Source organism: Ranitomeya variabilis, chromosome 1, assembly GCF_051348905.1.
Source record: "Ranitomeya variabilis isolate aRanVar5 chromosome 1, aRanVar5.hap1, whole genome shotgun sequence".
NCBI lineage: Eukaryota > Metazoa > Chordata > Amphibia > Anura > Dendrobatidae > Ranitomeya > Ranitomeya variabilis.
In genome coordinates, this window is record NC_135232.1 from 1,058,896,995 (window position 1) to 1,059,018,890 (window position 121,896).

General features: G+C 45.9%; 1 protein-coding gene across 4 annotated transcripts; it reads left to right on the forward strand.

Moving 5' to 3' along the window:
- The first annotated feature begins 48,470 nt into the window (after positions 1-48,470).
- Positions 48,471-121,586, forward strand: GUF1 (GTP binding elongation factor GUF1). Of its 4 annotated transcripts, none has more exons than XM_077279823.1 (18): positions 48,471-48,570; positions 51,236-51,540; positions 56,890-57,001; positions 59,014-59,162; positions 62,127-62,207; positions 69,084-69,161; positions 69,821-69,904; positions 70,819-70,883; positions 77,251-77,454; positions 80,328-80,467; positions 88,189-88,312; positions 95,703-95,835; positions 96,243-96,386; positions 97,141-97,274; positions 107,260-107,361; positions 116,151-116,270; positions 117,836-117,872; positions 120,927-121,586. In XM_077279823.1, the coding sequence occupies exons 2-18, from the start codon at positions 51,358-51,360 to the stop codon at positions 121,062-121,064; spliced, it is 2,028 nt and encodes a 675-aa protein (XP_077135938.1). In that variant the 5' UTR covers positions 48,471-48,570; positions 51,236-51,357; the 3' UTR covers positions 121,065-121,586. The 4 variants fall into 4 exon arrangements, with proteins under 4 accessions (XP_077135938.1, XP_077135939.1, XP_077135940.1 ...); XM_077279825.1 differs by having other exon boundaries at positions 48,514-48,570; positions 51,236-51,389; positions 120,927-121,497; XM_077279824.1 differs by lacking the exon at positions 117,836-117,872 and having other exon boundaries at positions 120,927-121,503.
- Positions 121,587-121,896: the final 310 nt, after the last annotated feature.

The window sequence follows — 121,896 nt, forward strand, 5'->3', positions numbered from 1 at the left end:
GAGGAGTGGCAAATTCCGGCGAGATCCAGGCCTTGTTCATTTTCAGGAAAGTAAGCCGGTCAACGTTATCGGAGGATAGTCGCATGCGACGGTCAGTTAGTACACCACCTGCAGCACTAAAGACACGTTCCGATAATACACTGGCCGCAGGGCAAGACAGCACCTCCAATGCATACTGGCTTAGCTCTGGCCATGTATCCAGCTTTGAGACCCAAAACTTGAAAGGGGAAGAGCCGTCTGGGAGTACAGCAAGAGGGCAAGACATGTAGTCTGTCACCATCTGACGGAACCGTTGCCTCCTGCTGACTGGAGCCGTCTGTGATGGTGTAGACTTTTGTGGCGGGCACAGAAAACTGTGCCACAGTTCGGCCATACTGGTCTTGCCTTGGGCAGAGGCACTGCTTCTGCTCCCTCTTTGTGCAGAGCCTCCACCACGGCCTGGACGCACTGAGCTGCTTTGGAATGCACTAGCAGCACTTCTCTCAGTTGGAATGGAGAAGATGATGGAATTGACCAGTGTGTCTTGGTACTCCCGCATTTTTCGCTCCCGGTTCAACGGTGTGATGAGGCTTTCTACGTTGTCCCGGTAGCGAGGATCGAGGAGGGTGAACACCCAATAATCAGACATGTTGAGAATGTGGGCGATGCGGCGGTCGTTTCTCAGGCACTGCAGCATGTAATCCACCATGTGCTGCAGACTGCCAACTGCCCAAGAAACGCTGTCCCCTGCTGGAGGCGTGATCTCTGCCCGCTCGTCATCACCCCACCCTCGCTGTACACACTGACTACTGGACAATTGTGTAACTCCCTCCTCTGGACGGATGTCTTCCTCCTCCATTGACTCCTCCTCATCCTCCTCACAAACGGTCCCCTGCCTACGCGTTTGTGAGGAACCACGTGGCGCTGACTGTCCAGAAGATGATGGAAATGGTGAATCCTCATCCTCCACCTCTTCCACAACATCATCCCTTAGCGCTTGCAGTGATTTTTCAAGCAGGCAGATAAGGGGGACAGTCATGCTGACTAGTGCATCATCTGCACTCGCCATCCGCGTGGAATAATCAAAGGGACGCAAAACCTGGCAGACGTCATTCATAGTGGCCCACTCTGTGGTTGTGAAGTCTGTACGGCGCTGACTGCGACTTTTTTGCGCCTGAAGCAGCTGGTACTCCATTACAGCTTGCTGCTGCTCACACAACCGCTCCAACATATGTAACGTGGAATTCCACCTGGTAGGTAGGTCACATATGATGCGATGTTCCGGCAGGCGGTGTCGGCGCTGCAGAGCCGCAATGCGCGCTTTTGCCGTGCTGGAACGCCGCAAGTGAGCACACTCTAGGCGGACCTTGTGCAGCAGTGCATCAAGATCCGGATAGTCCCTCAAAAAGCTCTGCACGACCAAATTGAGCACATGTGCCAGACATGGGATGTGAGTGAGGTTGCCGAGGCCCAGAGCTGCCACCAGATTTCGGCCATTATCACACACTACCATGCCTGGCTGGAGATTCGCTGGCACAAACCACACATCGCTCTCCTGCTTGATGGCATTCCAGAGCTCCTGCGCTGTGTGGCTACGATTCCCCAAGAAAATTAATTTCAAGACGGCCTGTTGACGTTTGGCCACGGCTGTGCTCATGTCGGTCGTAACAGGTACACGTTCATCACGGGTCCATGTGGAGGTGGACTGTGACGGCTCCTGCAGCGATGATTCTGAGGAACTGGTGTAAGAGGAGGAGTCAATGCGTACAGAATGGATTCCTGCAATCCTTGGAGTGGGCAGGACACGTCCTGCGCCACTCGCACGGTCTGTACCCGGCTCAACGACATTAACCCAATGGGCAGTGAGGGAAAGGTATCGCCCCTGTCCATGTTGACTGGTCCACGCATCGGTGGTGAGGTGGACCTTGCTACTGACGGCGTTCAGTAGCGCGTGTTTTATGTGTCCCTCCACATGCTTCTGCAGGGCAGGGACGGCTTGCCTGCTGAAGTAAAAGCGGCTGGGCACATTGTACTGTGGGACTGCCAATGACATCAAGTCACGGAAGCTGTCAGTCTCCACCAGCCTGAATGACAGCATTTCCAGTGACAGAAGTTTGGCAATGCCTGCAGTCAGAGCCTGTGCTCGTGGGTGGTTTGACGAGAAAGGCTGCCTTTTCTCCCATGCCTGTACTACCGATGGCTGTAGACTGGGCTGGGAGTGTGTGGATGACTGGGAAAGTGGCGCTGCGGGTGGAATTACAGCGGGTCTCTGGACAACAGGGGCAGAGGTTCTTCCACGGCGATCCTGGGAGGACGCCGAACCAGCTGCGTGTGAGGTAGAGGAAGAGGCAACACGAGCTGAAGAGGTGGTAGCTGCCGCTGTTGGTTGGCCTACCTCTTCAGTGTGTTTTTCTAACTCCGCCGGGTGCCTGTTGCGCACATGTTTCCACATGTTGGAGGTATTGAGGTTGCTGACATTTTTCCCTCTTTTGACTTTTTGATGACACACGTTGCATCTGACATAGCAAATGTCATCTGCAACTGTGTCAAAAAAGGACCAGGCACTGCAAGTCTTGGGAGCGCCCTTTTTGGCTTTTGGAAGAGACATGCTCCTAACGGGTGCCAAAGCGGAGGCTGCAGGATCCGCAGTCTTCCCCCTCCCTCTCCCTCTTTGGGCCGTACGGGGAATCTCTTCCTCAGAGCTGCTCCCACCACCTTCCTGTCCCTCACGCCAAGATGGGTCGAGGACCTCATCATCTACACTACCCTCTGCCCCCAACTGCTCCTCCTGGGTAGTCTCAGCAGCAGAGCACGCACCAGTAAGTGGCACCTGAGTGTCATCATCAGCTGATGCGGCCTGCGATGTGGTGACCGGAGCCACTGGCCCACCCGCCTCTTCAGAGGAAGACAGAAAAAGCTGTTGGGCATCACTGCACCCTGCCTCTTCTTCCATTTCTCCAATGCTGCTTGGCTGGCCCCCTGTTTCCAAGCCAAGAGATTCAGAGAACAGAAGTAGAGACGGCTCCTGTCCTGGGCTCTCTGTCTGCCTGGGCAATTTGGCAGGTGGTGAAGAGACAGATGGCTGCTCTCCAGTGCTCTGTGTCTGAGAGGATGTGGCACTAATGGAAGTTGATGCATTAGCTGCCATCCATCCGACAACAGCTTCAATTTGTTCTTCACGCAGCAGCGGTGTACGGCGCTCGGACACAAAGCTTCGCATGAACGACTGTTGCCTGGTGAAAGTGGGTGCTGATGAGTCACCGGTGCCCGCAGCAGGCACAGAATCCCCACGTCCCCTCCCTGCTCCGCGCCCACGCCCACGCCCACGTGCCTTACTCACTGCCTTCTTCATCTTGGTTGACTGATAAAGATAAGCAGAAAAGTACTAACGGATTTGTGTGCTTATTCCTGAGCAACTCCTCCTAACAGGTATAAGAAGCACTAATTATCTAAAGTGTGGACTAGACTTTAATATGAGCTAATGTGGCCTACAGAAATGTAAAGTGGTGTAACTGGTGTGTTTGGTGAACTTTATTATTTATTTATTTTTTGGGGGCTGAACTGACAACAGATAGAGCTGCAGTCACACGGAGACCGTGCAGACAGACGTAAACGGCGCTACAAGGCCCAAAAACCCTCCTCTACTTTATCCTATGTAGTGTTTTTCCACAAATTAGCTGGAGACGGGTGGAAAGACACTAATAGGATTTTTTTGAATAAATTAGCAGCAGACTACACTATTTGGAAAAAAAAGAAAATTGATTTGGCGGTATGACGCAGTGAAAAACCCTGAGCTGGAGACAACCAGGCTATAGCTGCTCACAGATTACAGGGCGAGCTGCAGTCACACGGAGACCGTGCAGACAGCCGTAAACGGCGCTGCAAGGCCCAAAAACCCTCCTCTACTTTATCCTATGTAGTGTTTTTCCACAAATTAGCTGGAGACGGGTGGAAAGACACTAATAGGATTTTTTTTAATTAATTAGCAGCAGACTACACTACTTTGAAAAAAAAGAAAATTGATTTGGCGGTATGACGCAGTGAAAAACCCTGAGCTGGAGACAACCAGGCTATAGCTGCTCACAGATTACAGGGCGAGCTGCAGTCACACGGAGACCGTGCAGACGGCCGTAAACGGCGCTGCAAGGCCCAAAAACCCTCCTCTACTTTATCCTATGTAGTGTTTTTCCACAAATTAGCTGGAGACGGGTGGAAAGACACTAATAGGATTTTTTTGAATAAATTAGCAGCAGACTACACTATTTGGAAAAAAAAGAAAATTGATTTGGCGGTATGACGCAGTGAAAAACCCTGAGCTGGAGACAACCAGGCTATAGCTGCTCACAGATTACAGGGCGAGCTGCAGTCACACGGAGACCGTGCAGACAGCCGTAAACGGCGCTGCAAGGCCCAAAAACCCTCCTCTACTTTATCCTATGTAGTGTTTTTCCACAAATTAGCTGGAGACGGGTGGAAAGACACTAATAGGATTTTTTTAAATTAATTAGCAGCAGACTACACTACTTTGAAAAAAAAGAAAATTGATTTGGCGGTATGACGCAGTGAAAAACCCTGAGCTGGAGACAACCAGGCTATAGCTGCTCACAGATTACAGGGCGAGCTGCAGTCACACGGAGACCGTGCAGACAGCCGTAAACGGCGCTGCAAGGCCCAAAAACCCTCCTCTACTTTATCCTATATAGTGTTTTTCCACAAATTAGCTGGAGACGGGTGGAAAGACACTAATAGGATTTTTTTAAATTAATTAGCAGCAGACTACACTACTTTGAAAAAAAAGAAAATTGATTTGGCGGTATGACGCAGTGAAAAACCCTGAGCTGGAGACAACCAGGCTACAGCTGCTCACAGATTACAGGGCGAGCTGCAGTCACACGGAGACCGTGCAGACAGCCGTAAACGGCGCTGCAAGGCCCAAAAACCCTCCTCTACTTTATCCTATGTAGTGTTTTTCCACAAATTAGCTGGAGACGGGTGGAAAGACACTAATAGGATTTTTTAAAATTAATTAGCAGCAGACTACACTACTTTGAAAAAAAAGAAAATTGATTTGGCGGTATGACGCAGTGAAAAACCCTGAGCTGGAGACAACCAGGCTACAGCTGCTCACAGATTACAGGGCGAGCTGCAGTCACACGGAGACCGTGCAGACGGCCGTAAACGGCGCTGCAAGGCCCAAAAACCCTCCTCTACTTTATCCTATGTAGTGTTTTTCCACAAATTAGCTGGAGACGGGTGGAAAGACACTAATAGGATTTTTTTGAATAAATTAGCAGCAGACTACACTACTTGGGAAAAAAAAAAAAAAAGGAACAGTATGAGGCAATGAACCACCCTCCCTGAACTGAATACAACCAACTATGGATGGCCTATGTGGCTGCACTCAGACTGGAGACTGGGCTGCACTCACACACACACACACACACACAGACCCTGCAGATCGCTGTGAAAACAGCGCTACAAGGCAAAAGCAAGGTGAATAGTAGGTGAACACAGCGGTTGCTAAATTAGCCTTTGGAAAGCACAAAGAAGCAAATCGCTATCTCTAAACTGTCCCTCAGTCAGCAAACAGCGTCCTGTCACTAACTGAATTCACAGCAGAGTGATCGCAAAATGGCGCCAGCGACTTTTAAACTGCATCATGACATCATTACACCAGCCAATCACAGCCTTGCCAGTAGTTTCATGCCCTCCATGCTAAACAGGATGTGCCCACACTTGGAATCAATCTCATTGGCTGAATTTCTGCTTTTTGAATCTTAGAACTTCCGATTCCGGTATCCGATACGCGGCAAGTATCGGAATCCCGGTATCGGAATTCCGATACCGCAAGTATCGGCCGATACCCGATACTTGCGGTATCGGAATGCTCAACACTAATCCTCACACAAAAAAAAAAAAAAAAAGCAACTTCTAAGTCCAAAATCAGTCAGTGTATGACCCCGGTACAAGCCATCACAACTATTCCTCTGATGAAGATGAAGAGGGAACATCATACATGCTGTCTAGTACTAGAAAAGAAACCCACAGGCACCAAGAATGCAAGGGCAGATAGAGGCACCACCATTACACTATGTGCACTGCACTTCAAGTCAGGTGACAATTTTCCAGACCCAGGGATGCATCCCATGCCATTTTACCGAAGAATGTAGCAGAAGCAGTAAACATATGCAGCCAGCTGGAATGATCTCTGGGCCATGAATGAAAATAGAAGCAGGTGATGCACTCTGGCCAATCATGAAGGAACAATTCAAACTTCCAGCAGAATCAGACATACACGCTTGGAAGTCAGGGCCACAGCTAATTGAACAGCTCAGAGAGTGGGCCAAAGGCAGATTGGCAGGACAAGCCATGACATGAGCCAAGATAAGACAGAGTCTGTAAAGAAGTTTCATTGCAGAGTAATGCAAGTATTCCAAGACTTGGGCTTCACCATTCATGACCAGATACACAGGCCTTTGGGCATGGACTGAGACAGCCAATCAGGAAACCACTGATAGTGGCTAGGCCTAGGAACAGGTCAATAGCAGTGGACTAACCCAGAAAAAATGTTTTATGCGCGCCTAGGAGACTGTCTATTGCCGATTGTCACCAAAACTGCTACCATTATAGCACCACAAAAGAGCACAAAGAAGGAAAAGGGTGACATGCTGCTGAGAACATCAGAAGGGAAGCCAGAGGTGAAGACGCTACAAAGTGCCGATCGACACACCGGAAGAACCGCTGCAGACTCCAGAGAGGAGACACCGACCTCAATAAGGTTAGCAAAGGGGAGAAGCTATGTCGGAGCAGGGGGAAGAAGTGACGGCAGATGCAGCCGCAGCCCCTGTAATGCCCCAAGACCTTGGGTTGGATGCAGCCGCCGGTCTCATGGCACCCCCGGGCCTCGCCACGAATGCACCTGCAGGCCCCGTCTTACCACCGCAGCTTCAATCAGCAGGCCGGACCCCGCTGCCGCTACAGTACCCATCATGCCGTTGTCCACAGTAGCCAAAGGGATTGAGTCCCAACCAGGGGTGCAGAAGACAGCCCCTCTCATGGTGACCACTGACCTGAAAGCGCAACCACCCTACAAAGACAGAAAAAGTGTCAAGTGTTACATCTGTGGCAAGTTTGGCCATTTCCAGAACCAGTGCAAAGCACTCACGCCCCCGAAGAGACTGGACCCATGCAATCCAAGAGTTGGTCCAGAGAAACAGGTCAAGGAGGAAGTGCAGAAAGCAGTGAAGTACCCCGTCCATAGGACAGAGGCAAGCAAGCCAGGTCTGCAAGACACTACGCTCCTGACATGTAAAACTTCATCTGCAAGACCAGTACCTCAAATTACCCTTAAAATGGATGGCGTTGTCAGATCCAAAGTGGTGCAGCCAGAAGTGTGATGACACCTGTGGAACTCGCTGATCCCACCTGCCTATCAGAATCCTCTGTGTCTCGCATGGGCATTGGTGGTCAAGTCAGACATTCTCAGCTTACAAAGCCACTGAGCGTGTGCACTCAGCCAGGACACTCTATCCTGTCCCAGTTTGTGGTGTAAAGGACCTGCCACTCAACCTGCTGGGAGCGAACCTACTGCAGAAGCTGAAGGCAACCACAGTGTTCCAGGAAGATGGGACAGTGACATTTTCTTCATCCCTGACCCGAGAAGAGTCATGCTGGCAGCGCTACAAGAACATTAAACAATCGATGAGGCCTACCCAAGGAGGTACTGGATGTAGTACCAGAAAGTCTATGGTCTAAGGGACCCCAGCACGTGAGAAAAACCTCAAGTTGCCCCAGTACGGGTGTCACTCAAGCCATGTACCCCGTACCCTCGTAAGGCCCAGGCCAGGACTAGAGTCAAGCTGCCTCTGACCAACTGAAGGTCCACCTGGAAATAGGAATCATTGTTCCTCGCAAATCGCCTTGCAATACCCCGCTTTTCCCCGTCAAGAAAAAGACTGTAAAAGGAGAGCCAGCCAAGTTCAGAATGGTATATAACCTGAGAGCTGTGAATGACACCACAGTGTTTGAAACTGCAATTATGCCGAATCCGCACACTCTGCTCTCGAATGTGCCTGCCACAGCAAAAGTGTTCACAGTGACCGACCTGGCTAAGGTTTTCTTCAGTGTTCCCCCTCATCCGGAAGACCAGTTCCTGTTTGCCTTAATGCACCAGGGGGGACACCACACATGGACAGTGATGCCACAGTGGGCCCAGAACAGCCCTTCACAGTTCACCAAAGCAATGTCCACAGTTCTCACCAACTGAGTCACAGAACAAGCAGAAGTAACCCTGCTACAATACATGGACAATCTACTCCTTTGTGCAGTTGACTTTGACACGTTTAAAGCCCATTCCTTGTATCTCCTACTCTACCTGGCGGAGCAGCACTGCAAGATCTCAAAGAACAAAGTCCAGTGGTGTCTGAAGCAAGTTACGTTCCAGAGACACTGTATTGCTCACCAGGTGAAATACCTGACAGATGACCGGAAGACCACAGTGGAGAAGATGGTCCCTCCGACAACTCCAAAGGTGCTACAGGCCTTCCTTGGTCTAGTTTCATATTGCAGAGCCTGGATCCCTGATGCTTCCGTCCTAATGCAGCCTCTGTGTGAATAAAACAGCGTGACCCCCGTTCCTCCAGAGAGATGTGGCCTTCAGTTCGTTCAAGAAGTTAAAAGGCTCTGTAGTCTCTGCCAGCACTAGGCCTATCTGACTACAAGAAGCCATTCCGTCTCTACTTGATGAGAAGAGAAGGCCTTGCTACTGGAGTCCTGACACAGCTTCAGGGGGGAAAGCAGAGACTTTCGGACTACTTTTCAGCTTGCCTGGATCCAGTTGCAAGGGGAGCCTCTTCCTCCCGCATGAGAGCAGCAGTTGCAGCACACGCCCTCCTGGACAGGACTACTGACATCAGTGGAAAAACCATTGGAAATCCTGGCTCCGCATGACATCTCAGCAATCCTCAACCAAACCCAGCTAAAACATCTCTCCACCGCCAGGCATCTTCGCCTCCAGTGCTCTCTACTCCTGCCCAACAATGTCACCATCTCCAGATGCACAGTCCTCAATCCGCCCACTCTACTCCCACTCCCAAGGGGGGATACAGATACGGATCCTCAGATAAAAAGTCTGATCAAAATCGGCATGATACCTTCTGCAGGGATCTGAATTTGCTCCGGACGGATGACCATGATTGCTTCAGCATCATGCAACAGGAAACAGCAGGACTACCCAAGGTGGCAGAAGAGCCACTGACCAACCCAGAGTTGATCCTCTATGTGGATGGCTCCAGATTTGCAGATGATGAAGGAAGATTCCACACGGGAGGTGCAGCGACCAGCAATCAAGAGATCCTGTGGTCCAGAAGTCTGCCGCCCAGTCTGTCAGCCCAGGAAGCAGAACTGATAGCGCTGATGAAGGCCTACCAGATGGCAGAAGACAAGACTGAGAAAATGTTTACCGATTCAAGGTACTTGCATGGCATAGCACATGACTTTGGACCCATCTGGGCTGCAAGGGACTTCCTCACAGCAAGCGGAACAACCGTGAAGCATCAATGGAGCCATTAAGGACCTGCTGAACACACTTCAACTTCCAAAAGTGGTGACAATGCTAAAAGTCAAAGCGCATGGAAAACTGAACACAGTAGGGGCACGAGGCAACAACATGGCGGATATGGCAGCCAAAGAAACAGTCAAGGGAAGACAATATGGACAAGTGGAAGAGGTCGTAGAGCCGGACGGCTACTACAGGACGGCTGAAGACAGGAAACCTGACAAGATGACATCCTGGGATCTGCTCAAAAAAGTTGCAAGAGCAAGCCCCAAAGGACAAGAAGGAATGCTGGGTGCAGAAGTGAGCAACACATGAAGAAGGAAGGGTATACTAAATGGACTACAAACCCTGTTTACCCCGAAGCATGTACCCTATGGTGGTCCAGTGGGCACATGGGCCCACACACAGATTAAAGACACAGATGAATGATCCGATTGGTGCTTACTGGTTCGCTCCAGAAATCTCCACCCTAACAGCCAAATTCATAAACAGCTGTCTAACCTGTGGCAAATGCAACCCTGGAAGAATGAAGAAAGTTCCCACACATCAACTTGCCAGACCACTGTACCCCCTTCCAGAGGATCCAGATAGACCACATCCAGACGCCGCCAAGTGGAGGATTCGAATATGCCCTTGTGGTCGCGGACGTGTTCTCAGGATGGCCAGAAGCTTTCCCAGTGAGGAACCAGTCAGCAAAGACTACTGCAAAGAAGCTACTCTCAGAGACGAGATATGCAGCTATGGGGTCCCAGAAGTGATAGAGAGTGACCAGGGACCCGCATTCACAGCAAACCTCACATGAGAGATCTAGTCAGCAGTAGGGTCAGACTTAGGCCTACACACTCCCAATCACACTACTCAGTGTTCAGGCACACTCCCAGAGGCCCAGAAAAGCTGTCACCATATGAAATTTTGTTTGTGTCTAGTCCCAGGTTAGGGGTATCCTTTCCCTTAGCAGCTGATTATGCAATATGATACTTTGTCTGCTTATGTAATTGAAATCACCAAGAAACTTGCTAACATCCATTCTCGAGTTTTTTTCTTCATTGCCAGATCCAGATTCAGTGTCCGGTATGCACTCCTAGAAGCCAGGAGACTGGGTGTTGGTGAAAAAGCTTGTAAGGAGAACACCACTCGATCCCAGATTTGATGGTCCTGCTCAAGTGCTGCTGATGACACCAAACTCTGTGAAACTGGAGGGAAGACTCGCTTGGATCCACTCATCGCATGGCAAGAAAGCTCCCCTACCAGAAGATGACACCCAAGCCAGAATGATGTCGTGGATGCCCTGCCTGACCGAACAGATGACCTACCTGATAAAGACTACACATCGCTCACTACACATGCTATTGACTAAGAGACTGATTGCAACGAACCCCCGTTAGGGACAGATCTCCTGACCGCCCATTTGCGAAAAGTCTGTATGGAGTGGGGCACAGGCGTTAGGCTTGTGTCAGTTCGCCAACAGCACAAAAGAGTTGCAGCGCTTTGGGACAGGAGGCTAGGATTAGGGCAAGTGATATCTAAGGGGGGCTTGTGATAGAAATATATATATCATGTAGATCTCACTTGCATGTATACTCCTCTATAATCAAATATATACTTATATGCTCACAGCTAATATATACATTATAATCAATGGTTTAAAATGGCTGACACAAACTAATATAACCTAGACAGATCATAAAATGGCTGACATGAACTAATATAAACCAGACAGATCATATGGGGTTTTCCATCCCTAAAAGCGGAATAATGTCAGATGTCTGATGACTGCTGATCAGATGTCTCAGCTTAATCAGCAGTCATATGAGCATTAATCACAATATTCCATATATGTTTAGATAACCAATGACAGAGGAGCTAGACAATATGGTAATTAACTAACCACCCCTGACAACCCCTAACCACTCCTTTCTATGTGAAAATATAAAACTATGTATGTACAATAAAGTATCAGTATTGATGGAATGTTGTTCTGTCACAGTTGTGTACAGTCCATTCTTGATGAGCGCTCAAAATACTCAGTTTAATTGGGAGCGGCCACAGCACACACAGGGATATATTTATCCAACCCTAATATTTCCATAACAGCTACACACATCCATACATGCTACATACATGCTACATACATCCATACATACATCCATACATGCTACATACATGCTACATACATGCTACATACATGCTACATACATACATGCTACATACATGCTACATACATACATCCATCCATACATGCTACATACATGCTACATACATACATCCATACATGCTACATACATGCTACATACATACATACAATACATACATATAGACATACAGTACATTAAACATAGATTACATACATACTACATACAATACATTCATACATTACATACATTACATACAATACAGACATACATACATGAAACATAGATTACATACTCACCATTACTTGTCATTTTGTTCCCCGTAGCCAGTGTCATCTGTAAAAAATATGAAAAAAACAAACAACCAATATACTCCCTGTCCGCAGAAATCCACGAGTGTCCCACGACGATCTCCCGTGGAGAGCAGCAGCATCAGATAATGCGACTGCTCTCCAGGGGCTCCAGGAACACAATGAGGGCAGGAAGGTATCCTTCCACCACTGTATTCCTCCGCTGCTGTAAAAAAAAAGTCCCTAGCCTCACTTTATGGCATTGCTGTATGAGACATTTTCCCACACAGCTTTTTGCCATAAAGTAAGACTTTAACCTTAGTAACCTCTCAGTGATGCACTGCAGGAGCCATTGTCTCCTGTCAGTGTGTCACTGAGGGTCCTATAGAGCAGTGACATCACCCGATGTCACTGTTCTATAGGGGAGATCGTCGTGGGACACTCGTTATTAATTGGACTACGGCAGACAGGTAGTATACGGTTTATTATTTTACATTTTTTGCAGGTGCTGAAGAATGGTAAGTATGGTGAAATGAAGAATATTAAAATACTTTTTACTAATGTGTGCGTGTTTTATTAACCCTTTCTTACTATTGGATTAATAATGGATAGGCATCTTATTGACGCCTCTCCGTTATTAACCAGGCTTAATGTCACCTTACAATAGCAAGGTGACATTAACCCCTTATTACCCCATATCCCACCGCTACACGGGAGTGGGAAGAGAGGGGCTAAGTGCCAGAATTGGCGCATCTTACAGATGCGCCATTTCTGGGGCGGCTGTGGACTGGTATTTGTAGCCGGGGGGGGCCAGTATCCATGGCCCCTCTCTAGGCTATGAATATCAGCCCGCAGCTGTCTGCGTAGCCTTTCTGGCTATAAAATATAGGGGGACCCCACGTAATTTTTTTTTGGGGGGTCCCCCTAGTTTAATAGCCAGTAAAGGCTATGCAGACAGCTGCGGGCTGATATTCATAGCAGGCTACAGATATTGGCCCCTGGCCGTCGGCTTTTCCCCTCTGGCGCAGAAAATTGCACGGGAGCCCACTCCGTTTTTTTTTTTTTTTTTTTTTAATTCAACGCTCATAAAGGCCTCTTTCACCCTTGCGTCGGTACGGGTCCGTCGCTATGCATCGGGCCGACGTACCTATGCACGTTGTGAAATTTGTGCCCGACGTGGGCAGCGGATGCAGTTTTTCAACACATCCGCTGCCCATTCTGAAGTCTGGAAGGAGGGGGCGGAGTTTTGGCCAAGTAACGGTGAGTATGTAATCTATTCTTAATGTACTGTATATCTATATGTATGTCATGTATGTAATGTATGAATGTACTGTATGTATGTATGTAGTATGTATGTATGGAGTATGAATGTAGTATATGTATGGAGTATGAATGTATGTAGCATGTATGGAGTATGTATGGAGTATTTTTTTTTTATATTCAACACATTAGCCGGATGATGGGACTACTACTGTCCCATCATTGGCTAATGTGTCAATCACTGTCAGTCTAGCAGGCATCGTCCGATGGGCCTTGTAGTCCCATCGGACGATGCCTGCACAGACACAAAGACCCCCGGCAGGCCGTACAGACCCCGGAGACGCCGTACAGACCCCCCGGAGAGGCCGTACAGATCCTCCGGCAGGCCGTACAAACCCCCCAGCAGGCACGCTCACACAGGGTAACGGACAGCGTTATGCCGTGTTTGACGCACTCCGTAACCGCTGCTATTAACCCTGTGTGTCCCTAACTTTTTACTATTGATGCTGCCTATGCGACATCAATAGTAAAAAAAAATTTAATGTTAAAAATAATAAAAAACAACCTGCTATGCTTACCCTCCGTCGTCGCGTCCTCTCCTTGGCAGTGCAAGCGGCAGGCTCCAGTGCCAAGGATGGTATGCGAGAAGGACCTTCCATGACGTCACGGTCATGTGACCGCGACGTCATGACAGGTCCTGCGCGCATCCAACCCTGGGACAGGAAGCTGCCTCGTGCACCGCACACAGGCAACAGGACTACAAGGGCTCCCTCGGAAGGTGAGTATATGTTTATTTTTTATTTTAATTCTTTTTTAACCTGTTACATACGTGTCTGGGCAATATACTACGTGGCTGGGCAATATACTACGTGGGCTGTGCAATATACTACGTGGCTGGGCAATATACTACGTGACTGGGCAATATACTACATGGGCTGTGCAATATACTACGTGACTGGGCAATATTCTACGTGGACATGCATATTCTAGAATACCCGATGCGTTAGAATCGGGCCACCATCTAGTACCATATATGTATATATGCCATGGATGAGGCCACAGTAAAGTGTATCTTTATTTGGGACAAAAGGTAACTCACAGGTCATTGCAGATGATGATGATGATGAACATACAATTTCTCATTCCTCCTACACAGTCACATACCAGGGAGGAAGCCACTCCAGCCAGTGTAATATTGCCCCTTTATTTGGGTCACATGGTAACTCCCATGCATTTATTTACAGTCCACAGACTCCACTCTCCCTCTCTGCTGTCTGCTCCTCCCACATGAGTCACAGTCACACGTCACTGGCTGAATCTGAGAAGCTGCCAGGTCCAGACAAGGAAGAAAAAAAAAAAAAAGACTGGGCTCACTCACGCTGCAGAGCCGACTCCTTTCATTCACAGCAGGGAGCCGGCTCTTTGTGTTGGCTCGTTCACGAACGACACATCACTAATACACACACCACTTGTGTGATAGCAGATCACAGGGCAGTCACACACAAAATGGCGCTGCCCTGTGATGCTGCTCTTCATTCTGCCCCAGGGATATTAGACCACCCAAAAGGGGAGGGAAATGGTGATGTCAGCAGTTACTGCCCCAATTTTCCAGCTAACAGTAAAGCTGGTAAGTCTTACTATAGCTGCTTGAGGTCTAAAACGGAAAATGCTCCCCCTAGTGGTCAATATATATATTTGTAAGAAAATATATAATATTTTTCATATAGAAATGTTTGCAAACAGTGCAAATATTGCATTAGTACATTTTATTTACTATTTTAAGCTTAATTTCATTAAAAAAAAAAAATTTAAAGAAAACTGGTGGCACCTTCCCTTTAACAGCTTATTTACATATAACAAAAACATAGATTTCTCTAGAATAAGACATTGAATCTCAGATATCAAAGTATCATTTTATTCAGCTTCCTTACATACCCATATAGATAGCTTAGGAGGGTTGATCCTATTGATAGACTCCCTTTGACAGAACATATAAAAAAGTGTAATCCTGGTGGTAAAATTTTAGTATTAAAAATAAATTCTCCTTAGGCTGCATTCAGACATCCGTTGTGTATGTTTACCTGCCTCCCTACTTTGTGAACAGACAAGAGATGGATCCATTGATTCATGGATCCATATGTAAGATGCCCAAGTGAGGTAGTCATAGGCGAGGTTCTGTTCTCTCTCGCATTGGCATCCTACAGACAACTCATGTCCCAGTCCTAGTGTGCTGCCTTGTGTGCGGTTCATCACACTTACTTTAGGGTTGCAGGCATCTTCTTCTCTTGAGTTCAGGAATCCCTTTACTGGAACCAGAGCAGCAATTAATACAGGAGACATGAGGTTCATAAAAAAACAACCAAACTTTTACTTGGTGAATGTCAGTATTTACAGTATACAGGCAGATATAGATGATAAGGCCCAGTGAGTTGTCATCATTCCCATGGGTACCGGATACAACTTCAGCCCTGGTTCTCGGTATAGGTAGAATGTCCCTCTCATGGCTTCTCCATCACTAGCAGTATATTTGGATTGTAATACCTTCCGCCCCATGTAGTCCGAGTCCATCTTTCCCAGTAGCTTAACAGGATGAGTTGACCCCAGGCCTCCGACGTCCATATTGAGTATTAGGTCTACGCTGTCCCTAGCAGCCTCTGACTTAGGCCTGCTGCTTTACATACTGCTCTCCACACACTAACTGGCTCTGTCACTTCTTGGACTTGCCACTAACTCTCAGCTCCCCCTCCCAAAGTGGGACGGCCATTACAATGAACCCTGTTTAAGGTAACTTCAGTCCCAGTGGGTATTAATCTTTTATAACAACGCCTCAACGCATTAACCTAATTATCCCTGTGTGGCCTATTAATAAAAAAACAACAACATAATCACGTTCCTCCATCATGTTCTCATACACTTTATGCAGTTAATAGCCTCTGTGTCTGTACTGTTACATACTTAGGCAGTTAACTGGTTCATGCAGCTTTACATGAACACCCGAGCCTTACACTATGGCTGGTCCAAATAACTAAAGCAATTGTTACCATCCACCTCTCGTGTCTCCCCTTTTCCTCATAGTTTGTAAGCTTGCGAGCAGCAGGGCCCTCTTTCCTCCTGGTATCTGTTTTGAACTGTGATTTCTGTTATGCTGTAATGTCTATTGTCTGTATAAGTCCCCTCTATAAGTTGTAAAGCGCTGCGGAATATGTTGGCGCTATATAAATAAAATTATTATTATTATTATTATTATTTAACATCAAATACATTTAACCCATTAGAGTGGCAGGGAGCAAACCATCAGCGCCACCACTGTTACACATACACACATGAGTTTTAAAAATAGATCCATGTGTCCAACCCATGAGATTGATCATATTGTATTCTGATCTGTTTGTGGCCTTCATAGACCATAGAGTTAGTGTTAAAAACAGATGATATAAAACTGAAAACATAGGCCTCAATTCATCAAGATCATCAGTTTTCTTGCCATTCTTGATGAGCGTGTCTCTTACTGAATTAGGTGCACGTGCCTATGTGCTCCATGTCACAAATCTTACTCCAGTGATGCTGCCACCATGCACCTGTCCCTCTTTGGCTCTGTCTATATTAACGGAGAAGGGAGAAACTTGCATGAAATCTCCAAAAGTGTCAACATTTTTTAACAACTCAATGTTACACAAAAGATCTGAGACTATTCAAAGCAATTTACATCAGAAGTCTGGCTGAATTGTTTTGATGAATAGGGGCCATACTTTTCAATTCTGCTTTCCATCTGTATTTCATCCATGTTTAATTGATCCAGAATCAATAGGCAAAAAAGTTCAGACAGTCACCCTGCTTCACTTTTTAAAAAAGGATGAGAATACCAGATGCAAAACATATGACACTTGAGAGAAAAACAATCCTTCTTTGATGGATGTAAAAATGGAAATGTCAGAGCAGATAAAAAGAAGTCAGGTGACTAATATAACGTTAAGGAAGTTGTTCTGCTTAGTAGAGACTCCTGGGTAATAAAAAGCTAGGAATAATGTTCCTGTCTGCTGAGATACACGTACACCTTTAGCTGTATTTTTTTTTTTTTTGTAGATTGTATTGGTATACACATGTCCATGAATGTTTGTTACACATACATCGCACACTTAGGACGCTTCACACACTCGCGCTTCACAGATTTATGGACCGGCCCCGAGTATCTTGACCCAAGTAATAACATATGCATAGTTCAGATCAGAAAAGCTGCCACCAGTCCAGAAATCTGTGAAGAATGGACTTGTGAAGCTGGCCTTAATGTACATCTCTCCAACAGCACTCAACACCCTTACACAAACAGAATTGTTGAATGCATCACACAATATTACAGGAAAAATTTATCTCTGCACCGTGTAAGGCATTAGATAGAGACAAATTGAGAGGGCCCAATACTTTTTAATGTATCTCTCTCTTCTGTAGAGTGTAAGCTTTAATGGTCAGCGGAGACCTCTCTCTTCTTTGACTGTAAAGAATAAACTTTAATGGTCAGCAGAGTCCTCCCTCTTCCTCAACTGTAAATTGCAAAATCTTATGGTCAACAGAGTCCTCGCTCTTCCTAGACTGTAAAGTGTAAGCTTTTATGGTCAGCAGAGTCCTCTCTCTCTTCCTCAACTGTAAAGTGTAAGCTCTCATGGTCAGCAGAGTCCTCCTTCCTCCTAGACTGTAAAGTGTAAGCTCTCATAGTCAGCAGAGTCCTTCCTCTTCCTTGACTGAAAAGTGTAAGATCTTATGGTCAGCAGAGTCCTCTCTCTTCCTTGACTGTAAAGTATTAGCTCTCCTGGTCAGCAGAGTCATCTCTCTTCCTTGACTGTAAATTGTAAGTTCTTATAGTCAGCAGAATTCTCTCTCTTCCTCAACTGTAAAGTGTAAGCTCTTATGGTCAGCAGAGTCCTTTCTCTTCCTCAACTGTAAAGTATATGCTCACACAGTCAGCAGGGTCCTCTCTCTTCCTTGATTGTAAAGTGGAAGCTCTCATGGTCAACAGAGTCCTCAGCCTTCTTTGACTGTAAAGTGTAATCTCTCAAGGTCAGCAGAGTTCTCTCTTTTACTTGACTGTACAGTGTAAGCGCTCATGGTCAGCAGAGTCCTCTCTCTTTCTCGACTGTAAAGTATAAGCTCTTATGGTCAGCAGAGTCCTCTCTCTTCCTCGACTGTAAAGTGTAAGCTCACACAGTCAGCAGAGTCCTCTCTCTTCCTTGATTCTAAAGTGTAAGCTCACACGGTCAGCAGAGTCCTCTCTCTTCCTTGATTGTAAAGTGTAAGCTCACACGGTCAGCAGAGTCCTCTCTCTTCCTCGACTGTAAAGTGTAAGCTCTCATTGTCAGCAGAGTCCTCATTCTTCCTCGACTGTAAAGTCTAAGCTCTTATGGTCAGCAGAGTCCTCTCTCTTCCTTGTCTATAAAGTGTAATCTCTCATGGTCAGCAGATTCCTCTCCCTTCCTTGACTTTAAAGTTTAAGCTTTCAAGGTTAGCAGAGTTCACTCTCTGCCTCGACTGTAAAATGTAAGCTCTCATGGTCAGCAGAGTCCTTCTTCCTCGACTGTAAAGTGTAAGCTCTTATCGTCAGCAGAGTACTCTCTCTTGCTTGACTGTAAAATGTAAGCTCTTAAGGTCAGCAGAGTCCTCTCTCTTCCTCGACTGTAAAGTATAAGCTCTTATGGTGAGCAGAGTCCTCTCTTTTCCTCGACTGTAAAGTGTAAGCTATAATGGTCAGCAGAGTCTTCCTTCTTCCACAACTTTAAAGTCTAAGCTCTTATGCTCAGCGGAGTCCTCTTTCTTTACTTTAAAGTGTAAGCTCTCATGGTCAGCAGAGTCCTCTCTCTTCCTTGACTGTAAAGTGTAAGCTCTCATGGTCAGCAGAGTCCTCCTTCTTCCTCGACTGAAAAGTGTAAGCTCACACAATCACTAGAGTCCTTTCTCTTCCATGACTGTAAAGTAAAGTGTAAACACTCATGGTAAGCAGAGCCCTCTCTCTTCCTTGACTGTAAAGTGTATGCTCTCATGGTCAGCAGAGTCCTCTCTCTTCCTTGACTGTAAATTGTATGCTCTCATGGTCAGCAGAGTCCTCTCTCTTCCTTGACTTTAAAGTTTAAGCTCTCATGGTCACCAGAGTCCTCTCTCTTCCTCGCCTGGAAAGTGAAAGCTCTCATGGTCAGCAGAATCCTCTCTCTTCATTGACTGTAAAGTGTAAGCTCTTATGGTCAGCAGAGTCCTCTCTCTTCCTGGACTGTAACGTGTAAGCTCTCATGGTCAGCAGAGTCTTCCTTCTTCCTCGACTGTAAAGTGTAAACTCACACAGTCACTACAGTCCTTTCTCTTCCATGACTGTAAGGCCGGCGTCACACTAGCGATTTTTATGGACGTATGAGCACAGAAAATATGTCCAGAAAATATGCATTGCACACAGCCCAATTATTCTCTATGGGGCAGCTCCTATCTGCCGTATATTACGCATCCTTAATATACGGTATGTTACGGGCGTAGAAAATCGCAGCATGCTGCGTTTTTCAGCGTATTGTGCAAAAAATATGCCAATGAAAGTCTATGGGGGCGAGAAAATTACGGATTACACATGGACCATGCGTGTGACTTGCGAGAAATATGCAACGGTGTTGTATAGAAAAGCTGGTAATTCAGTGCAGTGTACAGTAAAATCACACTGACAGAATAGAATAGAATAGGTAGAATAAATGTGTACACATAGAATAGGTATATATATATATATATATATATATATATATATATATATATATATATATATATATATGTCAGTGAGACACATATATATATATATATATTTATATTTAATTCAGCGCTAGATAGCAGAAAAGCCGGTATTTCAATTGCCGGCTTTTCCTATCTCCTTCACAAACCCAACAGGATATGAGACTTGGTTTATATACAGTAAACCATCTCATATCCCTTCTTTTATTACATATTCCTCTTTACTATTGTAAGTAGTGTCTTTGTGTAAAATTTGGGGGCTCTAGCTATTAAATTAAAGGGTTAAATCCTGGAAAAAACTGGCATGGGCTCTCGCGCAATTTTCTCCGCCAGAGTGGGAAAGCCAGTGACTGAGGACAGATATTAATAGCCTAGAGAGGGACCATGGTTATTGGCCCCCCCTGGCTAAAAACATCTGCCCCCAGCCACCCCAGAAAAGGCACATCTGTAAGATGCGCCTATTCTGGCACTTAGCCTCACTCTTCCGACTCCCGTGTAGCGGTGGGATATGGGGTAATGAAGGGTTAATGTCACGTTGCTATTGTAAGGTGACATTAAGCCAGGTTAATAATGGAGAGGTGTCAATTATGACACCTATCCATTATTAATCCAATAGTATGAAATGGTTAATAAAACACACACACATTATTAAAAAGTATTTTAATGAAATAAAGACACATGGTGTTTTAATATTTTATTATACTCTTAATCCACCTGAAGACCCTTGTCACCTGAAATAAAGTAAAAAAACAAACAACAATATTCCATACCTTCCGTCGTTACAGTCTTGTCCCACGCTGTAAATCCATCTGAAGGGGTTAAATCATTTTACACCCAGGGGCTCTGCTAATGCAGCTGTGCTCCTGCCTGTAAAACTTGGTGAATGAATGGAATGCAGGGGAATGTACTGTAGTTACCTCGAGTCGCGGTGATGCACCCTCTGCTGGATGAACTCATATGAACTCGAGCCTGGGAAAATATTCTGAAAAGTTCCCAGGTACAGAAACAAACAAGTGTGAACGGGCACCGAGAAACCACTATACACCTGAAAACAATCACGTCGATAACCCCCGTCAAAAAAGACGGTGTAAGGGAGATTGTCACCATATATGCAGGTAGATATTACAGACTGCATCGATCAATATTTTAAGCCAGATATAGCTAACTGAAGCAGCATAGTGGGGTACAGAGGATAATCAACACAAATTGCTCAGCACATTGTTTTGGTGTACATATTATATTTGTGTACTTGTTGCCGTGGAATCCTTGGTACATCCGGGGTTAAGCACAGTTACTTCTGGTGGTTACCGCTATTTAAGCCCGCTTTTAGACACTTACCATTACGCCCCCTGAAGAAGGAGAGTGTCCAAAACGATCGTTGGGGTGTGTGTGCGGTCCCCGGGAATCCTTACACCTTGCAGCCGTGGTATGTAATGTCTTTATTTAATTCACTCAGATTTGTGCTGATTATCCTCTGTACCCCACTATGCTGCTTCAGTTAGCTGTATCTGGCTTAAAATATTGATCGATGCAGTCTGTAATATCTACCTGCATATATGGTGACAATCTCCCTTACACCGTCTTTTTTGACGGGGGGTTATCGACGAGATTGTTTTCAGATGTATAGTGGTTCTAGGTGCCCGTTCACACTTGTTTCTGTACCTCTTTGCAATGGTTATTTTCCGTGCGCACCACTTTTTAAATTTCATAAATTTGTATGGTCAGCAGAGTCCTTTCTCTTCCTTGACTGTAAAGTGTAAGCTCTCATGGTCAGCAGAGTCCTTTCTCTTCCTCGACTGTAAAGTGTAAGCTCTCATGGTCAGCAGAATCCTCTCTCTTCCTTGACTGTAAAGTGTAAGCTCTCATTGTCAGCAGAGTCCTTTCTCTTCCTTGACTGTAAAGTGTAAGCTCTCATGGTCAGCAGAATCCTCTCTCTTCCTTGACTGTAAAGTGTAAGCTCTCATTGTCAGCAGAGTCCTCTCTCTTCCCCAACTGTAAAGTGTAAGCTCTCATGGTCAGCAGAGTCCTCTCTCTTCCCCAACTGTAAAGTTTAAGATCACACTGTCAGCAGAGTCCTCTCTTCCTTGACTGTAAAGTGTAAGCTGTTATGGTCAGCAGAGTCCTCTCTCTTCCTTGACTGTAAAGTGTAAGCTCTCATGGTCAGCAGAGTCTTCTCTCTTCCCCAACTGTAAAGTGTAAGATCACACTGTCAGCAGAGTCCTCTCTCTTCCTTGACTGTAAAGTGTAAGCTGTTATGGTCAGCAGAGTCCTCTCTCTTCCTTGACTGTAAAGTGTAAGCTGTTATGGTCAGCAGAGTCCTCTCTCTTCCTTGACTGTAAAGTGTAAGCTGTTATGGTCAGCAGAGTCCTCTCTCTTCCTCGACTGTAAAGTTTAAGCTTTTGTGGTTACGTTTCTCTCTCTTTCTCCTCTCACTCACATGTATTTTCAGAGAAATTACAAGCTTTGCAGTTCTGAGATTCACACAAATTTATTTGCCACTAATCAAATTTTTTTTTTTTTAATTTGGTGGTCGGCGAATTCCAATTTCTTTCTTCTTTTTATGTGGAAAGATATGAACTCTATCTTTCCTGAAACTCATGCCAACCAGGATTTCACATTTACAATAATGGGGGACAATTTGTGGGTACTGGTTATGCAGACATCACAGAATATTTACCAAAATTTGTGTGAAAAATACTCAACGCAGACTTAGTCTTAGAGCTTGCGTGCGGTTAAAATAAATGGAACTGAAAGCTGCTGCACTGCGAGAAAATGGTACAGTTCAAGATAATAAGTCCTAGCTTACAGCAGGAATACAACACACATTTACAACATGTGCCATAATGCAGTATACTTTAGAAAGAGTAAATACTGAATCTGAACATGACCTTTCCTTAAGGCTACGTGTTTGTGTGATATTCTCTGCCTTATTTCTTTCTATTAAGTTTTAGTGATCTAAGACATTACCTAACACCTCGATTTTACTATTTATTGGTAATTTGCTCAGATTTTAGGTTAGAGTAGAGCAACAGTGACATCTAGTGGTCCATATCTGCAATCACGTGTATTACTAACATTTCTCTCTGTCTGATACATATGACATAGCCCGCGAGGGCTCACAATCTACAAGGGATGGGTGAAGATACAGCAGACGAGGGTAGAGCTTGTTGCAGTGGGATGACTTTTAAACTTTTTTCTATCAGAAAAATGTCAGCTAAGTACCCTATGTTATTTACATGTTTTATTACTTTTTACTTACTGTTTTTAGTAAAATATTGAGGGGGGGGGCATGGCAAGTTGCTGCTTCCTCTGGTCTTCATGCAACTGCTCATTTCAGACAGAAACTTGGCCTTTTACGTGGCGATCTTTCTGGTCACTAGACCAAACTGACCAATTAAATGGACAAACCTTTTCCCACTCAAATGGAAGAGGATTCTGAGAACCATTAAAATCAATGGAGGATTAGGAAGGTAAATAGTTGGAGAATGCTTACAGGGAAACCAGAGGGGTACAAACCAAAATGCTGAACAATTAAAGTAAATGCTGAAAATAAATACATAAGACATTGTACTTTTTATTATTTTTGGGGCATATGTGACCAAGTGTCCCTCTGAGCTAAGATGCTCTGTGGGCCCCTGACAGGGATGTATTCCTCACTGTGTCACCCGATGCTTCTCATCAGCCTAAAACGGCTTCTCACAAATTTACTGGCTGCTCCTCGATTATCCCACCAACTGCTCTCCCTTCTCTCACCGCACCATTACGACTGAACACAAGCAAGAACAGACACATTGACAAGTATGGAAACAAACTGAGGGGACACAGACCCCCATCTACACAGATAGCAAGAACACAGAGGCATTGTGATTGGCATAGCGAATGCCGCCTTACACTTCCGTCCAGTTATTGAGTGCAGTGTCCTTCATTTACAGTTTGTGAATAAATTCCAGCCCAAGTGCCCATTAGTTTGGCCATTGGTGGTGGAATCGCCAGTTCATGCTCCTGTTGAGACAACTAATGCAAGGACAGTGAGAATGTTTCGATTCCATTTTTCCACTTCATGGTCCTTTTGATGCCAAATATTTGTATATCTGCTAGTCATAAGGCAAAACCCTGTTTTCTGGCTGAAATACAATACTAAGCTGTAGCTCTCTTCATTGCATGACTAACAGCTAAGGAAGGAAACATCGGTGGCTGCTGAATGATGTCTGGCCCTGCTACAGTACACTCTCAAGCCAAATGTCCTGGCCAGAAGTGTAGTTGGGGTTCATCTGAGTGGGCCTCTAACCTAAGTAACCAGGTTTAAAACTTGTGGCACATCCTAATAATACTAGGCATATGGAAAACCTCAGCAGATGACCATACTGTTTCTGTGGAGAAAAAACTATACAAAGACCAATATCCATATTACTGCCATACGGTGACCATATAGTGGTAGATACCAGTACAGTACAGTTATAGATAGTGACTTACAGGTGACAATCACTTTTTCCATCTGACCCACGCCATCATGACAACTTCTTCCAGACATGACTTGTTTACAACACAGGCATATTTGACTTCTCACATTTCTAGCACCATCCCCATCTATTTCTAACCTGCACAGACTCCTTATCCTGCTGATACCCCAATACTGAGCCGCTGCTGCCGTATGTTCCCCTATTACTGAACCTGCTGTGTGGCATGGTAACAATGCTCCTCTTAGTTCCACACATAATAGCCAACCACAGTGTCCATTAAAAAGTCAAATGCACCTTTAGTGCCCTCTAGATAATACAATTACCCCCTAGAAAATATGAAAGCCTTCTCTGAGTGCCCCAGAAAGTAATAATGCCTCCTGTGTGCCCCTTAAAAGGTTACAATGCACCTATAAAGTCATATGACTCTTAAGTGCCCACTTATCATTAATGTCGCTTGAGCTGTCACTGGGTTACCTCAACAGAGTGGAGCCAGAGGACGACAGCGTCTGATTGCATACACTAATATGAGCCCAAATCCTCCCACATACAGTAATAATGGCCCCTGAGTCCCCCCATAGTCATAAAGGCTCCTGAGTTCCTCCACAAAAAGAGAATACTGTGACAAAATTAAAGAAAATACATATGGAAATAGCTCTCCATGCAATATGATGGCTCCTTAAACCTCCCACACAGTATGTTCCCCCACAGACCCAGTATGAATCCCTAGAGTACGGTCAGCACACACACTATTGGATCGCCCCCGTAGGGCAGTGGGGTACTCGGTACCGGGTCCTTCGGTTCTCAAGGGGGATCTCATGGTGGCTGACCCGGTCCGTGGCCCTCAGGAGGCCCGTTGTAAAAGGGGAAATGTCTTTAAAGGGATAATGTTCGTGACGCCACCTGTGGTATTCGGTCAGGGTGACCGACGCTGCTGTAAGGGGTCCGCTGGGGTGATGTTATGGCTGCTAGATGGTATACCTTCCCACAGGTGAAGTGTATACCCAGGGTTTCCCAGTGTGTAAGATGGTAGATGGTGAGAGGCGCAGTGAAGAACGAGGACACAAGGTTGCAGTCTCTTTACCTTTACTGAAGGCTTCAGCGTCCACAGTCCAGAGCACCAGACCACAGGGCAGGCAGAGTCCGCCCGGTTTGGAGGCAAATCTAGAGTCCCCTTATCCAGGTGGAAATCAGTAGCCTTCCTCTAGCGCCTGGGTGTTGTAGTACCTTACTGCTGAGCTTCTCATAAGGTCCTCACAACTGTTGTAGATGTTCTAGATGTTGTGTCTCTCTCTGTCCCCCGGATGGATAGGACAAACCCGTATGACTGGTGGCCTGAGGCTTTTTACAGGGACTCTAGCACGCCCCAGCCTCCACAAGTTGCCACCGTGCCTCCTGGGTATAGGGCGGGCAGGTAACGTGGAATTAGCTGTCCTGCCGGTCTCTGGAGCAAGGCATAAAGGACTGTTGCTCCCTCGGTGTTCCGGCTACCGGGATCCTGCGCCTCAGAAGGAGGCAGCCTGTGTAGGGCAGAACTCCTTCTGGTTTCCTCTCCTTTTGCTATGACTTCGTTGTTCACCATCTACAATACAGTTCTCTGTTCGTGTCTTTCTTAGGATGCTGCCGCACGTGGGGCAGGCGCAGCTCCGTGGCCTTCTGTATAGGCCTCTGACAGGATCCCACACCTGTCAGGGACCCACTACCTGAGAGGAGCTCAGATAGCAGCTCACTGGGTGAAGCCCAGCCAGCTTCTGCCTAACTTCCTATCCAGACCACCAGTTTTACCTAATTGTGAAGAGTGCCCTAATAAATAGGAGCATAGCTCCCCCTGGTGGGTGGAGTATGAAATGTGTTGCATGGTTTGTGATACCTGGTAAAGAGATCTCCTTTATTGCCTTCAAACGTAACAGCTTTCTGCCTATGCACCGTGTACACAAAAAGCTGCCAATCAATGTTTTGGGTGGGATTATGCACAGCTGAACATTCTGAAAACTGGCAGATCTGCAGCGAATCAAACATTGATTGGATCAAAATGGCAGCACAAAGCCCAGTAAGTGACACATTGATGGAATCCGGGTCTATGCCTCTATATTATGCTGCTCTCAGATAACAGCTAAAATCTTCAAACAGATTATTTTTAAGACAGAAGACACACATCAACAGACACATAATGACAGACAGGGAAACTGATGAGGCACCAACCATTGACCATTATCACCCCAGACAGCAGGTTTACAAAGGGAAATTGGGGACTACCCCCTTACAGGCCCCCATTTTATTTGTAATGGGTACCTCAGCAGATGCCAATACTGTTACTGAATAAAAATCACTATACAAAGACCAAGACCAATATTACTGCCTTATGATGACCCTATAGGGGAAGATACCAGATGTATACATGTCCCATAAAAATACAACAGCAGCTTTCATGCCCCCCAAAAAACCATTTAATTATGAAATACATTCTGGAATGCTGAAATACAAAATTCTTTGGGGTCTTGAAGCCCCAAAATAGTTTGTTTTTATACAAGTATCCTACATGCACATTAATAGGTGCAGGGGTTGGGTCCTGTTAACTAAAGGGGGCCCCAAATGTCCCTTTGCCCCATATGAAAAGACTATTACTATTAAAGAACTGTGTTAGTTGACGGCCCTATTGAAGATTTGTCATCACTGCCCACAAGCTACAAGTTATGCCGCTGCCTGCATACTAACCTTATGCTGCGTCTATTCCCTTTCTGTGCATTTTGCTGGAAGATCAGAAAGCATTCAGTGTGACAAACGATAGGGGACAAGAGACGATCAGCACGGAGCGCAGGTGAAGCAGACACATCGCATCATTCACCCTAAAGCAGGTTTCGTCAATAGCTAGATCTGGGAACTGGCGTATGTAGGTTGAGGTATGGTACGCTTAACCCTTTGCTGTACACCCGTGCATTTCCGTGACAAGTGTTAGCAGCACGTACATCCTCAACGAGACTTTCCAGGTCTTTTGTATGGGTACTGCGCACTGCTTTCTTGGGAAGGATAACAATGTACTGTATAGATAAATATATTTTGGGGGGGACTCTTATATATTTAGGCAAAAAATAATAGTGTCATTATATAATATCAGAAGCATGTGGAAGGAATAAAAAAATGCCAGATGCACATCTTAGCAAACAATGCAGGTGGGATACACTAGTGAGGGGTCGCTGGTGAACAAATTGCGTATAAAGAGCAGGCTCCATTATATGGAGATGAGAGCCGACAATCCAGTGAGAGACACTGATATGTTCAATCTACTCGGGATCCATAAGCGCCAAACGATCGAGTTCAACAAGAAGTCAAACTGCCCATCACTATAATACATCCACATGTATGCGGCATAAATTATATAATAAAAGCCTACACTGTAATTTCACACTGGTATGTGACCTGATTCCGTGCTTTCTCTCCTATCATAGAGCCATGTCTCGGCATGTGAGCAATGGTTATTTTTCTTCCTTGGAATCCTGTTTGCTTTTGTTCATGTAATTAGTGTGATTTACTCCACATAATAATATCTGCACCGCCATACGATGGTCTGCTGAGCTTTACAGTGAATCGGTCAAACTGCTGGAAAACAAGTTCTTGCGGCTCTCTGGGGATTTTGCAGAACAGTAACTGAGAAAAATAACCCTGAAGCCCAACTGGGAAATCATTGACATTTTACTCTATTTTTTTAAATAACAGCAATATTTAGAAAAAAAGGTGTTAGAGCATGTAGTGCGTCCTGCTGGGCTTATTCTAGCAAAGTATTGATTTGCACCATCAGACCGTCTGTCTTTAATTTAAGCCGTTGTCATTTTACAGGTACAAGTTTCCTCTGGATAAAGGATAATTATACCTGAAAGTGAAGCAGAGTTTTAGATAAATCATCGTTAAAGGGGTTGTCTGGGACTTCACCAGTGATAACCTATCCTTACAAAAGGTCATCAATATCTGATTGGTGCGACACCCTACACCTGCACTGATCATCTGTTCCAGGTATCGGCTAGGGAGGAGATGTGCAGTACACGACAGCGGCCACTGTACTGATGATAATGATGTCAAAAGAATACAGCGGGGAAATAAAGTATTTAGTCAGCCACCAATTGTGCAAGTTCTCCCACTTATGAGAGAGGCCTGTAATTGACATCATAGGTAGACCACAACTATGAGAGTCAAAATGAGAAAACAAATCCAGAAAATCACCTTGTCTGATTTGGCAAGATTTATTTTTCAAATTATGGTGGAAAATAAGTATTTGGTTATTCATCTCAATATTTTGTTATATATCCTTTGTTGGCAATGACAGAGGTTAAACGTATTCTGTAAGTCTTCACAAAGTTGGCACACACTGTTGGTGGTATGTTGGCCCATTCCTCCATGCAGATCTCATCTAGAGCAGTGATGTTTTGGGCCTTTCAACTCCCTCCAAAGGTTTTCTATGGGGTTGACATCTGGAGACTAGCTAGGCCACTCCAGGACCTTCATATGCTTCTTATTATAAAGCCAATTCTTTTGTTTCCCTGGCGCTGTGCTTGGGATCATTATCATGCTGAAAGACCCATCCATGTTTCATCTTCAATGCCCTTGGTGATGGAAGGAGGTTGGCACTCAAAATCTGGCTCCATTCATTCTTTTATGTACGTGGATCACTCGTCCTGGTCCCTTTAGAGAGAAACAGCCCCAAAGCATGATGTTGCCACCCCCATGCTTCACAGTAGGTATGGTGTTCTATGGATGCAACTCAGTATTCTGACTCCTCCAAACACGACGAGTTTTGTTTCTACCAAACAGTTCTACTTTGGTTTCATCAGACCATATGACATTCTCCCAATACTCTTCTGGATAATCCAAATGCTCTCTAGCAAACTTCAGATGGGCCCAGACATATACTGGCTTAAGCAGAGGGACACGTCTGGCACTGCAGGATCTGAGTTCCTGGCGGCGTAGTGTGTTACTGATGGTAGTCTTTGTTATCGTGGTCCTAGCTCTATGCAGGTCATTCACTAGGTCCCCCCATGTGGTTCTGGGATTTTTGCTCACTGTTGTTGTGATCATTTTGAGATCTTGCGTGGAGCCCAAGATTGAGGGAGATTATCAGTGGTCTTGTATGTCTTCCATTTTCTTACTATTGCTCCCACAGTTGATTTCATCACACCAAGCTGCTTGCCTATTGCAGATTTAGTCTTCCCAGCCTGGTGCAGGGCTACAATTTGGTTTCTAGTGTCCTTTGACAGCTTTTTGGTCTTCACCATAGTGGAATTTGGAGTGTGACTGTTTGAGGTTGTGGACAGGTGTTTTTTGTACTGATATCAAGTTCGAACAGGTGCCAATACTACAGGTAATGAGTAGAGGACAGAGGAGCCTCTTAAAGAAGAAGTTACAGGTCTGTGAAAGCCAGATATCTTGCAAGTTTTTAGGTGACCAAATACTTATTTTCCACCATAATATGCAAAATAAATATTGCCAAATCAGACAAGGTGAGTTTCTGGATTTGTTTTTCTCAATTTTGACAGTGCATTTTCCCACCGTCAAGAGTTCATCGCAGTTCAGGCTGTGAGGGTGCGCAGCTTCAGTGACGTCACTGCCAATCACTGAAGCTCCGCTCTCAGTAGCTCATTCACCAGTGGTTTTCAGCCGGGGCGATCGCATCTTGGCACCATCCTGGTTTAAAACTGTATACCCCCAGATATGAAGTACTGCGTGGGACACAATGACGGACAGGTATGGGTATATTGTTGGTTTATTATTTTACATTTATTACAGGAGATCGGGGAATTAGGTCTGGCAGTAAGTATCGTTTACAACATTAAAGGAGTGTGTGTCTTTATTTCAATTAAAGGATTTTTTACTGTGTGTCTGTGTTTTCTTAACAATTAGAATACGGGGTTAATAATGGGGGTGTCATATTGATGCCTCTCCATTACTATCTTCGGAGCTTGATGTCACAAAGGTGACATCAACCCCCACAACAATTACCCCACTTGCCACAGATACAGGGCAAGTGGGAAGAGCGAGGCTAAGTGCCAGAATTGGCACATCTTAACGATGTTCCTTTTCGGGGGTGGCTGAGTGCTGATGTTTTTAGCTGGGGGGCAATATCCATGGCCCCTTCCTAGGCTATTAATATCAGCCTGCAGCTGTCTGCATAGCCTTTGCTGGTTATTAATTCTAGGGGCATACCACGTCATTTTTGGGGGCTTCCCTATTTTAATAGCCAGTAAAGGCTAAGTATACAGCTGTGAGCTGATTTTAATAGCCTGGGAAGCTCCATGGGTATTACTCCCCTTTCTCAGGCTATAAACATCTGCCCCCAGTCGCTGGCTTTCCCTCTGCTGGTTGCAAAAAGTGCACTGGAGCACACACCATTTTTTTCCAAAAAATAATCTTTTATTAATTAAATACATGTCCAGTAATTTGCACACACTGTACTAATTGTATTTGTCACTGATATCTACATATCCACCTATTCTATATGTATTTACTGTGTGTAATCCATCTCTTCTGTCATCTCAGTACATACAGTATACATATATACAGTACAGACCAAAAGTTTGGACACACCTTCTCATTTAAAGATTTTTCTGTATTTTCATGACTATGAAAATTGTACATTCACACTGAAGGCATCAAAACTATGAATTAACACATATGGAATTATATACTTAACAAAAAAGTGTGAAACAACTGAAATTATGTCTTATAGTCTAGGTTCTTCAAAGTAGCCACCTTTTTATTTGATAACTGCTTTGCACACTCTTGGCATTCTCTTGATGAGCTTCAAGAGGTAGTCACCGGGAATGGTCTTCCAACAATCTTGAAGGTGTTTCCAAAGATGCTTAGCACTTGTTGGCCCTTTTGCCTTCAGTCAGCGGTCCAGTTCACCCCAAACATCTCGATTGGGTTCAGGTCTGGTGACTGTGGAGACCAAGTCATCTGGCGTAGCACCCCATCACTCTCCTTCTTGGTCAAATAGCCCTTACACAGCCTGGAGGTGTGTTTGGGATCATTGTCCTGTTGAAAAATAAATGATAGTCCAACTAAACGCAAACCGGATGGAATAGCATGCCCTTGCAAGATGCTGTGGTAGCCATGCTGGTTAAGTATGCCTTCAATTTTGAATAAATCCCCAACAGTGTCACCAGCAAAGCACCCCCACACCATCACACCTCCTCCTCCATGCTTCACGGTGGGAACCAGGCATGTAGAGACCATTCGTTCACCTTTCTGCATCGCACAAAGACACGGTGGTTGGAACCAAAGATCTCAAATTTGGACTCATCAGACCAAAGCATAGATTTCCACTGGTCTAATGTCCATTCCTTGTGTTCTTTAACCCAAACAAGTCTCTTCTGGTTGTTGCCTGTCCTTAGCAGTGGTTTTCTAGCAGATATTTTACCATGAAGGCCTGCTGCACAAAGTCTCCTCTTAACAGTTGTTGTAGAGATGTGTCTGCTGCTAGAACTCTGTGTGGCATTGACCTAGTCTCTAATCTGAGCAGCTGTTAACCTGCGATTTCTGAGGCTGGTGACTCGGATAAACTTATCCTCAGAAGCAGAGGTGACTCTTGGTCTTCCTTTCCTGGGGCAGTCCTCATGTGAGCCAGTTTCTTTGTAGCGCTTGATGGTTTTTGCCACTGCACTTGGGGACACTTTCAAAGTTTGCCCAATTTTTCAGACTGACTGACCTTCATTTCTTAAAGTAATGATGGCCACTCGTTTTTCTTTACTTAGCTGCTTTTTTCTTGCTATAATACAAATTCTAACAGTCTATTCAGTAGGACTATCAGCTGTGTATCCACCAGACTTCTGCACAACACAACTGATGTCTTAACCCCATTTATAAGGCAAGAAATCCCACTTCTGACAGGGCACACCTGTGAATTGAAAATCATTCCAGGTGACTACCTCTTGAAGCTCATCAAGAGAATGCCAAGAGTGTGCAAAGCAGTCATCAAAGCAAAAGGTGGCTACTTTGAAGAACCTAGAATATAAGACATAATTTCAGTTGTTTCACACTTTTTTGTTAAGTATATAATTCCACATGTGTGAATTCATAGTTTTGATGTGTGTTACTGACATGCATATACTGTATATATGTATTCTATGTGTATATTTCTATTCTATCTATTCTATTCTAACCTGTCACTCTGTGATTATACTGTACGCGGCAGATCATTTGCCTATCTGTCTAATATAGTGCGTGCGTGTGCGTGCGTGCGTGTGTGTTCTGAAGAATATTTCGTCTTAAATCGATGTGTAAATGACAGAGGACTGCTGTATGTAAAAGCTCATGTTAAAATCACATTGTATACGGATTACACACGGATATATACATGCGAGGAAATCACATCATCGCATTGCAAACAGATTACACACGGATGACCATGCGGAGAACACTCATGCAACTCTGTCATGATCTCAATGGCAAGAGAACATAGCATAAGCATATATAGGAACTAGCTCTTGGAAGATGGGAACTGAGCTGACCATGAACTAAACCTAACGCACAACTAGCAGTGGCCGGGTAGCATGCCTACGTTGATTCTAGATGCCCAGCCCAGCCGGAGGACTAAATAAAGCTAGCAGAGGAAAATATTAGTCCTAGCTCACCTCTAGAGAAATACCCCGAAAGGAGACAGAGGCCCCCCACATGTATTGGCGGTGAGTTGAGATGAAATAACAAACGTAGTATGAAAATAGGTTTAGCAAATTTGAGGTCCACTTACTACATAGCAGAAGACAGAAAGGACACTTTCATGGTCAGCTGAAAACCCTATCAAAAAACACCATCCAGAAATTACTTTAAAACTCTGGCATTAACTCATAACACCAGAGTGGCAATTCCCGTACACAAGAGCTTTCCAGACACAGTAACGAAACTACAGCTGTGAACTGGAACAAAATGCAAAAACAAACATGGACAAGAGTCCAACTTATCTAGTAGTTGTCTAGGAGCAGGAACAAGCACAGAGAGGCTTCTGATAACATTGTTGACCGGCAAGCAACTAACAGAGCAGCAAGGTTATATAGCGACTCCCACATCTTGATGGGAACAGGTGAACAGAGAAGATGAAGACACCAGTTCAATTCCACCAGTAGCCACCGGGGGAGCCCAGAATCCAAATTCACAACAGTACCCCCCCCTCAAGGAGGGGGCACCGAACCCTCACCAGAACCACCAGGGCGATCAGGATGGGCCCTATGAAAGGCACGAACCAGATCGGAGGCATGAACATCAGATGCATTCACCCAAGAATTATCCTCCTGGCCGTATCCCTTCCACTTGACCAGATACTGGAGTCTCCGTCTGGAAACACGAGAGTCCAAGATTTTCTCCACAACGTACTCCAACTCACCCTCAACCAACACCGGAGCAGGAGGCTCAACGGAAGGCACAACCGGTACCTCATACCTGCGCAATAATGACCGATGAAAAACGTTATGAATAGAAAAGGATGCAGGGAGGTCCAAACGGAAGGAAACAGGGTTAAGAATCTCCAATATCTTATACGGGCCGATAAACCGAGGCTTAAACTTAGGAGAAGAGACCCTCATAGGGACAAAACGAGAAGACAACCACACCAAATCCCCAACAGAAAGCCGAGGACCAACACGACGGTGGCGGTTGGCAAAAAGCTGAGTCCTCTCCTGGGACAACCTCAAATTGTCCACCACCTGCCCCCAGATCTGATGCAATCTCTCCACCACAGCATCCACTCCAGGACAATCCGAAGATTCCACCTGACCAGAGGAAAATCGAGGATGAAACCCCGAATTACAGAAAAACGGGGACACCAAAGTGGCAGAGCTGGCCCGATTATTGAGAGCGAACTCCGCCAATGGCAAAAAAGCAACCCAATCATCCTGGTCAGCAGACACAAAACACCTCAGATATGTCTCCAGGGTCTGATTAATCCGCTCGGTCTGGCCATTCGTCTGAGGATGGAAAGCGGACGAAAAAGATAAATCTATGCCCATCCTAGCACAGAATGCCCACCAAAATCTAGACACGAATTGGGTCCCTCTGTCAGAAACGATATTCTCAGGAATACCATGCAAACGAACAACATTTTGAAAAAACAGAGGAACCAACTCGGAAGAAGAAGGTAACTTGGGCAGAGGAACCAAATGGACCATCTTAGAAAAACGGTCACACACCACCCAGATGACAGACATCTTCTGAGAAACAGGCAGATCTGAAATAAAATCCATCGAGATGTGCGTCCAAGGCCTCTTAGGAATAGGCAAGGGCAACAATAATCCACTAGCCCGAGAACAACAAGGCTTGGCCCGAGCACAAACGTCACAAGACTGCACAAAGCCTCGCACATCTCGTGACAGGGAAGGCCACCAGAAGGACCTTGCCACCAAATCCCTGGTACCAAAAATGCCAGGATGACCTGCCAACGCAGAAGAATGAACCTCAGAGATGACTCTACTGGTCCAATCATCAGGAACAAACAGTTTATCAGGTGGGCAACGATCAGGTCTCTCCGCCTGAAACTCCTGCAAGGCCCGCCGCAGGTCTGGAGAAACGGCTGACAATACCACTCCATCCTTAAGGATACCTGTGGGCTCAGAGTTACCAGGCGAGTCAGGCTCAAAACTCCTAGAAAGGGCATCCGCCTTAACATTCTTAGAACCCGGTAGGTATGACACCACAAAATTAAACCGAGAGAAAAATAATGACCAGCGCGCCTGTCTAGGATTCAGGCGCCTGGCGGTCTCAAGATAAATCAAATTTTTGTGGTCAGTCAATACCACCACCTGATGTCTGGCCCCCTCAAGCCAATGGCGCCACTCCTCAAAAGCCCACTTCATGGCCAAAAGCTCCCGATTCCCAACATCATAATTCCGCTCAGCGGGCGAAAATTTACGGGAAAAGAAGGCACAAGGCCTCATCATGGAGCAGTCAGAACTTTTCTGCGACAACACTGCCCCAGCTCCGATCTCAGAAGCGTCGACCTCAACCTGAAAAGGTAGAGCAACATCAGGCTGACGCAACACAGGGGCAGAGGAAAAACGGCGCTTAAGCTCCCGAAAGGCCTCCACAGCATCAGGGGACCAATCAGCAACATCAGCACCCTTCTTAGTCAAATCGGTCAATGGCTTAGCAATATCCGAAAAACCAGCAATAAATCGACGATAAAAGTTAGCAAAGCCCAAAAATTTCTGAAGACTCTTAAGAGAAGAGGGCTGCGTCCAATCACAAATAGCTTGAACCTTGACAGGATCCATTTCAATGGAAGAGGGGGAAAAAATATATCCCAAAAAGGAAATCCTCTGTACCCCAAAAACACACTTAGAACCCTTCACACACAAAGAATTAGACCGCAAAACCTGAAAAACCCTCCTGACTTGCTGGACATGAGAGTCCCAGTCATCCGAAAAAATCAGAATATCATCCAGATACACAATCATAAATTTATCCAAATAATCGCGAAAAATATCATGCATAAAGGACTGGAAAACTGACGGAGCATTAGAAAGACCAAAAGGCATCACTAAATACTCAAAGTGGCCCTCGGGCGTATTAAATGCGGTTTTCCACTCATCCCCCTGCCTGATTCGCACCAAATTATACGCCCCACGAAGGTCAATCTTAGAGAACCACTTGGCCCCCTTTATGCGAGCAAACAAATCAGTCAGCAACGGCAATGGGTATTGATATTTAACAGTGATTTTATTCAAAAGCCGATAATCAATACATGGTCTCAAAGAGCCGTCTTTTTTTTGACACAAAGAAAAAAACGGCTCCTAAGGGAGATGACGATGGACGAATATGTCCCTTTTCCAAGGACTCCTTTATATATTCTCGCATAGCAGCATGTTCAGGCACAGACAGATTAAACAAACGACCCTTTGGGTATTTACTACCCGGGATTAAATCTATGGCACAATCGCACTCTCGGTGCGGAGGTAACGAACCAAGCTTGGATTCTTCAAAGACGTCACGATAGTCAGACAGGAACTCAGGAATTTCAGAGGGAATGGATGATGAAATGGAAACCACAGGTACATCCCCATGAGCCCCCTTACATCCCCAGCTCAACACAGACATAGCTCTCCAGTCGAGGACTGGGTTGTGAGATTGCAGCCAAGGCAATCCTAGCACCAAATCATCATGTAGATTATACAGCACCAGAAAGCGAATAATCTCCTGGTGATCCGGATTAATACGCATAGTTACTTGTGTCCAGTATTGTGGTTTATTATTAGCCAATGGGGTGGAGTCAATCCCCTTCAGAGGAATAGGAGTCTCCAAAGGCTCTAAATCATACCCACAGCGTTTGGCAAAGGACCAATCCATAAGACTCAAAGCGGCGCCAGAGTCGACATAGGCGTCCGTGGTAATAGATGACAAAGAGCAAATCAGGGTCACAGATAGAATAAATTTAGACGGTAAGGTGCAAATGGAAACAGATTTACCAAGCTTTTTAGTGCGCTTAGAGCATGCTGATATAACATGAGTAGAATCACCACAATAGAAACACAACCCATTTTTCCGTCTAAAATTCTGCCGCTCGCTTCGGGACAGAATTCTATCACACTGCATACTCTCTGTCGACTTCTCAGTGGACACCGCCAGATGGTGCACTGGTTTGCGCTCCCGCAAACGCCTATCGATCTGAATAGCCATTGTCATGGACTCATTCAGACCCGCAGGCACAGGGAACCCCACCATAACATCCTTAATGGCATCAGAGAGACCCTCTCTGAAAGTCGCCGCCAGGGCGCACTCATTCCACTGAGTAAGCACAGACCATTTACGGAATCTTTGGCAGTAAATTTCCGCTTCATCTTGCCCCTGAGATAGGGACATCAAAGTTTTTTCTGCCTGAAGCTCCAAATGAGGTTCGTCATAAAGCAACCCCAAGGCCAGAAAAAACGCATCCACATTGAGCAACGCAGGATCTCCTGGTGTCAATGAAAAAGCCCAGTCTTGAGGGTCGCCCCGGAGCAAGGAAATCACAATCCTGACCTGCTGTGCAGGGTCTCCGGCAGAGCGAGATTTCAGAGACAAAAATAATTTGCAATTATTTCGAAAATTCTGAAACCCGGATCTATTCCCCGAGAAAAATTCCGGCAAAGGAATTCTCGGCTCAGATACAGGTGCATGACAAACAAAATCTTGCAAATTTTGTACCTTCGTGGCGAGATTATTCAAACCTGCAGTTACACTCTGAAGATCCATTACAAACAGGTGGACACAGAGCCATTCAAGGGTTAAGAGGAGGTAAGAAGCAGCTAGACAGCAATTAAGGGCTAGGCAGCAAAACTCTGAGGGGGAAAAAAAAAAAAAAAAAAAAAAATTTCCCTTCAACACTTCTTTTTCTCCTGCTTCAGCCCAAACAATTAACACTTTGTTGGCCGGTCAAACTGTCATGATCTCAATGGCAAGAGAACATAGCATAAGCATATATAGGAACTAGCTCTTGGAAGATGGGAACTGAGCTGACCATGAACTAAACCTAACGCACAACTAGCAGTGGCCGGGTAGCATGCCTACGTTGATTCTAGATGCCCAGCCCAGCCGGAGGACTAAATAAAGCTAGCAGAGGAAAATATTAGTCCTAGCTCACCTCTAGAGAAATACCCCGAAAGGAGACAGAGGCCCCCCACATGTATTGGCGGTGAGTTGAGATGAAATAACAAACGTAGTATGAAAATAGGTTTAGCAAATTTGAGGTCCACTTACTACATAGCAGAAGACAGAAAGGACACTTTCATGGTCAGCTGAAAACCCTATCAAAAAACACCATCCAGAAATTACTTTAAAACTCTGGCATTAACTCATAACACCAGAGTGGCAATTCCCGTACACAAGAGCTTTCCAGACACAGTAACAAAACTACAGCTGTGAACTGGAACAAAATGCAAAAACAAACATGGACAAGAGTCCAACTTATCTAGTAGTTGTCTAGGAGCAGGAACAAGCACAGAGAGGCTTCTGATAACATTGTTGACCGGCAAGCAACTAACAGAGCAGCAAGGTTATATAGCGACTCCCACATCTTGATGGGAACAGGTGAACAGAGAAGATGAAGACACCAGTTCAATTCCACCAGTAGCCACCGGGGGAGCCCAGAATCCAAATTCACAACACAACTCTCGGCCGAGAGAATCGAACCGATTTTTAATATGTTAAGTGTGACGCCAGCCAAAGGAAAATAATCGAACTAGTACTCAGCCTCATAGAATAACATTGGTCTGGGTGCAAGGTGGGTGCAACAACACTTATATGTCAGATACCAGTCAACAGTGACAAAAAAGATATACGGTACTCCATCAAGTAATAGAGATAACTTGGCACATCCATATAACTAAAAAAAATTGTTCTTTATTCCTAGATCACGTTAAAAGGGAAATGTATAAAATGATGCGTTTTCAGCGCTTTTGGCAGTCTTAGTCATAGTAAGTGACTAAGAATGCTGACAGTGTTGGAAAGGTGTCAGTTTAAGGATGTATTTTTTTATGTGCTTTAGTTTTGGAATAATGTAATCAATACTATTTACTACTGTATAATAATGCACGAGTTTCTGTCTCCAGCAGTAGTGTTGTATTGCCAAAAATGTATTGTTACAAAAAACCTGGAAGTTCCTGCACACTGTATTTGTAGCTGGAGCACATTTTTACCTTCACTTTGCAAGCTGGCAGTCAAGATGTTAAGATCCTAAGCTATAAGAAATACCAGTTGTAAGCTGTGCTATTGAAGTGTCCGAGGGCAAGGCCGCCCATGCATATCCATGATCTGGCCCAGCAAAACCTCCACACTCAGATTCCATCTTAACAAACGTATCTTTACTGCTATACATTTTTCTTAACACAGCAGAACACAATAATAGACAGTACAAAGTATGCTTATTCACAGAAATAACGTGTAATAACAAACTATCCCTCACTGTCCCTATCCACACGTTACCAGTTCCTTTGCTCCAAGAGGTTATCTTCCCACGTCGCAGGCCTGTCGGTCACAGCAGGGAGACGCTCCAGCTGAAGAGAAAAAAGGAATTAAACAAAACTTTGTCTCTCAGGTCCAGACTGTAGTCCTTGGGGTTCAGCAGGTAGGGGTGGAATGTTCGGCCTCTCAATAGAGGACCCGCTTACAGTTCATGAGCTCCAGGATCTGTGAAGATGTCACCGCTGAGTGCTCCGCAGTGTGGGAGCTGGGAACAATCTGGATGTCAGCTTCCAAGAGAGAGAGGTCATTCAGGCAATCTTCTATATCGCATCTACAGGAGGACGCCAGCACACGCAGACCTCTCTCTGCACCGACTGGTTTCCCGGGCTCTTTCTCTTCTCCCTCCCCTTCCTGTTCACATGACATAACAGGGGGGAGTTTAGCCAATACAGTTTGTTTCCCTGTAATCACATTCGGCATAGGTATAACTTCTGGCCACACGGGGGCAGTGTCTGTCACAGATTCTATATCAATGATAACGGAACAGCCACAGCCGGCCAGCTCACTACACGCCCCCCCGCTTAAAAGTTGGCAGTCCCTGTCAACGACTGTCTCCAGGGCGGCGATGGCTGTGGAGGTTGTAGGACCCGGCTGTGAAAAGGGCCACACATATTGGTCTCTGTAGGACTGTCCCGGGGGCACTCCTGCGGTGGTCCTCGCTGTCCGCCTAACGGGTGCTAGTCTCTCTCCCCGATCAGTCACCCCACTCTCCGCCCCAGTCGGTAAGTCAGTCGAGGAGGTAAGGGGTTCAGACGCGTCAGTCAGGCGAGCAGGGGTAGGGATGTCTTCCACCTCTACATCCCCGGTATCGGTGTCTCCCACAGTATTAGTGATATCCATCTCTCTAGGCATTATAGGAGGGGAGTCAGGCTGAGAACGACAGGGGCGCAACATGTTACGGTGCAGGGTGCGGAGGCTGCCGCTGTCTTCGCCTTGTACTTGGTAGACGGGGCCACCAGGGTACGGGTGTTTAGCCAATACAGTTTGTTTCTCTGTAATCACATTCGGCATAGGTATAACTTCTGGCCACAGGGGGGCAGTGTCTGTCACAGATTCTATGTCAATGATAACGGAACAGCCACAGCCAGCCAGCTCACTACACTATCTTTGTTCCTGAATAAATATATAGTTGTAGCACCCCCACTGCCGCAGGGCCGAAGGGTACCCGGTAACGGGCCTCTGAGTCTCTGCTCTGGGGTTGTCACGGTGGCTAGGCCCGGTCCGTGACCCTGCTGAGGGGCGTACAGTGATAGATATGATGGATGATGGTGGTGGTGAGGCTGTAGTGGTGCGGTGCAATAAATAACGAGGACACCAGGTTGCAGTCTCTTTACCTCTTTACTGAAGATCTCTGAGTCCTCAGTCCGGAATCCGGATAACCAGGCTGCGCAAGTCCGGCCGGTCCAATGGCACCTCCAGAGTTCTCTTAACAGGTGGAAATCTGTGCCTTCCTGCTAGCGCTATGTGTTGCGGTCCTTCCCTGCTGTGCTTACGGAAAAGTCCCCACAACTGTTGTGTCCGTTTCTTAAGTTCCCTCACAACTCGATTAGATGATGTCCTGCTAATCCTCCGTCCCTCCCTGATGTTACGGTTGGAACGGCACCCGTATGACGGGTAGGCTCGGAGCTCTTCCGGGACCCTAGAGTCGCCCCTCTCCACAAGTTGCCCCCCAAGACTGCATAGGTGATTTAGATGAGACAGCCCGCCTTAGACTGACTGTCCTGCCGTTGGTTTAGAGTATTGCTTGAAGCTGAATATTGTAATACTCCCTCGGCGTTCCGGCCGCCGGTTGTGCGCCTCAGTAGGATGTTGCCTCGGTCTTACAGCACGACCCCTACTGGTATTCTCCTTCTTGCTTTGATCTCGTTTCTCACTCAGCACAATCTATCTCGCTTTCAATCCCTCCTTGGGCACCGCCGCTATACTGAGCAGGCACGGTCCCGTTACGTTCGCTCAAGTTGCCAAGCCTCTGTCAGGATCCCACCCCTGACAGGGACCCTACCGAATCTTCCCCTACAACACCCTCTGCCACAAGGTGTTGCCTGGCTCCAACCCAGTCAGCTTTCTGTCTAACTTCCTGCCTGACCCCCAGTTTTACCAGTGTGTGGAGAGTGGCCTAATGAATAGAACCCTTAGCTCCCCCTGGTGGCCCGGCGGTGAAATGTATTGGTGTATGTGATACCTGATCAGATGAACTCCTTCAGTGCCATCAGACGTACCATAGCTCCCCTTAGTGGCGGAGCCACAGTACTGCAACGACCAGGACTCTGGGGCGCTGCATATTCACTGTTGAACGACCGGACATTACAGAAATGATACCGCTGCCAATACTTAGACATAAAGAAGCTTTTTTATCCACATGGATATGCCAAACTATTGCTATTACTTGGTGAAATACATCCTTAGCCCCTCCCCGGCCTTGGAAGTACTCAGTACATCTTGTTTGGCTGGTGCTTACTGATCCTAGACATACTGAGTGAGTACGTCCAGGTGATTTTGCACACGCGACCACTGCCAGGTGTCAGCTGATTCTGACAGCGGATACCTGGCACTCAGTGCAGGAGCAGTGCCGGCACCACTCCCAGCACTTTAACCCACTACTTATGCACTCCATTATCGCGGGGGCCCCATCGTTGCCATGGTGATAAGATCTCGCCCCCAAAAGAAATCCAGCAAATTCTGTGCTTCCAAGTCCAAATGCCCCTCTTCATTCTGAGCCCAGTGTGCCAACATTTAGGGTTCAGGATTTATTGCGTTTTTTTCACGTTTTTTCGCTATAAAAACGCGATAAAAATGCATAAAAAACCCATACATATGCATCCTATCATTTAGAATGCATTCCGCAATTTTTGTGCACATGATGGTTTTATTTCCCGCGAAAAAAATGCATCGCAGTTAAAAAAGCAGCATGTTCATTAATTTTGCGGATTTTTCGCGTTTTTCCCGCTATTTAATGCATTGGGAAAGCTCCGGAAAAAAAAGCACAAAAAAACAAGCAAAAAACGTGTAAAAACACATAAAAAACGCAAAAAAAATGCATGCGGATTTCTGGCAGAAATGTCTGTTTTTTGTCAGGAATTTTCTGCAAGAAATCCTGAACGTGTGCACATACCCTTAGAGTCAACATGTTTGGCATTTCTGTAGTGATCACTGCCCGCCTAATTTACGGGTGGACATCTCCAGAAGCATGATCTGGGCACCACAGCATACTGGTCACTACAACAGCAGTTTGCAATTTACTCAGTAACATCCACTGCTGCTTGTTTCTGGAAAACACCCATGGAGTAAAAATCGTCTATCACGCAGTGACTGTATGTGCTTAGGGAAAGGGGCCCAGAACCGTACGTAGTACTGAGGCGCTAACTATCCCTGCTGCCAAAGGTTCCTCTAAAGGTGAGGAGGTTTGGGCCACCAGCCTTACTGTTGTCCTGTTATTCTCTAAGCTGTCCCCGCCTTCCCCCCCTCCAGGATGCATAGGACAGAAATGCTAGTGTATTAATACATAAGACAGACTCTGATAACAGAAAGCAACAAACATACAAAAACACTAACGAAGGGTAGCAAGGTATACACTCACTGGCCACTTTATTAGGTACACCTGTCCAACTTCTTGTTAACACTTAATTTCTAATCAGCCAATCACATGGCGGCAACTCAGTGCATTTAGGCATGTAGACATGGTCAAGACAATCTCCTGCAGTTCAAACCGAGCATCAGTATGTGGAAGAAAGGTGATTTGAGTGCCTTTGAACGTGGCATGGTTGTTGGTGCCAGAAGGGCTGGTCTGAGTATTTCAGAAACTGCTGATCTACTGGGATTTTCACGCACAACCATCTCTAGGGTTTACAGAGAATGGTCCGAAAAAGAAAAAAAATCCAGTGAGCGGCAGTTCTGTGGGCGGAAATGCCTTGTTGATGCCAGAGGTCAGAGGAAAATGGGCAGACTGGTTCGAGCTGATAGAAAGGCAACAGTGACTCAAATCGCCACCCGTTACAACCAAGGTAGGCCTAAGAGCATCTCTGAACGCACAGTGCGTCGAACTTTGAGGCAGATGGGCTACAGCAGCAGAAGACCACACCGGGTACCACTCCTTTCAGCTAAGAACAGGAAACTGAGGCTACAATTTGTACAAGCTCATCGAAATTGGACAGTAGAAGATTGGAAAAACGTTGCTTGGTCTGATGAGTCTCGATTTCTGCTGCGACATTCGGATGGTAGGGTCAGAATTTGGCGTAAACAACATGAAAGCATGGATCCATCCTGCCTTGTATGGAGCATCTTTGGGATGTGCAGCCGACAAATCTGCGGCAACTGTGTGATGCCATCATGTCAATATGGACCAAAATCTCTGAGGAATGCTTCCAGCACCTTGTTGAATCTATGCCACGAAGAATTGAGGCAGTTCTGAAGGCAAAAGGGGGTCCAACCCGTTACTAGCATGGTGTACCTAATAAAGTGGCCGGTGAGTGTATAGGGAGGGATAGGAATGTACCAACCAAATGGGAATAGGACAATGAGGAAAGCATACACCCAAAAAAAGTACATAACAATCTCCAGTAGCAACAACGATCTCCAATTCAGCACAGCATCTCCAAAGTTATTGGAAGAAAAGCTTTACTGGCAAAGAAGAGAATATGTGACCAGATTTTATAAGGAGAGGAAATGACCAGGTCAGGAACAGCTGTAAGTTAGAGCTGCAAGTTTCTAACCAGCATAGAAAGGATTGCTAACCTCATCAGCACCAAAGGAAACTAAATCCATTTAATATGAAACACAAACACATCAGCTAAATGGAAGATCTGTGATTCACAATACGTAGTGATTTTCTAACCCCAAATCTCCCAGGAAGACGTGACCCACATCATCACTACACCTGTAGATAAATTCCCAAAGGTTTATTATTTCCAAAATGTGGTGGTCACTTGAAGAGGATTCTGCTCTTCTAGGACTTAGGGGCTCTGTATATGGAGTCTGCAAACTATTCTAGGAAAATCTGAGCCCCGAGTCTCTCCGTATGGCTCAGGAATACTGTTCCACAGTTTGGTGCTATTTTCACCCATTTCTGATTGTGGAAATGTAAAATCTGGGGCTAAAACTTTTTTTGTGGTAAGAATGTAATTAATTATTCTTCACTACCTAATGGTATAAAAATGGTATAAAATCCTGTGACATACCTCTGGTGTCAATATGAACACTGCAACCCTAGATTAAGTCATCAAGAGGTGTATTTTGTAAAATGAGGAGTTCACTTATGAGGAGTTCAGTGGCTCTGCCAGTGGGTCATGGCACACGCAAACCATAACAGTAAAATCTGCACTATAATATGGCACGCTTTCACTGTGCACTGTGCCTGCAAAGTATTTCCTGTTAACATGTAGGGTATTGGCGCCCTCAAGAGCAATTTTTACAACAAAATAAGGTTCATTTTTTCCTATTAGCCCTTTGGGGGCTAAACTTGGCGGCTAAAACAACATTTTAGTGGTAAAAATGTACAGTTGTGCTCAAAAGTTTACATACCCCAGGAGAATTGTTGCTTTCTTGGCCATTTTTCAGAGAATATGAATGATAACACCAAAACGTTTTCTCCACTCATGGTTAGTGGTTGGGTGAAGCCATTTATTGTCAAACTACTGTGTTTTCGCTTTTTAAATCATAATGACAACCCAAACCATCCAAATGACCTTGATCAAAAGTTATACCCTGGTGATTTTGGCTTGATAATATGCAGAGAAGTTGACACAAATGGGTTTGAATGGCTACTAAAGGTAACATCCTCACCTGTGACCTGTTTTCTTGTAATCAGTGTGTGCATAAAAGCTGAGCGAGTTTGTGGGATCCAGACAGACTCTTGCATCTTTCATCCAGCCACCGATGTTTTGGATTGTGCGTCAGAATTGTCAACAGATCTATGGGAAAAGGTAGTTGAACTGTATAAAACAGGAAAGGGATTCAGAAAGATAGCTAAGGAATTGATAATGCCAGTCAGCAGCGTGTGATTAACAAATGGAAAATCAGGGGCTCCGTAAAAACAAAACCACAGTCAGGTAGACCACCAAAAATGTCGTCCACTACTGCCAGGAAAATTGTTCAGGATACTAAGAAAAACCCACAAATAACATCAGCTGAAATACTGGACTCTCTGAAAACTAGCGGTGTGGCTGTTTCAAGATACACAATAAGGAGGCACTTGAAGAAAAATGGGCTGCATGGTCAAGTCGCCAGAAGAAAGTAATTACTGCGCAAATGCCACAAAATACCTCGCCTACAATACACAAACAAAATAGCACAGAGACAAGCCTTAAAACTTCTGGCACAAGGTAATTTGGAGTGATGAGACCAAAATTGAAGTTTTTGGCCACAACTATAAAGGTTACATTTGGAGAGAGGTCAACAAGGCCTATGATGAATGGAACACCACTCCTACTGTAAAGCACGGAGGTGGATCACTGATGTTTTGGGGATGTGTGAGCTACAAAGGCACGGGAAACTTGGTCAAAGTTGAAGGAAGGATGAATGCAGCACGTTACCTGTAAATAATGGAGGCAAATCTGCAATCATCAGCCCGAAAGCTACGCATGGGATGTACTTGGACGTTCCAACATGACAACGATGCAAAACACATGGCCAACTCGACCCCAGACGCACGTTTCGCATAAGCTTTTTCAATGGGGAGTCATAGTTGTTTCAACAAACTTTGCATAAATTGCCAGTGCAAGGATGATAAACTTTGTTATATCTGTCATCATAGTAAAATGCCTCCTTCTCTACTTTTCCTCAACTCTACCCTCTGCCTCTTGCACTGACTTTTTATTATATGGGCCCCCTGACATCTTTAAAACTGAGGGTATCTCACCGAGTTTTTGAAGCAGAAGACATTGCAAGATTCCCCACTGAAAAAGCTTACGTGAAATGTGAGTTTAGGGTCGGCCCCTGGGAATTCTGTGGTCTGTGCACCGGCACTTTACAACATGGGTAAGTGTATGCAACCCTTATAACTTGGCTATGGGCAGTACATTTACTATAAGTTTATAATTAATGGTAGATCCTCTCAGCACAAGCACTTTATTATGATTGTTGCAATATTACTACATTTGCACTAGAAGAGTATATGTTTACATCATCTTCCAATACTGTATACTTGTGTAATTTGTGGAACTGCCTCTCACCCCAACCCCTTATTCCCAGGTCTTCTATTGTGGATCCTATCTTTTCCTTTCTCAATAATATTTGTGTATAAGATTACGTATGTAACTTATCATTGTATCAATAATATCATGTTTAATTATTGAAGTCAGCACTCCAATTATCTTTATTTACACATGGGGCATCGTTATACTCAGGAGAAATTGCACAACAAATTGTATGGTCCATTTTTTCCTGTTACCTTTGTGAAAATAAAAAAAAATAGGTCTAATGTGAAATATTTTTGTGAAAAAAAATTAAATGTTTTTTTTCCCACATTCTTAAAATTCCTGTGAAGCACCTGAAGGGTTAATAAACGTCTTGAATGTGACTTTGCGCATCTTGAGGGGTGCGGTTTTTTAGATTGGTGTCACTTTTGGATATTTTCTGTCATATAGACCCCCTCAAAGTGACTTCAAATGTGATGTGGTCCCTAAAAAAAATAAGAAACCGCTGGTCAACTTTTAACCCTTATGACTTCTTAACAAAAAAAATTGCTTCAAAAATTGTGCTGATGTAAAGTAGACATGTGGGAAATGTTATTTATTGACCATTTTGTGTTACATGACTCTATGGTTTAAGGGCACAAAAATGAAAAGTTTGAAAATTGCTACAATCTAAAAAATGTTGCCAAATTTTCAGGTTTGTTTTTTTTTACAAATAAACACAAGTAATATCGAAGAAAATCATAAAGTACAATATGTCTCGAGAAAACAGTCTCAGAATCAGTGGGATCCGTTGAAGCGTTCCAGAGTTATAACCTCATAAAGTGACACTGGTCAGAAGTGTAAAATTTGGCCTGGTCAATAAGGTGCAAACAGGCTTGGGGGGGTAAAGGGTTAGTCCAGCACTAGGACATCCCCTTTGTGTTGGGACACGTGATGCCGACGCCCAGTCAGGGCTGGCGTCACTGTGATCGCTTTCGGATGGGCGTCTTCTTGGCGACTTCGGGGTATCTTCTGGGGTATCTTCTGGGCGTCTTATTGGTGACTTCTGAGTGTGTTCTGGGCCACTTCTGGGCATTTTCTGGGAGTCTTTTTGGCGACTTCTGGGCATCTTCTAGGTGACTTCTGGGCGTCTTCTTGGCATGTTCTAGGATACTTCTGTGCATCTTGTGGGTGACTTCTGGGCAACTTCTTGGCATCTTCTTGACATCTGCTGGGCGACTTCTGGGCGTCTTCCTGGCATCTTTTGGGCGTCTTCTGGACATCTTCTGGGCGTCTTCATGGCGTCTTCTGCGTGTGTTCTGGGTGACTTCTGTGCAACTTCTAGATGACTTCTGGGCATCTTCTGGGCGTGTTCTGGGCGTATTCTTAGCGACTTCCCACTGACTCGCAGTTGCGGATGGGCCCTGCGGATTCGCGGCAGTTTTCCATGCGTTGTACAGCACCATGTAAACCTATGGAAAACAAAATCCGCAGTGCCCATGCTGCGGAACATACCGCGTGGAAACGTAGCGTTGTATTTCCCGCAGCATGTCACTTCTTTGTGCGAATTCCGCAGCGTTTTACACCTGCTCCTGTATAGGAATCCGCAGGTGTTAAAACGCAGGTGGAATCCGCACAAAAAGTGCTGGAAATCCACGGTAAATCCGCAGATAATCCGCAGTGCGTTTTACCTGTGGATTTTTCAAAAACTGAGTGGAAAAATCCGCACAGAAATCCGCAACGTGGGCACAGAGCCTTATTTTCCCACCAGATGTTTTTCAGAACATCTCCAGAAACAAAACTTAGCAATAGAAATACATGATAATGGTTTTCTAGGTTGTAGCTGACATGCTTTTTGAAGAGGATTTCGGACTGGATTCGTTAAAAAAAACGGATCCAAAAAGCTATGTGCGCACACACAGTGCTCCAATAACGAGACAAAAAAATCATTTCTAAACTCTCTTGTGGCATTGCCGCTTTAAGAACAGCAGAGAAGCGGTGCATGCCGGGAGGCCGGCCGTCACATGGACCCAGGACCGGAGAGGACGCGCTGCAGGCAGGAAGGTGAGTGCCGCTGCCGGTGACACATGGCCGCCGGTGACTCCCGGGGCCCCGCCGGGTGCTGTACAGCCCTGCACCGCACGGGGCGCTGTACTGCCCTGCACCGCACGCAGGGGGCGCTGTGTCACCGCCGCTGTATAAGCCCTCTCAGTGGCAGGACACGGGAACGCTCCGCACACACTTTGTGGCTATGTAGATAATGTCGCACGTCTCCTGATGTCCCCACAGAATGGCGCAGACCCATATTTAGCGTTTCAGTGACCCTGACCCCTCCTCTCCCCATACAAACTTGTAGCGATCTCCCCTTCTTTCTTGGAGATCCGAATCCCCCCATCAGGAGGCACCATCAGAGTTCTGCCACTAGAGGGAGCCCTGGGCCTGGCATTTACACTACACCCACCATAGTGGTCACCTCAGACCCCTGGAAGTCACAGTGCGACCCCCGACCATCACCACTGAGGGCACAGAGCTTCAGGCAGCGGCTCTTAACCCCTTCCTGACTGGGAGGTTTTTTTTTTTTGTTCTTCATATTCATATGTGTGAGAATAATTATTATTTATGTTTTCCCATGAATGAGCTCGGCGGGGGGAGTGGGGTTTTTTAATGCACGAGCTGCAGTTTTTATTGATACCAGTTTTGGGTACATACCAAATTTTGATTGGTTTTGTATTTTTAGTGGGAAGCATTTACCTTATAGGTTAATTTTAGATTTTCATAGATTTGACTTTTACAGACATTGCCAAATAAAAATATAATATCTAATTTTTTTTAATGGAAAAACGAGTGAGCATTACATAGTTTTGAGAACTTTTTTTTTTTTAAAGTATGTGCGCTTTATTTAGTTTTCTTACTGGGTTAGTAATGGGGGTCTCTGATAGACTCCTCTCCATTACTAACACCAGGGCTGGATACCAGCTGTGATCTTTGCCAAATTACAGTTGACATGAACCCCAAAACCATTCCCCCGATTACCACCGCACCAGGGCAATTGGGAAAAGCCGGGCAAAGCGCCTGAATCGCCGCATCATTGGATGCGCCAATTGTGGGGCGGCTGCAGGCTGGTATTCTTAGGCTGGGAAGGGTCCAATAACCAGGGACCTCCCCAGCCTGATGCCAGCTCACAGCTGTCTGCTTTACCTTGGCTGGTTTCATAAACGAGGCTGGACCCCACTCGCACACCGTGCTGATTACCGTATATATCTCACCGATCCCTATCTACCCCATATCTATCTCTAGCTTTGCACATCTAACATCTAAACACTTTCATTTCTATTCTGCATTTGTTTTTGTTTGTGGGACATATTGAAATCCATTGTGCCAAAAATAACGGGACGTGTGAACACACGGACCTGTGCTCATCCCCATCTATACTATAACTCTGGCAGCGTCACTCTGTTCGAAGCCTTTATAGACTGCGCAAGCGCGACGCGCAGTCTGGACCCCACAGAGTGACGCATCCGGGGATGAAAATTGTGGCCCAGGAGATCGCGGTATGCGTAAGCACTGAACGCATGCCGCGGTCTCCGATGGAGAAGCGGGGATGTGTCAGGAGGGTGAGTACGCGATATTCACCTGTCCCGTTCCACTGCTGGGCTCCGTCTTCCATGTCCTCTGGCTGTGATGTTCAGGTGAAAGGGCGCGATGGCGTGTTAAGTGCGTGCCCTCTGACTGAACAGTCACAGCCAGAGGACCCGGAAGACAGCGGCGCGCGGCGGTGGAACGGGGACAGGTCAATATCGCAAGTGCCGAGGGCCTGAGCCAGCAGCGACTTCGGCACCTGACCCCCATAGCGCCCCAGTGTCCCCTCCTGCTCAGGCCCCCGGCACTCGGCGCCCAGCAACAAGAGGGGAGTGCGCTGAGAAAGCTCAGAGAGGGCCTGCGCACTGCAGTACTTTGCTCTGCCCTCAACAAGGCAGACAAAGTACGCCTGCGCCGGAGCCGCAGCGTGAAGACCAGAAGAGGAAATCATCTGATGAAGATAGGAGGCGCCGGACCGGACCGCGACACCCATCAAACGGGACCGCCCCTGGGTGAGTATAATCTAACCTCTTTTTCTCATCTTTTAGGATACATCAGGGGCTTATCTACAGCATTACAGAATGCTGTAGAAAAGCCCCTGATGCTGGTGGGCTTAGCTCACCTTCCATTTTGGGGGTGACAGGTTCCCTTTAATACAAGGAGTGGAGAAGACCACCAGAACGCTCCTCGTTCAGAATGACCATAGAGTGGGGTCAGGAGCAAGGGTTCCCATCTCGGTGATGTCCATGTGCTCTAAGGAGGTATATAGGTAACTTTGGCCTCCACACAGATCACTGCTGCACCACGGCATAATGCAGGTGAAAGGGGGTCTCATAGTGACCACCATGGTACTGTGGCTAAACAAGGTGGTTGCAAAAGAATCCAACTGGTTTCACCTTTTTTCAGCTTCCTTGTGTTCTCTACTGGTTGCAACGTTCCCTAATTCCCCTGCATGAAGGAGCAACACACAGCAGTGATCCTTGGCCTCGGGGTCGCGGCTGCTCAGGCGGGGTCACGGCTTCCAATTTTCCTGATCTATTCTGGATGCATATTTGAGTTACTCATGCTGGATTCATCCCATTTCCTTTAACTTCCATCACTGATCTTTTTTTCTTTTTTTAACCCTTACATATTTTTCTTGTTCTTCCAGTCTGTGCTGTATGAGAAGTATGGAGCGCACGTGTAATAAAATGGTCGTACTCTGAGCCGCACTGCACATATGACGCCTTACTCTGAACCTGCTGGAAGAGCCGTCGGCCTGATTGAGGAGAAATGTTTGCTGTGAATCCTCATCACACCGCAAGGTATCTGCATCTCTGGAAGTGGAAACATCACGCTTGTGCCCTGCGCAGACACCTGTGGGGGCAGCCCGTGACCGTCTGGGGACGAGACCACGTATTGCAAACATTTCATCCTACAAACCTACGTCCGGTGGCATTGTACAGTACAAAAAAGGTGAAATCTGAATTCTAGTTCATTCCTAAATTCTTCCTTCTACTATGACGCTGCGTGGTTTTCTAGTCTTCACCAGAAAAAGAATCTCACCATGAACAGCAATATGGATTTCCCATTGAAATAGATCTGAAGCAGGTTTTGATGTACGGTATATTTTGTCATAGAATCAACCTAGGGGTTTGTTCACACAACATTTTTTTTTTTAATAAATCCACTCTAAGAAGTATCTTACAAAATTGTATCAATAAAAACGTCAGCTCGACACGCAAAAAATAAGCCCTCACCCAGCCCCAGATTATGAAAAATGGATACTCTACAGGTCTCGGAAAATGGTGCCATTTTTTTAAACAAATTTTGGATTTTTTTTTCACCACTTAAATAGAAAAGATAACAAAATCAGGCAACATAATATATACCAACAGTGGGGGGAAGAGAAAAGGGCGACAGGCACTAAATAGTGCACAACAACCCCCCACCAGGAAAAAAGACCAACTCCATAAAAGTCATTAGAAAAAGGAGAAACGTGGGAGCATATAGATATTTAAATAGTAGAAAAATGCTTTATTAAGTAACACACAGATAACAAGCTTAATAGCAAAAGTACAAAAAAGCACAAACCATACAAAATTGTGTACTATATAAGGATGATTTTAAAAGAAGAGTGGATAGCCCCCGGTGTGCGCTTGCAAAAGAAACCGCCATACGTAGCTCAGTAAAGTGAGGCAAGCTGCTGCACATGCCTATATCGCTATAGTAGCGATGGACAAATCGTATGGTGTATCATAGGGAAATGAGGGATAGAAGAAGCAGCGCTTACCAGCAGGAGGCACCAAGCAGAGCACACCGGTTGGGATCCACAGAACGCGACCCCCGACGCGCGTTTTGCCCACAAAGAGACGGCTTTATCAAGGGAAGGTACTAGTGAATATATCTGACGTCCTTAAGTAGCACCAAAGGAGATACATGTGACCGGGCACCTGGTCTGAATCCACCAATGGCCGCGGGTTGGAACGGCGCATGCGCGCGCAGAAAGCCGAGCCCAGTGTCACAGAGTGCGTCATGCAGGGCGGGCGCGTCCAGGGAACCTAGAACGCACGCGCCGAGCACAAAAGACGCCGCCGGGACAATGGGCGGGGCAAAACGCGCGACGCAAGCGCACTACCGCTCACCAAGAGGATGTCAGACCAGAATTGCAGAGTGAACGGGCGCATGCGCGCATCACCGACCAAGCCAGACGTCACAGCCCGCGTCATGCATCGCGGGAGCGCCCGAGGTCGAAACCAAGGGCGCACGCGCAAGGCACGGGCAGACGCCGCTGGGGCGCCGGCGAGGTGAAGCGTGCAGCGCATGCGCACCACCGCAATAAAGCTGCCCTGATATGACGTCTGTCTACCGCTGACACCTAAAATACTAAGGTAAAAAGATGCCAGCAAGGAGATGTTAAACACGTTTAACCACTGGAATATACCAAAGTATGTACAGAGTACCTTAATACATACAAAAGGCAATCGACATATATAACTGGAGTAAGCCCCATGAATAAGGCAATAAATCTATACAAGGCATAAATTAAAGAGGGTAAACTAATCCATTGAAGGTTGGTTGTAGCAGACGTGTAGACATTATCGGCAGTAAATTCAACTCGGGCAGGATAATATTGTGCCAAAGAAGGACGTCAGTACTTCAAATACCACGATGTGACTAAAAAACATATAAAGAAAAACATGCTTAAAATATAATAAAAACATACAAAAAGGACCCCCAATGGGCATCCACTCGCAGAGGGGAGATGTTTTGACATAGAGGGCAGGAGATGAAGAAGAGCGAAGAACCAAGATAAAAATACAATATACGAGGATTTTTTGTTTTTAACAGAGAATGGTAGAATTATGCATAAAATAAGGCAAAGCGATGGGGAACACCTAACCAGTACTAGACAGCACTAAACTAATGGAAAGTTTTTTAGAGAAAAGGGGAGAAGCTTAGGTACTCGTTAAGTCCTTTTGGTACCATGGTATCTACACGGACAATCCAGCCCGCTTCACGCTGGGCAAGGACCTTTTTGTAGTTGCCGCCACGTGCCCCAAGATGAATACTTTCGATGCCTCTGACCTGAAGCGTCCTGGCGTCACATCCATGGAACATCTTGAAATGACGTGGGATTGTTTTCAGGTCAGAGGCATCGTCTATGGTTTTGGCAGCACATATGTCCCTGACGTGTTCACGGACACGTATGCGCAACTCCCTAGACGTCAGCCCAATGTAGATTAGGGAGCACCCACAAGTGGCATAATATACGACATTAGATGTGCCACATGTGATGCGCTGTCTGATGGAGAATTCTTTTGTACCATCAGAGGATTTAAATGTAGTAGCCCGTGTAATATTGGCACATGCCATACAATGGCCACATTGGTAAGAACCAAGTGCAGGACCCCTGGTGCTGAAGGGGTTAGTGATAGATGGTACATAGTGGCTACGGACGAGAAGGCTACTCAAGTTAGGGGATCTCTTAGCCGTCATCAATGGAAATTTCCCCACGACCTGGGCCAATGAGGGTTCAGTCATCAAGACTGGCCAGTGCTTTTTCAGTATCTCCCTCATATTGGACCATTCGTGGTTATAGGTCGTGATAAACCTAACTTTCTCTCCATCCGTCCTCCTCTTCCGATCATTATTGCCAGAATGTAAAAGGTCCCTACGAGGTGTCTTCCTCGCTCTATCAAAGCCCCGCCTAATACTTCTACGGCTATATCCGCGATCTCTGAAGCGCCCCTCAAGATCAACCGCCTGTGCAAAGAATTTTTCATCGGTAGAGCAGATCCGCCTCACCCTTAGGAACTGTCCAACCGGGACGGCCCCAATGGTGGTGGGATTGTGAGCGGAGTCAGCATGCAGTAAAGCGTTAACAGCTGTAGACTTCCTGAAAACGTCAGTCTGGACCCGACGGGTGCTGTCGACCTCCAGCCTGACGTCCAGAAAGTCAATATGCTCCGAATCACAATTATATGTCAGCTTGATATTGAGCGAGTTGTCATTAAGTTGGCCCATGAAGACCCCGAGCTGCTGCGCCGTCCCCTCCCACAAGAAGAGGACATCGTCTATATATCTTAACCAGCACAGCACATGGTCCGCGCCCCGCACCCCCCCGTCACCAAAAATTTGTCTCTCCCATGAGCCCAGGAAGAGATTGGCATACGAGGGGGCACAGGCCGCGCCCATGGCTGTGCCGCGTCTTTGTAGAAAAAACTTGTCCTTAAATGTAAAAAAGTTGTGGGTGAGGACGAAGCGCAGCAGCTCGAGGACTAACTCGCACATGGGACCGTCCAGGTTGGAGGCCCCCAAGAAGAGGCGGACTGCAGCAAGACCATCCTCATGGTCAATGCACGTATATAATGTTTGCACATCAGCGGTGACCAGGAGGACACCAGTGTCCACAAGGACACCGTCAACCCGTGTAAGGACGTCCGTCGTGTCTCTGACGTATGATGGTAAAACTTCAACCAAAGGTTTTAAATAAAAATCAATAAATTTGCATATCGGCTCACATAGGCCCTCAATGCCTGACACGATCGGACGTCCCGGTGGGTTGACGGGGTCCTTGTGGATCTTTGGAAGCAAGTAAAAGGTTGGTATCTTGGGGGACCTAACTGTCAAACCCTCCAGGGCCTTTTTATCTATGATCCCTCTCTCAAAGGCCGCCCCGAGGATGGCCTGTAGCCGAGACGAAAAGGAGGGCAGTGGGCTATGAGTTAACTTAGTATAGGTGGTGCCATCCCGCAACTGGCGGAACACCTCTTTTTCGTATTTAACACATGGCCAGATCACGATGTTCCCCCCCTTGTCTGCTGGTTTAATAACAATGTCTTTAAAAGACTGTAATTCCTTGATGGCCATTCTCTGTCTTGACGTAAGATTGTCAAATTTACGCCTAGAGGACAAATGTTTAAAGTCTTCCATTACCATCTGAGTGAAGATATCCACAGCAGGGCACAGAGACAGGGGGGGGAACCTCGTCGATCTGGGCATGCAAATAGGTGGAAACATACCTTGAGGATTACTTGCTTGTTCCTCCAAAAGATCCTCTAAGTCCTGCAAAGCCCCCCTTTCCGTCTCAGTCAGAGGCTCCTGGGTTTGATGGCTCTTATGATGCAGCTTTTTAAGTACGAGTTTTCGGGAAAACAGATGAAGGTCCTTCAAAGCTAAAAAATAATCGAAAGAGTTAGTAGGTGAAAAATTTAACCCCTTGCTCAGGACCTCAATCTGGATATCAGAGAAGGACCGCGTGGATAGGTTTAATACCTGGAGTCCACCGTTGTTACTTGTCCCCGGTTGTTTACCAGCTCCAGCGATTGTTTTAGAAGTTTGTCGTGTGATGATTTTTTTGGTGTACACACTGGGTCCAGGTTGCTCCCCCCTTGCTTCAGTGTATGATGAGTTATCCTCATGAGGGGCAATAGACTTGGTTGATCTGGATCGTGATCTAGAACTTGAGAAGTTCCTAAAGCGGGGGCGAGATCGATCCCCCAAACTCCGCCATCTATAAACGTTGGAGGTTTGTTTATCCTGTACATCACGTTTAAATTTCTTTGCTTTTAGACCCTGGATCTCATTGACCCATTTCTGTAGTTCTATATCCACATCGTCATTCAATTTTTTGATGGCTTCTCCTGACATGTCTTTTTTGAGCTTTGTTTGGACAATGTCGATCTCCGCCTCAATCTCACCTAATTTGGATAAATCCAAACCCTTGAGTAGTGTCATGAATCCAAATGAGCAGCCCCAGATTATGAAAAATGGATACTCTACAGGTCTCGGAAAATGGTGCCATTTTTTTAAACAAATTTTGGATTTTTTTTTCACCACTTAAATAGAAAAGAACCTAGACGTGTTTGGTGTCTGTGAATTCATAATGACCTGGAGAATCATAATGGCAGGTCAGTTTTAGCAATTCAGTGAAAATCGTAAAAGAAAAAAAACTGCAATTTTACCGTACTTGGAATATCTTTCCCGTTTTCCAGTACACGATATGTTAAAACCAATGGTGTCGTTCAAATGTGCAACACGTCCCGCAAAAAATAAAAGCCCTCACATGGCCATATTGATGGAAAAATAAAAAAAAAGTTATGGCTCTGAGAAGAAGGGGAGCAAAAAAAAGAAAACACAAACTCGGAAAGTGGCCCTGGGTTATTGTTGCCCTTGGGAGACTTGACGCTGCGATGATCTGCCACCTGTGCTGTACATGGCAGGGCTTCAGACATGGGTACATTAGGGCACAGGAGGATCGCGAGATGGATTTGTTGTAGCATTATATGTATAAATGGAAATATCCTTCTTACTTTGTTTCAGGAAAGAATTGACATGTCTGAATACGATGTTGAATATATTAGAAATTTTAGTATAATTGCACATGTGGACCATGGGAAAAGTACGCTGGCAGACCGACTCCTGGAAATCACAGGTATGATTATGTATTAGTCATTGATACAAACGGTACAGAGTGAGATGGCGACTGACCGATCCCATGTGCAGTCTGTTGGGCTTTGTCCGCACTGCGTTCAAGCCTACTCTACTGTGTGGAAGAGTTCCTGATGTGTGCGTCCTGCGGACGGCTCCAACGTGCACCGCTGTCTACACTTACGATGGTGGATGTCGCCCATTGACTCAAATTGTGAAAAGTGTAGATCTTTCCTATGCAAATACTAGTAATGTATAACATTGTATTGTATGCCAGCTCAGGTGAATAGAGCGTATAAGGTTAATGTTGGGCGCAATTCCCAGCGTATTCTCCAAACATAGGGCTCTTACGCAATGTGCATGAACCTTCTGCAGTTTAGTATTTTAACCAAAAGAGTATCAAGAATTGCTGAAAGAAAACCCATCATCATGTACCCCCAAAACAGTAACACTAAAAACTGTCACACCATTTGTTTGCAAAGTTATGAGGTTTTTATTATAGCATTTCACCTTACTTGGAATTTGTTGCCCTTTTTGTTTCTGGATCTTGCTGTATTGAATAGCGTTCGTTATTTACTAATGTACATTTTTTTGGGGGGTATACCATTGTACAGTGACACGACGCCTCTATAACCCCTCTAATGAAACTTTTTTGGCCTCTGTTTTACTAGAGCTTGACATGCAACTTTTTGTTGATCTAATGATTAAATAGTATGCGACTATGTGAATTGCAACGGCCATTTAATAATTTTAGGGAATCCATCAGATATACCCCCCCAATTTCTATTCATGATCATGCAGGTTTTAAAACATTAGATCCATCGATATCTCTATAACTTTTATCTCCTGCTGCGTTCCTGAGTGCTCTGGGCGTAACAGAGCACTTCCCAAGCCTCTGCCTGTGGAGGTTATTTCCCGCCCAGCACCAGTCTCTTTAGCTTGATTGATAGCTCACTGTTTTATTTCTTCCCTGGTTCCTGACGTCACACAGGCTGTGAGCTGTCAATGACACTAAGGTTGCGTTCCTACCATGAGTTTTTGATATTGCAGATTTTCGGAGGAAAAAACGCAAGTAACCTATTTTACCTACTGGGTGCAGGAATGCTGCAGAAATTCTGCAACATCAAAAATTCACCAAAAGCTCATTCTGGGAACTTAGCCTAAAGAGACTGGTGCTTGAAGGGGGAGACCACCTCAGGGGACAGAGACTTAACTCCTCATTTACATGTGAGCGAAAATGCTAGTTACTTAGGAATGCAGCAACAGATAGAAAATATAAAGGTGTCAATTGGTTTTCATTTCAAAGGCCTGCATGCCCATATCTGAGGTTTGGTAGGGTTGAACTAACAGATTTCCTTTTATTAAATTCAGTGTATTGCTTTGGCCTGGAGCTATTGCTCAATCAGTAGACAACATAGTCACATGGTATCCCTAGCCTAATGGAGCACCATAGACATGGTAGCACTGATAGCCTTACCTCCGTACAAGCAAAACATGAACAAAAACAACAATTTGGCATATTGCCTGTTTATGCAGACTTATAGAATGAAATGATGGAACTCGTATGAGCTCTGTCCTTGTTTTTTCACAGATAGAACTCGGATCTATTGTAGTCTTGCACACGTATTTTTGCGGACATTGTATTTTTCACCAAAACATGGAGACTTGTCGGATTTTGATCCAAATCCGGGCTCAAAACTTCTTGTATGTAAAACAAAGCTGATGAAACTTGAGAAAAATTGGCACAATAACCAAAACTGTTGAAAATCGGTCCATTTTTTTTTGCCTGTGAGAGAAATCACTGAAGTCTGAATGAGGCTTTTTTTTTTTCTCTACAAATATTTGTTTTTTAAGCACCATTTGTTCCAGGCTGCTGTACACATGAAGAGGGTCTACGTACACAAAATACATACATAAACCACAGCCACCAAGCTAACATTGACAGACCAGTATGGAGGGGCAGACTACCCTGTCCTCACGGGCTTACAGTGTGGATTATCTCGCTCCTTCCCACAGGGTGTATTCCAAAAGCTGCCTCCAATAAGCAAGTTCTCGACAAGCTGCAGGTGGAGAGAGAGCGCGGGATTACGGTGAAGGCCCAGACTGCGTCTCTGTTTTACACTTATGAGGCAAAGAAGTATCTCCTGAACCTGATCGACACTCCGGTGAGTTACTGCGACGTTTCCTTTTACGTTGTTTCTCTGTTGTCATGCTTTTTATGTGCGGATGCAGAATGAGTTATATAGTAATATTCTATATATAACACCGTTTTTCTATAGACCCCCATAAGAGCTCTCAAAAATATTTAAAAGTTAAAGGGGTTGCTTCCACATTAAAATGTAACACTTGCTAATTGTTGGGGGACCCATCTCTGGGACTCCCAATCACAAGAAATCGGGTGCACAAGTCATTACGCGAATAGATTGGCGGATGAGCATGTGCACTGCTACTCCATTCAAGGTCTACTGTAACAAGGTGGCACGGGGTGGTAGTCATAGCCGAGTCCACTTGGTCACAGTCAATGAGCACCCCGGCCCCTTGCACATGAAATGACAGTTCTAGTCCCAGCCCCAGGTCACAGTGGGTTAACTCAGTCCTGCATCTGTTCTCCACAATGGGATGATGTCCTCCAGATGAACCACGCTTCACACTGTATAGGACCCAACAGTGGCAACTTGTGTTTTAATAATAAAGGTGTAAAAATAAACAAGAGATGAATGCTTCCTATTCTGTCCCTAGACAACGCAACGGCTGCAGCAGCAGCAAAGTCCATGACTCTCAGCAAGCTCTCTGGAGCCAAAGTCTCTGGTTGGGCACCAACACAGTCTTTGTACCCTGTTCCACTGCCTGGCAGTCCTTGGTAGCTTAAAGTCCCCAGCCGGGGATTCCTTTTGTCCCAGAGGGGGATCCATATATACCCCAGATGGGGGTCCTCACTGTTCCAGACGGGAACACACTTCTGTCACAGACGGGCACGCACATATGCCCCAGACGTGGGCCCCTTCTGTCCCAAACATGGACACACCTGTGCCCCAGACGGGTACACACACCCTGCCTCAGGCAGCCATTCCTGGGCTCTGAGTAGGAAGCAGAAGCTTCCTTCTCTCTTGAGGCTGAGGCAGCCCCCTAAATTAACCCCTTTTGTCCCTGCCTCTAGCATGTGCATAACAAACACAGCACAACAATCATACATCGCAGACACAGCACATTTGACAGTGAATAACATTAAGGCATAAGTGGTACATAGCATTACACATTATTGAACAACAGCGAAACATTAGCATGTTAACATCCAGGTACACCATCCGAGTACCGTATAAAGTGCACAGGACCAGCATGAATGAGAGAGGGAGCATCGAGGGTATCCACCACCTCCTTATACCCCTCCCTCCTAAAATATGGTCATCGCTGACCATAATTGCTCCTTAAACAAATGGGCAACGTAGTCCATAAAAACTTACTTAGTCTCTTGAAGTGGGTCTGTCTGACCCTGGTCACCTTGCTCCTGGGACCTGTAAAACAAGTAACTTGGCCTGATGGCCACTTAACACAGTTCTCATAGTCCTGACCCGGCTCGGTTCTTGAGTCCTCCTGATCGAGCGCTCCCCCTCCCTCCTTTTAATGGACCATGGGCTTTTGACGGCGGTGGGCTGCATATAACATGGGGCCAGTCCAGGGGTAACACAATCCAGTTCTGAAGCAGCCACCCACATAGTCCAGCATAACCATGATCCAGCAATGGGTGCGCCAACGGACGCAAACAAACTGGGAGGAGGGGGAAAACAATACACAGTCTTTTACACCGTGACCGTGATGGCCACTCCTGACACCTCAGTCCCGGTGTCACACTGGGCTCTTTGCCCTTAAGAGACGCAGAACAGTCTCTTCACATTTTCCTTTGGTGCAACCGGCACAACACGCATTTTTACTTTTCCAGCTTCTTTCCTTCGGCAACGACTGTCTCAGCAAACTTGAAGCCTCCCACTCCCGTAACCCGCTTGTGGTCACGGTTTCCTTTAAAGGCTCCTCTGCCCTTTGTCCCACTGCGGGAGCTGCGGTCGTTGCAAGCGATCGCCGGACACACTGCGCCTGCCTCTACTCGATGTCGAAGACCACTGTGGCTGCCACAGCATCTGGTCCCGGAGCATAACAGCTGCGGAGACTGGGGTGAGAGTAAGCGTCGCATTCAATGTGACTGCATCCGGTTGTGACGGTCCACCAGTGCGGCCACACTAACTCAATATCACGTCCGCGGCGGTCCTTCTTCTTTCCACCGCTTCCGCTTTCTCAACTGCTCCTTCTGGCTCAGGGTCCTCTGCAGCCGCGCACTCTGGCTCCCAATTATCTTCCTCACCGGCTGCTGCACACGGACAGGTGACTCATTCGGCAATGGCGTCTCTATTCCTGTCACGCCATCTTGCTCTTCTGGGCTCCACCCGTTCGTGGGCGGGTTCACTTCCTGCTGCTCCACCTGTTTCTTCTGATCAGGTTGGAAGGGCGGCGGCAGCTTCTTCTTCTTCGCTCGCACCCATTTAGGGAGGGCATTCTTCAAAGGGGGTCACAACCCCCTGCCTTTTGGCATGAAGTCTTCTCCATGACTCTCACAAAAGGTGGCAACAGCTCTCATTTTCATGCCAATGGCCACCATCTTCTCGGTAGCGGTCGGCGCCATCTTTAAATCTTCATCAACCGCCATCTTTGTCTCTTTCACCCCGGTCAACATCTTAACATTACTGTCATGTGCATAACAAACACAGCACAACAATCATACATGGCAGACACAGCACATTTGACAGTGTATGACAGTGTGTGACAGGCATAAATGGTACATAGCATTACACATTATTGCCGGGTACCGCATAAAGTGCACGGGACCAGCATGAAGGAGAGAGGGAGCACCGAGGGTATCCGCCACCTCCTTACACCACCACCACGCCATTCAAATAGGGGATGTGAGACACCTGTTCTTGTGATCATTGGAGGTCCCCGATGTCAGACCCCCACAGAATAGCCGATATTCTGTGCCAAGATCGCAATTTACTTAAGAATGCACCTTGTATCCATGAATCCATATTTATCCAACATATTTTCCCTTTTAACGGCTTTGTACATTTTTTAACTTTTTGTAGGGTCATGTCGATTTTAGCTACGAAGTTTCAAGGTCCCTTTCTGCTTGCCAAGGTGTATTATTGGTGGTCGACGCAAATGAGGTACTTATTTATTTTTCTTAGTGACTGCTGTATTTAATTATAATGCATAGATATAATACGTAGAAATATAATTTATGATATACTGATTACTACCTTGTTCTTCCAGATTTATTGTATGCTTGTTTCTATACTCTTATTAGGCTCTGCTTATGTGTCACTTACTGGGCTGCATGTTGTAGTTTTCTCATCAGAAGTTTATCACTTTGGGACTAGTAAACTCTGCTGCCATCTAGTCCTCCACATTCATGAGCCCTGTATAACCCCACCCACAACACTGGTTGGCAGCTTTCTGTGTACCCTGTGCATACGCAGAAAGCTGTCCATCCGTGATGTGGACGGGGTTATACAGCACTCGGCATTTAGCGATCTGGTACATCTGCAGCTGATAAAACAGGGATTTTATCAACACTGCATCAAGCAGCCTAGTAAGTGACAAATCACTGGAATCCGGGTCTCTGTCTCTACATTATTCTTCTCTCAGATGTGGTAGCAAAAACCAGGTGACCAATTCCCTTTAAAAAGGATCTTTCAACAGTTTGAAAATATTAAATTGGCCACATCATGAAATAGTGGCTGCAGAGCTGAGTAAAACGTTTTTATTTTTTACTTTCTCTTCTTTGTTGCGGAGACGTTAGCTTTTAAAGTTTAGATTATAATTTATGTTATAGTTCAATTGGGCATCACCAGAGATTCACCTCTGGGGACGTATACTTCTTTCCCTGCATGAGGTTGACCAAAAAGCTTCCAGATCTCCTCTCATCGCAGTCGTTGTGACAGTTTTCAGCACTGTGAGGTGAGATCTGGAAGTGTTTGTAATAATATATAACTCAGCTCTGCTGAATCTCTACAAAGCAGCCATAGAGATCAGTGGGGAAAGGAGGGTGTGTTCTGTTCTCCCTTGTGTGATGCCTCCTGCTTATTATTGGTCAATCACATGCAGTAGAAGAAGTACACACCCCCAGGGACAAATCTCTGGTAACTTCCAGTGAAATTATAAAATATATGACCTAAACGTAACAAGCTAATCTATTTTCAATGGAGAGGAGAAATGAAACAATAAACTACTACACTTTACTCAGCTCTGCAGGTAAAATATCCTCTATAAAGGTACAATTGTGAGCTTGGTGGGTAGCCTAAGTGAACAAGCCACATTTTTCAATTCTCACATGTGGTAGTAACTTTGGAATGTTTCAACATTTTCCTGTGGTTCAGTGATTTTTTTTTTTTTTTTTTTTTTTTTTGTCACATATTGTACTTTTTTTTATTTTAATGGCATATTTGGGTCAATATGTTTTCCTTTATTTATAGAAATATTTTGCCAAATTAGAGGAATTTTCAGTATTGAATCTTTCAATGTTTGTATCCTTAAACCAGATAGTTATACTACACAAAAAAAATTCATAACATTTCCCATATCTACTTTACATCAACATCATTTTTCAAAAGTCCTTTTATTTTGTCATGATGTTGGCAGGGTTAAAAGTTTTTAGCCGCAGTCTTCTATATAATTATTATTTTAATTATCAGACTGTGCAGGGACAGTTGCTAATTGGTTCATTTAATACAAATATTATTGCTTTATGTGAAATGTAGTAATTAGTTTTGGTTTCTTTTAAAGTAAATTAAATGGAGTATAAGTTGGTGTACATGCAACGTGTAGCAGCATGTCCACACTGGCCATTAGATAGACAAAACCCGAGATAGAAACAATGTGAATATATAGCTTGCTGTAAGTGTAAAAACAAATAGTGCATATAAATACCATAGGATACTTGGTAAATACTTTTTGATTTAAAAAAAAAAGCATAAAAACAATCCTCCCACTAGCAAAAAATTGTACTCCGTCTGAACAGTTCTAACCTTTAGTATTTAAAACCTTACCATGTGTCAAAAATTACCTCAATGTGAATAAGGGCAGACCGGGGCCCTACTATGGACACCCAGCAATAAAAACCTATATACAGTGGCTTGCGAAAATATTCACACCCCATGGCATTTTTCTTGTTTTGCTACCTCACAACCAAGAACTTCACTTTTTTTTTTTTTTTTTTGAGTGTTTGCATTGGTTAATGGAAAGAACATGCCTACAACTGTGAACATTTGGTTTTCTTTTTATTGTGGAGCAAACAACAAATAGGACAAAATAACTTACAACTTCAGTGTGCATAGCTATTTACACCCCCTAAAGTTAGTACTTTATAGAGCCTTCTTTTGTGACAATTACAGCTGCAAGTTGGATTGGATAAGTCTATGAGCTTTCCACATCTTTTTACTGGATCTTTGCCCATTCCTCCAGGCAAAACTGCTCCATCTCCTTCAACTTAGATGGTTTCCTCTGGTTTACAGCAATCTTCAAGTCTGACCACAGGATTCTCAGTTGGATTAAGGTCTGGGTTTTGAGTAGGCCTCATTTACACGTTTTCCCTTAAACCACTCAAGTGTTGATTTAGCAGTATGGTTTGGGTCATTGTCTTATTGAAAAGTGAACCTCCGTTCCAGTCTCAAATCGCTGACAGACTGAAACACGTTTTGCTCAAGAATATCCTTATATTTCGCACCATCCATCTTCCCCTCGACTCGGACCATTTTTCCTGTCCCCGCTGCCAAAAAACATGATGCTGCCACCACGTTTCACTGTGGGTATGATGTTCTTGAGGTTATGAGCTGTGTTGATTTGGCGCCAGACACAGCGTTACATTGGTGGCCAAAAGGTTCAATTTTGTTCTCGTCTGACCACAGCACCTTCCTCCATTCATTTTGGAGAGTCTCCCACATGTCTTTTGGTAAACTCAAAACAAGCCTTATAATTTTTGTGTGTAACTAAAGGCTTTTTTCTGCCAACTCTTCCATAAAGGCCACCTCTATGGAGTGTACAGCTTATTGTAGTCATATGGACGGATTCTCCAGTCACTGCTTGGGAAGATCCTTTTGATCTTTTTGCTGCCCCTCTGATTAATGCCCTTCTTGCCCGGACTGAGAGTTTTGGTGGGAGACCCTCTCTTAGCAGGTTAGTTGTGGTACCATGTTTTTTCCATTTGATTATGTATTTTCTGGTACTCTGGGGGATCATTAAAGATTTTGATTTTTTTTTTTATATATAACTCAACCCTGACCTGTATTTCTCAACAACCTCCAGCGGATATCTTCTTCCCAATCCTCCTCTCCGTAGTCAGCTGTGGCGTTTTCGGATGTCATGTCTGAGGATTACTCGGACCCCGATTCTGAACGGGCCTCTAACATGAGAAACCAGGTCCAGAGCCTCATTGTGACTGTCAACCAGACCTTTAACATTAAGGATGCTGCTACAGAACCCGCAGAACAGGCGGTTTCGTTTAGACGGTCAAGACCAGCTCCTAAGGTCTTTGTCCCTCATAGGGAACTTGAGGAGCTTCTTTTCAGGGAACGGGAAAACCCGACCAGCTGCTTCCAAAGAGGGAAGTGCCTCAGCATCCTATATCCCTTTTCTAAGCTCACTGCGAACAGGTCCACTTCTCCGACCGTGGACCCTCCAGTTTCCAGACTGTCCATCAACACGGTCCTTCCTCTTATGAATGGAGCATCCCTCAAGGACACCAACAATAGGCTCATAGTCTTTTGCTTTCAGCCTTTGAAGCGATTGCTTCTGCATTGTGCCCTGCCTTTGAATCCATTTTGGTGGCAAAGTCTATAGCCGCATGTGCTAAGCAGCTCCATCTGGGCATTCTTTCTGGGGTCCGACCGGAGGAATTGGCCAAACTCGTGGACCAAGTTTCTCATGCAGGGGAAGTACATGGTATCCGCCTCCCTGGACACTGCTTTATGTGCTGCTTGGGCATCCAGAAATATAGTGGCCATCCGAAGGACCATTTGACTTAAGGTGGCAGGAAGACTTATCCTCAAAGAAGTCCCTTAAAACTTGCCTTTCCAGGGTTCCCGTCTATTTGCCTCCAAGCTGGGCCAAATTATTAAGGAAGCCACCAGAGAGACACGCTCTCTCCTTCTCAGGCCAAACCCTGCCGTCCTCTTTTGAAGCATGAGTTTCTGCACTTTCGGCCGCTTCAATGTTTCTCTTCTGAGGATTTCTCCCACCAAGAGAGGCCAAGATAGAGAAAAGGGTTTAATTCAAATCCTCCTCCCGGCGCTCCCCTACCACGCAGGGTAGATTGGAGGAGAACTTGCCAAGTTTTTTTTTTTTTTAATATTTAATCTGTATCTTCTCCCTTTCAGTTTCATCCCATTGCTTCTCATGTTTGCATGTGCAAATGAGAGTTTAGCTGATCCCTCTAGACTGTGACATCTCTTCAGATATTTGTAGACCACTATTAAGTCTCCTCTCAGTATTCTCTTTCGCAAGCTAAACATTCCCAAATCCTTTAACCGTTCCTCAGTTCCTCATAGGACATGGTTTGCAGACCGGTCACCATTGTGAAAAATTGGAAGTCAGGCCGCACCCTAAATTAATAACGTCTCTATGGACAACTGGGTGCCCGTCCACACCAGGGGATCCATCCCAGTATAAAGTCCAAATGCAAAAGAAGAAACGGACAGCACCACAGCAATTGTGAAAGAACAGCTTACGTGTTTATTCTGCCATCTGCAACGTTTCGGTCCTGAGACCTTTATCAAGCATGCTTGATAAAGGTCTCAGGACCGAAACGTTGCAGATGGCAGAATAAACACGTAAGCTGTTCTGTCACAATTGCTGTGGTGCTGTCCGTTTCTTCTTTTGCATTCGGTCACCATTGTGGTCACTCTTCTCTGAACTTGCTCCAGTTTATTCTTGTCTTTTTTTTTAAATGTGGTGCCCTCTAGACTCTGTTAGTTGCTGCCCACAGTTCCAGTTCAGTTATTTGTTTTAATCCTCTCTCTTCTCTAGTATTAGCTATCCCTCCCAGGTTGTGTCACCAGCAAATTTAATCAGTTTACCCTCAATTCCTTAATATAAATAATTGATAAAGTTGTTGAACACAGAGCCTCCAATAGAGCTCTGTGGAACCCCACTTGAAACATTCTTCCAACTGGATGTGCAGACATTTATGACCACTCTTTGCGTCTGATCAGTAAGCCAGTTATAAATCCACAGTTGCCTTGTCCATTACATACATTTTTTCAATAAGGATGGTATGAGATACTTTGTCAAATGCTTTTCTGAAGTCAAGATATACTATACTGTGTTTCCATGATCCATCCAGTCAGTGATTCTGTCATAGAAGGAAATTAAGTTAGTCTGACATGCCATGATGACTCTGGTTAATCACTTAATTCTCTTCCAGGTACTCGCATACATAATAATAATAATCTTTATTTTTATATAGCGCTAACATAGCGCTTTACAGTTTTGCACACATTATCATTGCTGTCCCCGATGGGGCTCACAATCTAGACTCCCTATCAGTATGTTTTTTTTGGAATATGGGAGGAAACCGGAGAACCCGGAGGAAACCCACGTAAACACGGGGAGAACATACAAACTCCTTGCAGATATTGTCCTTGGTGGGATTTGAAGCCAGGACCCCAGCTGTTGTTTATTAATTTGCTCAAAGATCTTTCTTGTTATAGAAGTAAGGCTCACTGGCCTATAGTTCCCTAGGTCCACCTTCTTCCCCTTTTTTGAAGATCAGGACATAATTTGCTCTTCTCCAGTCTTATTGAACTTCTACACCTTCTGACAATTCTACACCTGGGTACACCTTGACGCTGGTGGGATGGCTTTTATGCTTTTTTTTTTTTTTTTTTTTTTAAATCAAAAACAGTGTTTACAAACAGCCCGATATTATTTATATGCACTATATCTTACAGAAGGGTATGTGTTCATCTTGTTTCTATCCTAGGTTTTGTCTACTAAAAGATACATGACCAGTCCACTTAAAGGGAACCTGTCACCCCCAAAATCGAAGATGAGCTAAGCTCACCAGCATCAGCGGCTTATGTACAGCATTCTGTAATGCTGTAGATAAGCCCCCGATGTATCCTGAAAGATGAGAAAAAGAGGTTAGATTATACTCACCCAGGGGCGGTCCTGATGTGGTCCGGTCTGATGGGCGTCGCGGTCCGGTCCGAGGCTTCCTATCTTCATAGGATGACATCCTCTTCTTATCTTCACGCTGCGGCTCCGGCGCAGGCGTACTTTGTCTGCCCTGTTGAGGGCAGAGCAAAGTACTGCAGTGCGCAGGCGCCGGGAAAGGTCAGAGAGGCCCAGCGCCTGCGCACTGCAGTACTTTGCTCTGCCCTCAACAGGGCAAAGTACGCCTGCGCCGGAGCCACAGCGTGAAGACCAGAAGAGGACGTCATCGTTAGAAGATGGGAGGCCCCGGACCGGACTGCAATGCCCATCGGACCCGGACCGCAGCGGGACCGCCCCTGGGTGAGTATAATCTAACTTCTTTTTCTCATCTTTCAGGATACATCGGGGGCTTATCTACAGCATTACAAAATGCTGTAGATAAGCCCCTGATGCTGGTGGGCTTAGCTCATCTTCAATTTTGGGGGTGACAGGTTCCCTTTAAGAAATTCGCCCTGGTACTAATGGTGTGGGAGAATTTGATAGTGACCCCATTGAGGTCATGGACTGATATTGGGGACTGCAGAGATGCACAAGGTGTTGGTGCTATGTAGCAGAAAATGAACGCTATGATGCATACATAGTAAATCAGTCGTGTTATTCTACAGAAATCCTGTTCTATAAAACATGAAATGTCGGCAAAGAGATGTGTTGTAGTTTCTACATTTACATTCTAGTGTGATGATCACATAAAATGTAAAGTTCCTATTAAATAATTACTGAATGACAGTCGCCTGTGTCCATGGAGAACAAGTCCTTTACAGGTTCACCAGGTTTGATGTTCTAATGCATTTAGATGTTTCTGTATTTGTATATAATTTTTTTCCCTCCTTAAGGGTATTCAAGCGCAGACGGTGGCAAACTTCTTCCTCGCCTTTGAAGCGCAGCTTTCAATTATTCCCGTCATAAACAAGGTAAAAAGCTTCCAGAGCTGAACGCGATCAGACTCCTTCAGTCCGCCGGCACTCCTGCTGTTCCTAGTACACGTCACGCCATGAGCCGGATGTGCAGTAATTTCCAGTTCTGGTAATAAGTTGCACTAAGTTATGTGTATATCCAGTGATCAACTCCAAACCTATGTATGAACGATCAATTGTCTGCTGTGTGCAGCGCGTTGGCTCCTCACCGGCAGGATGCGCACCATTCATTTCAATGTGGAGCGGAGTAGGAGGAGACTTTCATTACTGTCACCCTTTAATTCCTCCCTGCCGTGAAGTCTTATCCCAGTAGGACATGCCATGCTGTCTGCTTGTGTCCTGTGATTACAGCAGCCTGCAACAGTTCAAGCTCAATAGATCAAGCGATGAGCAGTAAACTACAAAATTAAAATTCCTCCGTTCTTGAGAGAATAAGATTTTTAATAAGCGTTAAATTGCAGTTTGCTTGTTTTACAGGCACTTTACATTTTTACCAATTTTGTATGATTAGATAGCCCCTTTTAAAGGCCAGTGTCAGTTGTACATTGCTTCCTAAACTCTTGTTCAGCGCGATATTTTATGCCAGTTTTATGATATAGATTTTAGATGTTGCCGAGCTTTGATAAATCATTTGTAATTCTACGTTTTGTTTTTAGATAGACTTGAAGAATGCAGATCCGGAGAGAGTGGAGAAACAAATTGAGAAGATGTTTGACATTCCCGCTAGTGACTGTATCCGGGTACGATGTGCTCCAGATCAAAATCATTCAACTCCGCTCTCATTGCCTTATCTGATTTTATTGTCTTCTACAAAATTGGGCTGGAAAAGGAACAATGTATTAAGGCATTTACACCAGTATTTCCACCGTTCGCTCATCACTATTTGACTATTCAACAAGAACGCTGCCACACTTGATCACAGGTTGTATGTGGTATTGCAGCTTAAGTGGGTGCAGTTTTTAGAAGAAGGCAGCAAGGTTTTTGTAATCTTGTACAAATCTTCAAGCACAGTGACGTTAGGATGAATTGGACTTTATATATTCTCCTTGTGCAGTTTTCATGCTCACACTACCCTGAATGTATGGTAATGTATGCCTGAAATAAGAAAACTCTGGGTGGGCTCCGAGAACTGCAACGGGTACTTGTCACATTGTATCTGCAGTCTGATCTCTTGACAGCATGCTATAGGGAAGGAGAAGCCGAGCAGAACGATACATAGGTTTGTGGGAAAAGATGCAGTAAAACTTGTAATTTATTCATTGAAATCCTGCTGTTTGTATAGACGAGTCCGGTGGGCGGTCCTACTAGTGATTGACAGTTATCTCTGCATGCACAGTCATACAGGGAACTGTCAGTCACTGGGTAGGACCGCCCACTGGACTTATGTTTACAAACAGCAGGACTTTCACTGATTTTTCCCAGAGATATGTCTATCAGTCTGATCAGCTCCTCTAACACCCCGCCTGCAGATCTTTTAACATTCTCAACATGACAGGTTCCTCTAATTACCAGCAGACAACATAATTAACCGTGTTCTGCTAGTCTTACGGAGGGGCTTCATTGCTTGTCTGCTTCAAACGGGTTTAATTTATTCTGATTGATTGGAGCTGAGTTGTAAACTGTATTAAGAAATACATTTCTCTGTTTCTATTAGATCTCGGCGAAGCTTGGAACAAATGTGGAAACAGTTCTTCAAGAAGTTGTCAGGAGGCTTCCACCGTGAGTACGGACTAATGCAGCTTTATCAGACCTTCTCTTTATTAAAGGGAACCTGTCACCTTGGAAAATGCAGAAATGGGGTTAATCTGCAGGTAAATAGCTTTACAGTGGTACCCGACCGCCTTATTGATAGTGCAGGTACCGGGAGAAAAAAAACTTCTTTCCTCCCTGCAGCCGCCGGCCATCAGTCATTATGGTGCACGGAGCGACTACAGTCGTAGATCACAGAACCGCTCACTATATAGAGAGCCATGGCTGTAAGCACACCCTGGTGTTATGACCCCAATGGCGAGGGTCTCAGAGGAACGTGGAAGTCTGCAGAATACAAAAATCCAGCTCATAGGGCAGTGGTAACTGGGTTGACCATATATCTACTCCTAACGCCAACACTAGAAGTAGCCGGGGATCATTCCTACGTTGATTCTAGATGACACGCGCCAGCCGGAGAATCTAGCTACCCCTAGTAGAGGAAAACAAAGACCTTTCTTGCCTCCAGAGAAGGGGACCCCAAAGCTGGATAGAAGCCCCCCACAAATAATGACGGTTAGGTAAGAGGAAATGACAAACACAGAAATGAACCAGGTTTAGCACAGAGAGGCCCGCTTACTGATAGCAGAATAAAGAAAGGTAACTTATATGGTCAACAAAAACCCTATCAAAATCCACACTGGAAATTCAAGAACCCCCGAACCGTCTAACGGTCCGGGGGGAGAACACCAGCCCCCTAGAGCTTCCAGCAAAGGTCAGGATATAGATTTGGAACAAGCTGGACAAAAATACAAAAACAAAACAAATAGCAAAAAGCAAAAGGCAGACTTAGCTGATATAACTGGAACCAGGATCAGTAGACAAGAGCACAGCAGACTAGCTCTGATAACTACGTTGCCAGGCATTGAACTGAAGGTCCAGGGAGCTTATATAGCAACACCCCTAACTAACGACCCAGGTGCGGATAAAAGGAATGACAGAAAAACCAGAGTCAAAAAACTAGTAACCACTAGAGGGAGCAAAAAGCAAATTCACAACAGTACCCCCCCCTTAGTGAGGGGTCACCGAACCCTCACCACGACCACCAGGGCGATCAGGATGAGCGGCATGAAAGGCACGAACTAAATCGGCCGCATGAACATCAGAGGCGACCACCCAGGAATTATCCTCCTGACCATAGCCCTTCCACTTGACCAGGTACTGAAGCCTCCGCCTGGAGAGGCGAGAATCCAAGATCTTCTCCACCACGTACTCCAACTCGCCCTCAACCAACACCGGAGCAGGAGGCTCAGCAGAAGGAACTACAGGCACAATGTACCGCCGCAACAAGGACCTATGAAATACATTGTGAATAGCAAACGACACAGGAAGATCCAGACGAAAAGATACAGGATTAAGGATTTCCAATATCTTGTAAGGCCCAATAAAACGAGGTTTAAATTTGGGAGAGGAGACCTTCATAGGAACAAAGCGGGAAGAAAGCCATACCAAATCCCCAACGCGTAGTCGGGGACCCACACCGCGGCGGCGGTTGGCAAAGCGCTGAGCCTTCTCCTGTGACAACTTCAAGTTGTCCACCACATGATTCCAGATCTGCTGCAACCTATCCACCACAGAATCCACCCCAGGACAGTCAGAAGGCTCCACATGACCCGAAGAAAAGCGAGGATGGAAACCAGAGTTGCAGAAAAAAGGCGAAACCAAGGTGGCGGAACTAGCCCGATTATTAAGGGCAAACTCAGCCAACGGCAAGAATGTCACCCAATCGTCCTGATCAGCAGAGACAAAACACCTCAAATAAGCCTCCAAAGTCTGATTGGTTCGCTCCGTCTGTCCATTAGTCTGAGGATGGAAAGCAGACGAAAACGACAAATCAATGCCCATCCTACTACAAAAGGATCGCCAGAACCTGGAAACGAACTGGGATCCTCTGTCTGACACAATATTCTCAGGGATGCCGTGCAAACGAACCACGTTCTGGAAAAACACAGGAACCAGATCGGAAGAGGAAGGCAGCTTAGGCAAAGGAACCAAATGGACCATCTTGGAGAAGCGATCACATATCACCCAGATAACGGACATGCCCTGAGATAGCGGAAGATCAGAAATGAAATCCATGGAGATATGTGTCCAAGGTCTCTTCGGGACAGGCAAGGGCAAGAGCAAACCGCTGGCACGAGAACAGCAAGGCTTAGCTCGAGCACAAGTCCCACAGGACTGCACAAATGACCGCACATCCCTTGACAAGGAAGGCCACCAAAAGGACCTGGCCACCAGATCTCTGGTGCCAAAAATTCCCGGGTGACCTGCCAACACCGAGGAATGAACCTCGGAAATGACTCTGCTGGTCCACTTATCCGGGACAAACAGTCTGTCAGGTGGACAAGACTCAGGCCTATCAGCCTGAAATCTCTGCAACACACGTCGCAGATCCGGAGAAATAGCTGACAAGATAACTCCATCTTTAAGAATACCAACAGGATCAGCGACTCCAGGAGCATCAGGCACAAAGCTCCTAGAAAGAGCATCGGCCTTCACATTCTTTGAACCTGGTAAATACGAGACAACAAAATCAAAGCGGGAGAAAAACAATGACCAGCGGGCCTGTCTCGGATTAAGGCGTTTAGCAGACTCGAGATACATCAGATTTTTGTGATCAGTCAAGACCACCACACGATGCTTAGCACCCTCGAGCCAATGACGCCACTCCTCAAATGCCCATTTCATGGCCAACAACTCCCGATTGCCCACATCATAATTTCGCTCGGCAGGCGAAAATTTCCTAGAGAAAAAGGCACAAGGCTTCATAACAGAGCAACCAGGGCCTCTCTGCGACAAAACGGCCCCTGCCCCAATCTCCGAAGCATCCACCTCAACCTGAAAGGGAAGTGAGACGTCAGGCTGGCACAAAACAGGCGCCGAAGTAAACCGGCGTTTCAACTCCTGGAAAGCCTCCACGGCAGCAGGAGCCCAGTTAGCTACATCGGAGCCCTTCTTGGTCATATCCGTCAAAGGTTTCACAATGCTAGAAAAATTAGCGATAAAACGACGGTAGAAGTTAGCGAAGCCCAAGAACTTCTGAAGACTCTTAACTGACGAGGGCTGAGTCCAATCAAGAATAGCTCGGACCTTGACTGGGTCCATCTCCACAGCAGAAGGGGAAAAAATGAACCCCAAAAAGGGAACCTTCTGTACACCAAAGAGACACTTTGAGCCCTTGACAAACAAAGAATTTTCACGCAAAATTTTAAAGACCAACCTGACCTGCTCCACATGCGAATCCCAATTATCAGAAAAAACCAAAATATCATCCAGATAAACAATCAAAAATTTATCCAGATACTTCCGGAAAATGTCATGCATAAAGGACTGAAAAACTGAAGGCGCATTGGAGAGCCCAAAAGGCATCACCAAGTACTCAAAATGACCTTCGGGCGTATTGAATGCGGTTTTCCATTCATCACCTTGCTTAATGCGCACAAGGTTGTACGCACCACGAAGGTCTATCTTGGTGAACCACTTGGCACCCTTAATCCGGGCAAACAAGTCAGACAACAGCGGTAAAGGATACTGAAATTTGACAGTGATCTTATTTAAAAGCCGATAATCAATACAAGGTCTCAAAGATCCGTCCTTTTTTGCCACAAAAAAGAATCCCGCACCAAGAGGGGAAGAAGACGGACGAATATGTCCTTTTTCCAGAGACTCCTTGATATATGAACGCATAGCGGTATGTTCAGGTACCGACAGATTAAACAGTCTTCCCTTAGGAAATTTACTGCCTGGGATCAAATCTATAGCACAGTCACAGTCCCTATGAGGAGGCAGTGCACTGGACTCAGACTCACTGAAGACATCCTGATAATCAGACAAATACTCCGGAACTTCCGAAGGCGTAGAAGAAGCAATAGACACAGGCAGGGAATCCCCATGAATACCACGACAGCCCCAACTTGAGACTGACATAGCCTTCCAGTCCAGGACTGGATTATGGGTCTGTAACCATGGCAGCCCTAAAACAACCAAATCATGCATTTTATGTAAAACCAGGAAACGTATCACCTCGCGGTGTTCAGGAGTCATGCACATGGTAACCTGTGTCCAATACTGCGGTTTATTTGCTGCCAATGGTGTAGCATCAATACCCCTAAGAGGAATAGGATTTTCTAATGGTTCAAGAGTAAAACCACAGCGCTTAGCAAATGAGAGATCCATGAGACTCAGGGCAGCACCTGAATCTACAAACGCCATGACAGGATAAGATGACAGTGAGCAAATCAAAGTTACAGACAGAATAAATTTAGGTTGCAAATTACCAACGGTGACAGGACTAACAACCTTAGCTATACGTTTAGAGCATGCTGAGATAACATGTGTAGAATCACCACAGTAGTAGCACAAGCCATTCCGGCGTCTATGAATTTTCCGCTCATTTCTAGTCAGGATTCTATCACATTGCATTAAATCAGGTGTCTGTTCAGACAACACCATGAGGGAATTTGCGGTTTTTCTATCACATTGCACCGAATTAGGTGTCTGTTCAGACAACACCATGAGGGAATTTGCGGTTTTGCGCTCCCGCAACCGCCGGTCAATTTGAATAGCCAGTGCCATAGTATCATTCAGACCTGTGGGAATGGGAAAACCCACCATAACATTCTTAATGGCTTCAGAAAGGCCATTTCTAAAATTAGCGGCCAGTGCACACTCGTTCCAATGTGTCAGCACGGACCATTTCCGAAATTTTTGGCAATACACTTCAGCCTCGTCCTGCCCCTGAGACATAGCCAGCAAGGCCTTTTCTGCCTGAATCTCAAGATTGGGTTCCTCATAAAGTAAACCGAGCGCCAGAAAAAACGCATCAAGATCAGCCAATGCCGGATCTCCTGGCGCCAGCGAAAAAGCCCAATCCTGAGGGTCGCCCCGTAAGAACGAAATAACAATCTTTACTTGCTGAGCAGAATCTCCAGATGAACAGGGTCTCAGGGACAAAAACAATTTACAATTATTCACGAAATTCCTAAACTTAAACCTGTCTCCGGAAAACAGTTCAGGAATCGGTATTTTAGGTTCTGACCTAGGATTTCTGATAACATAGTCTTGTATGCCCTGCACACGAGTAGCCAGCTGGTCCACACTTGTAATCAAGGTCTGGACATTCATGTCTGCAGCAAGCATAGCCACTCTGAGGTAAAGGGGAAGAAGAGAAAAAAAAAAAAAAAAAAAAACTCAGAATCTTCTTTCTTATAATCCCTCTTCTGCAATGCATTAAACATTTAATACTGGCCTGGCAAACTGTTATGACCCCAATGGCGAGGGTCTCAGAGGAACGTGGAAGTCTGCAGAATACAAAAATCCAGCTCATAGGGCAGTGGTAACTGGGTTGACCATATATCTACTCCTAACGCCAACACTAGAAGTAGCCGGGGATCATTCCTACGTTGATTCTAGATGACACGCGCCAGCCGGAGAATCTAGCTACCCCTAGTAGAGGAAAACAAAGACCTTTCTTGCCTCCAGAGAAGGGGACCCCAAAGCTGGATAGAAGCCCCCCACAAATAATGACGGTTAGGTAAGAGGAAATGACAAACACAGAAATGAACCAGGTTTAGCACAGAGAGGCCCGCTTACTGATAGCAGAATAAAGAAAGGTAACTTATATGGTCAACAAAAACCCTATCAAAATCCACACTGGAAATTCAAGAACCCCCGAACCGTCTAACGGTCCGGGGGGAGAACACCAGCCCCCTAGAGCTTCCAGCAAAGGTCAGGATATAGATTTGGAACAAGCTGGACAAAAATACAAAAACAAAACAAATAGCAAAAAGCAAAAGGCAGACTTAGCTGATATAACTGGAACCAGGATCAGTAGACAAGAGCACAGCAGACTAGCTCTGATAACTACGTTGCCAGGCATTGAACTGAAGGTCTAGGGAGCTTATATAGCAACACCCCTAACTAACGACCCAGGTGCGGATAAAAGGAATGACAGAAAAACCAGAGTCAAAAAACTAGTAACCACTAGAGGGAGCAAAAAGCAAATTCACAACACCTGGAATGTTGATGGACAGCTCGCTCTGCACAGATGCGCTGCAGAGCCACTTAGAATCTGAATGAAGGAGTAGTATGTTCCCAGATAGCTTTTGGAAAAGATGGTGCATCTGCACCCAAAGAATAGTGCTCATCTGCGTGTGGATCCACTCCACGTCAGTATGCATATTAGTGGTAGAAATTTTGTCATACCCTTGACTGTACGTTTGCTGAACCCTAAGCAGATTTTATTGTTCCTACAGTTTCCGTTTCGGACCATTTAGAGGGAGTTTAAAGGACTCTGGCTACTGATCCCCCTATAACAAGATGTCTTATTTCTGTGTTTTAGTCCCAAGATTGAAAAGGGCAGCCCGCTTAAAGCCCTGCTGTTTGACTCCACGTTTGATCACTACAGAGGCGTTGTGGCCAGCATCGCCCTGTGTGGAGGGGACGTGTGTAAGGGTAATAAAATCGTGTCTGCCCACTCCGGCAAGTGCTATGAAGTAAATGAGGTTGGCATACTGACCCCAGAGGAAGTGCCAGCCGAAAAACTGTAAGTTTTATTCATTTTCTTAGCCTTTACCTCTGTCTTGGCCAACATATAAAATATATTATACATACGTGTGGGTATAGAAATATATATAATGCATGTTCGTGTGTGTATGTAAATTATATATATAATACACACACACACACGTGCCTCTCACTAAATTAGAATATCATAAAAAGTTAATTTATTTCAGTTCTTGAAATGGATCACTCCGTAATGACTCTATATAGTGAGTTTCACTTTTAGTATTGAAGAACTGAAATAAATTAACTTTTTGATGATATTCTAAGTTTGAGAATAAGCACGTGCTAGATATATATATATATATATATATATATATATATATATATATAGATAGATAGATAGATATGGATAGATAGATATGTTTTAGAAGTAAATATACAAACTTAAATTATCCCGTTTCATAAAGTACCGTACATAGAAAAAGAATAAGATCATTTTTGGCATAACTGCATGTGTTACTGCTAAAACTAATATAATATCTTAATATACGTCCCGAATAGTGAATTGCAAAATGAAGAAAAAATAAAAGGAAAAAAATGTAAACGGCAGAATCATTTTTTTTTTTTTTTTTTTGCTTTATAACACTTTGCTTCTCCAAAAATGTTTTTAATAAAAAGACATCAGAAAATACTAAAGATAGAAACTACAGCTCTTGCTGCAAAAAAACAGGCCCAGATACAGCTCTATCGACTGAAGAATACAAAAAAGTTATAACTTTTAGAAGGCGAGGATAAAAAAAAAAAATGTAAGCGAAGATTGGCCCACATGGACTCTGTCACCCAAGGGTCTGCGTAGATTGAAGCTGGTCCAGGAGGCAAGCATGACTTCTTTTGTTTCTTTGGTTTTTTATAGCGTTCTGAGCCTTAAAAAAATAAATAAATATATAAAGACGTAAAAACCCTTCTTAAAGTCTATCTGCTCAATATGCAATGCATTTAACATTGTGTACGGCCCTGTGTAGGATATACTGTAGTAGATCGATACTTTAGCACATGATGAATATTCCATTAATGCCACCAGATGGCACTCTGATCCTGCAGCCAGTAATGACGCTCCTGTCGGTGCCGCTTTTGTGCTACAATACGTGCATGTGTGATGCCCAGCGTTTATGCCACAGCACTATGAGCAGAACTAAAGGAGAATTCTGTTTTTAAAGCAAATAAAATGTTGTCATTATGTAATGAAATGTTCTGCAAATTTCTAGACTTTTTTTTTTTTAATGGCATTCAATCAAACTCTGTTGTGGCTGTGTGTTATGGTCAGTAAATACAAAATGCAGTTTTTAAATGAAGCTCTCTATTTTTTAAGGGAAAAAGAAATCCAAACCTACAGGGACCTGTGTTTAAAAGTGATTTCTCCATCCCCCCTTAATTTATGTTTTAATTGTGGTTTATCATGTCTTTGGGAAGCTAAGTTCAAATTCCCAGGCCTGAATATTGCCACACCCGTTCTCAATCAAGAAATCACTTAAATAGGATTTGCATGACAACGTGAAGTACACCAAAAGATTCCTTAAAAGCTAGACATCATGCCATGATCCTAAGAAATTTTGGTACAAATGAGAAACAAAGTAATTGAGATCAATCGGTTTGGAAAAGGTTATAAAGCTATTCTAAAGCTTTGGGACTCCACAAATGGTGAAAACATGGAACAGTGGTGAACCTTCCCATGATTGGCTGGCTGAGCAAAATTTCACCAAGAGCGTAGCAACGACTCATCCAAGAGGTCACAAAAGACCCCTCTAAAACATACAAAGAAGTGCAGGCCTTGCTTGCCTCAGTTAAGGTCGGTTTTCAGGACTCTACCATGAGATGGAGACTGGGCAAAAATGACCTGCATAGCAGGGTTCCAAGTGAAACACCACTGCTGAGCAATAAGAACATAAAGGCTCATCTCAGTTTTGCCAGAAAACATCATGATGATCCCAAAGACTTTTGGGAGAATACTCTGTGGACTAACAAGACAAAAGTTGAACTTTTTGGAAGGTGAATGTCCCATTACTTCTGGCATAGAAATAACACAGCATTTCAGAAAAGGAACATTATACCAACAGTAAAATACGGTGGTGGTAGTGTGATGGTCTGGGGCTGTTTTGCTGCTTCAGGACCTGGAAGACTTGCTGGGCAAATGGGACCCTTAATTCTGCTGTATACCAAAAAAATCCTGAAGGAGAATGTTGGTCCATCTGTTTATGACCTCAAGCTGAAGTGTACTTGTGTTTTGGATCATTGACCTGTTGCATAACCCACCAGCCAGTCCACCTCTGAATGGCTTAAGAAAAACAAAATTAAGACTTTGGAGTGGCCTAGTCAAAGTACTGGCCTTTTTATCTGATTGAGAATGCTGCGGCAAGACCTTAAAAAAGGCTCCGAAATACAATAATTCTGCAAAGATGAGTGGGCCAAAATTCCTCCAGAGTGTTGTAAAACCAGTTATCACGAACACTTGATTGCAGTTGTTGCTCCTAAGGGTGGCCCAACAAGTTATTAAGTTTAAGGGGCAATAACCTTTTCACGCAGGGACCTGTAGGTTTGGATTTCTTTATCCCTTAATAATCAAGAGCTTCATTTAAAAACTAAATTTTGTCTCTGCTTGTGTTCTTTGTCTAATGTATTTACATTTTTTTTTTGGTGATCTGAAACATTTAAGTGTGAGAAACATGCAAAAGAATAGGAAATCAGGAAAGGGACAAACACTAATTCACACAACTGTAGCTGTAGTGAACTCCTGCAGTGCTGGCTGTCTGAGCGTTTGTTACCTGCTTTTATGGTGCATATGAACCTGATATCCAATGTACAATTTGATCTGCACCAATTGTGATAACATATTCTAATTACATTCATTGTTCCAAGATATGCTGGGCAAGTAGGTTACCTAATCGCTGGGATGAAAGACGTTCAGGAAGCACAAATAGGAGACACTCTGCATCTACTGAAGCAGCCGGTGGAGCCTCTGCCTGGCTTTAAGCCTGCGAAACCCATGGTGTTTGCTGGTGAGTGGAGTCCAAATATATATAATTAACCCCTTCCCGACCTTTGACGCATACGCTGCGTCATGAAAGTCGGTGCCAATCCGACCTGTGACGCAGCGTATGCGTCATGGAATGATCGCGTCCCTGCAGATCGGGTGAAAGGGTTAACTCCAATTTCACCCGATCTGCAGGGACAGGGGGAGTGGTGCTTCAGCCCAGGGGGGGTGGCTTCACCCCCCCCGTGGCTACGATCGCTCTGATTGGCTGTTGAAAGTGAAACTTCCAATCAGAGCGATTTGTAATATTTCACCTAAAAAACTGGTGAAATATTACAATCCAGCCATGGCCGATGCTGCAATATCATCGGCCATGGCTGGAAATACTGAAGTGACCCCCCCCCACCCCACCGATCGCTTCCCCAAGCCACCGATCTGTCCCGTAGTCCCCTCCGTCCTGTGCTCCGCTCCCCCGTCCTCCTGTCCGCCCCCCCCCCGTGCTCCTATGTCACCCCCCCGTGCTCTGACGCCCCCCCCCCCCCCCCCCCCCGTGCCCCGATCTCCCCCCCCTTATACTTACCGAGGCTCCCGGTGTCGGTCCGTCTTCTCCATGGGCGCCGCCATCTTCCAAAATGGCGGGTGCATGCTCAGTGCGCCCGCCGAATCTGCCGGCCGGCAGATTCGTTACAAGTACATTTTGATCGCTGTGGTAGGTTCTATCACAGCGATCAAAATAAAAAAAATAATAAACCCCCCCCTTTATCACCCCCATAGGTAGGGACAATAATAAAATAAAGAAAATATTTTTTTTTCTTTTTCCACTAGGGTTAGGGTTAGAACTAGGGTTAGGGTTACAGGTAGGGTTAGGGTTATGGCATGTGCACACAGTGCGGATTTGGCTGCGGATCCGCAGCGGATTGGCCGTGGATCCGCAGCGGATTGGCCGCTGCAAATTCGTAGCAGTTTTCCATCAGGTTTACAGTACCATGTACACCTATGGAAAACCAAATCCGCTGTGCCCATGGTGCGGAAAATTCCGTGCAGAAACGCTGCGTTGTATTTTCCGCAGCATGTCCATTCTTTGTGCGGATTCCGCAGCGTTTTACACCTGTTCCTCAATAGGAATCCGCAGGTGAAATCCGCACAAAAAAACACTGGAAATCTGCTGTAAATCCGCAGGTAAAACGTAGTGCCTTTTACCTGCAGATTTTTCAAAAATCGTGCGGAAGAATCTCACACGAATCCGCAACGTGGGCACATAGCCTTAGGGTTAGGGTTGGAATTAGAGTTAGGGTTGGAATTAGGGCTAGGGTTGGAAATAGGGTTAAGATTAGGCTTGTGGTTAGGGTTACGGATAGGGTTAGGGGTGTGTTGGGGTTACAGTTGTGGTTAGGGTTGGGATTAGGGTTAGGGTTGGGATTAGGGTTAGGATTAGGGATAGGGTTGGAATTAGGGTTACGGGTTTGTTGGGGTTAGGGTTGTGGTTAGGGGTGTGTTGGGGTTAGGGTTGTGATTAGGGTTATGGCTACAGTTGGGATTAGGATTAGGGGTGTGTTGGCGTTAGTGTTGAAGTTAGAATTGAGGGGTTTCCACTGTTTAGGCACATCAGGGGTCTCCAAACGCAACATGGCGCCACCATTGATTCCAGCCAATCTTGCGTTCAAAAAGTCAAATGGTGCTCCCTCCCTTCCAAGCCCCGACATGCGCCCAAACAGTGGTTTACCCCCACATTTGGGGTACCAGCGTACTCAGGACAAACTGGGCAACAACTGTTGGGGTCCAATTTCTCCTGTTACCCTTGCAAAAATAAAAAATTACTTGCTAAAACATAATTTTTGAGGAAAGAACAATTATTTTTTATTTTCACGGCTCTGCGTTATAAACTTCTGTGAAGCACTTGGGGGTTGAAAGTGCTCACCACACATCTAGATAAGTTCCTTCGGGGGTCTAGTTTCCAAAATGGGGTCACTTGTGGGGTGTTTCTACTGTTTAGGCACATCAGGGGCTCTGCAATTGCAACGTGATGCCCGCAGACCATTCCATCAAAGTCTGCATTTCAAATGTCACTACTTCCCTTCCGAGCCCTGACGTGCGCCCAAACAGTGGTTTACCCCCACATATGGGGTACCAGCACACTCACAACAAACTGGGCAACAAATATTGGGGTCCAATTTCTCCTGTTACCCTTGTGAAAATAAAAAATTGCTTGCTAAAACATCTTTTTTGAGGAAAGAAAAATGATTTTTTATTTTCACGGCTCTGCGTTGTAAACTTCTGTGAAGCACTTGGGGGTTGAACGTGCTCACCACACATCTAGATAAGTTCCTTGGGGGTCTAGTTTCCAAAATGGGGTCACTTGTGGGGGGTTTCTACTGTTTAGGCATATCAGGGGCTCTGCAAACGTAACATGATGCCCGCAGACCATTCCATCAAAGTCTGCATTCCAAAACGTCACTACTTCCCTTCCGAGCCCCGGCATGTGCCCAAACAGTGGTTTACCCCCACATATGGGGTATCAGCGTACTCAGGAGAAACTGGACAACAACTTTTGGGGTCCAATTTCTCCTGTTACCCTTGCAAAAATAAAAAATTCTGGGCTAAAAAAATATTTTTGAGGAAAGAAAAATTATTTTTTATTTTCATGGCTCTGCGTTATAAACTTCTGTGAAGCACTTGGGGGTTCAAAGTGCTCACCACGCATCTAGATTAGTTCCTTGGGAGGTCTAGTTTCCAAAATTGGGTCACTTGTGCGGGAGCTCCAATGTTTAGGCACACAGGGGCTCTCCAAACGCGACATGGTGTCCGCTAATGATTGGAGCTAATTTTCCATTCAAAAAGCCAAATGGCGTGCCTTCCCTTCCGAGCCCTGCCGAGCGCCCAAACAGTGGTTTACCCCCACATATGGGGTATCATCGTACTCAGGACAAACTGGACAACAACATTTGGGGTCCAATTTCTCCTATTACCCTTGGGAAAATAAAAAATTCTGGGCTAAAAATCATTTTTGAGGAAAGAAAAATTATTTTTTATTTTCACGGCTCTGCGTTATAAACTTCTGTGAAGCACCTGGGGGTTATAAGTGCTCACTATGCATCTAGATAAGTTCCTTGGGGGGTCTAGTTTCCAAAATGGGGTCACTTGTAGGGGAGCTCCAAAGTTTAGGCACACAGGGGCTCTCCAAACGCGACATGGTGTCCGCTAGCGATGGAGATAATTTTTCATTCAAAAAGTCAAATGGCGCTCCTTCCCTTCCGAGCCTTACCATGTGCCCAAACAGTGGTTTACCCCCACATGTGAGGTATCGGTGTACTCAGGAGAAATTGTCCAAAAAATTTTAGGATCCATTTTATCCTGTTGCCCATGTGAAAATGAAAAAATTGAGGCTAAAATAATTTTTTTTGTGAAAAAAAAGTACTGTTTCATTTTTACGGATCAATTTGTGAAGCACCTGGGGGTTTAAAGTGCTCACTATGCTTCTAGATAAGTTCCTTGTGGGGTCTAGTTTCCAAAATGGGGTCACTTGTGGGGGAGCTCCAATGTTTAGGCACACGGGGGCTCTCCAAACGCGACATGGTGTCCGCTAAAGATTGGAGCCAATTTTTCATTCAAAAAGTCAAATGGCGCTCCTTCCCTTCCGAGCCCTGCCGTGCGCCCAAACAGTGGTTTACCCCCACATATGAGGTATCAGCGTACTAAGGACAAATTGGACAACAACGTTCGTGGTCCAGTTTCTCCTTTTACCCTTGGGAAAATAAAAAAAAATTTGCTAAAAGATCATTTTTGTGACTATAAAGTTAAATGTTCATTTTTTACTTCCATGTTGCTTCTGCTGCTGTGAAAAACCTGAAGGGTTAAAAAACTTCTTGAATTTGGTTTTGAGCACCTTGAGGGGTGCAGTTTTTAGAATGGTGTCACTTTTGGGTATTTTCAGCCATATAGAACCCTCAAACTGACTTCAAATGTGAGGTGGTCCCTAAAAAAAATGGTTTTGTAAATTTTGTTGTAAAAATGAGAAATCACTGGTCAAATTTTAACCCTTATAACTTCCTAGCAAAAAAAAAATTTGTTTCCAAAATTGTGCTGATGTAAAGTAGACATGTGGGAAATGTTATTTATTAACTATTTTATGTCACATAACTCTCTGGTTTAACAGAATAAAAATTCAAAATGTGAAAATTGCGAAATTTTCAAAATCTTCGCCAAATTTCCGTTTTTTTCACAAATAAACTCAGAAATTATCGACCTAAATTTACCACTAACATGAAGCCCAATATGTCACGAAAAAACAATCTCCGAATCGCTAGGATCCGTTGAAGCGTTCCTGAGTTATTACCTCATAAAGGGACACTGGTCAGAATTGCAAAAAACGGCAAGGTCATTAAGGCCAAAATAGGCTGGGTCATGAAGGGGTTAAATGGTCCCTGAACATGATCTCAGTCGAAAGATAATGTGAAAAATGCCTTTACATAGTTTAATTAATAAAGTGATGTTGTCTCACCCCTGAAAAGAATTGGCCCACTAGCGTCTCCCTCCTGTATTAAGTGTAGTTCATCTTTTTAGCAGCAAGATGGATTACCGGAAGTGGGGCTCGATCTTTTTCTCTCTGATCCTGCCTGTCAACCTGTGTTCAGGCATAACAGAGACAGAAATGCAACCTCTCAGTTAATAACAGGCATCTTAATAAGCAGTGGCAGAAGCAAAGCATGCTGAGCAGTGAGAGGATGTCCTAGGCCCTATAGTGCTGACAGAATGCTTATAATAACGAATCTACCATTCGAAAAGAGTGGATGGCATGTTTCAGGGCATGTGAATTGGGTCTGTTCCTGGACATGCTAGATTACATACAAACTAATTTCAAATTAAAACTGTCATACCTAATTCTGTACTGTACATGACACAGATGTGTGTTATAGTTGCCTTAGTATAATACTCAAAGTCAAAATCTAAGTCCAGTCACATCTATACCCCCTCAGGCTAACACAAAATGCCATATGTAGCTTTAGCAACTCCACTACTTCTAATTACCAAAAACGGGACAACGTAGGGTCATAAAGCGGTTGTCAAATATACAGTATATATGTATATACTTTACATAATATATAAAGAAAAAACATTATTACACATTACAAGAGCTCTTACTTCAAGATTCAGCCTCCAGATGGAGTGACATGCGGGATTAGACAAACACAACAACAATGAATATATGGTCAGTCACATGGCCGAAACATGTAACATGCCAGTACAACAGCGTAGGAAGTGTAGTGTGACTTCTACATACATCGGGCCTGAGTACCAGTGTTAAGCCTTACCCATGATGTGCCTGATAAGTTCTCGGTTGTCACTGTCCTCAATGTGCGTTTCACATGTGTAGCTTCTTCAAGGGGATGCCGTATACCAAACAGTGCTCCCTCAGGTGCCAGGCATAATACTCTATCAATTCCTTTAAGACTAAAGGCTACCATGGCACAGACAAAAGCTACAGCTAGAAGATGAATTGACAATGCCAGTGCTTTGTTGTATGAAGTATATGCACTTCCCATCCATTTCAGTGGAGAGCGACCATTCACAGCCACCTCTATTGAGAATCCATAATTGGCACAGCCACTGTACCCTTGTGTATGATTTCTTGTAACGACCAGGTACACCTCCCCGACTGGATCAGGAACGATGATCACAGTAGATAAATGGCAGAGAACCTTTATTCTGCAGCCGCATTCATCATCTCCTAGACACGGCCTGTTTTACAGGAGCGCAGATCATTTAGGAGAGATGTAAGGAAGGAACCTCACTATACAACAGGACTTGTCAGCTCCCCCGTGACGCGCTGACATAGTTTTTGCCAGGTTGTCAGGAATTTAGGGAGTGCTGCAGCAAGGGGATTGGTAATGACAGGGCACCACCATACATAATGCATGGACTGCCTCGTCTCATTTGCTCTTTGAAGTTTGTTTTCCTCATGAGTGATGCTCGGCGCATGAGAAAAGCCCAAACAATTAACATCAGAGGGGTTTTCTGTGATCTGAAGAAAAAAAACATAGCAGAGAGATGGAAATCTAGGAATGATTACATATGAAATTTAAAAAAAAAGTTCCTTCTCACTCTACGCCCTATGATGAGAATCGCGGCACCCACGGACCGCGCTAATATCCTGCAGTGACCACATCCAGTACGTCATTCATGTGGACACTCCAGCTAATCGGTGGCCTTAGAAGCCACGTGCTGGAGATGTCGGCTTCACTGCTGAGGCCCGTACCTCAGTCACATCAATGATGTACATAAAGCCTGAAGGAAGTAAGCCGAGACCGTTGTGGACTACGGGAACAATAGTGATGAGCAGTGGGGGGAACAAAGAGGTGAGAATAGGGGATTGTGAATGTAACACATTCCCCACTGCTTCACGAGTTTTTGGAAAACCACTTTAAGGCTATGTGCACACAGAGACTTTTAGACATCAGCACAGCCACAGCGTTTTCCCATGCAAAGCCGAATCAGGCAAATGGTCGTTTTAATGAGGTGGTTTCGCCGCAGCTTTTAACCTATACTGTTAAGTATAGAGAGCGGGTGACTTCTGCTAGGAAGCCGCTCTAAGAATGAACCTGTTCCTTCTTTTAACCACTTTGTGGTGAAGCCGTTAGAAGTGACAAGACACGACCTGCGCACAGCAATGTGGTTTTGATATTGCTGTGAATTGCACTCATTCCATGGGGCGTTTTTGCACTGCTTTTTCAGGTGGCTTCCGGGCAGAATCCACCTGAAAAAGACACAATGTGCACATAGCTTCAGGGTAAGTTCACACGCAATATTTTGATGTGGATTTTTCAGGTTAACTTAAAAGAATACGGTAGTTTTTCTGCATGGATTTTAACTCCTTTTTTGTGTATCGAGTGCTTTTTCTGCTGCTTACCTTTCAGTGGTTGAAATTGGAACTTTTTTTTTCATGTAGAATTATCTCATATTTCTTTGTCTATGCGTTTTTTTTTCAGTGTGAAGGGGGGAAAAATAGAGCATTGTAGATGTGTTTTCCCATTACAATCAATAGGAAGCCTTTCCAGTAGAGTTTCAGAATCTTTTAGGGTATATTCACAAAAGTTTTTTTTCTAGACTTTGCTTTAAAAAAAACATGAAAAACTGCTTAAAATACTCTTTGAATAAGCTTCCTAATTATTTCAGTTAGAAATAACATGTATCGTGTACATAGTTCTATTTTTTTCTATATGGAAATGGAAGCAGCATGCAAATACTTGAAGCGTTTCTGCTTGAAAAAATGCCCCCTGCACACAAACTGTGGCAAAAACTTAGGGGCCTATTCATCAGGACTGGTGTTTTGTACCCCATTATTTATAAAGTACGCGCTAGAGGGAATTTAGTGAATATTTTAGTTCCGTATACCACGCATGAAATGTACTGCCGTCAGAGCCTGTCACTCATTTCTGTATCCTGATGAATTTGTTGGGCGCACCTGGCCATGTCCACTCCTGACCCAAGTTCTGCCCGTTTTTCGAAAAGTTGGCAAAGCTTACCCAGATGGGGGAAAAAAACTCCACATTTTTTAACCTTTAATCTGTTTTACACCAGAAAACTGACACAAACTACTTGATGAATCAGCCCCTTAGCTTTTCTGAAATGGTAAAAAAATTCAGCGTCGTCATACCCTAAATGTGGTTTTTGGGACAGAATCCACTCCGAAATCCACTTCAGAAAATTGCGTAACCATACCCTAATGGTTTCATTAACTTTTTGTTTCAGGAATGTTTCCAGTTGACCAATCAGAATACAGCAATTTGAAGAGTGCGCTGGAAAAGCTGACCTTGAATGATTCAAGTGTGTCTGTTAGTCGGGACAGCAGTGCAGCCCTGGGTGCTGGCTGGAGGTACATCTACTGCCGCCATTATCTAAATGATGTAATTCTTTAGTATATTTGTTATTTCCGCCTTTTCCTATTGTTATGATGAACATATACAGTGCGAGCAGAAATGTCACTGCACGGTGTCACACAATGATCACACGGGCACAGCAGTTGTGCCTAAATGATCACCTACAGGACCATTACTTGAGCGTAAGATGGACATTTTAATAACTTTTAGTTTCTGAAAAGAGGTAATATGTGCAAAATTTAGGTGATGTAGTGTCTGAGGCTGAGTGTTTCTCCTACGCCTCATTGGGGGACACAGACCGTGGGTGTTATGCTGCTTGCCACTAGGAGGACACTAAGTGATACAAAGAAAGTTAGCTCCTCCCCTGCAGTATACACCCTCCTGCTGGCCCTCAGCTAACCAGTTCTTGCTTAGTGTCTGTAGGAGGCACTTGGGTCTGTTTTCAGACCCCAACTTTCTTATTTTAATTTTAATTTTTCTGTAAATTTTTATTTTTTATTCAACGGAGTGAAGGGGGCGACGGATCCTTTTTTATGGGACCCGCTCTCCCCCGAACCAGCAACAGGCGAGCACGGCGAGTATACCTCCCCGTCCCTCTCCTGCGACGTTGGAGCACGCCAATTTTTACTGGGGCGACGGGTTTCCATCTTTGGTCCCGATCTCCCTTCCCCCTGCAAGACGGCGAGCACATAGAGCCTGGCTCTAATGTTCCTCTCCGGGGGCCCGACATACAAGGCCCACATCACATGGCGTTGCATACTTGCGGCAGAGCCCACCTCTCCACCTACCTAACAAGGGGATGATGGATTGAGAGAAGAGGTTGAGGATGGAGCGCGCAGGTACAGAGGGACCTGCATTACAGGACTGTGAGTATATCAGGAGTTCCCCTCCTGCGCTCCAGATCGCTTTGCGGCCGCGCCGCCGCACGCCGCCGGGCAGGCCGGAAATTTAGTCCCCGGCTTTTCAGCCGGAGTAGGCCGCAGTGGCCTCTATGGGCAGGCGCCGGCGGTACTTGCGGCAGAGCCCCTGGAGAGAGGCGCCGGCAGTCGGGAAACTGCGGCGGTTAGCGTCGCTCCGTTGCGGCCGCCGCGCATCGCCAGGCAGGCCGAAAATTTAGTCCCCGGCTTCTCAGCTGGAGTAGGCCGCAGTGGGCAGATCCCTCCCACGGCCGTAACCCCGCCCCCTATATCGGCGCTTCTCGTCTGGGACGAGAGGCGCCCTGCAGATCTCGGGGGCCATTCTTCCTCACGCTGACTGTGTGGGAGATGCGGTCCTGGGGGTGCCACTGGCCGGTACACCAGCGGCAATCATTCGGCGCGCGGCCCGCCGACGCGCTCCACCGGCAGGCTCCATAAATTTAGTTCCTGGTTTTTTCAGCCGGACTAGGCCGCAGTTGAAATCCCCTTCAGGGACGAAGGTGCCTTCATGGTCCCGATGGGCTGAACTTCGTGGATATACAGAAGCCCCCCTCCATGGTCCGGGCAGCCCCCACTATCCCACCACGGTGAAAGCGGATGGCGCAAGGAGGCGGACGGTTCCTCTCCACCTCCCTAACAAGGGGATGATGGATTGAGGTTTATCTCTCTATCCCTGCACCGTCCACGCTGCAATACTGACATCCGCGGCGGCTCCATGCCGGGACGCGCACTGTTGGTAAGTGGATCCTGCCAGTAATGGGCTTCTGCAGCGGGATATTGACAGGCAGTCTCAGGCTTCCCTGTGGCCACCTCCCTGAGGTAACGCTCCAGCCGGCTAAAAAATTTAGCTCCCGGCTTCGGCCGATGTGTAGTCCGCACACCAGAAGCGCACTGTGTCGCCTCAAGGCGGCTTAGCATTTTTTCCTGGCGCTTAGCTCCTGACGCGGAAGCGCTCAATTTTCTCGAGCAACGGGTGACCACCCCTAACTTCTACACTGACGCCGGCTGCAGAAATTTACGCCCCGGCTGGGGCCTATTCATGGAAGTTTCGAGGCTCCGCCCACGTCATGCCTGTGGCTGCGCCCCCTGAATTGGCGCTTCTCGTTCGCTGCGAGATTTTACCTAAACCCGCAGGACATGACCAGTATTCCCTGGTCTTAAAGGCACGTGACCAGTATTCCCTGGTCTTAAAGGCTCGTGACCAGTATTCCCTGGTCTAAAGGCACGTGACCAGTATTCCCTGGTCTTAAAGGCACGTGACCAGTATTCCCTGGTCTTAAGGGTACGTGACCAGTATCCCCTGGTCTTAAAGGCACGTGACTAGTATTCCCTGGTCTTAAAGGCGCGTGACTAGTATTCCCTGGTCTTAAAGGCGCGTGACTAGTATTCCCTGGTCTTAAAGGCGCGTGAACAGTATTCCCTGGTCTTAAAGGCGCGTGACCAGAATTCCCGGGTTTTAAAGACACGGGACCAGTAAGTATCCCCGGGTTTTAAACGCACACGTCCAACATTCCCTGGTCCTAAAGGCACACGACCAGTATTCCCTGGTCTTAAAGGCACACGACCAGTATTCCCTGGTCTTCAAGGCACACGACCAGTATTTCCCGGTCTTAAAGGCACACGACCATTATTCCCTGGTCTTAAAGGCACACGACCAGTATTCCCTGGTCTTTAAGGCACACGACCAGTATTCCCTGGTCTTAAAGGCACACGACCAGTATTCCCTGGTCTTGAGGGCACTATGACCAAACCGAAACTGGTCATAAATGAGGAGCCCTCTGCCGCTGATCCCAGTTTATCCCAGTGTAACTAGTTCCTCAGCCTAAACTCCCTCGTAGAGCTTTTGCCATCCAGTCCGGATAGGCGATTCACTGGACAGAAGCCTCTACGTGGGACGCTATGCCTGGTCTGATTTTTAAGGGCAACAGGCACTTTAAAGGGCGCCGGTTTCCCCACACCATCCACAGATGGGCACACGAAGGTCCAGGCCTAACGCCAGACAACCTGTCCTGTCCACCCGGAGACCTGAACTCTGTGGATGTACAGAGGCACCCCCTTTTTTTCGGGCGTCTGAGCACCCCCCTCTGCATCACCACTATTTAACAGAAGATGCAAGTAGGCGAATGTTCCCTCTCCACTTCCTTGTTAAGAGGATGGTGGATCGAGGCTCCTAATTTTTAACTCTGCAATGACCTGCTGGAAGCAGCGGCGCATTCTGCCACTCGGCAGATTAACCGGGTACAATCTCCTGTGGTTTACCTACCAGTATTCCTGCCCGATATGTCCTCAATTAAAAATGCCACGATCTGTCAAATAGCACATCTGGTTTGTTCCGTTTGGCAGCTACGGGTCCAGCCCTTTAACCTCCCTATCCGCCGCATGGATTGCTAGAGCAACGGTCTCCTGCTTGGAGTCCTTAACTATTTTGATTCACACCAGTATCCCTTTCCTGAAGACAGTTCAACTGGTCAATCATATTTTTGAGCGGGAGACTAACGAAGAATCGTACGTTCCCGCAGCCCCGACCAACAGTGAAAGGGTTGTCCAGGACAGTCTAGATCTAAGGGATCTTGGTTCCTAAAAAGGGGAACGAGAAGTAGGACCGATCCCGGACCTCAAACTTCTAACAATCTTTTCACAAGGTTCTTTTTCTTCTTCGAAGGGAGTCTCATCCGCTCAGCCACTACTTCAACAAAAAAGGGTGCAGTTTCTGGCATCCATCGACATTCGGGATGTCTAACCTCTTCAAAAATTCCTTTGCTTTTCCATTCGTGAACGGCATTTAAGTCACGACCTTGTTCTTTGGACCGCATCCAGGGTGTTCGCAAGGGTCATGGCGGCTGTCATCTTGCACCTAGAGGCGTGGTCGTCCTGCCCTGTTTGGCCGACTGTTTACCCGCCCTTGCAGGACTACGCTAGGTCGTCTATATCACTTGCGATACCCTCTCACCTGGGCTGGTGGCTAGACTTAGACAACTCCTCATTTCCAGCCCAGCAGATATCCTTTTTGAGGATGATCCAGTATTCTTCCAGAAGGGTGGTAAATCTCCCCCCAGACAAGGTCATGGTTTTTCAACAGGGAGCTCGCGCTCTTGCTCACTCATCCCCTCATTTCATTTGATTTGCTGGGAGGGTTCCAAAAAAAAAAAAAAATTAAAAAAAAAAATTAAATAAATAAAACGGAGACAACAATGGAAGCATTTTCCTTCGCTCCGTTAGTTTTCGGCAAGTCAAGCAGCCTTTCAGACGATAGTCTGAGCTCCTTCTTCATCCGGAGTTTTTTCTCCCGGTTCCATGGTTACTAGTAACTTCCAATGCCAGTTCTCTTCTCCCGATCATTGCTCTGGAGATCTCAAGGGTAGTCCTATAGTAGGTCCTCTCCTTATGGCGGGTCAACCCATCCGAATTCAATTGGACAACGCCACGGCTGTGTCATACGTCAATCATCTAGCGAGTACCCACGTTCAAGCACCATGGCCAAAGTAACTCACATGGGCCGAGATCTATCACTCGGTGATCTTGGCAGTACATATCCCAGAAGTAGACCTCTGGGCTGCGAACATATTTAGCCGTCAGGGTTTCACCTCAAGTGAGTGGGAACTTCACCGGAAGTATTCCATCAGACCCGCCTTCACTGGAGCTCTACAGTTGTGGTTCGGATGGTGTCCTGACTGATCGCCTGTGTACTGGAGTTTGTTGTTCGGCCTCGAGATCCAGGAGCCTTCGCACTGCATGCTCCGGTTATTCCGTGGTACCAGTTTCCACTTCCGAAAGCTTTTCGGAAACAGAAAGGGCCCCAGTGATCCTCGGAAATCCGCATTGACCACGTCAGTTCGCTTGCAGTTCGTCTTTCTGCAACAAAACTGCAAGTAGGGACCACCTTGCAGGATGTTTTCACATGTAGTTCTTCCCTATTGCATACCGTTAGATCATTGGGATCTATTCTATTAGGGAAGGTTGCCCCCTTTTTCTCGGCGGTATCCTCATCCTGACGAGTCTTCGGTGCTAACGGGTCTTTTCAGACTTTTTTCTCTTATTTCCTTCAAGGCAAGGTTGTCCTCAAGCCTTCCCTGTCCCTAGTTTCCAAGGTGGTATTGTATTACTACTGTCATGAGGGCATAGTTCTTCCCTCATCTTTTTTGGCACCACTCCACAAGATGGAATGAGGTCCCCATATTCCGGACAAAGCTAGTGCTCTGAGTAGGTATGTCTTGAGGACGGCGTCCTTCCGAAGGTTGGACACTGTATCTTGGGTTTCCTAACGGTAAGAGGAAGGCTTCCTGACTTTTACAGGAAGGGTTTGGCCGTTTCCATCGGCCATTTAGCCTGGTGTATTCTTTCACCATCCAGGAGTCCTTCCGTGTTAGAAGACAGCCCATCTCCCTGTCTATCCTGGGTTCCAGGCACCAGGCGTCAACAAGACACGCCTGCAAGCTTGTGGATTCGTCCAGTCCGCATGCATTCTTGAAGCATTATAATTCCCAGACTTCCACAGATGTGACTCTGGGCAGGCGGACTCTGCAGGCCGCGGTGGCGCACTTGTAAGTAGCAGTTACACAGAGCCTGATCTGATGTTGTCCCCACCCAGGGACTGCTTTGGTACGTCCCACGGTCTGTGTCCCCCAATGAGGCGTAGGAGAAAAGGAGATTTTTGTTTACTTACCGTAAAATCTTTTTCTCCGAGCCAATCATTGGGGGACACAGCTCCCACCCTGGTATTGGCTTATGCTTGTTTTTTACAATCCGATATGCTATACTCTCATATATAATATGACATACTGTAAGCTAATATGTTGTTACTGATCTCCTACTGCTTTTTTGCACCGAACTGGTTACCTGAGGGCCAGCAGGAGGGTGTATACTGCAGGGGAGGAGCTAACTTTCTTTGTATCACTTAGTGTCCTCCTAGTGGCAAGCAGCATAACACCCACGGTCTGTGTCCCCCAATGATTGGCTCGGAGAAAAAGATTTTACGGTAAGTAAACAAAAATCTCCTTTTTTCTGCAACACTGATCTGGATGGAGGAAAGCAAAAAGAAACAGATAATTTAGTGATAAAGAACTTCTAATAGATTGAGAAAGGCGAACCTTGATGGACCTTGGTCTTTTCTCAACCTATGTAAAAATATATAACGTTACAAGGCAGATGTAAATTTCTTTGGCAGAACAAACCACTGGCTCAGGAACTCATCTCTGTAATATATTAACCACTTATCTCCTAGTGAAAGTAGCATAGCATCAAGCCAAGATCTGCATAGTCTTACTGCTCTTACTGGAAAGAATCCCGGTCTTGGCCACGTTGTATGAAATACGGTACTGAATATATTACAGTAGGTCACTCCTTAGCTTTTCTTTTTGAATTAACAATTTTATTACTCTTTCCTTGTAGTCCATCTTTTACTTTTGATTTTCCCACCTTGAACCTGCTAGATCTCAGCTTTGACTTTCTTGCGCATCGGTTGCCAAATCTGTGCACCATGTTACATGTGCCGCCTGACTAGTGAAAATGCATTTTTCAGTGTTCAGTCCCTTTTCTCAAGGTTTCTGCCCAAACCTCCAGCTTATCCAGATATGTTTGTAACCTAACACCATCCTGTAATTCCGTATCGTGGATTGTCATCAGTCCAGCATTGTGTAGAGCTAAATGTTCATATCCTCATCAACACACATATGTACATGTATACATGAGCCTGCTGGACTTGCCATGGAGAAGTCAGAAATGGTTTATTACCATCTCTGCCTTCCTGATTGTTTCTTAAATGAATGCTGTGCGTACGGTTTAGGAAGCAATGACGGTGATCATGTGATTACCGCGCTGCTAGGTTAGTCCCCGATCGACTCAGCAGTTTGCATGAGGCTGAATTTGCCCTTTAACCAGGGCTTATATGCCAGGCCCAGTTACCAGGAAATTCAGTAATAATAGAACAAAATGCAAAGTAGAGGCAAAAGTTGTTTGGATGACTGGACCAGAATTTTTTTTAGCGATCTTAAAATTGCATATACGAAAAAAAAATTGTATGGTGATGATGGTGGGAGTTGGATGGGAATGGTCTGGTCCTGATCTGGTTTGTAAGGGTATGTGTCCACGTTCAGGATTGCATCAGGATTTGGCCAGGATTTTCCATCAGTATTTGTAAGCCAAAACCAGGAGTGGGTGATAAATGCTTAAGTGGTGCATATGTTTCTATTATACTTTTCCTCTAATTGTTCCACTCCTGGTTTTGGCTTACAAATACGGATGGAAAATCCTGACCAAATCCTGATGCAATCCTGAATGTGGACACATACCCTTATTCAGTCTACACCCTGGAGTAAAAATAGCGTGGACTTAGTGGTTTTTTCCATGTTACTTGTATTTTCCAGACCAATTTCTATTCGAGCATTAAGTAGTTGCCCATTTTATTAACACATCCATGTTTTTCTGTATATTTGCAGTTCTATATAAACTCTAACATTAATGTCCTGCACAGGTTGGGCTTCTTGGGGCTTTTACACATGGAAGTATTTAACCAGAGACTGGAGCAGGAATACAATGCATCCGTCATAATGACGTCCCCTACAGTCCCATACAAGGCTGTGCTGTCGTCTCCAAAGCTGATTAAGGTACTTACTGTCTACGGTCTTTCTTCCATCATACACTCATGCTTCATACATGGATCTGGTGGATCATAGACTGTGAAACTTAACCACGCGGCGCTATATTGTGGGCCAAAAAAAATCTGTAAAATTGGACTTTGATGTTGAGATGTTGACATTTTTTGGGTTAAATATTTGTAGTTAAAGGGATTTTCCACCACTTTGACATTAATGGCCTAATCCCAGGACTGGTCATCAATATCAGATCGGTGGCAGTCCCGACAACTGGCATCACCAACGATCTGCTGTTTGTAGCGGTGGCCAGATGTAAACGTTGCGGAGCAGATCCACACAGCTCCCACACATTGGTCACTGGTTCTGCAAATCACCTCCAATTGTAAGATCCCACTTAATTTTCTGAATTATTTCTATAGGAATATGGAGAATCGGAGATCACCATTGTAAATCCTTCTGCATTTCCTGACAAATCTGTAGTAAAGGAATATCTTGAACCTATGATTTTGGGCACAATTATTTCACCAGATGACTATCTTGGAAAGATCATGTCGTTGTGTCAGGTCAGTGACCATTGGATCGCAAAGAATTGAGATATTATTGGGAAATTACATCATGAACAGTAATTTTGCAAACACATTGTTTTTTCTTGTACTCTCCATCTATATTAAAGGGGATGTCCATGACTTATCCTTTTGAATACGTGGAGGTCTGCAGCACCTTCCCCGGGCAGCTGGGTGTACACAGTATACAGAAGTGGAACATCTGAGCCCTGTACAACGTGTAGAAACCATTACCAGATACTGCAGCGCAGATCTTATTTACTTCAATGGGAGCTGAGCTGTAGTACCCAAGAATGGCCACTATGTGATGTACAGAGCTGTGGTGTCCTGACTCCATTCACTGTTCACTGCCAGGTGCCATGTGAGCTGCAAACAGTGGACCAGTGGGGGGGACTGAGTGTAAGAACCCCCTGATCTATCATTGATGACCTATCGAAGTCCTAGATAACCCCGTATAATACCAGGACGGCAGATTATAGGAAATGTCGCCCTATTTTGGGGCATATGTAGCAAAACTAATGTAGGAGCCAAGTGGCGCAGAGCAGCCAATTTCGTTTCCACCTCCTTTTAATCTAGTGGTAATGTATGTAGGAATAACAAAAACATGACATACCATATATAAGTCAATGGAATCCACAAGGATCCATTTTGTTTCATTAGAAGCTGGATCCCTTCGTCATGGCTCCATGAGGAATGTCAGCCATGATGCCAATGTGAACTACGGTCTAATAAAGGAAATTGCTTGTTTCCACAGACCCGACGAGCAGAGCAGAAGAGCTTTCTTTACATAGATGAGCACCGGATAATGATGAAGTATTTGTTCCCATTGAACGAAATTGTGGTTGATTTTTATGACAATTTAAAATCCTTATCTTCAGGATATGCAAGGTGAGACCTACAAAACCCTACAAGAGCCTCACCCCCTGTACCCGGCCCTTGCTCTTCTTCAACCAAATATATCTAGGTAGTAGAAACATGGTATGATTTCCAGTCTCTTGAAGATGGGTAAGAAGAAAATGTAGAACATATTATTAAGGCCAATCTAAGGTACATTATCACAAATAATACTACAATACATCAGAATATCACCTAAGAGAATCTTATAGGGTCATCGCTAGAGGTCTCAGACTCGTTGTTGAATGGGGTTTACCTGATCCAGCAGCAAGAACAGAACATACATAAAATCTGTACATAATCTGGAAAGGAGAGCAAGAACCCAAATCAATCTCAATCTTGACTAAGGACCAGTGGTTAAGCAGCATAAACCTTGTCAATCTCGGTGCTAGACCAGGAGTATTGAGCCAAGGAGAACCCTCTCCCTGATTTCTGAACTTGTTGTCCACTTTGAAAAAAAAAAAAGTTCAAATTCAACTCGCTCAGAAAAGGCAGACAGCAGGCTCAATGTGGTGTCGTGACACTGCCTATTATACTCTATGGAAAGTGGAGAGCGGACTCCGAAGAAGGCGTGGGAAAAAAATAGATTGAGAGATAGAGATCATGCTGAGCTTTCTATCAAGTGTTTTACCTTACTTCAGAGCTGGATTCACAGCTACACAGCTCCATACTGCTGTATAATGCTCCCTAATGATAGAATCCTAGTTGGAAGAGATCTCCAGGGTCATTGTGCCAAACCCCCTTCTCAATGCAGGATTCACTAAACAATCTCAGACAGATGTCTGTCCAGCCTCTGTTTGAAGACTTCCATTTAAGGAAAATTAATCTCATGGCAGCCTGTTCCACTCATTGATCACACTCAAAAAGTGTTTTCTAATATCTAATCAGTATCTTCTCCCTTTCAGTTTAATTCTATTGCTTCTTATGTTTTCATGTGCAAATGAGAAAAAGGATGATCCCTCTACACTATGACATCCCTTCAGATTTTTGTAGACAGCTATTAAGTCTACTCTTAGCCTTCTTTTTTGCAATGTAAACATTCCCAGATCCTTTAACCGTTCTTCATATGACATAGTTTGCAGTCCGCTCACCATCCTAGTAGCTCTTCTCTGAACTTGCTCCAGTTTTTCAGTGTGTTTTTTTTTTTTTAAATGTGGTGCCCAGAACTGGACACAGTATGCCAGATGAAGCCTGACCAAGGAGGAGTAGAGGGGGATAATTACTTCACGTAATCTAGACTTTCTGCCTCTCTTAATACATCCTAGAACTGTTTTTGTTTTTTGCTGCTGCTGCATCACACTGTTGACTCATGTGCAGTCTGTGATCTATTAGTATACCCAAGTCCTTTTCAGACATGCTTTTGCTTAGTTTTTTTCCTCCCATTCTGTAGATGTAATTCTTGTTTTTCTTGCCCAGATGTAGAATCTTGCATTTCTCCCTGATAAACACCGTTCTATTAGTCGCTGCTAGTGATGAGCAAGCAGACTCATGTCCTAATCGAGTATTTTTGGCGTGCTCGAAAAAAAAATGCATGTGTCGCTGCATGTTTCACAGGTGTTCGACAGCTGCAACACATGCAGGGATTGCCTACCAAACAGGCAATACCTACATGTATTGCAGCTGTTTAACAGCTGTGAGACGTGCAGCCGCGGCGACTCAACCACTTTTTTCAAGCATGCCAAAATACTCGATTAGGACAAGAACCTGCTCGGGAAAACACTTTATCCGAGCACGCTCGCTCATCACTAGTCGCTGCCCATTGTTCAAGTTTATCTAGATCCTTCTGAATCCTTTCTCTTTTCTCTAGTGTTGGCTATCCCTCTGTCACGGGTTTACCTTGACAGATAGGAGCCAGAAGACCGCACTGTTTAGAAGCACTTCACCTTCATATTAAACATTGCAGGTTTCTTTTAGCAGTCCAGGGGTTAATCTGCTCAGTTGAGAGCTCCTTGAAGCTTTCCTGCATTAAGGCTCACAACTGTTCACTGTTAGCCACTCTCATCTCCTATATAATCTGGGCCCTGGCTAGCACTCCTTTCCAGAGATAGCTTATGGTGCATGGTTAATAGATGGTGGTTGTTTGAGAAGGCGTTTGGTGGATTTATCTCAAGACTGTTGCTAGGTTTTGGGTGTGTGCTAATTACTGAAGCAGGAAAGAAAAGAGGGTTTCTCCAGCGATGAGGAAAGTTCAATTCAATAAGATAAAAAGTAACTTTCAATTAATCCATTAAAAACTTATTTCTTTATCGCTTCATTGGGGGACACAGGACAACCATGGGTGTATGCTGCTGCTGCTAGGAGGCTGACACTATGCAAAAAAGTTGTGGCTCCTCCCTGGCAGTATACACCCACCGACAGGCACCAAGTACCTCAGTTTGTGCTTAGTGTCTGTAGGAGGCGGACCTGGATCTTCAGATCCGCTGCTAACCTTGATTCCTTTACAGGTTTTTGTTGTTTTTATTAATGTTTTGGCTTTTCTTTTTCAGATCACAGCATTCAGGGATTCAGGGTGCAATCTTCCACCCTGCCTCCCCAGGAGGGCGGCTGAGCGAGCAGTGTGGTGTCGCCCGCATCGCAACTCTCAGACCGCCGGCAGGACATTTTTCCCTGTCACCCTCCCAGGTGCTCCAGGGTTTTTATGGTGGCGTCCTTGCCAAACAGTCCCCCTCACCCCTCTCCTCGGAGAGGGCTGAGAGGAAGACGGTGGTCACCAGCGGTGACCCTCCCCCTTGTCTTTGGGGTCGAGGCCGTCTTCTGGACGAAGGATTCCGTTTCCAGCGACCCCTCTCTCATCGGGCCCCTGGACGATCCTCTCTCCCTCTACCTGTGGAACCGGAACATGCAGGTACCAGCGCTCCAGCAGCCACTCCCCCCGCAGCAATGTACAGCGCTCTCACACAGAGTCCCGGCTGTTTTTACTTTCACTTTCACCGCTAGCCGGCCACACCCCCTCCTCGGGCGCGCTTTTTCGGCGCTCTTTTCCTCCTCCACTCAGGAGAGCTCTTACATCTCGGGCACGCCCTTCCCTTTCGGTGCGGCTCTATCAGGAGCCGTGGCTTATTCCTCACAGGACAGCTCCGACCCTTCTTCACCGCTGGCACTTCCTGCCTCAGCAGCTCCATGCACAAGAGACATCGTGCGTTGGGGGACACAGATCTCTGCTCTGCGGTGCGGTAGGATTGCAACGCTTTTTTGGCCCTTAGTCTTTTCTGTAGTATAGTGCTGCAGAATATCCTTATGTCCAACTCTTCTGTAGCCTCCCTTACCAAACCTACCATAACTCACTACGCCTGTGCTCGTTGTAAGATAAAGTGGTCAGTAGGCCAGTTGTCGCCTCTCTGCCAGTCCTGCAGTCCTCCTGCCATGTCTGCCCCGCAGGAAGCTTCTGACTCTCGGGATGGGGGTGCTCCCCCTCCCCCTGAGTGGGCCGTTGCTATCTCGCAGTCGGTCTCTGATTTGACTAAGGTGTCTCAGTCCCTGGTCCAGGTGCTTGAACGTCTTCCACAGCTTCCTTCAGCCACCAGTGCTCCAACCATCTCCCATGGCGAGTCGGCCGCACATGACCCTGAACCACAGGGAGACAAATCAGCCAGCCGCTCTAGAAAGAGGACTCTGTCTGGCTCTTCGTCTGGTTCTCCGGGTCCCTCCGCAGTGCTCAAATTGCTCTCCTCCTCCCAATTCCCCTCCTCGGAGGAGGACATTGGGTCTGATGTGGATTCCCAGTCCGGTTCTGACTCCGATTCAGACCAGACTTCTAGCATGCAGGCTGTCGTAGATAGTCTTATTTCGGCTATCTCGCAAACCCTCAAACTAAAACAAGATGAGGTTTCCTCCCAGGATTCCTCTGTCTCCTTTAAGCGGGTGAAATGTCCCTCTCGCTCCTTTCCTACCCATGATGAGTTTGAGTCTACCCTGTCTAAACACTGGGAACATCCTGAAAAACGTTTTTCGGGTAGAAAACATCTGGACGTGCTCTATCCCTTTAGCGCCGATCTTCTCTCCCAAGTGGGCTGAGTCTCCCAATGTCGATCCGCCGATCTCCCGTCTTTCCTCCAAGACGGTTCTCTCCTTACCGGACGGCGCGTCGCTTAAGGACGCATCGGACAGACAAATTGAGGCTCTGGCCAAGTCAGCTTTCGAAGCAACGGGTGCTTCCCTCTGCCCCAGTTTTGCTTCCACCTGGGTGGCTAAGGCCATCTCTGCCTGGGCCAAGATCCTCCATCGGGGCATTTTGGCTTCAGCCTTCCCTACCGAGCTGGCTGACCTCGCAGACCAGATTAACCTCGCAGGGAAATACCTTCTCACTGCCTCTCTAGATGCAGCAGCCTGTTCAGCCAGAGCAAGCAGCAACATTGTTGCTATTTGCCGCTTTCTTTGGCTCAAAGCATGGAATGCAGATGCTATTTCCAAAAAGTCTCTCACTAACTTGGCGTTTCAAGGTTCCAGGCTTTTTGGTGCTCGTCTGGATCAAATTGTCTCAGACGCGACTGGGGGCAAGAGTACCTCTCTCCCCCAGTCCAAGCCAAAGCGCTTCTTTAACCCAAAAAGGTCCTCGAACATTTCGCCCCTTTCGTCCGTTTGCAGCCTTCCCAGGTCTTCCGGACCTCGTTCCAACAGATACCGTTCCAAGTGACGGGTCGCCCCCACCTGGGAGACTTTCCAGGGTGGGAGGCAGGCTTCTTCTCTTCAAAGACACCTGGCTGTCAATGATCAGCGATGCCTGGGTCAGAGAGATTATTACCTCCGGGTACAAGATCGAATTTTCTACCCTCCCGGAAAATCGCTTCTCTCTCGTCCCCCAAAGCAACCGTCCCATTTACCCGGCTTGCTTCAAGCCGTAACGTCTCTGGTCGCCGCCAGAGTCGTAGTTCCCGTTCCTTCCGAAGAACGTTTTTCTGGGTTCTACTCAAACCTTTTTGTAGTCCCAAAGAAGGACGGGTCTCTTCGCCCTATCCTAGATTTGAAGCTTCTCAACCGCCACGTCCGACCTCGCCACTTCAGAATGGAATCCCTGCGGTCAGTGATCGCCGCCATGGAACCCGGGGAGTTCCTCTGCTCGGTCGACATCCAAGATGCGTACCTTCATGTCCCCATCTGCGTACGGCATCAGAGATTCCTTCGGTTTGCTATCGGGGACAATCTCTACCAATTCACGGCTCTCCCCTTCGGTTTAGCGTCTGCCCCCAGGGTCTTCACCAAAATCATGGCTGCGGTCATGGCCCTCCTTCGTTCCAGGGGGATCCTCGTTATCCCCTACCTGGACGATCTGTTGATCAAAGGGTCCTCTCGCCTAGACTGTGCCCACAGTCTCCAGGTCTCCCTGGACACACTGACCCGTCTCGGCTGGATTATCAACCGGACCAAGTCCTCTCTGATTCCGTCCCAACGACTGTCCTTCCTGGGCATGTTGTTCGACACGAACTTAGCTCGGGTCTTCCTCCCAGAAGACAAGTTCTCAGTACTCCTCAAGGCGGTCCGCCTTCTCAAATGCCCAGATCCTCAGTCACTTCGTTTCTGCATGGGAGTCCTGGGAAAGATGGTGGCCTCCATGGAGGCTGTTCCTTTCGCCCAGTTCCACACCCGCCCCCTCCAACTATTCCTCCTATCCACCTGGAACAGGTCCTTGGACTCCCTGGACCGTCCCGTCCACCTTCCTCTCCAGGTCCGTCAGCCCCTAACCTGGTGGACGCTGTCCTCCTCTCTCCTGAGAGGAAGATCATTTCTTCCCCTTCAGTGGCAGGTTATCACCACCGATGCCAGCCTTCTCGGGTGGGGAGCAGTCTTCCGACAACACACAGCTCAGGGCCGTTGGACCACCCAGGAAGCTCTCCTTCCCATCAACCTTCTGGAGATCAGGGCAATCTTCCTTGCGTTAATCCGCTGGCAGTCTCTTCTGTCGAATCTTCCCATCCGCATCCAGTCGGACAACGCCATGGCCGTGGCGTACTTAAATCACCAGGGCGGGACTCGCAGCGGCCAAGTAATGGCAGAAGTGGCAAAGATTCTTCGGTGGGCGGAACGCCACGTTCCGGCCATATCAGCTGTTCATATCCCCGGGGTTGAAAACTGGGCAGCCGACTTTCTCCGTCGCCAGGGCCTGGCAGCGGGCGAGTGGTCTCTCCACCCCGCAGTCTTCAATCAAATTTGCCTCCGCTGGGGTACGCCAGACGTCGATCTTATGGCGTCCCGGATGAACCACAAGGTCCCTCAGTTAGTCGCCAGGTCCCGGGATCCTCTTGCCGTCGGCCACGACGCTCTGGTAATTCCATGGTCCCAGTTTCAGTTTCCCTACCTGTTCCCGCCCCTCCCCTTGATTCCAAGGGTGGTAAAGAAGATCAAGTTGGAAGGGATTCCAGTCATACTGATAGCGCCGGACTGGCCAAGGCGGACGTGGTACGCCGAGCTCGTAAACATGCTCGCGGACACTCCTTGGAGACTTCCGGATCGGCCAGGCCTCTTCTCGTAGGGACCTCTCTTCCACCAGAGTTCTCAGTCGCTGAGTTTAAAGGCATGGCCGTTGAGGCCGCAGTCTTAAAAAACTCTGGTCTCTCTCCCCAGGTCATACAGACCATGATCACAGCCAGAAAACCGGCTTCTTCCCGTATCTACCACAGATACTGGAAAGCGTTCTTCCAGTGGTGTGAAACTAATGAAGTGTTTCCAATGTCCTTTTCTCTTCCGGATCTTCTCGGTTTCCTCCAGTCTGGTCTCGATTCGGGTTTATCCCTCAGCACACTCAAGGGACAAGTGTCTGCTCTGTCGATCCTCTTCCAGAGTGACCTTTCCTCCATTCACCAGGTTCGGACTTTTCTACAGGGAGTTGCGCATATCGCCCCTCCTTTCCGTCCTCCCTTGGAACTTTGGGACCTTAACCTGGTCCTTGGTGCTCTTCAGGCTGCTCCCTTTGAGCCTCTTCATGACGTGCCCTTTTCCCTTCTCTCTTGGAGGGTCGCCTTCCTCATTGCCATTACATCTATCAGGAGGGTCTCCGAGTTGGCAGCCCTGTCATGTCGTTCCCCCTTCCTGATTCGTCATCAGGATAAGGTCGTTCTTCGACTGGTTCCCGAATTCCTTCCCAAGGTGGTCTCGGCTTTCCACATCAACGAAGACATTCTCCTTCCATCATTTTTCCCTTCTCCGGCTCATCCTTTGGAGAAGTCCCTTCACAAGCTTGACGTGGTCAGGGCCATTTAGGGTCTATCTTTCTAGAACTGCTCCTTTCCGTCAATCCGATTCTCTCCTTGTCGTTTCTGAGGGTCGTCGGAAGGGCTTTCAAGCTTCTAAATCCACCATTTTGCGCTGGATTCGCTCGGCAATTTCAGAATCGTACCGTGTTCATGAGGCACGTCCTCCTCCGGGGGTGCGAGCTCACTCCACCAGAGCTGTCGGAGCTTCTTGGGGTGTTCGCCACCAGGCCTCCGCCTTACAAGTTTGCAAGGCCGCAACCTGGTCATCCTTGCACACGTTTACGAGGTTCTATCGGGTTCATACCCAAGCCTCGTCCGATGCAGGTCTTGGTAGGAAGGTACTGCAGGCGGCGGTCGCACACCGGCCGACCTGAGACCTTTTCTCATTTCCTTTCTACCCACCCTTTTCCGGGACTGCTTTTGGACGTCCCGTGGTTGTCCTGTGTCCCCCAATGAAGCGATAAAGAAAGAGGGATTTTTGGTACTTACCGTAAAATCTTTCTTGGAGCCTTCATTGGGGGACACAGCACCCTCCCTACTTGTTTGTTCTGGTACCGTGTTTGGGGCCTGGAGGCCCTAGTTGAGTTGGTACTTTTACTATTATGAGTTCTGTCGCTTCTCCTACTGCTTTTTGCACTAACTGAGGTACTTGGTGCCTGTCGGTGGGTGTATACTGCCAGGGAGGAGCCACGCCTTTTTTCCTTTTTTGCATAGTGTCAGCCTCCTAGCAGCAGCAGCATACACCCATGGTTGTCCTGTGTCCCCCAATGAAGGCTCCAAGAAAGAGATTTTATGGTAAGTACCAAAAATCCCTCTTTGCAACCAGTATGGGACTCAGTTCAGATGGTATACATAAGGAAACTAATGCAATATGCCTTAATCATGGTAACTAATTACTCTCCTCCTACTTTGGTTTTACCATATCATCCACTCACTGGTGCATTCCTCTGTTGTTTGTGTGAGTATATTTGTATGATTGGTATTTTCCTTTATCCCTGTTCGTATTACCTTGTGAGTCTGGTTGGTGTATTACGGTACCCTACAATTCCCCTCTTCCCTGGGTGGGGAAAGGGTACAGACTGAGGGCCGATTCATGAGCTATGGCCCGGTGCGTGGCCCCGGCGTGTTCACAATCAGAAGTATTCCAGGATTCATGAGCTAAGGCCCGGAGCGTGTTCACAATCAGAAGTATTCCGGGGGAAAAGAGCGAGCTAGGGCAACCCTAGCGTTAGGGACAAGGAAGGAGCCCCTGGTTCTGGGACACCTGACAAGAGTCATGACACCCTCTTAGCTTTGCATAGTCTTCAATTTGATTAGTTTACCTTCAATTCCCTTATCTAGATCATTTATAAAAATGTTGGACAGCACTGGGGCCAGGGCAGAGCCTTATGGTATCCCACTTGAAACACTCACCACTCTTAAGGTACCTTCACACTGAACAACTTAACAACGATAACGATAGCGATCCGTGACGTTGCAGCATCCTGGATAGCGATATCGTTGTGTTTGACACGCAGCAGCGATCAGGATCCTGCTGTGACATCGTTGGTCGGAGCTAGAAGTCCAGCACCTTATTTCGACGCTGGATCACCTGCTGACATTGCTGGATCGGTGTGTGTGACGCGGATTCAGCGATGTCTTCACTGGTAACCAGGGTAAACATCGGGTTACTAAGCGCATGGCCGCGCTTAGTAAGCCGATATTTACCCTGGTTACCAGTGTAAATGTAAAAAAAAACAAACACTACATACTTACATTCCGGTGTCTGTTGCGTCCGCTTCCCTGCACTGTGTCAGCGCCGGCCGGCCGTAAAGCAGAGCACAGCGGTGACGTCACCGCTCTGCTTTAGGGCCGGCGCTTACACAGTGCAGGGAAGCGGACGCCGGGGGACGCGACAGACACCGGAATGTAAGTATGTAGTGTTTTTGTTTTTTTACATTTACACTGGTAACCAGGGTAAACATCGGGTTACTAAGCGCGGCCCTGCGCTTAGTAACTCGATGTTTACCCGGGGACTTCGGCATCGTTGGTCGCTGGAGAGCTGTCTGTGTGACAGCTCTCCAGCGACCACACAACGACGAAACAGCGACGCTGCAGCGATCGGCATCGTTGTCTATATCGCTGCAGAGTCGCTTAATGTGACGGTACCTTTAGAGTACGATCACTGAGCCATCTGTCTACTTCCCCATTACCCTGTAAAATAAAAAAATAAAAAATCTAGTGAAGAGTTAACTTTTAGCAATCTGGTGTTCAAAGTGTATAGCAACTTGCCCAGCCATCTAATCAGCTGAATGCTAATGGACCTATGCTTACTCCTCCCCCCCCCCCCACCCCCATCCAGTTTTCTGCACAGTGATCCTCTGTTCACTGGAGAGCAACCAGTGAACAGTTTTCTGTGCACAGAGACCTGGCTGTGGGAGGAGTGACTGAGTATGTGAGTCCTCTGGCACTTAGCTCAGACGTCTGCATATTGTTATACACATTTAACACCAGGTGGCGCCATATTGTGTAAATGTCAGAACTCTTTACTGGACGGTTTTTGTTTTGTTTGTTTGTTTTTACAGCATGTAAAATGATAATTATTTCTTTAACTTTCATGATCTGCACAGTTAATGTAATGGCAGCACTGTCCCTTTTTAGATCTCCATTTCAAGATGAATATATCTGTTTGGGTCTACCTAGTTTCTTTGGACTTTTTTTTTTTTATTGATTTATTAGAACTTCTTTCTGCACCTTTTTGATTTGTGTAAGAACATTTCTAATGGATGAATGCAAATGTTATTATGATATAGCTTTGACTATGAAGACGCGGGATACCAGCCTGCTGATCTGGTGAAAATGGATATTTTATTGAATGGTCGTCCGGTGGAAGAACTAGTGACTATTGCACATAGGTAAGTGCTGTGGTCATGAAACCTGATGAATAGCATATTATTCTAAGGCGAAAATTACATATGTAATAGTAATTTTCTGTATCCTCTAGAGGAGGAGTTAAAGGGAGGGGTGACAGATTGGGATCCTTAGAAAGGTTCTCCATTGATTGGGGGGGGGACATGCCACTTTCTTCTGTCCCGAATGTGAATGTTTGAGGGAATCTGGGTAATATCTATGGCAGGTTGATGGAAATCTATATCAATTGGTAGCCACTATATAGAAATTCTTGGTACTTGGTAGAGGAGGCCTTAAATGGAAGGTGCCACCAGCTTTCTTGAATTTTTTTTTAATGAAATTAAGCTTAAAATAGTAAATAAAATGTACTAATGCAATGTTTGCACTGTTTGCAAACATTTCTATATGAAAAATATTATATATTTTCTTACAAATATGTATATTGACCACTAGGGGGAGCATTTTCCGTTTTAGACCTCAAGCAGCTATAGTGAGACTTACCAGCTTTACTGTTAGCTGGAAAATCTGGGCAGTAACTGCTGACATCACCATTTCCCTCCCCTTTTGGGTGGTCTAATATCCCTGGGGCAGAATGAAGAGCAGCATCACAGGGCAGAGCCATTTTGTGTGTGACTGCCCTGTGATCTGCTATCACTAGTGTTGAGCGATACCGTCCGATACTTGAAAGTATCGGTATCGGAAAGTATCGGCCGATACCGGCAAAGTATCGGATCCAATCCGATACCGATACCCGATACCAATACAAGTCAATGGGACTCAAGTATCGGACGGTATTCCTGATGGTTCCCAGGGTCTGAAGGAGAGGAAACTCTCCTTCAGGCCCTGGGATCCATATAAATGTGTAAAAGAAAGAATTAAAATAAAAAATATCGCTATACTCACCTCTCCGACGCAGCCTGGACCTCAGCGAGGGAACCGGCAGCGTTGTTTGTTTAAAATTCGCGCTTTTACTTGGTTACGTGAAGTCCCGGCTTGTGATTGGTCAGGGCGGCCATGTTGCCGGGACGCGGACCAATCACAGCAAGCCGTGACGAAATTACGTCACGGCTTGCTGTGATTGGTCCGCGTCCCGGCAACATGGCCGCCATTAACCAATCACAAGCCGGGACGTCACGGGAGGCTGGACACGCGCCCATTTTAAAAAGCGCGCGTGTCCAGCCTCCAGTGACGTCCCGGCGCCATGTTGCCGGGACGCGGACCAATCACAGCAAGCCGTGACGAAATTACGTCACGGCTTGCTGTGATTGGTCCGCGTCCCGGCAACATGGCCGCCATTAACCAATCACAAGCCGTGACGTCACGGGAGGCTGGACACGCGCGCTTTTTAAAATGGGCGCGTGTCCAGCCTCCCGTGACGTCCCGGCTTGTGATTGGTTGCGCCGCGGTCAACCAATCACAAGCCGGGAGGCTGGACACGCGCGCATTTTAAAATTTTAAAATGGGCGCGTGTCCAGCCTCCCGGCTTTGGTTGACCGCGGCGCAACCAATCACAAGCCGGGAGGCTGGACACGCGCCCATTTTAAAATTTTAAAATGCGCGCGTGTCCAGCCTCCCGGCTTGTGATTGGTTGACCGCGGCGCAACCAATCACAAGCCGGGACGTCACGGGAGGCTGGACACGCGCCCATTTTAAAAAGCGCGCGTGTCCAGCCTCCCGTGACGTCACGGCTTGTGATTGGTTAATGGCGGCCATGTTGCCGGGACGCGGACCAATCACAGCAAGCCGTGACGTAATTTCGTCACGGCTTGCTGTGATTGGTCCGCGTCCCGGCAACATGGCGCCGGGACGTCACTGGAGGCTGGACACGCGCGCTTTTTAAAATGGGCGCGTGTCCAGCCTCCCGTGACGTCCCGGCTTGTGATTGGTTGCGCCGCGGTCAACCAATCACAAGCCGGGAGGCTGGACACGCGCGCATTTTAAAATTTTAAAATGGGCGCGTGTCCAGCCTCCCGGCTTGTGATTGGTTGCGCCGCGGTCAACCAATCACAAGCCGGGAGGCTGGACACGCGCCCATTTTAAAATTTTAAAATGCGCGCGTGTCCAGCCTCCCGTGACGTCACGGCTTGTGATTGGTTGCGTCTCCCATGTGACTGCGACGCAACCAATCACAAAGCCGGGACGTAATTTTAAAATCCTTAAGGACCTGAAATTACGTCACGGCTTGCTGTGATTGGTTGCGTCGCCCATGTGACTGCGACGCAACCAATCACAACGCCGGAACGTAATTTTAAAATCCTGAAGGACCTGAAATTACGTCACGGCTTGCTGTGATTGGTTGCGTCCCGGTCACATGGGCGGCACGCAACCAATCACAAGCCGGGACTCACGTAAAGGAAAGAAAAGCGCGAATTTTAAACAAAGAACGCTGCCGCTTCCTTCGGTAAGGTGCAGGCTGCGTCGGAGAGGTGAGTATAGCAATATTTTTTATTTTAATTCTCTCTTTTACACATTTTTACATTAATGTTGTTTCGATACCGATACCCGATACTACAAAAATATCGGATCTCGGTATCGGAATTCCGATACAGCAAGTATCGGCCGATACCCGATACTTGCAGTATCGGAATGCTCAACACTAGCTATCACACAAGTGGTGTGTGTGTTAGTGATGTGTCGTTTGTGAACGAGCCAACACAAAGAGCCGGCTCCCTGCTGTGAATGAAAGGAGTCGGCTCTGCAGCGTGGGTGAGCCGAGTGTTATTTTTTTTTCTTCCTTGTCTGGGCCTGGCAGCTTCTCAGATTCAGCCAGTGACGTGTGACTGTGACTTCTGGGAGGAGCAGACAGCAGAGAGGGAGAGTGGAGTCTGTGGGATGCAAATAAATGCATGTGAGTTACCATGTGACCCAAATAAAGGGGCAATATTACACTGGCTTGAGTGGCTTCCTCCCTGGTATGTGACTGTGTAGGAGGAATGACAAATTGTATGTTCATCATCATCATCTGCAATGACCTGTGAGTTACCTTTTGTCCCAAATAAAGATACACTTTACTGTGGCCTCATCCATGGCATATATACATATATGGTACTAGATGGTGGCCCGATTCTAACGCATCGGGTATTCTACAATATGCATGTCCACGTAGAATATTGCCCAGTCACATAGTATATTGCACAGCCCACGTAGTATATTGCCCAGCCACGTAGTATATTGCCCAGACACGTATGTAACAGGTTAAAAAAGAGTTAAAATAAAAAATAAACATATACTCACCTTCCGAGGGAGCCCTTGTAGTCCTGTCGCCTGTGTGCGGTGCACGCGGCAGCTTCCTGTCCCAGGGTTGGATGCGCGCAGGACCTGTTATGACATCGCGGTCACATGACCGTGACGTCATGGAAGGTCCTTCTCGCATACCATCCTTGGCACTGGAGCCTGCCGCTTGCACTGCCAAGGAGAGGACGCGACGACGGAGCGTGAGCATAGCAGGTTTTTTTTAATTATTTTTAACATTACATTTTTTTTTTACTATTGATGTCGCATAGGCAGCATCAATAGTAAAAAGTTAGGGACACACAGGGTTAATAGCAGCGGTTACGGAGTGCGTCAAACACGGCATAACGCGGTCAGTTACCGCCGGCATTAACCCTGTGTGAGCGTGCGTGCCTGCCCGGGGGGTCTGTACGGCCTGCCGGAGGATCTGTACGGCGTCTCCGGGGTCTGTACGGCCTGCCGGGGGTCTTTGTGTCTGTGCAGGCATCGTCCGATGGGACTACAAGGCCCATCGGACGATGCCTGCTAGACTGACAGTGGTTGACACATTAGCCAATGATGGGATAGTAGTAGTCCCATCATCCGGCTAATGTGTTGAATATAAAAAAAAAATACTCCATACATGCTACATACATACATACATACATACATACATACATACATACATACATACATACATACATACATACAGTACATTCATACATTACATACATGACATACATATAGATATACAGTACATTAAACATTACATTCTCACCGTTACTTGTCACTTTGTTCCCCGAAGCCAGTGTCATCTGTAAAAAATATGAAAAAAACAAACAACCAATATACTCCCTGTCCGCAGAAATCCACCAGTGTCCCGCGACGATCTCCCGTGGAAAGCAGCAGCATCAGATAAAAAAAAATGGATCCGGCGGAAAAAACTGATCCGGCGGAAAAAACGGATCCGGCGGGGAAAAAACGGATCCGGCGGGAAAAAAAACGGATCCGGTGAAAAAAAAACGGATCCGGCAGAAAAAAACGGATCCGGCTGAAAAAAAACAGATCCGGCGGGAAAAAACGGATCCAATTGAAAAAAACGGATCCGGCGGGAAAAAAACGGATCCAGTGGGAAAAACGGATCCGGCGGAAAAAAACAGATCCGGCGGGAAAAACCGGATCTGGTGGAAAAAACGGATCCGGTGGGAAAAAAACGGGTCCGGCGGAAAAAAAAAACGGATCCGGCGGGAAAAAAACTGATCCGGCGGAAAAAATGGATCCGGCGGAAACACCCAGATCTGGCGGAAAAAAACTGATCCTGCAAATGTGCTCGCAGGATGCGTTTTTTACCCATAGACTTGTATTAGTGACGGATCGTGACGGATGGCCACACGTCGCGTCCGTCGTGCAACGGATCCGTCGTGTTTTGTCGGACCGTCAGCACGAAAAAACGTTCAAGTGAACTTTTTTGTCAATCGCGTCCGCCATTTTCTACCGTGCATGCGCGGCCAAAACTCCGCCCCCTCCTTCCAGACTTCAGAATGGGCAGCGGATGTGTTGAAAAACTGCATCCACTGCCCACGTCGGACACAAATTTCACAACGTGCGTAGGTACGTCGGCCCGATTCTTAGCGACGGACCCGTACCGACGCAAGTGTGAAAGAGGCCTTTATGAGCGTTGAATTGAAAAAAAAAAAAAAAAAACGGAGTGGGCTCCCGTGCAATTTTCTGCGCCAGAGGGGAACAGCCGACGGCCAGGGGCCAATATCTGTAGCCTGCTATGAATATCAGCTCGCAGCTGTCTGCATAGCCTTTACTGGCTATTAAACTAGGGGGACCCCCCAAAAAAAAAAATTACGTGGGGTCCCCCTATATTTTATAGCCAGAAAGGCTACGCAGACAGCTGCGGGCTGATATTCATAGCCTAGAGAGGGGCCATGGATATTGCCCCCCCCCGGCTACAAATACCAGTCCACAGCCGCCCCGGAAATGGCGCATCTGTAAGATGCGCCAATTCCGGCACTTAGCCCCTCTCTTCCCACTCCCGTGTAGCGGTGGGATATGGGGTAATAAGGGGTTAATGTCACCTTGCTATTGTAAGGTGACATTAAGCCGGGTTAATAACGGAGAGGCGTCAATAAGATGCCTATCCGTTATTAATCCAATGGTAATAAAGAGTTAATAGAACACGCACACATTAGTAAAAAGTATTTTAATATTCTTCATTTCACCATACTTGCCATACTTCAGCACCTGCAAAAAATTTAAAATAATAAACCGTATACTACCTGTCTGCAGTAGTCCAATTAATAACGAGTGTCCCACGACGATCTCCCCTATAGAACAGTGACATCGGGTGATGTCACTGCTCTATAGGACCCTCAGTGACACACTGACAGGAGACAATGGCTCCTGCAGTGCATCACTGAGAGGTTACTAAGGTTCAAAGTCTTACTTTATGGCAAAAAGCTGTGTGGGAAAATGTCTCACCCAGCAATGCCATAAAGTGAGACTAGGGACTTTTTTTTGTACAGCAGCGGAGGAATACAGTGGTGGAAGGATACCTTCCTGCCCTCATTGTGTTCCTGGAGCCCCTGGAGAGCAGTCGCATTATCTGATGCTGCTGCTCTCCACGGGAGATCGTCGTGGGACACTCGTGGATTTCTGCGGACAGGGAGTATATTGGTTGTTTGTTTTTTTCATATTTTTTTACAGATGACACTGGCTTCGGGGAACAAAATGACAAGTAATGGTGAGTATGTAATCTATGTTTCATGTATGTATGTCTGTATTGTATGTAATGTATTGTATGTAGTATGTATGTAATCTATGTTTAATGTACTGTATGTCTATATGTATTGTATGTAGCATGTATGTAGCATGTATGGATGTATGTATGTAGTATGGATGTATGGATGTATGTATGCAGTATGTATGTATGCATTATGTAGCATGTATGGATGTGTGTAGCATGTGTGTAGGATGTATGTAGCATGTATGGATGTGTGTAGCATGTATGTAGCATGTATGGATGTATGCAGTATGTATGTAGCATGTGTGTAGCATGTATGGATGTGTGTAGCATGTGTGTAGCATGTATGGATGTGTGTAGCATGTGTGTAGCATGTATGGCTGTATGTATGCAGTATGTATGTAGCATGTATGGATGTATGTAGCATGTATGGATGTATGCAGCATGTATGTAGCATGCATGGAGTATGTATGGAGTATTTATTTATTTTTTTTCATTCAACACATTAGCCGGATGATGGGATTACTACTGTCCCATCATTGGCTAATGTGTCAATCACTGTCAGTGTAGCAGGCATCGTCCGATGGGACTTGTAGTCCCATCGGACGATGCTTGCACATACGCATAGAGACCCCCCCACACGGGGAGAGAATGCAGGGGGGAGAGCGACACGGTGGGGGGGCAGAGAATGCAGGGGGGAGAGGAGGGAGAGCGACACGGGGAGAGGAGGGAGAAGGACACGGGGGGGGGGGGGGGGGAGAGAGAGAGTGCAGCTTACCGGAGATCTCCGGGACTGTGTGCAAGTGGGGAGGCGGAGACATAGCAGGAGAAGCACCCAGGGAGGGCAGCGTGTGAGAGCAGTGGATGTCTGCTCAGAACGTGCAGTGCCTGGAGTACAGACAGAGGAGCAGGGAGGTAAATCACCCGCACTCTCCGGCTCCAGTCAGCGCTTCTGTTCTGCAGCGATAGAGAGCAAGTGGATCTGGGCAGATAGCACTGGGCTATAGTAAAATGGCGGCTAGTCACACCTACAGCAGTGAGTTGTGCAGCCCACAGAGGTGTGCCCAGCTCACTGCTAATGCCTCTTCAATGTTATAGATAGGGTCAGCGCCGGTCTATTATCTCCTACTAGATGGCAGCCCTAAAGAATCGGGAGTCTAGAATCCATATATACTTTATTTATTCAAATGTAAGAATAATTTGGTGGGCGGGGACCCTCGGCCTCCGATGTGGTGGGCGGGGCCCCTCGGCCTCCGATTTGGTGGGCGGGGACCCCCGGCCTCCGATTTGGTGGGCGGGGCCCCTCGGCCTCCAATTTGGTTGGCGGGGCCCCTTATCCTCCGATTTGGTGGGCGGGGACTCTCGGCCTCCGATTTGGTGGGCGGGGACCCTCGGCCTCCGATTTGGATGGTGTGGACCCTCGGCCTCCGATTTGGTGGGCGGGGACCCTCGGCCTCCGATTTGGTGGGCGGGGACCCTCGGCCTCCGATTTGGTGGGCGGGGACCCTCGGCCTCCGATTTGGTGGGCGGGGCCCCTCGGCCTCCGATGTGTTGGTCGGGGCCCCTCGGCCTCCGATGTGTTGGTCGGGGCCCCTCGGCCTCCGCTTTGGTGGGCGGGGCCGGGCCCCTCGGCCTCCGCTTTGGTGGGCGGGGCCGCTCGGCCTTCGATTTGGTGGGCGGCGCCGCTCGGCCTTCGATTTGGTGGGCGGGGCCCCTCGGCCTCCGATTTGGTTGGCGGGGCCCCTCGGCCTCCGATTTGGTTGGCGGGGCCCCTCGGCCTCCGATTTGGTGTGTGCTCTGCCTGGGGCCCCTGTGCTCTGCCTGGGGCCACTGTGCTCTGCCTGGGGCCCCATGTTCTGCCTGGGGCCACTGTGCTCTGCCTGGGGCCCCATAAGCTGCCTGGGGCCCCTGTGCTCTGCCTGGGACCACTTTGCTCTGCCTGGGGCCCCATATGCTGCCTGGGGCCCCTGTGCTCTGCCTGGGGCCCCATATGCTGCCTGGGGCCACTGTGCTCTGCCTGGGGCCCCTGTGCTCTGCCTGGGGCCCCTGTGCTCTGCCTGGGGCCCCTGTGCTCTGCCTGGGGCCCCATATGCTGCCTGAGGCCCCTGTGCTCTGCCTGGGGCCCCTGTGCTCTGCCTGGGGCCCCTGTGCTCTGCCTGGGGCCCCTGTGCTCTGCCTGGGGCCCCTGTGCTCTGCCTGGGGCCCCTGTGCTCTGCCTGGGGCCCCTGTGCTCTGCCTGGGGCCCCATAGGCTGCCTGGGGCCCCTGTGCTCTGCCTGGGGCCACTGTGCTCTGCCTGGGGCCCCATATGCTGCCTGGGGCCCCTGTGCTCTGCCTGGGGCCACTGTGCTCTGCCTGGGGCCCCATATGCTGCCTGGGTGTAGGACACTGGTGACGTCACTTATCTCCGGACATTAGCTCCGGACATTAGCTCCGGACATTAGCTCCGGACAAAGCCACGGAAGTTGGCACAAATTGCAGGAAGTAGTATTCTAGGCAATTATATATTAGATGTCCATGGGGTGCCGTAAAATGACACTGCTAGTGTCGTGCTACTGCTGTGAAACCAAGATGTCAGCCCCCAGTTCCTTCTTTCTACTGGTATAACACACGAAATCTGTTTTACATGCATTCAAATCTTGGTTATAACAGCATGTTATGCTACATTACATTGATTAATGAATGATCTACAAACGCGGTACCTTACCTTTAAGAGCTTCTTTATCCTGGTGATTGTGGGGGATTATTAGTGATGGGCTTTACAAAGGTGAATAAACCCCAGTTAATAAGAAATTGTGTTACATGTGATTAATGAGCTCACGCTTTAATTTAGGGAAAAGGCGTATGAAGTGGGTAAAGCAATATGCGAACGGTTACGTGACGCCATACCAAGACAGCTGTTCGAGATAGCCGTTCAGGCGTCCATCGGTGGCAAGATAATTGCTCGAGAAACGTAAGTATTAATTACTGCATCTGGTGTCCAATGTAGTGAATAAAAGAGGCTCTAGGCCAGGAAACCTGGATGTTTGCCTCCCTCCACAAAAATGAAGTAGAAACGCATGGCATTCTTTAAAAAAAATTTAAATCATTGTGAAGCTACCCTTATTTGGTTTTTCACACTATATAATTTTTTTTTTTTTTTACTGTATAAAATCCTATTCTACTGGTAAGTGAAAGGGGGTATCCCAATAAGAGACTTAGTCAATAGATAGTCATGTATGACAGGGGTGTCAAACTGCATTCCTCGAGGGCCGCCAACAGGTCATGTTTTCAGGATTTCCTTGTATTGCACAGGTGATAATTTAATCACCTGCACAGAATGATTCCAGCACCTTGTGGAATGCTAAGGAAATCCTGAAAACATCGATATTAAACCGGTCATGTCCTCCTTGGCCCCCATGCGCCTACTATTATAATAGTACATATAAGGGCTCGCTCACACTTACAATATAACCGGTGAGTGCAATACGATAAAAAAAAAAAATCGCATATTACTCGGCCCACTGTTACTCTATGGTGGAGCTCACATCTGCGATTATTTTCTCATGTCGATGCCGCATGCGAAAGCAATTGCAGCATGCTGCGGGTGCATATAAGTCTATGGGTGCAGCGCAATTCCCAACAGCCGCAAAGGAGATGAAGAAATTAATATATCCAACTCCTCCGTACCTGTGCTCCAATTCTCGGATGCGAGAGGCTTGGGGCCTAGTGCACTGATCGAGTGTAATTAGCTTAACGTTTCGGATATGATACGCTAATGTGACTTAGGACTCTGAATATTCTTCTCGGTTGTTCCCAAACTCAATTGTTATGTGCAGTAAAAAAAATTTACATCGCTGCTAATACTATGCAGATTACCCAGGACTAGCCCGGAAGAGCATCTGTTCACCAGGACTAGCCCGGTCCTCAGGTGCCTTAATCACGCTTCCTCCATGTCATTCATATCTTCTTCAATGTCCCTGTCATAATTTCAGTGTAGGACTTTTCATTTTTCCCAAAATAAACATTTTAATCTAGTCACCTGAACGCTGCAGCTAATCACAGGCTTTAGCAATCTTGGGAACAAACAACACTTCCACAGCGGCACAGACCTCGGCGTAACCTGCGCTTGATCTATGGGACTGCTGGTTAGGCGACCATGCCTCCTTTTTTTATTTTAGATTAAGAGCATCCATGCATTTAAAAAATTCTCAAATTTGCCCAGATTTTTTTTTTCTCAGTTTGTGTGGGGTTTTATAAACCCAAATTCCGTACTTAACTTTATTGCAGAATTTGACGGTGAATCCGCAATAAACCCGCCATATGTAAACCTATTGTAGTGTAACAATAGTGAGAGCATTAACAGATGCTGGAGCGAGTGACTGTTCTTTGTGTTTATTACCTTTAAGATCGTGCAATAAAGAATAGAATATTAAGTCTTTACACTAGACGGCAACTTGGGGGGGGGGGGGGGGGCTACACTGTACCGGCGTGCTTTTCATCTGTATGTGCCGTTATATTCTCCCTCCTCTTTTTCAGGATTAAAGCCTACAGAAAGAATGTCTTAGCAAAATGTGTATGTATCCCATATTATGCCTAATACAGTGCCATTACCGCTTTGACATTAAAAAAAATACATTCTAACACCCATTCGGAGATTTGGATTTTCGCAGTGTACAGCTCGGTCAGAAGATCAAGCAATGTCTCTAAGGTTATAAAATATTAAAGCCTTGTGTGGCAGGGTCATAGAATACATTAACTTGTCAAACACTTCTCTATTTAAACAAAGTTTTAGATTTAACACCTTTTGTGTTAGGGCTTGTTCACACTATCCTTTTTTTGCTGCGGATTTTTCAGCTCCTGATTTTGAAAACCCGCAGTGCAAAACCGCGGTGGTTTTCACTGCGGTTTTTTGTGCGGTTTCTACTGCGGATTCCACTGCGGGTTTCCAACTGCACTTTCCTATTGGTGCAGGTGGAAACCCGCTGCGGAATCCGCAGAAAGAATTGACATGGTACTTCTTTTTTTCCGCAGAAAATCAGCGCGGATTTTCATGCGAAAAAAAGGAAAGTGGGCACAGCGGTTTTAGTTTTCCATAGGGTAACATTGTACTGTACCCTGCATGGAAAACTGATGCGGATCCGCAGCTGCAAATCCGCTGCGGATCCGCAGCAAAAACCGCAAAGTGTGAACATAGCCTTAAAGTCTAGTTAAAAGAAAAAAATTAAAGCGCATGTATTGTTTACTAATCCATCTTTTTATTTTTCAAGTAATCTAAAGAAAAACTCTGAAAAGAGCTATTTTTTTTCTGGCATGTGCTAATTGGCCACTTTAGAAAAGGCAGCACTCTGATATAGCACCTATGCGAGGAATGGGGTGCCTGACCAATATAATGTACAAGATGGTGGCCCGATTCTAACGCATCGGGTATTCTAGAATATGTATGTAGTTTATTTATGAAGATTTAAGAATAATGCAATGAATACACAGGATTCAGCTGGGCGGGTGCGACCAATCAGCGAAGCGTGGTTCAAATCCCGCGCCAATTCGCAGCCGGACTGTGCCGGGCGCGACTAATAAGTAAAGCCAGGGCCGGCTCCAGGTTTTTGAGGGCCCCCCCTTTAACACATACCACGATTCATGATGCAGATACAGCAGAGAAATATAGCACATGCACGTAGCATATAACACAGCCCACGCAGTATATAGCACAGCCCACGTAGTATATAACACACAACCCACGTAGTATATAATAGCAGTGTGGGCACCATGTCCTTGTTTAAAAAAAAAAAAAAAAATAGTTACGGTATATACCCACCTTCCGGCGGCCCCAGGATCCAGCCCAGGCCATTAGCGATGCTCCCGCCAGGTCCGTTCCCAGTGATGCTTTGCGGCAATAACCCGTGATAATGTAGCGGTCTCGTGAGACCGCTATGTCATCTGGGGTCATTACCGCAAAGCATCACTGGGAACGGAGCATCGCGAGGAGCGGGAAAAGTTGCCGGGGACGCTGGAAGGTGAGCATCACGTTCTTATTTTTTCTTATTTTTAACATTATATGTTTTTACTATTGATGCTGCATAAGCAGCATCAATAGTAAAAAGTTGGTCACACTTGTCAAAAGCGATGACGGACCCGGAAATGCTGCAGGCAGCGTTTCCGGGTCCGTCACAACGCTTGCGCATGCCCAGTATGGCATGCGTTAGCGATGCGCCCGGTAACAGGGTTAATGGCAGCGTTAACGGACTGCGTTACACCGCGTTATAACGCAGTCCATTTAAAGAACTGCTAAAACGCTATGTGGGCGCTGACTGGAGGGGCCAATTCGCAGCCGGACTGTGCCTGTTGCTGATTGGTCGCGCCCAGCCGGCCACAACCAATCAGCGATGCAGGATTTCCGCGACAAACAGATGGAAGTGGACCTTAGACGAATATATAGATATAGATAGATAGATAGATATATAGATATATATAGATATATATAGATATATATAGATATATAGATAGATAGAGATATATATATATATAGATAGATAGAGATATACTCATTATGTAAAGTCACTACAAACAGACTGATTTATTTCTGTTAATGTTGATGATTATGGCTTACAGCCAATGAAAACCCAAAAGTCATTATCTCAGTAAATTAGAATACGTTATATAACACCAGCTTGAAAAAAATATTTTAAAATCCGAAATGTTTGCATACTGAAATGTATGTTCAGTAAATGCACTCAATACTTGGTCGTGGCTCCTTTTGCATCAGTTACTGCATCAATGCAGCGTGACATGGAGGTGATCAGCCTGTGTCACTGCTGAGGGTTTATGGAAGCCCAGGTTGCTTTGATCAGCTCATCTGCATTGTGGATTCTGGTGTCTCATCTTCCTCTTCACAATACTCTTAAGAGGTTTATGTCAGACGAGTTTGCTGGCCAATCAAGCACAGTGATACTGTTTATAGACCCAGAATTGGTACTTTTGGCAGTGTGGACAGGTGCCAAGTCCTGCTGGAGAATCTCATTTCCATCTCCAAAAAGCTTTTCAACAGAGGGAAGCATGAAGGGCTCTAAAATTTCCTGGTAGACGGCTGCGCTGACTTTGTCTTGATAAAGCACAGTGGACCTACACCAGCAGATGACATGGCTCCCCAACCCACAGTTCTCTCCCTATACATGATTGCAGGGACAAGCTTTGAAAAGCTGTGGCATTTTAGAAAATAACTTTGAGTCAGAATTTTATGGCTAAATTTACAGTCAGCGCCTGATACTTGCTGCCCGGTTCTCTTTACGCCTTCATCACACATCCATGTTTAAAAATGTATGTGAAAGAATGGTACCGGTGTCATCAGTGTGTTAGCAGTGTGTCCGTTTTACCATCCGTAATTTTCACGGATGAATAAATTGCAATGTTATGTATTAACAGCAGACGCCATCCGTTTGCTGTATGTGTTTTTGTGAACAGCACTATAACCATAGGATATATTGGGTACATGTTCTATCCATGGAAAAAAAAGGTGTACTGGCAACACGGACATCTGAATGAGGCTTAAAACCGTATTTACTTTTTAATTTAAAATCTCCTGGACTATGCATTTACTACATCATATCTTATATCGCTTGTATTTTGGCAGTATGGTGGCGATATCACAAGGAAGATGAAGCTGCTGAAAAGACAAGCTGAAGGCAAGAAAAAAATGAGGAAAATCGGCAATGTAGATGTGCCCAAAGATGCATTTATTAGTGTACTAAAAAGACAGTTGGACAAGTGACACCGGAGAACTACCGCTACCTCCTCCGCGGGTTCTATGGAGGCAGAAATGCAAGTCTGGTTGGAGCAAAGATTTTCCAACTTGCTGCAATACCTGAGGTTAGGAAACCTAATAATACCTGGATCATTAAGGGATTTTGAGAATGTTGCAAAGAATAATAAATACCAAGTACAGACAAGCGGACATGTAACCAGGGCCTTATTTGTGCCTTTGTCTTCCATAGTGTAATATATGTAATGTAATGATGCTGTTTCATGCGAGATAACTGCGTTTAACTTTATAAAAAAAAATTTGAATAATCATCGGTTATCTTATTTTTTGTGTTATTGAAAAGTTTAACATTTTCTTGGAATGATTGCACAAAGCTATGAAACTATACATTTTTTTTTTTTTCATACAAAATAAAACCTAACTGTAAACAGTCATGAGAATTAAGTACACCCCTTTGCATTGTATTCTTCTACATATCTGTCCTTTTATACAGTCTTTAAAGTTGGGCAAATACAACCTCAGATGAACCACACAAGTTACACTGTCATATGTAACAAAAGCTAGGACAAAAGGCGACCCTGAATAATTAAGTACACCCTTACTCCTTCAGTCTGTAGTAATTAACTGCTTGATGACCTGAGCTGTACATTTGTCATACCGCACTAAGGAAAGTTTGACACTGGCGCAGTAGCTGAACCAGCGTTGTATGCGGCAGATGCAAAGTGGTTACATACAGCAGCCGGTAACTGCAGCAACCCCTGCTTGCCCCGATCAATGCAGTTTAACCATATAAGTGCCTGAAGGGGGGGAAAAACTAAAGCCATGCTTACCAATCCCTACA

Coding starts and splice junctions, on each gene's coding strand:
- GUF1 (XM_077279823.1), top strand. CDS start 51,358: ATGTTTGCTGTGAATCCTCATCACACCGCAAGGTATCTGCATCTCTGG. Junction 51,541..56,889: donor CATTGTACAGTACAAAAAAG/GTGAAATCTGAA, acceptor ACTTTGTTTCAG/GAAAGAATTGACATGTCTGA. Junction 57,002..59,013: donor CCGACTCCTGGAAATCACAG/GTATGATTATGT, acceptor TCCTTCCCACAG/GGTGTATTCCAAAAGCTGCC.